This window comes from Telmatherina bonti (genome assembly GCF_933228915.1).
Source record: "Telmatherina bonti genome assembly, chromosome: 16".
Taxonomy (NCBI): Eukaryota; Metazoa; Chordata; class Actinopteri; order Atheriniformes; family Telmatherinidae; genus Telmatherina; species Telmatherina bonti.
This window is the reverse complement of record NC_136614.1, coordinates 18265812-18409990: the sequence shown is the minus strand read 5'-3', so window position 1 is coordinate 18409990 and position 144179 is coordinate 18265812. Positions and strand designations below refer to the sequence as shown.

The 144179-nt window shown below is 38.5% G+C and overlaps 9 protein-coding genes across 14 annotated transcripts; 8 read left to right on the top strand and 1 right to left on the bottom strand.

Annotated features, from left to right (window-relative positions):
- Positions 1-13719: 13719 nt before the first annotated feature.
- apobb.1 (apolipoprotein Bb, tandem duplicate 1) lies at positions 13720-29540 on the top strand (the record flags this gene model as incomplete). Its single annotated transcript, XM_079255080.1, has 29 exons — positions 13720-13774; positions 14076-14108; positions 14228-14340; positions 14453-14598; positions 14700-14847; positions 14959-15111; positions 15277-15401; positions 15524-15609; positions 16118-16559; positions 16682-16796; positions 17004-17150; positions 17236-17447; positions 17533-17728; positions 17813-17992; positions 18101-18304; positions 18401-18568; positions 18656-18861; positions 18958-19140; positions 19225-19355; positions 19455-19665; positions 19748-19920; positions 20263-20423; positions 20499-20611; positions 20698-21071; positions 21868-27849; positions 27944-28055; positions 28144-28167; positions 28271-28457; positions 28548-29540. 29 exons carry the CDS (start codon positions 13720-13722, stop codon positions 29538-29540), a joined length of 11373 nt encoding a protein of 3790 aa, XP_079111206.1.
- Positions 29541-46880: 17340 nt separating this feature from the next.
- LOC306767657 (apolipoprotein B-100-like) lies at positions 46881-60606 on the top strand (the record flags this gene model as incomplete). The annotated part of the gene is made up of 26 exons (XM_079255731.1): positions 46881-46985; positions 47269-47313; positions 48039-48151; positions 48246-48391; positions 48508-48655; positions 49055-49207; positions 49329-49453; positions 49545-49630; positions 49721-50165; positions 50272-50386; positions 50477-50623; positions 50743-50954; positions 51036-51255; positions 51360-51533; positions 51622-51825; positions 51939-52106; positions 52209-52414; positions 52584-52754; positions 52859-52989; positions 53106-53307; positions 53420-53592; positions 53687-53862; positions 53981-54096; positions 54219-54592; positions 54693-59389; positions 59488-60606. The coding sequence occupies exons 1-26, from the start codon at positions 46931-46933 to the stop codon at positions 60604-60606; spliced, it is 9921 nt and encodes a 3306-aa protein (XP_079111857.1). The 5' UTR covers positions 46881-46930.
- A 1582-nt stretch (positions 60607-62188) lies between these two features.
- Positions 62189-64898, bottom strand: LOC306767420 (rho-related GTP-binding protein RhoB). The gene has a single exon (XM_079255411.1). It carries the CDS (start codon positions 64759-64761, stop codon positions 64171-64173), a length of 591 nt encoding a protein of 196 aa, XP_079111537.1. The 5' UTR covers positions 64762-64898; the 3' UTR covers positions 62189-64170.
- Positions 64899-66019: 1121 nt separating this feature from the next.
- pum2 (pumilio RNA-binding family member 2) lies at positions 66020-85245 on the top strand. 6 transcript variants are annotated; one of them, XM_079256027.1, is made up of 23 exons: positions 66020-66130; positions 67733-68096; positions 69313-69381; positions 71051-71156; positions 71922-72109; positions 72227-72399; positions 73494-73788; positions 73868-73961; positions 74092-74199; positions 74386-74531; positions 74889-75009; positions 75140-75280; positions 75388-75690; positions 75861-76088; positions 76849-77116; positions 77222-77351; positions 77481-77609; positions 77710-77847; positions 78183-78308; positions 78600-78671; positions 79560-79681; positions 81661-81853; positions 83767-85245. In XM_079256027.1, exons 2-23 carry the CDS (start codon positions 67746-67748, stop codon positions 83896-83898), a joined length of 3633 nt encoding a protein of 1210 aa, XP_079112153.1. In that variant the 5' UTR covers positions 66020-66130; positions 67733-67745; the 3' UTR covers positions 83899-85245. The 6 variants fall into 6 exon arrangements, with proteins under 6 accessions (XP_079112153.1, XP_079112152.1, XP_079112150.1 ...); XM_079256026.1 differs by having other exon boundaries at positions 77481-77615; XM_079256024.1 differs by having other exon boundaries at positions 75385-75690; positions 77481-77615.
- A 6446-nt stretch (positions 85246-91691) lies between these two features.
- Positions 91692-100202, top strand: laptm4a (lysosomal protein transmembrane 4 alpha). Its single transcript, XM_079255799.1, has 7 exons — positions 91692-91910; positions 94921-95041; positions 96823-96899; positions 97920-98042; positions 98690-98785; positions 98887-98985; positions 99304-100202. Exons 1-7 carry the CDS (start codon positions 91782-91784, stop codon positions 99376-99378), a joined length of 720 nt encoding a protein of 239 aa, XP_079111925.1. The 5' UTR covers positions 91692-91781; the 3' UTR covers positions 99379-100202.
- Positions 100203-101460: 1258 nt separating this feature from the next.
- matn3a (matrilin 3a) lies at positions 101461-106475 on the top strand (the record flags this gene model as incomplete). The annotated part of the gene is made up of 6 exons (XM_079255079.1): positions 101461-101641; positions 102824-103306; positions 103952-104527; positions 105572-105697; positions 106106-106204; positions 106420-106475. The coding sequence occupies 6 exons, from the start codon at positions 101461-101463 to the stop codon at positions 106473-106475; spliced, it is 1521 nt and encodes a 506-aa protein (XP_079111205.1).
- A 5258-nt stretch (positions 106476-111733) lies between these two features.
- ttc32 (tetratricopeptide repeat domain 32) lies at positions 111734-113173 on the top strand. The gene is made up of 3 exons (XM_079255815.1): positions 111734-111862; positions 112106-112272; positions 112647-113173. The coding sequence occupies exons 1-3, from the start codon at positions 111750-111752 to the stop codon at positions 112772-112774; spliced, it is 408 nt and encodes a 135-aa protein (XP_079111941.1). The 5' UTR covers positions 111734-111749; the 3' UTR covers positions 112775-113173.
- Positions 113174-114658: 1485 nt separating this feature from the next.
- LOC306767156 (zona pellucida sperm-binding protein 2-like) lies at positions 114659-118957 on the top strand (the record flags this gene model as incomplete). Its single annotated transcript, XM_079255078.1, has 21 exons — positions 114659-114678; positions 114761-114837; positions 114903-114998; positions 115074-115198; positions 115315-115458; positions 115572-115628; positions 115698-115862; positions 115926-116022; positions 116091-116308; positions 116388-116544; positions 116611-116819; positions 116890-117007; positions 117078-117277; positions 117355-117469; positions 117648-117817; positions 117883-117974; positions 118037-118167; positions 118246-118432; positions 118500-118641; positions 118708-118822; positions 118884-118957. The coding sequence occupies 21 exons, from the start codon at positions 114659-114661 to the stop codon at positions 118955-118957; spliced, it is 2709 nt and encodes a 902-aa protein (XP_079111204.1).
- A 15686-nt stretch (positions 118958-134643) lies between these two features.
- Positions 134644-136651, top strand: LOC306767322 (delayed-rectifier potassium channel regulatory subunit KCNS3-like; the record flags this gene model as incomplete). The annotated part of the gene is made up of 2 exons (XM_079255253.1): positions 134644-134687; positions 135151-136651. The coding sequence occupies exon 2, from the start codon at positions 135155-135157 to the stop codon at positions 136649-136651; it is 1497 nt and encodes a 498-aa protein (XP_079111379.1). The 5' UTR covers positions 134644-134687; positions 135151-135154.
- Between the last annotated feature and the right edge of the window lie 7528 nt (positions 136652-144179).

The window sequence follows — 144179 nt, the reverse complement described above, 5'->3', positions numbered from 1 at the left end:
AAAATAAATAAATAAATAAATATATATATATATATATATATATATATATATATATATATATATATATATATATATATATATATATATATATATATATATAAACAGGGGGAGGAATAATCTAATTCTACAATATTTTCTAAGAAGTTATTTAAGAAAAAGAAATGTCCCTAAAGGATTTCAGTGTATTTTTTTTCTTGTTATTTAGGTTTCAGTATCACATAAATACAGTTTTTGTTGTTGTTTTTTTGTTGTCATTGTTAATGTTTTAGGTAGTGGGGTATGTTGTTGATTTTTTTTTTTTTTTTAATCAGGTGTTCAAATATAAAAAGAAAACAAAAGATTGTGTCCTACAATCCAGTACAAGTCCCTCTGAAATTGTGAGGCAAGTTGTACAACATTGTCAAAATTGATTTTTTTTGTATCTATAAAAATATATTTTTTTAAATATATTCCAGTACAACCATTAGGCGTTTCTATTGATGCATTCTTATCCATCAGCCATGATAGCTGCATTTTCTAAAAGAGACACTGCAGGCAGGGTAGTGTGCATGTCAGTATTTCAGAGAGTGGATAAATAATTAACTCTGTCTGTGTGCATGTGTGTGTGTGTGTGTGTGTGTGTGTGTGTGTTTCCTCCTGAAGCCTGACACCTGTTTCTGTAAGCACATGGAGTGTTTATCTAGACCTCAGAGTGAGTACAATACATATGGGGTTGGAGGTGGTGGTGTGGTGTTCAAGGCAGTGATAAAGTAGTCTGAGGTTGCTTTTGTTCTTATTGGCAGTTTGAAACTTAATACTGACACAAGCCTATTATTGCAGATGATAGAAAGAGGCACTCTTAGAAATGGACCACATGTTCCCATTCTTGCCTACATTAGGAGCTGTACTTTAGATGGTAAAACAAAACAATGGTTATGGTTATATGGCAAAAACAAACAAACAAACAAAAACATTGCTTTTTGAGAGGCAGCTGCAGGTCCAGTCATTTCTAATAAACTTAACTTTGAAAGGTTTGAGGAAATATTACACTCAGGTTTTAAGAGGTAAAAAAAAAATCTGTTTTTTTTTCTTCATTTTTTCAAACGAACACAATTTAGAATATCAGAAAAAGGTTTAGAAGTGACAGATGTATTGAATACATTGTTTTCACATTCAGTAAGATAAAAATGTTTTACCTAAATAGATAAAATTCAAATTCTGACTGATTGATTCATAATATGATGTCAATTAGATGAATTAATATATTTTAAAAAATTAACTCATGTACATTTTTTAATCTGAGTTTACAACAGTACAACAGTACTGAATTGAAAAGAATCTCTTTACAAATACGTAATAATCCACTAGAGGCCACTAATAGCTCTCATGTCAAACTGTGGTCGTAGGTGGATCTCTCTTGAAGTTTTAGCTCAGCTGATAGGTGGGTTTCAAGGTGAGGTTGCTCATGGGCACAGTTCCTTTCTAGCCAATTATCAGGGCACTCTGTGTCAGGATGCAGTGGTGCCATGCAGAGTCATTCCTGTATTGATTTTTTTGGAACCTCCTTAAATCCGATTTCTGCCAAAACAAGCAAAAAATAACTAAAATAAAACAAAATTGAATAAAACACATTTCAGTCTGCCGCGCAAGTAGATAAACAGTCCAGAATCTGCATGCACAGAAATGTGCATTATACTGTTTATAATGATTTTTTAATTTTGTTTATTGTTATTTTGTTTTTCTTTCAAGTTAAAAATAAAGGGGTGTGTTATTGCCGTCAGTGTGTTGTTTGATTTAAATGCTAATAAATATGAATTGAATGTTCTTTTAAAAAAAAAAAAAAAAAACAGTTCCAAAGAGTGAATTGAAAAGTTCACTTTTTTCCTAACTTTACTTTTCATTATCACAGAATATAATGTAAACACTAAATAGATGTGTTCAAAAACCTTCCATAAAAAAATCAGTCGAATCATTGCTGGACACCGCAGTACTATGCAGTAAAGTCATCTTTTGCTTTAGCTTTCATTTAAATGGATCATACAGAGAAAAGGAGAATTTTAGAGATGTACTATTTCCTACTTTTCTTACTTTATAGCTCCTGCCATGTAACGTTGGCCATATTGTTCTCATGACAAAGGATTACATCAGCTAAAATTGCACTTCATATTGTGTATTGATGTCATCACATTTCTTTATATGACTTTTTGGTCTCCACTGACCTTCCTCTGTGACAAATATGCACATTTAACCTTACATAATTTGCAATAAGCAATCCTGGGATATTGATTTAATGGGCCTAGATTAAACAGTGAGGGGCATTGCTCCCTTCTATAGGTTTCTGTAAATGTTTAGAGCACACATGCGGCTGAATTCAAGGTTTAGCATGATTGCACTACAGTTAAAAGCCTGAACTGTGTCCTGTGACATCAGGTAGGAGATCCATTAAATTCTGCTAGATAGAAAGTGCAAACTTCTTGGATCTGGGTAACTTGGAGACCGAATTTGCTGTACTTTTCATGTGTCAAAGTAACATCATGCTCACCAGACCATTTGTATCCCTGCCAAATATAGACCACAGTATCTCAGGGTGTCTGGTGACTTATATTCTTCTCACATTGCATCATGCTGATATATTTCCTCATGTAAACAACACTTGTGAACCTGCATGATTATACTTATGTTCTGCTTTTCTAAAAATAATAATAACAATAATAAATACTGAATAATTCCTGTGGTGCCCAGTTTTTTCGACTGATCAGTACTTCAACTTAAACGCCGCTGGTTAAACTTCTTGAGGGTGAAGAAATACTTCATATCCACCACATGCAAAACAGTAAGAGCTTGGCCAAAGAACACACCAATCAAATTTAGGTGCAAATCAAGGCAGACTTTTCTTTTTCTTCTTCTTCTTTTTGTTTTAAAAGTTAGGGCAGTGGCCTCGGCAGAGTGCTCTTCTACTATTTAGCGATCTGCTTCATATCTCAAAAAGTAATTAACAGAGAAGTGAAATTCTGATTTTATAAGTGAATTTTTTGGGGTAATGTTCTGTGTCTCTGTCAGCTTCTTTTTCAAGCAGCAGCAGGGAGTTCAGATATCTGGACACATGCTGAACACAAAATGACTGAGCAATAAAGTCTGAATACAGGTAGCCTGTGTGGAGTAGAATTCAGCTGCTGAAGCAAAAGCTGTTTTTAAAGCACCAAAAGAGAGCAAAGGACAGTTTTCCAGGTTGCCACAAGAATGAAAATGCTGTGGTTGCACTATGTTTGTCGGTTGTGTAAATAGGCAAAGGTTTCACAATAAATTTATCAAAGCAGTTTTTTAAAAGTGGGAATAAAGGCAAGTTTTCTTTGTTTTTCTCTCTTCTTTCCTTTTTTTTCTTTTCAAGTGTAAAATTAAATAAACAGAAACCAAGAAACACGAGGAAACAGTAGATTCCCCTTTGTGTCTCATGAAGACAAAGATGAATTTCAAAGATGTCACAATGAGCTAAAGTGTGTGGAGCAACAAAGTCAAAGCACCATCTTACAATAAAAGGAACCAGTTTACCCTAAAAATCATTTAATTGATTTTTTATGCCTTCATTTTATTGCAGCAGTAGAAAGATCTTGATGATATTGATCTGAAACTTGTTTAAACATGTTAGGGTTTATCAAAAAGGTTACAAGTGAAAGGACATGATTAGGCAGCAAACAGTAAAATCATGTTCAACACTGATAAGTTACATGTGTTGTAAAACTTGCAGTTTTCTTATCATATTTGCTCTACTGCATTTTTTATTGTGCTGTGTCAAGAGTGTCATTGCTAAGCAGACTTTGCAAGAAATTTTAGGTCAAGTCACAGGAGGTTGACTGGTGAAATTGGCTTTTTATTGTGTTTTCACTTATTTTGTCAGCTATGCTGTGTATCTCAGTCTCAAGCTGTCAGTTCATCAGAATGTGAAGCTGACTCTTGTTGTTGGACTTTTGATGATAATACTACAAAGTAAAATTACATTTTAAAGATCTTTTTCTAATGTAGATGGACCTTAAACAATTCAAGTTGATGTCACTGAATGTTTTCATGGCCACTAAGACTTGTTTAGAGACACTGGACTTTATGAGCTCTTCTGGTGTCAAAATGTAAAAAGTCTGATAAGAAATGCAAATGATGGCAAAGTTCTATGCTTCATATTTGCACAAAAGCCACATGTTGTGCATGTTCTGATCACCCCAGTGTTGCTTAAGTTTCAGACTTATCATTAAACTCAGTCACCTCGTCCCGTTATGAAAGTCTGAACTCACTGGAAAAGACACATAGCCAGAATCTTTTCTGATTCTGATAGCCAGAGTCATTTCAAACATATAATTGTGTTGTTTGTTTTGGGTTTTTTTTTTTTTGTTTGTTTGTTTTTTTTTACCATATTTTGCTTTTTCTATAATAATACAAACTGTAATGAAGCATGAATTATTATGAAGCACATTTGTAAAGTTGGAGTTTTGATATAACACATTAATTACTATTAGTTTAGTTTTCTGATTAAGCAGATAATATTTAAAAATAGAGCTATTTAAATGTGTGCCCTCATTTTCTCATTGCTCTGTTACTGCTGCAGCCTTTTAACTTGTCTCAATAATAAATCCATAAATCAACTTCATAAACCATCCATAATCCAGGAGGAAACTTCTATGCACCAACATCCAGCATGTTGTATAACTGAATTTCAGATTTTGCTTCTGACTTTTTAAGCTCATAACAGCCTCTCTCAAAACCGGATCTTCTTCTTTTGTTTATTTCTTTCAACACTAATTCTTTTCAGCGAGCTTTTTTCTTTGGAAGTGGAAGTAAAAACTGCATTCACTCTGAGATTGTCCAGAGGAGGACGCTTATCTGTGTCTCAAACACAACTAAAAGTTGGAGCTGATAGAAATTTGATTGTGGCTGCCTCTCTAGAAGATGTCTAGATTTGCTTTTACAGTACCTTATTAAGTGCTTATATATATATATATATATATATATATATATATATATATACATACATATATATATATATATATATATATATATATATATATATATATACATATATATATATATGTCTAATCTATATTTTAAGGCAATTCTAGTTTCTTATTCTAAGTGTCTTTGTTCCATGTTTGTACTGTTTTATTCATTGTTTCCCTTGATTTTGTTGTTTTTTGTTGCACTTTATATGTTTAATGTAAGTAGATGTGTGAAATGTGAATGATTGCAGTATTATGATCACACTAAACATTATTGTTCATGTTGATCATGCTCACTGCTACATTGATGCTTCTGTGATCAATTTTAAAAGTCATGAGGACATTTTGGCCATGTTACCTCAAATGTAACCTCTAAAGTAAAGACACTGCACCAGTTTTGGTCCACATCTGTACTGGAAGAGCAGTTTATTCATGCACATTCCCACACAATCATGCATCATATTTAATACTTAACAAGGAATTCTCTCTCTAGCTTTCCTATGAGTGTCTTGCCAGTTGAAATGCACGAATTCCTGCACATTTACATCTTTTTATCTATCATGTATAAACTTTGACCAGTCTTCATGGAACGGCTCAGTCAGTGCAGTTAGGTTTGGTCTGGAGCGCTATCTGTCCATCACTGATAAAGCTGGGGAACAATATGGCTTCAAGCGAACATGTTTATGACACAGTGATACCCTGTGCATGACTTCATTGTGTCTGGACTTTCAGCTAGTTTGCTCAACCAGATTAACTAATAGGTCAGTAAACTGTGGAAGCATGTGAGATGCAGTTAGCAGTGATACAAATTAGTCTTTTTATTTCAGATTCCATTTATTTTGATTTTTCTTTTTGCTTTTTTAGTGGCCCAAACCAGTCTATATTTCAGACTGTCAAATCTGGGATGGCATGTTTTCACTCAATATGCATTTGAAACAAACTACTCCAGAAGAATAGCATGGTTCATAGCAGGGGTCTCCAACTCAGGTCCTCGTGAACTACCACCCCGCAGATTTTAGTGTTTGCCTGGTACAACACACTCAATTCAAATGAAAAGGTGTCATATAACTTGTTGGCATTATCTGCACCTGCCTGTTAATGGGCCATTTATTTGGGTCAGGTGTATCACAGTGTGGAAACTCAAAAACCTGCAGGATGGTAGTTCACAAGGGCCAAATTTGGAGACCCCTGGTTTATAGTATACATTTGCACAATACTGAAAGAGATAAAACAAAAAATACACAATACTGACTTTTTATCATTTCATTCATTATATTAGAAAGTGCAGTGTGACGTTGTAAGATGACAGATTTGCATGGATCTTCTCCGAATCGGTGCAACTGCAGAATCATCAAGACATATTTCATTTGTGCAGACACATTAACTTTAGCACCTGCAGCTTTAACCTCTGCCAAGGAGGGTTTTTTTTTTTGCTCGCCTTTATCTGTCTGTTTGTTAACAGGGACTGGGGGAATTTTTTTTATTTTTTTCTGAGAATGGGTCTTGATCAAACGTAGATTCCATTAAATTTTGGAAGCGATCTTGATGGAATTGTGGACATGGAAACGTTTAAAAGGATTCTCCAGAATATGGGTGGAGGTCTGCTCTCTCCTTGTGCTTTTCTAATTGCTTCTTTGTTATCATTTGTTTTCTATAACAAATATATTAAAAAAATAAACAACTGAACAAAAAACTAATCAACTAAACAAAAGTAACGCACATAGTAAAACTGCAGGAATTTGAAACTGACAAAATGCTTTAAATTTGTATAATTTTATGCACACACAAACACGCACACAAATAAATATTTTGACAAGACACTCTGGGATGTCAGCACTTTGCATGTCTTCTCCTAAGGGTTGCTTCTATTCTTTCCCAGCCAATTTAATCTCCTTCAGTCATTTTTGAAAACAGTTATGTCTGTTTTACAGCTCAGCTAAAATCAGGTCGCAGTGTTACACTTACCACCAGGTTTCACCCTAAAGGTTTACTCTCCAAAGATTTTGCATGAAACAGACTAAATTGGCCAGATTTTACCTTAGTTTAAAACAGAATGGAAAAAAAAATATTGTGTTCTGCAAGTTGTTGTGTAAATGAGGTCGGGTCCTGAATTTTTTTAAAATAACTTTGTTGGATTGTGTGAAAGAATATACAAGTAATAGTTTAGCAAAGTAAAAATTTGATGACAACAAACTGTAAAACTGTTCAGGTTAGTATATTACCATATTGTCATCCTGGTAAAAAAAAAATGGCCCACGCCATTTTTTCCCAAGTTTTTCTAAAAACGCAAGATTGATTTCTTCCTGGTTGAAAGTTTTTCTTTTTATAAAAATGTTTATAGAATTGTGTACGTCATTATTATCTATATTTATGAAACACACAATGTAGAGTAAATTTTTATGCTCCTGAAAATTTTGTTTACATGGATTATTTTACAATGCTTTTTTTGTAAAGTGAGAGGAGAGAGCTGTTTCAGAGCATGTTAACAAATCTAAATGGTGTCATATGGATATGAGTTGGGTTTTTCATGACTACAGATGTAATGTTGTCATTTTTGCTGCCTGGAGGCACATTAATGGAAATTGGCACATTCTTTTTTTTTTTTTCCATTTCAACAAATTTGCTATAAAAAATAAAATTAAAAAAAAAAAAAACACCAAATTTTTTTTAAAATCAAACCCTTTTCTAATAGTATATGAGGTAAACAAATTACTCTTTATAGTATATTCTAGTATATCTATTCAGTTCCTTTCTGAAGCATAAAAGCACAAAGTGCAAACTATTGTCACTGCGTGCCAGGGCCACATGTGGCTGGATAAACATGGCAAACCTGGAAAGAGGGAAGGACTACGGGGAATCCATGGCATATCAGATACGTGTAGATAACAGCTTAAAGGCTTTACATAGCGAATCCCTTATCGCCACAACATGAAGACAATTTAGCTTTGGAAATGCAATTTACAGAGATTCACACCTGAAAGACAAAAAGAAAAACAAAATGTTAAAATTGAATTGAATCTTTATTTTATAATATTTCAATCTATTCTAATTAAAACATGAAGACACTGAAGACCGTTTTCTTGGCAGTCTTATTAAAGTAGCATTCAAAGCTTTTTGGAAAACTGCTCAGAACAACAAGCTTTGCTGAAGCATTGTGAAATGTGATTAAGAAGCCTGTTGATAAGTACTGATTGCGCAGCAAACCACACAGTTGATATAGTTGAACATATAAACTATTGTATCACTCTCAAATTGTCATGATGTGCAGTCAGATTGTTACCTGGAACCTGTTTATAATTCCAGACTTTTCACAACATATAAGAAATGAACAGCTACAACACTAAAAGTTAAAAAAAAAAACAAAAAAAAAAACACAGACACACACATCAGTGTGTCAGCGGATTAAACCACTGACCTTTAAACGAAATTATTGATTGGGCAAGAGTCCTACAGCTGCTTTTCTAGATTTCAGCACGTCCGTCTCAGTGTGTCAAAGAGTTAGAACTTATGTTCATGGCTTTTTTAATTATTAAAGATTATTACGACTCTATGTAATAATGTAAAATAACACCACTTTTTTCAACTCCTCCATCTAAATGTCCTCATCCTGACTATATTTTCATCTGCAACCATTGCCAGAATTCAGCAGCTGATTGCAACAGAGGCAAACAAATGGTGTGGTTGTTTACAAAATTCCTGAGGAAACATCAGAAACCTGCTCAGCTGCAGGCTGCAAACTCATAATGACAAGGAAACATAGAGGACAAGGAGCAAAGCGAAAAGAGTTTTTGCAAGCAGAGAAGTGGTTACAAAAGAAAGAGAATGTTCTGCACATGCAACACAACACCATTAAACAGACTATCACATTTCTTTCCTTAAGCTGCTAGAACATCAGGAAATAAGGTCTAAAGTGTTAAAATAAAAAAATGTCAATCAGTTTTGAAGGAAGTGTTAGTCTCCCACAGAAAACATGGCTCCTGAACTGCCTCAAAAACCTTGTTGCAAATCCAGACTTTTCTTCTGTGACTTGACAACATCTCCATGTGACACATTGATCCAGTGTTCGCATTTTCTGTGGAGATTTAACAGCTGGAAATAATTTTTCATGACATTTGCACTAATGACATGCTGCAAGGATGCATAAAGTAGATTGTAAACAGTTAAAGAAATATTAATGTATAACAAGTAAAAACTCAATAAAAAGCATACTTGTACATTTGTTATGATTCTTGAAGTTAGATCTGTTTTCATGATATTACATAACAACATAAGAACACAACATAAATATAAATATATATATATATATAGATCAATTATTTACCTGACATTATCATTATAATTAGCCTAGAAGCAACGTTTTTATACATAAATACAAATTAATCTTTTTAATTCATTCAATCATTTTATTTTATTTTATATATATATATATATATATATATATATATATATATATATATATATATATATATATATATATATATATATATATATATACATATATATATTTGTCTATATGAAAGGATTTTCTAATAAATTTGGGCAATTACTTTGATGGCAAAAAAGTTTAGATCTCTCAAAAACTCCTTTTAAATCTGATTGCCGTCTCCAATTGTGGACAAAAACATTGAACTATGTTCTTTCTTTTGGGTTTCTTCCTGTGATCTAGTTTGCATTTCAGAGATCCAATGTGGGCTTTGTCAAAACGTTCATTATCTGGTGACATTGCTGCTTCCAGGAGATTTTCTTTCGTTTTAAATGTTTTATAAACCTGTTTCACCACAACCTTGGTAAAATCTTGATGGTTTTATTTGTGTATAATGATTATATTAAGTAATTACTGAGCATGAAAGTCTTTCCTGTCAAATTATGCTAACCTGTTTACACACATGCTGATAATCCATTTACATACAGTTGCACATGTAACTGCTAGAATGTTTTCCCTTCATGTTTGCACACCGTACCAATCATTTTGCACAACAAAGATTGCACATTTCTGTGAACATGTACATAAAATATAGACTATGTTTTTTATAGTGTGTATTCTTCAAAGATTGTTTATTTCTATTGTATTTTGGTTGCTTCTCTTTATCTTATTGTTATTTATCAGCTGCTTCTGCTAAATTAAAATGCACTTCAGGTGAAACTACAGAATGCAGGAGGGTCTGCAGGCTCAGAGCTTTTGATGTTTTCTTACATGATGTTGACTATTTCAGCAGCTGCACTGTGCTGAAACAGGAGGCCGGATGGGTGAGAAAGTCTGCACATTTTCCTGGGTTTTCTATGCTCGAGGATGTTCTGTTGCTGACCTAACAGAGATAAATTATTTTCTGCTGTCAGAACACCATGTGTCAGAACAACTTGACTCTATACCCAGCTGTGAGGAATCAGTCTGACATTTTCCAAGCCATTTTAGTAGACATCCGCCTGCACAGCAAATTATGCAGCAAGATGTCTGATACAATCCATAAAGCCACAAACATGAAGAGCAGGTGAACATCCATTGACACTGATGCATCTGACATATCTGATACTAAGTCTTTATAATGGACATTCATTCTTTATTGTGATTATATATTACAATATAATGATAGATAGATAGATAGATAGATAGATAGATAGATAGATAGATAGATAGATAGATAGATAGATAGATAGATAGATAGATAGATAGATAGATAGATAGATAGATAGATATGTACCCCCACCCTCTCGAACCTGCCATTGCACCCACCCACAGGTCAGACCTCAAGTGAAACACAACACTCTGTTTACATTTTTCATCCTTTAAACATCACAGTCATGTGCTTACACAGTGAAAAACAAATCAAGCAGACATTATTTGTATAGCACTTTACATGCAAAAGGTTAGGATACAGTTATGATTTTCAAACAACAAATACCTTTCATCTTCTGACAAAAAAAAAAGAAAACTATGTGAATGAAGAACAGTTTTTTGGTGGGGGATTGAGCTGCATTATTTACAATTTATGTACTCACACATAGCAGAGAAGTAAACAGATGCCAGAGAATGAATGATGAACAATTGATCTTTTACCTTGTTTTTGAGCAGCCAGCTAACCAGTCAGAGATGGAGGTGGCTTTGTGGAGGGACATTAAAGAAACAGGAGGTGAAACAGACAGAGGAAAAGGAAAAAGTAACATGCTGTGTGTCCACAGACTCTGAATCTTAAATTACAAACTCTAAAATGGGCTGAATTTAGGACTCCTTAAGTTAATATCTTATTTGTTGAAAGCTTTAGATATTGTTTTTTTAAATATGAGTAATTCAGTAACTTGTGATTAGATTTCATTGTTTCTTATGTGGTGTATCCCTGTCTCCTTTTCCTTTCTGTTCTCTATCTATTCTTTTTTTATCCCCTTGGGTCAGGTCCAGCAGTACTATGTAAATTCCGTAAAATGAACATTTATTCAAAACAATCAAACAAATAAAAGAAGAATTCAGATTATCAAGGGGATCATATGTTTAAAGCTATTCTTGGCAAAGTATATTTGCTCAGCACAGCAGCCAGACCTTCATTCTGAATGCCTTAATGCTGGACAGGACAAGTAAAATAAAAACATGTGTTATTGGATTAATAAAAAATTTACTCCTTATTCTCATTGGTCAATAACCTATTAAATTAATATTTGAATGAAAGTATGTCAGATAAATGAGTGTCTTGCTTGAATGCTTCTCAGTGGCATTGAGGCTTTGAGAATAGCCCACATGTCAAATCATCAGCAAAGAAAAGTGAACAGTTCCCTGTGTTACCACCAGGAGAATAATGAGTATCATTCTTTAAATCAAATCCCTTTCATGTATTTAGCTGTACAAACATTTTCCTGCATCAACTTAAAGTCTGAAACACTGTGCTCACAGGCTGTGTACATGTCTGCACAGAATTTTACTAAACAAGCATAGCAGATATATTGGCACAAACCATTATACAACATTCAAATGTAGAAATCTAAAGAACTGCTGGTTTTATTAAACTCTGCTAAAATATTTTTCATAAAATCTAATAGAAAAAGAAGTCCTTGTGAAGTTCATTCATTCATTCATTTTCCGAACCGCTTATTCCAATTCAGGGTCGCGGGGAAGCTGGAGCCTATCCCAGCCGGCTTTGGGCAACAGGCAGGGTACACCCTGGACAGCTCGCCAGTCCATCGCAGGGCCACACAGAGAGACGAACAACCACACTCAGGCTCACACTCACACCTAGGGGCAATTTAGAGTGACCAATTAACCTATCATGCATGTGTTTGGATGGTGGGAGGAAGCCGGAGTACCCGGAGAGAACCCACACATACATGGGGAGAACATGCAAACTCCACACAGAAAGGCCACTGACCAAACCAGCCAAGGATCGAACCAGCGACCTTCTTGCTGTGAGGCCACAGTGCCACCGTGCAGCCCTTGTGAAGTTATCTCTGTTTAATCAGTGTGCTGTGCCTGCCATGAAACAAACCGAGGTCCCAATTCAAACAGCAAATCAAACTCTGCATGGACTTTTGAATCTTTGTTGACCAAAGTTCATCTCCTAACCCAAAAAAGTTTGGTAAATGTGTTGTCTGCCTTCACTTTGGGTGGTGGAAGCAGAACAACAAGCACCTAAAGCAAAAACCACGTACAATCTTGTAAGTACTCTATCATTACTTTCATTTGACAGATCAGGAGCAGGCACATTTTAAAAAGAAAACGAAGCATGATCTGACTGTGTTTGGTGTAATGTAATTTCTGAATTTTATTTTAAAAAATGTTAAACTGATTGCAAAAAAAATTTGAAAGTGACTTTCTGGTAGATGTTGGTTCAATGTTCATGAATTTGCACTGTCCCTGTTAAACCGCCAGCAAAGGACCTTTTTAACATTATATAATAGAGGAAATGTTGCTGTGAGGTACAGGTTTGTCTTTGAGTCAATATTATCAAAGGATAAAGCAGCTGATAAGTTAATCTTCTTCCCATCTACTGTGGAGGAACTTTGAGTTGGGATCATGCTTTGATCACTCACTGTTCCCTAATGATGCCTATCTGTGACCCAGTTAACGCTGTTTTATGAAGGAATGAATATTTTGTGCAGCATAAAAGGAGAAGTGTTTTCTACTGTCCTGTGACTTCGATAAAAAATCTTTGTAATATCCCATTTGTTTAGTTTCTGAAATATTTTATCCCTGTTTTAAAGTTAGAACAAGTTATTTTAGTCTAATCCTTTTACATGATACTGACAAGAGATACATGTATGTAATGTACGCATATGTCAGAGTGAATCTAAGAGGCTTATTAACCAGTCAGAACTAGCAAAGGCCTAATTGTAAATGGTAAAATCAATGCGTGCAGTATTGCTGGCCACTGTGTTTGTAGGATATCTACGAGGTAATAAAGTATTATGAAACAGCCCATTCTAATGATGAGTCATCATTTATGTTAATAAATGAAAGCAAGCCTATTCTCCAAATTCCTGTGCAAATTTGAGCAAGCTAAATATCTCATATCAAGTTGAAAGAAGGAATCCTCTCAGCACAATTTATCAGTTTTGTACGTAAGCTTGGATCTATAAGAATCTTGTCAAACCTTTTGCCTTTGTCCCTCCACACAGGACGGTGCAGTGGACTTTGAGCGTTCAAAGCTCTGCATGTGCCTCCCAGTCCTCTGACAAGAGTCCAACTGAGGGTATAAAACACTCAAACTCAGGCTGAGACATCAGTCTCATCTGAGTACTCGCCAACCTCGAGGGAGAGAGCGTCAAGGATCCCATCATGGGGGACTCAAAGCTCTGCCTTTTGCTGCTCCTCGGCACATCTGCCTTGGCTTGTAAGTAGCTGCTAATCTTCTTTGGTGTTCATTTTTCATGCAGCATGATGCTTTTTAAAGTTTTTTTTTTTTTTTAATAAAGTCACCCCAGTTGTAGTTAATTTTCAAAACAAATCTAAAGTTTTAGAAATTTTACTGAATGTTTTGAATGCATTTAAATGATAAAATAAACATTTATGGTTTTGTATAACTGAAACCGGTTGTGTTTGAGTGTTTACTGCATTTTTATTGTGTTTAACAGACATTTAGTTGCATTTCAGCTTAAACAAACACTAAAAAAAAATCTGATTCTTCTTAACAGTTGCCCAACATGAAGAACATCCAACCTGTTTGCGTAAGTTCCTTCTTGCCGTGAGCATGTTAATAAGGTTAATTTTACAATATCCATCCTGCAGTAATTCTATAGGACTGATTGCACTTAAAACATGTATATTTTCCTGTAATCTCATGTAGTGGCCCAACGGTACAAGACCCTGCACAAGTATGAATACCAGTATGAAGCTGAATCTCTGAATGCCATCAATGGAGCTTCAAACCTCAAGAATGGACCGAAGGCCTCCTGCAAGGTATCTCAAACATATTTCCCAACTATGCTTAGTCATTGCTTTTTCCTTTTCCGGCTTGTGTGTTTGTGCTGACAGCAGAAAAAAAAAAAACAACTTTTATTTTCTCACACAGGTTGAAATCGAAGTGCCACAGACTTGTAGTTTCATCGTCCGCACCACCGGCTGCATGCTGAGTGAGGTGGTGGACATGGACGCAGAGGGCAACCCTGTGTTCCGTCCCGCTTCCACCTCTGATGCCTTTGCTGCTGAAATGGAGAAGTACGGTTCACCATGAAAAAAAAATCGCTGGATTTAAAGGAATAAAAACTGCTTTTGAGGCTGTGTTTGCTGAAATCTCATGTTAATGTATTGTCTTTAAGATATCCTCTGAAGGTTGTGGTTGAGGGTGAGTACGATGTCAAACTGTACCCTGAGGATGGTGAGACAACAACTATCCTGAACTTCAAGAGGGGTATCATCTCTGCCTTGGCTGTGCCTCTGCTGGAGGAAGAGAAGAACAAGCATATGGTAATTTATAAAGAAATATGCTCTAAATTGGAGAACACGATCAATTCCTGCTTTACATTTCCATTACAAAATAATCATTTAATCTAAATTTCATTCAAATTTTCATTCTAGCCCACCATCCATGGCAAGTGCAAGACCCAATACAGCATCAATGCCAGAGAGGACATTGCAACTGACATCACCCTGAACAGAGATCTGTCCAGATGTGATCATTTCATGCCAATGAGAGATCACAGCAGCCCCCTGGCAATTATCAGTGGCATGGTAAGACTCACAAGTCACAGATCTCTAACTGCTTTTTCTATGCTATAAGGCTAGTTTGTCCTTCTGTAATAGGTGTTTACGTCTGACTTTTAACAATTAGTAGAACAAAGTTTAATTTGGGGCTAAATGCATTTTAAATAAACATCCATATCTGTCTGGTTTTAGCACTACCCCCTTGCTCAGCTGGTACGAAGCTCCCAAACCTGCAATTACAAATTTGACAATGACAAAAAGCACATGACCTCTGGATCCTGCTCTGAGAACCACATCCTCATCCCCTTCTCACACAAGTAAGATAAACCTTGTTCTCCATAGAATTGCCCGTTATATAATAGTTCTGCAAATATTGACATTGCATAATCCATTTCAGAAATAAATAAGTAAAATTAAGATGAACTGTGTTTTTCTACAGAGGAAAATATGGAGTTACCAATGTTGGAAAACAGGGGATGTCTCTGATTGAGGTTTCTGCCTACAATGACAGAGTCTTTGACCACAGTAAGACTTTTGTGAAATTTCAAGTTGTTTTGACATGATGCGGGAAACCAGGTTTCCAAAGACAATAAGGATGTTGTGCAATATACTATTAAAACTGTGCAACATGCTAGTGAAACGCTATCTAAAGATTTAAGATTAATATTCAGTCAGAAATAATATAAACACAAAATCTCAAATGCTGTTATTAGGTTTTTGGGTTTTTGTCATTATGTCCAACTAGAGGTTAGGACATTGTTGTGTTGCAGTGTTAACACATATTTTCATAAAAGAAAAACTAGTTTGCCTTTCCAAACAAATGAGTCATCTGAAAGAAAATTTGTTCAGTAAATTCAGCATTTTGTCTTCATGCAGCTTTAAAATAAAAATGGGTTTGAATGCTTTTCAAAGGTTTCTGATCACATTCATTCACAGTATTTGAATATTTTTCGCAACTGAGTTTTAGTTAATGGTTTAGAATTATGAACTACCACGGCACTGTCTCATCACAACCTGGATGTTGTGTTTCTAGGTAATATCATTAAGGAGCTTCACATGGAAACAGTTGAGGACAAGAGTGCCGTCCAGGATAAAGAAGCAGCTCTGAATCTCATGAGAGAACTGGCTAGGCCCGAGGTTGAGGGTGAGAAGAGGGCCCACCTCTTTCAATCAATTGTCTCCATGGTTCGTGGAATGAAGACTGAGACCCTCCGAGATGCCCTCCCTGAGGCCATTGGAGTCTCCCGCTTCCTGACCTACCAGATTCTGGCCCAGTGCGGAACCCCAGAGTGCAGCAGTGCTATCATGCAGATCCTCAGGAGCTTCGACACCACCTCCCTGGAGGTTGACGCGACTGTTTTTGCTCTGGGACTCATCTCCAACCCTTCAGGCCTCCTGATCCATGACATGCTCGAGATGGCCAAGTACAAACACAGCAAGCCCATCATGTATGCTCTGAGCAATGTTGTCAAGAGGTGAGTCATTTAAATCAGAGTTCAAATTCTCAATAACACTACAACTGAGACGGTTTCTACTTTATGGAAAAACAATTTAATCAGGGCTTAATTTGAGTTGTTTGCTTTTCTTAATTCAACAGGTTTTACAAAGCTGAGGGAAAACTGATTCCTGAGATCCACTCTGTTGCTGAGTTTATGGCTGCTGAGTTGGGCGACTGCACTGGAGAGGAAGACCAGACCTTCATGACACTAAGAGTGGGTATCTCATCGGTTGGCTAAAACTGGAATGAAAGCACTTAATTTGATAAAGTTTGCTCCACAAAGTAGATTCTGTTAATGTGTATGACATGTGACAGAACAAAGACATGGATGAGATGAAGTATAGACTAAACTTGAATTTTATCTCATCCAAAGCCTGTCTGAACATGGAAAAACAATGGTCTCGCTCTCTTCTCATTATAGGTGATTGGAAACATGGCTCCAGCGGTGATTCCAGCTAGTCCTGCACTCAAACAGGCGGTGATCCAGTGTGTGAAACAAACTGCAGCCACCCACAGTGTACAGCAAGCTGCTATCCAAGTTTTCAGGCAGATTCCAGTTCCTCATGAGGTACGTCAAGCAACTATAACACTGCTGTTGTCAGTATTTCTGCTGGGTTATTTGTTTTATCATGTTTTCTTCTTTTCGATCATAGGACAGAGAGGTGTTCATGCAGGTGATTTTGGACAAGGGTCACCCTGTGCAAGAGCGTATTGCTGCATATCTGGTTCTCATGAAGGACCCTCAACCAAGTGAGCTCAACCAGCTGGTTAGCACTTTGCCCAGTGATGAGGACAAACAAGTCAAGAGCTTTTTCATCTCCCACATCACCAACATTTTGTCCTCAACTGACCCCGAAACCGAAGGGTAAGGGAAAAAAATAAATGATTTGAGGTTGCCATATATTTATCATCACATGTGGTCTAAATACATTTGTATTTTTTTCCCAAAGACTGAGACAGAAGATCCACGAGGCACTGCAGGGTAATGAGATTGGCACCACTATGGACCCCATCAAGTATTCTCGCAACTACAAGATCGGCTCGCTGGAGGGCAACATGATCTTTGAGGATGCCAGCAACCTGCCCAAGGAAGTTATGCTTGACATGACTCTGAAGGCTTTTGGCTTTGAGATAGACATGATGGAGGTAAACATTTTAATATACCTAACTCAAACTGCAATACATCAACAAGTGATGATTTAATTCAGTAAAATCTTGTCACCTTTGCAGTTTGGTATGGAAGGGAAAGGATTTGAGCCAACTGTTGAAGCCCTGTTTGGAGAGAACGGATTCTTTCCTGATACTGCTTTGAAGACAATGTACTTTGTCTCTGACAACATGCCAAACTCAGTCAGTGAGATCATGGACAACATCATGCCTCTTCTGAAAAGGAACAGAATGAAGAGAGAGGTACTCAAGGCAACCAGATATTCAGATATTAATCATACTAAAATAATACGTGAGGTAAATTTTTCCATACTGCAGGATTCATAAGAGATTGTGTTAATTTGTATTCAGACCTCCCAGAACCTGATGAAGGAGATTGGACATAACCTCAACAAACTGGTGACAGACCTGAAAGCTGCAGAGTCTCCAGAAGCAATGGTTTATCTGAGACTTCTAGGAAATGAGCTGGGATATCTGAGGACCAATGACATTGAGGAGATGACCTACTCTGCCGGCATGATGATTGACAGCATGTTGAAGATGTTTCCACAGGATGTTAGTTCATGTCATCAGATACTATCAATAACACAGATTCAGTGTATTCATTAATAAATTCCCTATATATGGATTTAATTATTTTATTTACCACAGGTAATGAAGGCATTGATGACCAGGCACGACAGCTCAATCTTTGCCCACTACATCTTCATGGATAATGAATTCTTCCTGCCCACTGTCACTGGTGTGCCTCTGAAGATTGCACTGTCTGGTACTTTTGCTCCTGGTTTCAACGGTGGACTTCAAGTTTCCCGTGACATGGTACTTATTTGCAAAAGCTTTTAAATATTGCCCTTTTTTTTAGTGCACCAACACTGTTGTTAACCACTATCCCGTGTCTCCACATAGACCACAGTGGCCTTCATGCCATCTGCTGGCATTGAGTTTGTCACCCACATTGGCTCCCACATCCCTGAATATGTCAACTCCGGTTTGGAGATGCACACAAACATTTTCCATGAGAGTGGAATCACTGCCAAGATCTCCATGGCACGTGACCATGTGAAGCTGACCATTCCTGCTCCAACAAAACCTACACAGCTTATCAAAATGACGTAAGCCACAATAACTCTCCCTCTAATAAGTACAACTTTAAGACATCCCCTAAGAAAACAAAATTGTATTTTATTTTTGTCTCACTTGCAACATAGAAACAAGCTGGTGGCAGTGACTGGATCAGAAATGAAGACTATCCCTCCTCTGGTGATGGACAAGGTTGATGTTGATAAGTGCACCTCAGTCTTTGCTGGAATGAAATACTGCACTGCTCTGCAGTACATCGACGCTTTCTCTCATGAAACAGCCCCTTACTTCCCCTTCACTGGAGACAGCAAGTGGGTGCAGATTTCTACACCACCAGGAAAGAATTAGAAATTTAATTATTTTCACTAATAAATACTGTCATTTTCACTTTATAGATTTGCTGTGGAGCTCCACCCTACTGGTGAGGTCACTGAGTACACAGCCACTCTTGCCTATGAGCTCCTAAAGGAAGGAGAAGAGGGCCGGCAGAAGGTTGACACTCTGAAATTTATTCTAAGAGCTGAAGGTAATGTGTGGTTTTGTTTGTTTACATTTTTTTTCTCTTGTTGCATATCTCAATCTAAAGAAGCACTGAGGTTTAAACATATTAAAATTTCAACAACAGGTGCTGAGCCCACTGAAGCCAGAGCAGTCATGAAGTACAACAGAAAGAAGCATGTGATCTCAGCAGATATCTACATCCCTGACTACGATGTGGAGGCTGGGCTCAGGCTGGGCGTTGTTGATGGAAACACCAAAGGCAAAGGAACCCACTCCATCTCTCTTGACTTCATAAACAAGAACATCCCACAGCTCTACCTGGTTGGCCGTGCCAAGTAAGAAATCAGTCATAAATGTTCACAAAACAGCATTACCCTTATGGACTATAGTGTGCTGACGAAGTGATTTTTCTTTCAGTCTGAAGGCCATGAAGGAAGGTATGCTGGAAGTCCAGCTTCTGGTCCCCTCAATCAGTGCTGATGCCACCATCACGGCGAAAATGAAACATGATAAAGAACTGGAGCTGGAACTTGAGAGTGAAATCAAGTTCATGGATGCCATCTCTGAGCAGAAAATGGAAATTAAATACGGTAATTTCTTTTTCTAATTAGCTTTTTTTTTTTTAAAAAACAACTCATTGAGTGTTGAATTTTATCAGCTTGCTGTTTTATCAGCTTTAAAGGATAATCCATAATTTTGACAACTGGGTTTGTTGTTATAATATTTTTTTGATGAAAATATGCTTTTGCTCTTATTCAATCTGGCTCTGGCAACAGTTTAGATTCTGCCCTTTTCCAGTTTCTTATGTAAATTATATATAACAAGCACAACACAACAGGACAATGAAAGATAGACTTATCAATACTGCCATTTGGCCTTGGAGGAATTGCCTAATTTCTTTTTACTAATAATAATTTTATTTAATGTTTCAGATGGCAGCAAAATTGAGGTTGAGGTCAAGACTGATATGAACACAAAGACCACCTCCCTGCCCAATGGCGAATTTGTTAAGAACTATGGCAATGAGATTCTTGACATGCAGGTGGGGCAAACCGACATGAAAGTCCGTCACATCTTCAGGAAGTTTGTGGAGGTATACATCTCTCCTCATTCAATGCCTATGATGAGATTTGAACCAAATGTAAATATTTTCCCTTAAACGTTTTAGGCTGCAAACAACTACATGCACAAGTATGGTGCTGAAATGCTCCCTTACATGCAGAACTTCAGACTGCCTGAAATCCCTGACATGTCCATGCCGGAAAAACTGTTCCTGAACACGTAAGCGTGAAGACCTCCACAGCGAATTCTAATATTAGCAGATTTTCTTTTAAAACATTTACCCATTTATATTTGTGTTTAAACAGCGATTCAAAGGCTGTCTACCACTTTAACAACGAGCGCTTCACAATTACCATCCCCCTTCCACTTGGAGGAAAGTCAACAGATGAGCTCAACTTCCCACCTGCTCTGACCACTCCTAGTGTGTCTCTCCCCAAGTTTGGGCTGGAAATCGTCTCCATGGAGATCCCCATCCCAGAATTGGTCGTTCCTGACAGCTTCACTTTGTCAATTCCTTTCTTTGGCAAAGTTGAGTTTTCAACAATGATGACAAGCAACCTCTATGATGTGGAGGCCTCACTGGCTGCCGGCAAAGATGTTGTGGAGCCACCAAGCTACTCAGCTAAATTTGATGTGAAAGGAACTTCCCCAATTGAAATCCTCTCAGTTGCAGTTGAAGGTATTTTATTAAAATTGTTTTTTATTGTGATTATGGTGTTGTTTAAGGATTTAAAAATGTGCACAGCATTTGTTATTTTCTAAGTTAGAGGTTTGTGTTTTCCAATGTCAAATCATTTTTTTCAGTTAGTTTTTCAGTTAAGATAAACTTGACTCCCCATAGAGTCAATTTTTTAAAAATGCTTTCAGATTATCATTCTGCTTGCTTAAATGCTGGACAAGACAAAAGAAAAACAAGAAAAAAATCCTTTCATATAATCTGTTGTGTATTATAGTGTATTTTACTCATTCATCAGCATCTGGCCCTACAATGACACAAAGAAATGTTATTTTTGATATTTTCAAATGCATTATGTTATTTATAAATTGTCCTGTCCTCAGAAGTGTATACTTATTATGTTTTAGGCAACAAAATGCTGTTGTTAAATTTTAAATTTCACAGTTTATATATATATATATATATATATATATATATATATATATATATATATATATATATATATATATATATGAACAGAGCATATATATATATATATATATATATATATATATATATATATATATATATATATATATATATATATATGCTCTGTTTTAGAAATAATTATATGAGATATTTTTGAATAAGTTGATATGAAAAGTATTGATAAGTTTCATGGGGTTTTTAAAGTCTGCCACAAAAGTGAACATAAATTTTCAAGGGCATTTTTTGATGTATATCACTTTCAAAGTTTTTTAAGATATTTATGCTAATAAGTACCCTAAGTGATGTCTTCCATTTTATGTTTTACTTTTAGGCTCTGGAATGGTTGCCACCACTGATTCCATCAAAGCCCACCTGAAAGGTTCTTTGAGCCATAAATTCATTGAGGCCAGTGTTAGTATTGAAGAAGATGCAGCCATCACTGATAAGGTCAATATGAAATCTATCAGCAAGATAGAGGCCAGCAGTCCATTTGGAATTGACTTTAAAGTAGAGCACACTGGTATGGCTGGAGTCAGCACTGACGAAATGATGGCTGACAACAAGTTCGAAGGAATGTTTAAGGCTGGACCCATCTATGGCAAGACCATTTCAACCCAGTCATTTATCATCTTCCCCCTCAGGCCTGAAGCAAAGATTGATTCCACTATTCAGTTTGACTCTACATTTGTAAAAGCCCAGAACACAATTACAGCCTCTCTTGCCAATGGTGAAATCCTATTTGAGTCTAACACCAATGCCTTTGAAGATGTTTTCACCCATGTTGCTGAGCTTTCCTTCAAAGACAACAAGCTGTCAATGAAATGTGATGCAAGCGCCCTCGCTCTTGGTATGAAGATCCGCAACCAGGCAGAAGCAGCTGTTGGAGCTGGTGAAATTGTCATCAGGATGGAAACAAATGGAGACCACTCTGAAAACCGTGTTTACTCTCTCATGATTGCCTCTCTGGATGTCCATGGTCTGACTGTTAACTGTGATGCCAATGTGAAGCTTCTTGAGAATGAGGCGATGCACAAGTCCACCCTGAAAATGAACAAGGATGGTCTGACCACAAGTGGAACAACTACCCTCCAAAGCCCCTTGTCCTTTGAAAACACCTTTAATGCTGCTCTTGATGCCACAAAGGGCACTCTTTCCATCATCAACAAGGCTGCAATGCATGACATGAAGTTTGATAATACCAACATTATGACCATAACTCTCTCTAGCTTTGACTTCAACTCAAAGGCTGAAGTCAGTGCAAGTGAATATGCCTCTTACACTCATGACATCACCTTTGACTTAAAACCCTACACTGCTTCTGCAAAGATGAACAACCACCTCAAATTTTTGGCTGCCAACTTCATTAATGAGGCACAGCTACAGGCAGAGCTCTACAAGATGGCCATAACTGGAACCATGAAGACCACGTATGGTGAGGAAGAGATCAAGCACACCTACGAGATCACTTATGCTGATTTGACTGGTAATGCAAAGTGCAGCACCACCGGAAAAATCTTTGGCACTCACATGACCCACAACACTGAACTTGAAATTATCGGCCTCGCTGCCAGGTTCAGCAGTGATGCCCGCTTCAACTCCCAGCCAGTGCGCTTTGACCACAACATTCGTTGCAGCGTTGTTCCTTTTGATTTCAACCTCGATACCATCTTCAATGCTGATGGAGACATGACCATGTATGGAAAGCATAGTGGCCAGCTCTATGGCAAGTTCCTCCTCAGAGCACAACCCCTGGCATTTGCTAGCTCTCATGAATGCAGGGCTTCCGTGACCCAACAGCTAGATAACGGCTTTTCTCTTGAGACCATTTATGACAATAAGATGGATACCCTTATGTCACTGCATGAGCAGAAGACCAGTTTCAGAATGAAGTCTAAAATGAATGAGCAGGCCTTTAGTCAGGATATTGAAGTTTACAACACTCCTGAGAGAATTGGTGTTGAGCTCTCTAGCACCATCCTCACAAACATCATCAACACTGCTTCTGAAGATAACCAGGAGTTCAGCATTTCTGGATTTCTTAAGTATGACAAGAGCACAGAAAGTCATACAATTCACTTTCCTTTGATCGAAAGTCTCCCGGTCTTTTTGGAAGGCATTAAGGGATTTTTTGTGCATGTGGCAGAGGCTTTGCAGAACTTCATCGACCATGAGGGTGTAAGGGCTGCAATTGAGGCTTTCCCCCAGCATGTCAGTGACTTTTTAGCTCACATAAATATAGAAGAAAAAGTGCTTAGACTAAAGCAATATTTCAGTGACTTCACCCAAACCATTGTCATCTCCATGGAAGATGTGGAGGCTTCTTTGGGAAATCTGAAGATTGTTATTGAGAAACTGCTGAGTGACTTTACTGTTTTAATTGAACACTATTCTAGTTTGATCAGGGACTTTATTGATAACAGCAACTTCCCTGAAAACATCATCCATAGTATCAAAGAAGGACTAAAGGATATTAATAAGAATTATGACATCAAAGCTGTGATTGTGTATGTAATTGATACCATCAGAGAGATGATCAATAACATTGACTTGGAAAAACTGAGGGGCAGCAGCATCGCATTCCTGCAAGACATTGAAGACAAGTATGAGATCAAGGCAAAGCTAGAGGATATGATTATTTTTGTTAAAGATTCAGTTGAGAACTTTGATTTGGCTGAATTTATTTCTGACCTGAAAAGTTTAGTTTCATCCATTAACAAATTTTTCATCAAGGAAATTGTGGCCAAGATTCCCAAAGAGATTCTCCAGGACATCATTGATTCCATCAGGGAATTTATTCAGGACTTTGACGTTGTTGGGAAGATCAACACATTCTATGCAAAGATGAGAGAATTGTTTCTGCAGCTTGAGGTTGACCAAAAGATACAGGCTATTTTGGAAAAAGCTGTGGGCCTCATTAAAGAATTCAAGATAGAGGATATCATCAAAACTGTTGTCCAAATGGTGAAGAATTTAGAAATCCCCACCAAATTCCAGGATGCCATCACCTACTTGAAAACAACGGAAGTTAAAGATATCCTTGACCAACTCAGCATGTATATTGAAACTATTGCACAAAAGCTGAAGTCTCTGGATTACAATGACTTTGTGGACCATGCCAATCAGATCATTGCTGCATTTACAACTCAAGTGAATGAGATGATAAGGACTCTTGAAATTCCCCATAAGCTTGAGGCTACACGAGAATTTATCAACACAGTCCTAACCTCTATTCATGGCATTGTAGAAGGCCTGAGAGAATTGAAAGTTGCAGAAATTATGAAAAAAGCACAGGATTTCTTTGAACAGTTTGTGTGTGATCCCCTTAAGAGGTCTGCAGAATACATCAAGGAAGAAATCGAAGATCTTGATGTCACAACTAAGATCTCCTATTTTATGCGCTTTGTGGGCGACTGCTACAGAGATGCCGTGACCATTATCAATCAAATGTTCAACTTTATAGTTGAGAACGTCAAGGATGTTTTTCCTGACCAGAAAATCATCGGTGAGATCCAGCAGATCATCGATGGATTCCTTGCTGAACTGAAGCAAGCTGAGATCCACACACCCTCCTTCACTGTTCCTCTTACAGATCTTGTTGTGTCTTCCAAGAAATTCAGCACGGATTCGCTACGCCACTTTGTAATGCCAACACAACTGGACATTCCCGAGTTCACCATCATGGGTCTCTACACTGTAAAAGCAACCACAATTTCCTATGACTGCATCAAGCAGAAAATCATTGAGCTCATTGATTTTATTGTTAACTTCAGCAAGCTTGATGTAGATGCTTTCTTTGGAGACCTGACTTTGAACTATTTCCCTGCCCTGCCTGAGATCACCTTGCCAGAGATCACTCTTTCTGAGCTTACATTCCCTACCATCCCTAAAGTTCCTGTAGAAAAGCTTGTTAAGTCTCTTCAGGTTCCTGAGATCAAGCTGCCCACCATTCCAACTGAGATCATGGTCCCATGCTTTGGTAAACTCTATGCCGAGATCAAATTCCACACTCCCATTTACATGGTCAAGACAACTGCTGAACTCAAGAACTCCACTGAGACTGAAAATACACCTCTGTTCACTGCATTCTTCACTTCCCAAGGCACATCTCCAAGCTTAGAAATCCTTAATTACAACCTTGACACTTCTGCACGTATTGCAATGCCTAAAATGAAGCGCGTTGTCCTTGCAGAGAATGTCAAGTTTGCCCATGATGTTCTTGGAGTTGATCATCAGGGATCTGTTACTATCTACGGCAAATCCGGCCAAGCCCAAGCAAAGACCACAATTAAGGTTTCTACCACACCTTACACTGCTGACTTTATGAACACAGCATTTATTGGTGTGGAAGGAGGAATGACTGGCACTATTGATACGTCTTACACTCATGTAATGGATATTCCACTTGTTGATGTCAGAAGTGAGGTCACCATTACCCAGAAATCAGTTGTTCGCAATGAAGGCTTAACTCTCATTCTGACAGCTGAAAATACAGGCAAAGGGAAGTATAACGCTCACGATGGAAACCACAACAGCAAGTTCCATATGTCTTGCAGTCCCAGCATTATCAGCCTTACTTTCTCTGGTGACACGGACTCTAGTATCTTTAAGTTGAAACAGCATGCTACAGCTGAAATTGGCACCTTTAGCTACCTTAAATTCAGTCTCCGCAATGAAGCAGAGGCCCCATTCATCAAGAACAGTCTGATTGTGGCAACTGGACATGGCAGCCTTTATGATATGAAAATTGAAATGAAAGCAAACCATGACACAGAACTGCATGGCATAGACAGTGGCACTTTCTCCAATGCAATCAACTTCATTATCCGCCCTGTTGAGTTCAACTTTGAGTTCCAAAACAAAGGAAATGCCAAGGTCAACATTTTCAGATCCCTGACTGCCAAGATAGACCTGCAGAATGATTACTTGCTCAGCTTCAACCGTGACAGCCAAAAGATGAACACAGTCTTCCTGGCTCGGCTAAATCAGTACAAGATGTTTACCAACTTCACTTTTGATAACAACAATAATGAAGCTGGAGTCTTTGTTGCCATGGATGGTGAAGCCAATCTGGACTTTCTGAAATATCCCATCAATATTCCAGAGATTCGCCTACCTATTGTTAACTTCCATACTCCAGCTATCAATAATCTGAACCTTTATGAGCAAACTGGATTGCAGAACATTTTAACAACAACTGAACAGAACGTTGATGTGAATGCCAGGATTGTTTACCAGAAAAGCAAGGCTGCCCCAGTTGTGATGGGTCTGATTCCTTCCATTGGTAACCTTATCACAGAGCTGTCTTTCAAGTCTGCCATTATTAATCTAAATGCCAATGCTGGACTGTTTCCTGAAGATGATCTTGTATTCCGTCTGGGTGCCACCACTGCCTCTGTGTGTGAGGGTCTGAAAGCCAAGCTTGATGGTACCACCAGTCTGAGCACCAAGAGGGGAATCAAGCTTGCCAACTCTCTGTCCCTTGTCAATGACCACATTGGAGGCAATCACGACAGCTCCTTCACAATGAGTGCTGAGACTTTTGAAATTGCTGTCTCTGTTGCAACAGTTGGAAAGATTGTTTTCCCTATGTTCAGTCTGGAAGCAAGTCATGATCTGACTGCAGACACCAAGACCAAAGTAAATGCTGTCTCCACCTTTAAAATCAAAGGTGATATTAAAACTATTGGCAAGGCTGAGGCAGACCACAGTCTGAAGCTGGAAGGAACTTTTGAATATATTTCCATGGAGTCAACCACTAAAACAAACATGGATGGCAAAGTATTTGAAAACTTTCTTGTTTTAGGAGTCATGGATAATGAGGCTAACTTGTACTTGAATAAAGATGGCCTCCGCTCTACTTCCAAGATTATGGCTGAGGGCAAGCTTAACAACGGAGAGATCAAAATCCTTAGCATGGATGTAAACAACAATCTGGCCATAGAGGCCTCCGTGGACCGTGTCTATGTAGCCCTGAAGCATGCTTGCAACAATGAGGCAAACCTCTTCGACTTTACCACCAATGGAAAGCATCTTGCCCAGGCTACAATCGACTTTGCACCTATCTCCTCATTTAAAGCTGAATTCGAGATTGATATGGCCCAGCCATGCAACTTGGGTGAATTTAAATTCTTTGAGAAGGCTGTTGCTGAAATCACCCCATCCAACCAGAAGATTTCAAATAAAGTCAAGTTTATTAGCCCAGTGTACACCACAGACATGGACACTGAAGTGGAAGGCAATGCACCAGTTTTCAAGATTGTGTTTAAATCCTCTGCCACCTCTGCTATTGTGGTCTTGGAATACAACTTGGATGGTGAGTTGGAAGAAATTCATTAATCATATTCATTATCTTACATCGCATGTTTGGATAGCCTTCAAAATCCAAATATATGCTTTTATTCCAATAGCTTCTAGCACTCTCAACTTTGGGAATGACCTTGTGAACATGGCTAACAAGCTTGTCCTGACTCATGCTGATCTGACCATGGATGTCAACCATGCCATTGCTCAAGCCTTGAGGTAATATTCACTCATTTAGCCCCACTTTAATAGCTGTTTGTAATTTTCAAAGTTAAAAGTAGTTAACTCATTTTGCCTCTCATTCTAGGAGAAAACGTCAAGCTGATGAAAGGTAAATATTTACTATTTTTGTGCATGTTATCTTTTCATGTGGAATAAGTAATAAACAGAGAAGCAATACTTGTTTTTCACTGGAAATGCTCTCTTTTTTGCAGTGTCTCTCGCCACACAATGAATGTAGACATCACCAGTCCTACTTTCACTGATGTGAACCTTCGTTATGCTGCACACAGAGATGCTATTAGTGCCTCAGTTTCTAGTCCTTCTGCTGGATTCCTTGGCTTTCATTTTAATGGCAAAGTCTTGTCCCATATGAATGCCAGATTCTATGGTCGTTACCCTGTGAGTATCATTAACCTTTTTATTATAATTGAAAACTAAATCTTAGAATAAAAAAAATAGTTGAACTTGTACTTTCTCTATTTCATATAGTCTGCCCCAGAAGCTGATGTTGACATCCTGGTCATCAGAACTTTGAAGGATGCTGATAAGACCAACCTGCACATTGTCTACACCATGGAGGCACCTGAGGTGATGCTCAGTGAACTTAAGGCAAAACTTCCTTCCATCATGTCTTCAGCGAAAGCATTTGCTGACAAGTACCACATCGCAGGGAGCATGGAGGTGCTGAAGGACTCTGTCATTAACTACATCAATGAAGCCTATAACATTGCAATCCACTATGATGCTCAAATGAGTCAGCTGTCAGTTTTATTCAGGAACACCATTGCTCGGTACCAGAAAACTGTCCAGACCTTCCTTGATGCTGTCATTAAGGTATTGAGGGAGACCCACTTCAAACTCCCAGGGTCTGATGAGATGACCACTCTCCCTCAGCTCTTAAAGAAGATGACCAGCAGCATTGCTCAGTTCCTAGATGTAACCATCAAAATTATCCATGAACACACAGAAGAGTATTACAACTACTTTGTTGAGAAGATAAGCAATGTCAAAGTACAGATGCCAGTTGGTGATGTAATTACTGGAGGCCAGATTATTGATCAGGTCAAAACAGCTATTAGAAAGATCTCTAAAGAAGTGATGGAAATTGTGAAAAACATGGAGAGTCTTGACACTATGCTAGCAAAGATAAGCGAGACCCTGAAGGCTGTTGTTGAAAAAACTCAGGAATTTGTTGACTCAGTCAAGTCTGACTATCTAGATGCAGTGTTGGTGAACATCAATGGAGTCTATCGTGAGTTTGTGACAGCCATTAAGAACATAGCTGACATGATCCCTGCTTTCAGCATGGAGAAGTTCAACAGAGTCTGTGAATCCATTATGGACATGATCATTCATGTGATAGACCAGGTCAACAATGCTGTAAATGGTTTTCTGCAGCAGACTTCAGAGGAAGCAAAAGCCTACATGAAAGTTACAGATGGAAAGCTTGAACTTAACTTTCCATTTCACTTCCAGCATTAAGTAACATCAGCGAGCTGGAGGCAAAGTCTGCATGAGATATTGCCACCTTTTTCAGCACAAAAGTATGGACAGTTTAACAGTATTTATAGCAATATGTGTCATAGAGACACCTGTTCTGCACACAGTTTGTTCTGTAAAAACACTAAAAATGTAATATAAAATTATACTCATCTTTCACAGTAGAGTGTGAGTAAAAATAAATGATGTTAAATACAACCTTTAAGACTTTGATTTATTGCTTCATTGTTGTTTGGTCTACATTTGGATTCAAACTGGAATAAAGTTTCTTTTTAATACCACATTAAAGTTGATTAGTGTTACACCACATTCTGCACCAAATACATTTAAATCATTAAAAAAATGTCCATCCATCCATCTTCTACCACTTATCCGCTCGCGGGTGCAGCAGCCTAAGCAGGGAAGCCCAGACTTCCCTCTCCCCAGGCACATTTGTCAACTCTGTGGGGGGGATCCCAAGGCGTTCCCAGCCCAGTCAAGAGATATAATCCCTCCAGTGTATCCTGGATCTCCCCCAGGGTCTCCTGCCCGAGGGACATGCCTTGAAAACCTCACCAGGGAGGCGTCCAGGAAGCATCTTGACCAGATGCCCGAGCCACCTCAACTGGATCCTCTCGATGTGGAGGAGCAGCAGCTCTACTCTGAGCCCCTTCCAGACGACCGAGCTCCTTGTCCTGTCTCTAAGGGAGAGCCCGGCCACCCTGCAGAGGAAACTCATTTCAGCTGCCTGTATCTGAGATCTCGTTCTTTCAGTTACGACCCAAAGCTCATAACCATAGGTGAGGGTAGGAACAGAGATTGACTGGTAAATCGAGAGCTTTGCTTTCTGGCTCAGCTCCTTCTTCACCACGACAGATTAGAATATTACTGCAGATGCCGCACCAATCCGCCAGTCGATCTCACGCTCCAATCCTGAGGCCACCAAGCCGGATCCCCTCAACACCTCGGCAGTGCCAAGAAATTCTGTCCATATAAGTTATAAACAGAATTGGTGATAAAGGGCAGCCTTGGCGGAGTCCAATACTCCTTGAGTACCCCCCACAGGAGTCTCCAGGGTACACGGTCAAATGCCTTCTCCAGGTCCAAAAAGCAAATGTAGTCAGAACCACAAAGTAAACCACAAGTTCTAACCAGACTGGATTGACAGATAAAAATTTACTTTCTGCACTGCAAAGTCAGCACTTTGTGATCATGTTAGTTGACACAAATCTTATTAATCTATAAGTATCTTAAGATTAAAGCAGTTTCATTGTAAAAAAAAAAAAAAAAACTCTTGAGACAAGGGTAATGTTTCTTCAGGTTTCAAAAGACAATTTTTGAAAGAATTTTTAATAAAATGGGCACTTTAAACACCAGTATTTTCTTTAACTGTTTGTATTCAGCCTTCCTTCAGCCTTGTGCGTCAACATTTATCAAAATAACTGCGGAATTTATTTGCAGCGCCCATCACATTTAACCAAAAATTCTAACTGTAAAACTGACCTTGAAGAAAAATAAATTAACACCACACAAACAAATAGCAAAAGTATGCATTCTTTTGTCTTTTTTGGTGTTCTTGTGATGCACTGCAGTGGATAAATGGAGAATAAGAAATAAAGTTCTTATATTTAAACTTCCTCAAATACAACTAACATTTAACAAAGATACATTAATTGCAGCTTTATATTTAACCCTGATATGAGGTAGTGTGGCCCTGAGATAGACTGGCAACCTGGCCAGGATGTACCCTGCCTCTTGTTTGCTGGGAATAGCTCAAGTTTCTCTGTAATACTGACAGAAGCATAGAAAAAAGTAGATGAGTTAGCATTTTCTGAGGCACAGATGTCACGTTACCTTTTTCATTTATGTATATTACAGATACAAATAAGTACTAAAACTAATCATTTCTGACAAAAATGTCTTAGATATCTGTATTGTGGGCTGTTAAAAGTCCATTTGAGGTGTAGTTTTGTGTAAATGTCAGTAGATGTCATCATACATTTGTCAAGCCTACCAGTTGTTAGAAAATTTTTAGAAATATCTTCGTGTGAGAAGATACTGCTGTACGTATCCAGTTTTTTTTTTTTTTTTTAAACTCAGCATATTTATAGATACCTCTGACTGCAAAATGATACATTACAATTATATTGTGATTAGACATCCTTCATTTGTAAAAAATCACCAAATTTACATTTGTTCAGTTTGCTGAGAGCTGCCTGGATTGTTTTATTTTTGTATTACCAGGATTATCCAAACGTCAACTAGTTCATTACAATTCATGCAAAATGCAGCAGCAAGACTGACTAGGACACTAAATATGAACATATAACCCCCCTGTACTGTAATCCATTCTCTGGCTGCCTGTCCAACATTAAAAACTTCTTACTGGTTCGTGAAGCACTAAATGGCTCAGTCGCTCTGTACGTCTCTGACTTGTTCTCTGTGTGTAAACCCATCAGGCCCCTCAAGTCAGTAGATGCATGTCTTCTAGATCTTCCTAAATTGATATTCAAGTCTGAAGGTGCCTCTGTGATCCTGTTCTGTGAAACAAGCTGTCCACTGACCAGAGGTCAGCTACTGCTGTCTACATTTACAACCAAACCTAAAAATTTACTGTTCTCACAGGCTTTTTCTCAACCCTGCTGTGTCTATGTTTGTTGCTATGAACCAACTATTATGGATTTTTTAAAAATGTATTAATATGTGTGAATGTGCTTGTGTGTGTGTGTGTGTGTGCGTGTGTATAAATACACATCAGTGAATGTCTACTTGTGTATTTACATTTCTTGTTGTTTACGTGTGCAGCTCATTGTGTTTACATGTAATGAAATGTGCTATAAAAATAAACTAGCATTATTATCAAAAATAACATTTTTCATATGAATACATGACATATCAATTTCAGCTGAATTGTGAATTTAATTTTGTTTGTGGCATCAGTTTTAGACCCAAGAAAATTTCTTCAAGTAGCTCGTCTTCCATCAAATTGTTTACAGTCTGACATCCTGACAAGAATGAATGAATGATCTTTTACATAGCTTTTTCTCTGTTTAGAAGTGTTTTAGCTACTTAGGAACTATGATATCTTTCTTCTGTGTGAAAAACAATCATCATTATAATTTTCATAAATTTCTTTAATAATTATGTTCAGGCCCAGGTATTTGACACAGGTCACCAACTCCAGCATCTCCTCTAATGAAGAGGTAATGAGATGTCTGATCTCTCCTCCTGAAATCCACCACCTTCTCTGTCTTGTTGATATTAATTACCTTAACACAAGCTGTTTCTCTCACATTCTGCACATCACTTGAAGGCAGTAAACATGAAAGCACTGATGTTCATTTGAGTCAAATTAGATTTTAGTTTTTCTTTCTGGCTTACAGCAGCTCTAAAGCCCAAATGAGCCAACAATACACTAATGCTGCTTAAAATGATGTGTATTTCCTAGTGCTCATGATAGTATTACATCCATTCAAAGTCGGGCACTTGTGCAGTTGTATAAAACAGACCTGCATTGCTAATTGCATTCATTGCATTGCTATGTTGAGATAGCTGGTGGATGTTCAAGGAGTAAAGTGGCTTGAATGATTGAATTGAATTTGTTATAATTCATTCACTATTTGGTTGTCATATTAAAAACTACAGCATGAAGATCAAGTAAACAACACAGCTTGCACTAGAAGTAATAATGTGCCACATCACCTAAACCCCCAGTAGATGACTCCCTTTCCCTTCACTAACAGCACACATTAAGCGTTGCAGAGTGAATCTAAATGAACACATATGTAGACATGATGCTGCCAGATCAAAAGATAGAAGGGTTGTTTGGACAGAAAACATGTAGTACATATTGATTTAGTCTTTTATGTACACTTTGTTATGTATATGTATTTTCAAAGCACATACCTTCTTTGGCAGAAAACATTAAAGTTTAACGCTGTATGATTATAGGTTTGGCTCAAGGAAACCATATCATTGGTGCTGTAAGAGGTGTTAAATTCTCATTAACCCCAATTAAGTTTTCCTCACTGATCATAAGAGCTTTAAAACAGGACATATCTAAAGATCAATCCTCCACAAATACACTCAGCTGCTCCCTTACAACTAGAGTCTTAAATGTATGTTCTTCATCTTGCATTTCATACTGATATGTTTGAATCTGGACTCTGATTAGAGTTGCATTCACATTGTTGGAACACTACCACATACACAAACTCCGTTATTTCTATTTACTTCAACGTGCTTGTCCGTGCGCTACTTTTTTCATTCTTACTTTTTTTTGTGAATGCTTTTTGTTTATATATAACACCTCTATGTACCTTTTTCTGAACCCTGAAGAGCTTTGGGGACAAAAGATGAAGCCAAAGTTATTACTAGGGATGAGAATATCCACTGTCGCTTATTTATGTCTGCCAAATGTAAATTTCCCCTATGGAGAGTAACAAATGCCTTCTGAGACAGCTGCAGTTTCTCCACTGAGCCATCATGCGGCGACTAAGCCCTGCCTCCACATCGCCTACTGGCCAGTTTGTAATGTGGAACCACTTTCCTCTTTGTTCATCCACCACTTATATCCCTCCACACCCTATTTTGGAACTGTTCCTGGAGGCTTAGTCATCTTGGAGTCCTACTCTGTCAGGCAGCCAGAGGCCAGCCCAGCCACTTTGGAACCTTTCTCCAACACATGACACTGACTGACTGATTGAAAAATTTATTTCAACATGATGATAAAATATAAAACCAAAAGTAGAAATAAAAATTATTAAAACAAGCACAAGAGTTCAAAAGGAATGGGTGGAAGCGTAAGATTGTCTAATCTCACTCCAGTAACATACAACAATCTTTTGCCATTACACCATAATCATCATCATCATTAACTCCAAGGCATTATGTATTCCTTTAATCAAATAGTAATAATAACCATATTCAGTATAGATAATATCTCCTTAACGGATACATTTTTTGTCATGGAGCATTCATTTAAAATCAATGGACTAGAGTCATGAAGATTGCACTTAGAGATTTAAAGACCTTAAAGATTTACTTATTTATTGAACACGACAAACCAACAAAATAGTCTTCTTTTTAAAAAGGTCAAACATATGAACATTATTGCATTAATATTAGGATCTGTGTGCAAGCTAAGTCGGACTGTTTTCTGTTCCTATGGGCGTTCAGAAAACACATTCTCATTGCTTCCATGTGTGAACAATTGTATAAAAGCATTGCAGATGAACTGTCAGAATCCACTGCATGTGTGTCTAATGTGGATATTGTGATAGTAATTGTGATCATTTGGATTACACTTACAATGTGCCTTATTGACACAGCCATTGACATGACTGCTGATGTTACTTTACAGAGCTTACCTGCTTCAAGCTGTTATTCACAATGCTCCTTGTTGGCCGATTTCTGGCAGCATTCAAGGAGACAGAACATCTACACGCTGTTCACCTCTGCATCAAGTCTATTGGGTCACTCTACTTCTCATAAAAGAGGTTTTGTACAAAAATTCTAATTTGACAATAATCTATTTTTCCTGAAATTAATAAAAATGTTTCACTTAAACCCTTTGTAATAATAGCTATATAATAATACAATAAATGACTAACAACAATAATAGTAATAGCCTTATAATAAGCAATGATATTGGACACCACAAAAATTGGCTAAACCAACATTTTTTGGTAGCTGGTGAGGATTTGAGTGAACGACTCTGCAGCTGCCTCTAGAGGCCTCTGCTCTGCAAGCACTTTCTTGGTGAATCTGGACCAATAGTATATTTACCTTTTACTATACAATACAAACCTAACAGACAGATAAACACTCTGTTAAACAACATAAGTCATCATAGAAGTGAGATTCTGAATAACAATAATTTGAGGCTGATGTACAGTTCCAAGGTCCCACACAACTACAGCATCCATCATGGCATTTTAAAGAAACTGATTTATTTCAGCTTAACAAGTCTTTAGCTTGTACAGATGAAAAGTGAAACAGCATTTTTTTTAATGTAAAAAATACACAGGTTAAAATGCTGCTGACCCTTCCCTACCCCTTGCTGAACCCATGCCTGGTTTTATGCTTGTATTATTGAGATTCTCACCATAAATATTGTGTTCAGTTCCCAACCTTTGATTAAGGCAAAGTTAAATTAACAATATAAAGTCCTACCTTTTGTTTTTATGGGGACAAATCATCTGCTCTGTGGTCTTTCTTTCTAAATGACAGTTCAGTGTAAAATCCTGTCCAAAAGATTAAATAATATGTGACTGAATACATTTCAGCTCATCTCTAGACATTAGCTGCAAAAGCTCTGAATTTAAAAAACCTGAGTGGCTGCATTTGGTCTGAAATGTCACCTAAGGCTGCTCCATTTCCCACTTGTCTTCAGTATGAAAGGGTGCCAAGACAACTGAAGGGTTTAATGTCAAGTATGGACATCACGCTGTCTTCCTGAGCACAGTGCATGCAAAGGCTGTTAGAGTAGAAAACCAAATGAGTCAGAGTGCTGACATGAGTCAAGGTCTCACGAGAGAGGCTTGGACAGAATTCTTGTAGTTCCATCAAATTTGTGTTTGCTTGTCTCTGTTCAGTTTTCAGAGGGTCTTTATCTTCTAGAAACCTCCCCAGGCCTGCCTCACTCCACACAAAGACTTTGTTGCATTGTTTTTGACAGTGCTGGGAATTGGCCTGTAGTGCTGCACACTGGTTACTTTGCAGCAAAAGCTTTTTTTGAAATCCGAAGATAATCGTTGTTCTTTCTGTTGTAAACCGACAATCTTTGACAGTAGATTCTATTATACAAACATCTTTGGCACCATACTTTAAATTTTGAACTGACGGCACAGAAAGGGAAGTAGAAAAAAGTACTATTCACAGTCCTCTATCCTTGCTCCTGCTCTCCTGTCTGAGGTTTCTGACAGAATCCTTGACAGCAGAAAAAACCTTCAAATGCAATCACTGCTTGAAACTCTTCTAGCTGGAAGAATATCACTATATTTAGAAGCAACTTTTAATAGTTTTAACACCTCCCTCACCTGAAGTGTTGAGGACAGGGTTATAAAAACATCAACAACTCCAGTCTTCTTTAGGATGGCATTTAAACTCATACAAGTAGCATTAATGAACAAACTTTCGTCCCTCAACTGAACATTACAAGTCTTGACTGATCCAAGGTGCTTGCTGTACTCTTATGTTGGTAACATATCATGTGAGTGTGTTTGTGCTTTAAATATTCAACTGATAGATGGCAGCAAAATCTGGGTTTTCAATAATCTTAAGTAAAATGATAAACAGAATTGAGTTGCTGTATAGCTAAGAAAGGAAGTGAGGCAAATTGCTGTTACTTGCAGATACAGTTTCTACTCATGCTTAAACTTTTATAAAAACACCTGTTTGATCCAATCACAAATTATTAAATTTTATTTGAATCTAGTTCAGTTTCTGCCCTGCGATGGACTGGAGAGCTGTCCAGGGTGTGCCCTGCCTGTCGCCCAAAGCCAGCTGGGATAGGCTCCAGCTTCCCCGCGACCCTGAATTGGATTAAGGAGTTCAAAAAATGAATGAATGAATGAATGAATAGTTCAGTTTCTGTCATTACATCAGGACAGCTGCGACACCATGACAGATCATGATTGCGTGGTTGATCGATGATGAATCCATGTTGCATTAACATCAGTTAATTGCACATAATAACTAATGCAGCCTTTTTTTTTTTCACATAATCAGGGCCATTAAAACTATCATCCACTGCAGTTCAATAAATCTGTTATGTAGCATTTCTCATTCATTCATTTTTTAAAATTAGTGCATGTTTTTGTGGAAGAACAATTTCTGACAGGAGCTCTAACAATGGTCAAGGCCAAATTTTCAACTGACACATTGAAAAATTTAGATCTATTTGGTTTGTATTACAGCAAGTTTGCTGTTTTTTTTGTGTGTGTGTTTTTTGTTTGTTTTTTTTTGTTTTTTTTTTTTTGCTTTTTTACTGTATCTGCTAACTACAAAAGCTTAAATGTCCTAAAATTTTACAGGTATTCTTTTTAAATTGTGGGCTTGTGTTGAGGTGCACTTGACCAGTTTTCCATATCAAAGTTGCTTCGGAAAACTCCACTTTTAAAAAAAGCTGAGCTGCTGTGAAAAAGATAAACAAAACAGAACACCATGATTTGCAAATCTCACTAAACTTAACAAACAAGTATGCTCAAAAAAAACATCAAATATTGAAAATGAGAGGTGCAGAGCTAGAGACTGGAAATCCTAGGTGTCACCGGGATTGACAGGTCACTGGGGAAGGCGGTGGGGATTTTTTTTTTCAGACACATGGATCAACAGGATCACTATATCAGTCTGAAGTCCATTTTTTCCCTTTGCAAGTGCAACTACTCATGTTATAAAATGCTGTTGACCTGATGTTAGCATAAACTATGCATCAGTATTAATCTAGTTATAATACTGTTATAAAACATTAGTTTTCAGATATTGTGGGGAAACTATGTCATATTTAGTTTTCAGTAAGTACATTGGGAGATTACTCATCCATTCAGTATCAACACAGAGCTGCATAGTCCAGTTTAAACAGAAGGCTACCAAGACTGCTAGTTGATTAAAGCCATGGCATATATCTATAAATATATACACTATTCACAAAAAGTTAGGGATATTCAGCTTTTGGGTGAAATTTCACAACAAGCCTAAAATGCATTCAAACCTGTACAGGTGAACTTAATGTGATCTTCTCTAAGCTTTTAAATGCACATGTCCAACTGTTAAATATGTCAATAAATTTTGCACAAGTTGCTGTTCTCTAACAAGGAGCTTAACGGCAAAAATCACGGCAGGTGTGTGATCCTTGAATTGACCAATAAATGTCCTGGTTCAATTAGAGCTGGTGTTTAAACAGTTGTCCTCATCATGCTGTTCACATTTTGACATCATGAGACCAAGACGACACCTAACAATGGAACAACAGTCCCTTGCCATTGCGATGCTTCAAACAGGACGTTCTCAGACAGAAGTGGCCACTGAGCTTGGAGTGTCACAGAGTGTCATCAGCAGGTTGCAACAGAGATATGGAGAGACTGGAAGAGTCACAGAAAGGCCTAGAAGTGGACGTCCTTTGGCCACATCCCGTGCTGATGACCGCTACATTGTGAACACTGCCCTGAGAAACCGGATGATGAATGCCACTCAACTCCAGGCACGTTTAAGAGAGGTGAGAGGCACCCAAGTGTCACGTCAGACCATTCGAAACCGTTTCCATCAGCGTGGTCTGCGTGCTAGACGACCTGCACGGGTACCTGACCACACCACCAGGCACAGGCATCATCGTCTTGCATGGGCCAGGGAGCATTTACGCTGGACGAGGAACCAGTGGGCCTCAGTGCTGTTCTCTGATGAAAGTCGATTCACACGGAGCAGAAATGATGGCCGGCAACGATGTTGGAGACGTCAGGGAGAGCGCTATGCATCAGCCACTGTTGTCACCAGGCGAGCTTTTGGTGGTGGCGGTGTTACAGTGTGGGCAGGGGTGTCCACCTGGTACAGAACTGCCCTACACTTTGTGAATGGTACAGTGACAAGCCCATACTACCTGAATAACATCATTAATCCAGTGATTGTGCCCCTACATGAACAGCACAGGCCTAATTTCATCTTCATGGACGACAATGCTCCTGCTCATCGAGGCCGCATCATCAGGGAACGGCTGTTGGAGACTGGTGTACCTCAAATGGAATGGCCTGCACTCTCTCCAGACCTGAATCCCATTGAAAACCTGTGGGATCAGCTGAGCCGTCGTGTAGAGGCTCGAAACCCTGCACCCCAGAACCTCAATGACCTGAGGGCTGCCCTTCAAGAAGAGTGGGATGCCATGCCTCAGCAGGCAATAAGTTGCCTTGTGAACAGCATGAGACATCGTTGTCAAGCTGTAATTGATGCTCAAGGGCACATGACGAGATATGGAGACGTTCAAATTTTTTGTTGTGCTGTAACTACCATTGTTGTTACCTTTTGTGTTGAATGAATTTTTTGAGATGAGGAAATCAGTAGTGCATCCTTCTACTTAAATGTCTTACTTTTATGATATTATATCACTGTAGCATGAACATATTGCACTTTCCATAAATTTCACCTGAAAGCCAAATATCCCTAACTTTTTGTGAGTAGTGTATATATATATATATGTGTATAAAAATCCCCACCGCCTTCCCCAGTGACCAGTGAAATCCCGGTGACACCTGGGATTTCCAGTCTCTAGCTCTGCACCTCTCATTTTCAATATTTGATGTTTTTTTTAGCATACTTGTTTGTTAAGTTTAGTGAGATTTGCAAATCATGGTGTTCTGTTTTGTTGATCTTTTCCGGGTTCCTCCCACCATCCGAAGACATGCATGTTAGGTTAATTGGTTATTCTAAATTGCCCATAGGAATGAGTGTGAGCGTGAGTGGTTGTTCGTGATGGACTGGCGAGCTGTCCAGGGTGTACCCTGCCTGTCGCCCAAAGCCAGCTGGGATAGGCTTCAGCTTCCCTGCGACCCTGAATTGGATTAAGCGGTTTAGAAAATGAATGAATGAATGAATGAATGAATATATAAATAGGCCAGCATATGATTGAAATCAAAGGTAAATATTTCCAATTTTGTAAAGTAAGGACATAGATCAGGCCGAGATGCACCTCGGCCCCAATGGCATCAGCCCCTGCAGCTCTCAAATTAGAGCTGGCTACACAAGTCATTGTGGTCAGACACAGGGATCCAGTATGCCACTGCCACCAGACAGTAAACCAGAACTGCTAGAAGGAGAAACCATAATCCCCCACTATCACATCAAGGGTCATATAGTGTACCTGGAGCTTTTTGAATTTGTTGCAAATATTTCCACTTGATGATCATTAAGATAAAGATGTCTGATTTCTCATGTCTCTGTAATGCGACCACAGTCATCCCAACAGTGTATATATGTGTGCGGTAGAAAGAGGAACACACTCATTTACCTATTAAGTTCATGATCTCCATGTGCTACTGCTGCTCGCTGAACAGTCTGCTGCTTCCTCACTGTGTTATGGTGTGACTCATGATCCATTACGTTCAGCAACTTGTGTAGCATTCTTCTCTGGACAATCAGCTCCAAGGGATCCTGAGCTATTGTCTCCCCAGCACAGAACCAGAATTTCTGGATTTTCTTTAGCTTCTGGCTCTGATGCTGCTGCCCCAACAGACTACAAAGCAGGTTGTACTTTGCACAACGGACATGCTGTGAAGGAAATGTGACATCTTGATGTAGATAAGATTCAGTTCAATTCAACTTTATTTATATTGCGTCAAATCACAGCCAAGCCATCTCAAGACGCTTTACAGACAGAAAAAAAAACATCATGAAAGACAATTCAAAATAACCTATATAAGGAAACCAACAGATCTCCCATCCATCCATCCTGAAGATGTAGCATCTTATCGGTCCCTTCTCATTAGTGGCTTCTACAATGCAGGCATTACTAGGAAGTTGGGATTTAGCAACCTAATCAGGGCCAATACAGGGCCTTGGAGAAGCAGCTTGTAAAAATATCTAAAAATAGCTAAAAAAAACCTAAAATCTATAAATCAATGAAGAACATTCATTCATGTATTCATTTTCTGAAACCACTTAGTCCAATGAAGGGTCACGGGGAAGCTAGAGCCTATCCCAGCCGTCCTTGGGCAAAAGGCAGGGTACACCCAGGATTGGTTGCCAGTCCATCGCAGGGCCAATGTGAACTTCAGTCAGCACTTCCAGAGGCAATCATCATGGGAAACACACAGAAGAGGCAAACAGCTGGACATATAGTTGTCAACTTTTATTTTCCATTATCAAAGAACCAACCTGAATGGTTAAAACTGCCTGCTTATATAACCAAGCTTACCTGGACCATACCATTCCTCCAGGTTCCCAAATATGTATACACAGAAATCACAAAGATTTTTACATTAACCGTTTAACAGAAACTATACATATATTTACATAGCCCTAACTACCCCAATAACCATACTGAAATGATCCAACAACTGGTTAACTCCACATTAAGAATCCATTCTCCATAAAATCCCCCTTCATTTAATCCACTGCTTCATTTCTCTCCTCCCAGAACCATTAAAAGGCGCCTGAACACCTGTGATGTCTTTTCTCCATTACTCACTCCTGGAAAGCAGAGACAATCAGAGGAAAGTAAAACATCAATTTCTTTCAACATCCTTCAGCAGCCTTAAACCTAGTTAATCCATTACTCCTACTTTATCTTTACAGGTAAGCCTAATATGGATGACTAAAGGTTTCTCCACACACACATCATGAACCAATAAAACAATACAATAAACTCTGTGTACTCATTTTACCGCTCGTTTTACCAGATTAAAACCTATTAAACCAATTTAACCAATTACCCAAATGTTCGCTGTCATTAATCCATAACCCACAGTACAGTCACAACATCTCATTGTGACAGCCAACAAAAAAAAAAAAGAACATATCATCAATAATTGAGAATTTGAATGGAAAGGAGTAGAGAGACAAGACTAGATGCCCATGAACTCTGGGCCCTTCAAATGTGGGCTAAAGGTCTGGCATGCAAAGAGGAGAGCATCCATCAGCAATCATTTTTAAACCAGAGCAAATTAAAAAGCAACTGAAGCAAAGTTGGCGATCATTGATGTGCCTTACATGGCTAAAGCAGAAATTGACCATTCAACATGTTATCAGTTCAAAAACTTGTATTGGTATTTATATGAAAGCTGCATTGCTGCCTTTACCCATGAATATTGGAACCTATATCCAAATTTCTAGAAACATATGTTCTGTTCTAGATGAAGTCATTTTCAGAGTATTGCTAAACCTTTAACTACACCGACACAGATTTGTAGTAGAAGGATCTGGGTGCTGGACTCTGCCTTCAGTCCAGACCTTTGACCAACTGAAAATATCTGCTGCATCATAAAATGCAGAGTATTGATAAAGTATTGGAGCAGCCAGAATCCCAAATCTAGCAAGAACTGGACGAGCTTGCTCTCACAAAGTACAGCAACTGGTCTCCCCAGTTTCCACATTTAGGCCATTGTTTGAAGAGGATACTGCTTTGTTGGCAATTTTTGATGAAATAGTCAAAAAGTCTACACATATTATATGTTTTTTTTTGTTTCTTTGCTTTTTTTGTACATAAATTATGTGCAAACCATTCATTTTATTTACATTTTACTCAACATCCCAACATTTTGAAACTGGGTTTGTAAAATCTGAATTATTGCTCATGTTAATGATCCTATTTTTCTACTGAACTCCTCACACTTGTTTTGAGAAGCAACACAATACTTCATGTAACTAGCTGAACCTTATTGATTTGATGACTTCTCACTCACTTTTAACAACACAACTGAGTGACCCCACTATCAAAAATCAGCAGCTTCAAGGAATGAACTTTGTCTTGAGTTAAAATGACGATGAGGCAGCAAAACATGAAATGTTGATTAACCTGTCTGTCTTTCACCTTTAACGCATTATTTTAAAACTGTGTTGGACTCATTGTTATATTTTTCCAATACTTTCATCAGAACTGATGAACTGGTATTGAGTTGAGCCACAAAGTGTTGGAGCTCATGTCTGTAACATATTTGGGACAAGGAAAACAAAAATCTGCATAATTTATAGTAGCTACTCGATGAGTTACCTTTCAGTTTTTACTAAAATAATGAGTATTTGCAGGCGCTTTACTGTTTAGCAATTTTACCAAAGCAATCAGCCACTGTATGTTGTGGAGTCTCCTAAGCCCCACCTATTACAGTTTTGCTCAAATAAATCATATTAATTGAATAATCTTGTTGATAAACAGATCACTCTGTATTAGTGAAAGGAAATTTGCTAATTTTTTAATATTTGTGACATATACACACTGTATTCACTGTTGCTTAACATCTCTGTCTTTTTGTGTCTGGTTATCCAGTCAAACTTTGTTCATAAGACACAGTAAAACAACCACAGCAGGCCAAAGTGCTGTTAGAAGATTAAGTGTGAATAAAATAAAGCTTTGAGAAACAATAAAATCAAATAAATCCTAGATAAAATACAAAACAAAATTTCATGATCTAAAGAGTGTCAAAAAGTCAAAGAGAACACATTAGATTTAAGAAGATATTTAAACACAGACGAGGAGGAGGCCTGTCTGATATGCAGAGGCAGGTAATTAACTTATCTTATGTTCACTTTTCTTGTAATCTTGATCAGTGTTCCCAGACTTCTCATGAGCTGAAAGGTTAGCCAAGAACATTAAGGCATAAATACTGAGATGACTTGTTTTCTTTCTTCTTTTTTTTTTTTTTTTGTTGTTGTTGTTGTTATTATTTAGAAAGAACATTTATAAAGTGACCTAAACATGACAAAAATTATTGCAGTAGGCACTTCTCTCATATACTAAATCCTAAAATAAAAATATGGGCCAAAATAATTGTTTGATGAACTGGTCTTTATTAATGCATGCTATTATGGTGACATGTTTACATGAGAATTTATGTCACAGATTTTGTCCAAAACTGCGTGACGCTAATGGCAAGATTCTACACTCATATGGGCCATGATAACAGGACTGGCTGTTAAATCATGTTATGTGTGTGTGTGTGTGTGTGTGTGGGGGGGGGATTGGGGTTGGACGACTTTCCATGTTGAGTATAGACATCATTTTCAATTAAAAAAAAACAAAAAAACAGTACAAATCCAATTGGAACACAATTTCACCCATTTTAGTGCGATTTTATTCACAGAATTTATAGAAAGTAGTGCAGTGAAGAAGAACAAAAGTTTGTATGAAACCATCAGTTTGACCCACAGCTACTTTGTCCTGTGCATTCATAGGTTGGCAGTGGAGAGGAAAAATGACCATTTAACTTAAAGAGACCACCAGCAGAACCAGGCTGAAGAAACAATGTGACTTAACTGGTTTGAGGGTGAGAAGGCAGAACCGGCTCAAACACATACAAAACACAAGAAAATTAAGTCTGTATTATTTGCTTTTTTCTGAGTATAATGTCAGCTCATTACCATGAAAAAAAGAAGACATATGGACTATTGTCAAAGGCAGTATTTGATCCTGTTTAACTTGTGGGTACAGCGGTGTTTCCTGTGGCAGTCCAGCACTGCAGTTCTTGAAGGATGGAGAATGTGAGACTGAGCAAATAGTCTGTATGCAAACTGGTTGGACTTTTGAGTTTATTTTTCATAAATAACCATTCTTGTGATTAATTACATTAACAGGAGACATTGAAAGATAAAGATTATGAATCTCCTCATCTGACTCTCTGACAGATAAAAGCAGCGGTTTGACTAGAAGTTCTCCTCAGATGTGTAAGCTGTTTGTTTAATATCTGGGACTAAGTCTAGCCGTACTCAGAGGGAAACTCATTTAAGCCACTTGTATCTGCAACCCTTTTTTAACCTCTTTCTGGATTTTTTAATTAGACGTAAAGTTAGGAACACAGATGTTTCTGTAAATGATAACCTTTTTTTGCACAGCTCCTGCTCATTCTTGTTGACATAGCCCCAGTCCAGCTTTCGTTCCATCCAGGAATCCGAACATCACAAGAAAGTCCTGAAATCCTTAAACTCATCAGCTTGAGGAAAAAAGCCCAACCCTGACCTGGATGAAGCGCTCTATCTTTTCTCAGTTTCGACAAAGGACCTCAGCGTCACAGCCAACAAGAACACAAAGAACAGAGATGCAACGTGGAGTTTTCAAAGCAGACACTCAGACACAAACATTCCCTGACTGTGCATTGAGATGCTATTCATGAAAATCCACAAACAGCATCAGTAACAAGGGGCAGCCATAAAGAAGTTCAGCGCATAATATGGAAATAATTTTGACTGTGGAACCCTTCTTTAGCTGTCTCTGAGTCCACAAAACACATATCGTTTAGGGGGGTGGTAGCCTAGTGGTTAGCGAGGTGGGCTTAAATGAAGAGAAGGAATGTCCCAGCAAGTATTCATATAATATAATAAAATTAAAATAAAAATAGACTGATGATCATTCAATTTACATTGTTTACACCTGTTTTGTGCAGGGTTGGGAGTACTGGAGCTTTTATCTGCGATACCCAGGGTACACCAGGTCATTGGATTTCCCTCGTCTCCAAGAGAGACTTAGTTTTATATCTCTCTTATTAATAGATATTACCACGTTTGTGAGAAGGAATTTTCCCTTTCAAGCTTGTTTGTATAGTTAAACCGATTACAGCTCATCTTAGATGTTCTTTGGCCAACTGTATGTCTGTGTGTTATTTTCAAATTAGTATTAACTTAAACTTTATTTAACTAAGAAAAGACTTAGGATTTAAACTCTCTTTTGCAAGAGTGCCCTTGTCTGTTTTGCTCAGTTAATCTTTAAAACAATCATATTTTATGCAGCCATTCTTATTATTGTTGATCTTAACCTCACATTAGTTTCACTTAAAATTGTTTATGCACATTATGACTATTTTTTTATACCTGAAAAGCTTCAAAAACACACTGTCAGAGTGTGTGTCATAAAACAAGACTCAGACATGCGCGACATACGTGCTGATAACACTGTCCAGGCGGCAGCAGGTGACTCAGGTTTCGATTTTTTGCGTCAGTGTTCTTCAGACGGTTTGGCGGTCGTGGAGCAAAGGTTAACTCTTCAGTTGCTTTACTGTAGTATTTGTGAGTGCCAATACAGCCCACATAGCATAACCTTTGTCCTAGAAACTCCCAGGAAAGACTTGCTTTTTTTAAGTTAAAAAAATATTGCTTTTAAAGTAAAAACACACCTCTGAACCAGTTTGAATTATATACATATTAGCCTGAAAGACCTTTTTTTCTCACATTTAGAATGAAAAACACAACTCCCATAGTAGTGATTTCACAGAGAAATTATTCTAATAAATGGGTTCATTTGTATCTGTTCTTTGAGTACAAGAAACAAGCAATAAAAGTTAGTGATTGAGGAGAATATATTAGCTTTATATGGCCTTATCTGATTAAAATAATGTCAAGATGTCTTCTTTAAGATAAAATGGATATGATTATTTTGTTTTTAGTTATAATAATGTATGGAATTCTGTTAAGTGTTATGTATTATTTACTTTAAATCAATCATAATTCCAAATAGTAGAACAAGGAATCATTTAACATAATCATGCTTACTTCCCCCACCCAGTGCTGACAGACAAGTCTTTTTACCTTTGTCCTGCCACAAGGACTGCTCAGACTTTGGAACCAGGGCGACATATCTTCAAGTCCCAGGTAATCACCTACAGTAAGACTGGAGGTCTATAAAAGCATCAAGACACAAGCACAAGAATTAGTCTTCAGAGAAAGAGGGAGACTCTCCTTAACTGCCCAGAGCTAAGCCCATCATGTGGGGTGCCAAGCTCTGCCTTTTGCTGCTTCTGGGCACATACACACTAGCCCGTAAGTACCGTGTTTTTTGGGAAGCTAAAAGACTATTTAAGTTATTTGAGGAACAAAAGTAAAATGTATTTCAGCCTGTAAAATGTAGACAAATTTTCGTATAAGTATTTCACAACTGCAGAATTTGGTGTTTGGTTGTTAGAAGACAAAGTAAACATGAATAAAACTTTAATTATCTTTAAAAACACTGATTTATCACTTATATGGATTGATTGTTATCGTTAAGTTTAAATGGTAGGTGGGGTTTTGTGGGGTTTTTTTCCTAATTTTTCATCCATTGCAGAGCAAGATGTGGGAAGTGCTGAAGAAGAATCCCCGGTTTGCTTTTGTAAGTTTTTCACTCTTGTTATTATTTAATAAGAGGTCACTCAAATGGTTTAAGAAAGCAAAACCATTTTTCCCATATGGAAAAATAAATATTGCAGTAAAGCTTCTGTCAATAATTATTAAAATGAAGATTTACGATTATCTTGCAAGTTTTCCAAAATGTTTTTTCAAGTCGTACATTTCTATCACTGATCTGAAATGGGCAAATTTTATTTATTTATTTATTTATTTATTTATTTATTTATTATATTTATTTATTCAATTTGGCACTGTTCTCCTCCATAAACTCAAAACAAAAACAAAAAAAAAAATTACAGTATTTTAGAGGGAAAGTGTCAGCGAATCTGCTCATTTCATCTATCTGAGATTTTAGTGTCAACATAGGAGATACATTACTTGGTAATTTTAGCCTGAAAATGATGATAAAATTCTTTCTTTAAACACGTGCATTTTAAAAATCTATCAACTTTTTTACTCAGAACATATGAAGTCACTGATAAAAAAGTTTAACTAATAGTTTTTTTTCTCTATAGCGTGCTTGCTAACAAAAGCACATTCTCTTTTTTTTTTTTATCAGTCTTCTCTAAAATATTCATATGTAAATGTGCAAATAAAGTATTGTGTAATTAAACATCTAATGAGTCCTATATATTTTTAAAAGACAAAATGTCTGAAAGTATTCACTAACACTGGATTCACAAAACTGATGCTTTAAATGGGTTGCAGTGGCCAAAAGATACAAGAACTTCAAACGGTTTGTCTACAACTATGAAACTGAGACCTTTAACAGTGTAAATGGAGCGACGGACAAGAAAAGCGGCAGCAAAGTCTCTTGCATAGTAAGTATCTCAACCATCCGCATGACTGAAAAAATAAAAAAAATGTTGCTGAATGTAAAACTGAAGTGACAAATATATTTAATGCTCTGCACAGGTTGAGGTGGACGTGCCCCAGATGTGTAGTTTCATCCTTCGCACAACTGACTGTTCTCTGACTGAGATCTTTGAAGTGAATGATGAGAGGAAGCCAGTGTACCGCCCTGCTGCTGAAGCTAAAGCTTTCAAAACTGAAATGGCCAAGTAAGTCCAGGAAAGACTTCCAAATGTCTCTGTGTTTTTGTGTAACATCTGGGAACAGTAGAGCGACACAAAAGAAAAAATTAAATGTCATGATCTTGATCTGTACATCTTAAAAGGAACCCTTTGAAGATTGTGGTGGAAGGACAGACTGACGTCAAACTCTACCCTGAGGATGATGAGCCCATCAACATCCTGAACATCAAGAGGGGAATCGTCTCTGCTCTCATGGTGCCTGACATGGACGAGGAGGAGAACAAAGAAATGGTAGCTCTTCTTCTTTTTTTGTCATTTATTATTTATAGATTCCAGCTTATTCAGGCCAAGCAGAGCTTGAATATGTGGTGCTGTTGTGAACAGTCAAATGAGTTGCACAATGAGCTGATAAGCTGCCCCAAACACTGGTGATAAATTCACTCATGTAACATCATGTTCTCACTGTGAAAATGTTCAGCTGCAGGTCAAAGTCCTAGATAACTTTATCTTGTTGTTGGCATCACCTGCTCCCACAATGGGGGTTAATCTTTCAGATTCATTGATTATCTGATTTAGGAAGATAGCAAAGGACAGAAGGCACATTTTACACCCCTTTAACTCTTGCTTCTTGGTTCCTGAGTCATTTAAAAAAAAATCTCAAATATTGACAAGGTATCTTATCCTTGCTAGCCCACAGTTCATGGAGTGTGCTCCACTGATTTCACCGTCAACTCCAGAGTGGACATTGCTACTGACGTGACCATCAGCAGGGACCTGTTTGCATGTGACTGGTTCACTGCCCGGAGACAAGACACCAGTCCTCTGGCCATCATCTCTGGCATGGTGAGAGTTCAGACAACTTTGCTCATTTATTTTTAAACAGAAAGCTGAAATTAAAAGTAAATGGTCTTGTGTGTCACCTCATCATCTCACTAAGTAAGATATGCTGCTGTCTTTCTATTAGAACTACCCTCTGTCCAAGATGATCAGCAGCAGTCAGACCTGTAACTACAAGTTCGACAACCAAATGAAGCACATGACCAGTGGAGCCTGCACAGAGAAACACATCTTCCTGCCATTCTCCCACAAGTAGGTTTTAAGAGAATGAAAAAAATTTTAAGGCTCATTTCCCATCTTTGTCCTCTATTTTAAACTTTGCAACTCTTCTCCCCATAAACAGGAATGAATATGGAATTTCTGTGATGGTAAGACAGACTGTGACTCTGAAGGAGATGACTAAGATCAATGACAGAATCTTTGACCACAGTGAGTGCTTCATTGTTAAAAAATAATATGTAAAAACATTTTTCGTGTAATGAAAATGTCCCTTACCATGACGGCAATATTTGTGAACAGATGAGGCCAACCTCAAGCACCTGCCCATGGATGTAACTGATGACAAACCCTTGACCAAGGATGCAGCCATCTCCACAATGCAGAAGCTAAATGATCTCTCTAAGACCACCGAGGGCGAGAAGCGTGCTGGACTCTTCCACGAGCTTGTGTCTCAGCTCCGTGGCCTGAAAGCTGACATCTTGGTCTCCACTGCTGATGAGATGATGGACATCTCAAGTGCTCTAACATGGCAAGCTCTTGCTCAGTGTGGTACCCCAGAATGCACCAGTGCCATGATATCAGTTCTGAGGACCTTTGATACCGCTGCTCTTGAGGTTGATGCCATTGTCTACGCCCTGGGACTCATGTCTAACCCCTCTCGCACAATGGTGAAAGACTTGCTGGCAATGGCTCGGTACAAACAGAGCAGACCTATCATGTATGCCTTGAGCAATGCAGCCAGGAGGTAAGTGAATAAGATCTGAAAAGTTATTCTCACTACTGGTGCAAAAAGATGTATTTATTTTGCTGTAAATCTGTAGCTTATCACTAGAGTCTGGGTTTGTTTCTAGACTGTACAAGGCTGAAGGAATCACCCCAGAGATCACAGCTGTCGCCGAGTTTATGGGCTCCCTTCTGGGTGAAGACTGTGCAGGAGAAAAAGAGCTGACCTTCCTGGCCCTACGGGTAAGTTATCAACAGCAAAATGCACGTGTTTTTGTGCAAACGTCCATTCTTATCATTTTAATGACTTTCTTTGCTAATTTTTTTTACCAGGTTATTGGTAACATGGGAGATGCAATGGAGGCTGCTGACCCCACTATTAAGACCACTATGCTGAAGTGCATGAGACAACCTGCAACCACTTTGTCTGTGCAGCTGGCTGCCATCCAGGCTTTCAGGCGCATGTCTGTGACAGATGAGGTATCTAACTTCCTGGTTCACATGAATGTTTCCTTTTTTTTCTATTTTCCAATGGATGTCTCCAAAATATGGTGAGAAATTGTGACAATGGAAATAATAACTGTTGCTGTTCTGTCCAGATTCGTTCCAACCTCCAGAGAGTCAGCCAGTACCCCAAGGGTGCTGTGCAGAAACGCCTGGCAGCTTATCTGATTCTGATGAGGAACCCCCAGGACAGTGACATTGAGACGGTGAAGAAGCTTCTCACACAGGAGCAAAACATGCAGATCAAGGCATTTGTGTCCTCTCACATCTACAACATCATTTCCTCAACTGAGTCTGAGATGAAAACGTGAGAATAAGCTGCCTTTACTATCTCAAACTAAATGATTAAAGTGCTGTGCTGACTTCATGACCTTTACCTGTACCTCAGGCTTGGGAAGAAAATCCTGGAAGCGTTGCAGAGCACTGATGTTGCCACACACAATGACTACACCACCAAATCTCGCAACTACAAGCTGGGCGTAGCACATGAAAGCATGCTGGCCAGCATTGAGGGAAATGTCATTTTTGACCCTAGCAACCAGTTGCCAAGGGAGGTCTTGTTGGAAACTACACTGAAAGCTTTTGGCTACAGCATGGACATTTGGGAGGTTTGTGGAGTGTGACACATTTAGATATTTTATTGTGTAGTTCTCAGAAAATTTTGACCAGTCTTTAAAAAAATGTTCAATGAAGACAATTTTTTTTTTTGTAGTTTGGCATGGATGGAAAGAACTTTGAGCCAAGCATTGAGGCTCTGTTTGGACAGAATGGCTTCTTCCCTGACACTGTGTCCAAGGCTCTGTACTGGGCTGAGGATAAAATGCCACCAAAGGTCAGAGAAGTTCTGGAGAAATGGGTTGCTCCCCTGAAATCAGAAGGACAAAAGGTACATTATTATTTATATTCAGCTCGGATTAATTTTATCATTTTAAAAAATTTCCACCGCAGCTGACATAATGACTCTTTCCAATAAGGTTCCGGATAATCTTGTGAGAGAAATTGTCCGCAACTTCAACAAGCTGGTAAAAGATCTGCAGAGTCAAGATACCCCAGAGGCCATGGCCTATCTGAGGATCATGGGAGCTGAACTCGGCTACATCAAGGGCAGCGACATGAAGTACATTGCCCAAAATGCACTGATGTATGCAGATATTTTCATGAGAACGATTCCCACTCAGGTATTGTTCTGTACTTTTTATATATACAGTATACATATACATACTATGGTTGTCTAACTTTCTTATTACCACAGGGAGATTAAAATTGTTGGGGTTTTTTTTTTTTCTCCCAGGCCATGGCTAAGCTGATATCAAGCACTGACAATGAGATGTTTGCTCACTACATCTTCATGGACAACAAATTCATCATACCAACAGCTTCTGGCATGCCTCTGAAGTTTGGTCTGTCTGGCACCTTCGCACCTGGTGCTAAAGGAGGCCTTCAGTTTGCTCCAAGAATGGTACAACTAAGTTTATTTCTAAATGGTAGTTTGTAACAGTGGTTGCCTTGTCATATTTTAACAACTTATCCAATTTCAAATGCAATCTGTTTATATTCACAGAAAGAGCTTGTGTTCAGTCCTTCAATTGGAGTTGAGTTTGTGACCCAGATGGGTGTCTACGTGCCTGAATTTGTTGACTCATCTGTTGAGATGCATACAAGCATGTACCATGAGAGCACCCTCAACGCTAAGATCACCATGGAGGAAAACCAGGTCAAACTTTCCATCCCTGCTCCACAGGGCACCACCAAGTTCTTCAGAATCCGGTAACAAAACTCATAAAAAAAGTCATATTCATGCATAACAGAGTATATACTTCAAGCCTTGGCCAAAGATGGCAAACACTGCGATTCGGTTTTGATTGTGTAACTTAAGGGCTCAGGTTCTAAAATTTTTTTAAAAAGTTAAAACTGATTTTGCTTCTCGTGTTAATAGTAACAACGTGATGATTGTGGGTGGTGGACATGCACCAGTCATCCCACACAGACTGGGTGAGGCAAGCTGCCACCCTCTCTTCTCTGGAGTCCAATACTGCACAAAAAGACTTCATGTTGGTGATGTTGACAAGTCCACTGCTCCTTACTTCCCCCTGAATGGAGAGACACTGTAAGTTAGTTTGATTAATTCATGTTTAGTATTTACAGTTATATAGTAGACACACAGCTGAAGGTGTATGTGAAAAACTCAGCAGAGACTTTATTTTATTGTAGGTTTGCTGTTGACATCAAGCCAACTAAAGCAGTCTCTGAGTACACAGCCACCATTGCCTACGAGCTCCTCAGTGAAGGAAAAGATGGTCACCAGAAAGTTGATTCTTTGAAAATGACACTGCGAGCTGAGGGTAAAATATTTCAAAAAGTTGAATCAAACTTTGGAAACCATAGTGTTCCTTCTCATTTTGTGGATTTACAACATTCGGATGCAGATCAAAAGTTGTATTAAATTCTGTTCTTTCAGGTTCTCAGCCAACAGAGGCAACAGCTACCATGAAATACAACAGGAACAGAAACGTCTTCACCACCAAAGTCCAGATCCCTGATTTTGATGTTGAGGCTGGTGTTAGGCTCGGCATGACAGACAACAGTGTGAAGGGTAAATCCCTCACGCTTGAGATCTCCAACAAGAATGTCCCCCAGCTGACTCTGATTGGCCAAGCCAAGTGAGTAACTTATTTGATCACCCTTAGAAATCTACCTCTTGTTGCTGTGATTTCCGTAATGTCAAGACTTATTTCATATGCAGGCACTGACTGTTTTTTCTCTGTCTTCCAGGCTTCAGGCCATGACTGATGGCCTGCTGCAGGTCCAGCTGCTGGTCCCCTCTCTCAGGACTGATGCCACCTTCAGTGCTACTATGACCAAGGCTCAGGGACTCACAATGCAGATCAAGAGTGACGTGAAGCTCCCAGAAGTCAACTCCATTCAGGCAGTCACCTTCAAATATGGTACATTTTTTATAGATCAGTATTAAACATCTTCAAACACGGACAATCTCCGAATTAAACGTTGAATTAACCAGCTAAATCTTTTGTGTTTAAGGCGAAGAACAGGCTGAAATTCAGCTTATGTCCAACATGAATGCGGATACAAGGATCCCAGTGCATTACACTGAAGCCCTCCAGATCTGGCTCAGGCAGTTTGCAGAGGATGTCATGGATCACCAGGTTATTAACACCGACATGAAACTGCGTCACATCTTCGGCAAGGGAATTGAGGTAAAAAGAAGACTTTCATAGGAAATGTTGCAAAACTGTTATAATAACTTCATTTCTTATTTCTGCTTTTCACCTTGTGAAGTCATTTTAATATTTTTTCTTTCTATTTCTAAATTAGGCCAGCAGTATGTGGATGGACAAGATCTCAGCTGATGTTCCTTATCTTGTGAATCTGAAGGAACAAATTGCTATGGTGGAAATCCCAGCAGTGCCTGAAAACCTGTTCATGAATTTGTAAGTATATTCAGATCAGCAGGTGTTTAAATTGATCAGCTTTATCCTGATTAAACATTTTGAACTTTTTCTTCCTCCTTTTTTATTTAAATTTAACACATTTTACTTTATCTTTTCACCAGTGAAAGTACATTCCGATACCAGTTCAACAAGAACCGCTTCATGATCAGCATCCCACTGCCTTTTGGAGGAAAATCATCAGAGGAGCTGAGGATACCTCCTGTCATCACCTCCCCACAGATTTCCCTGCCTCAGCTGGACTTTGAGCTTTCCCCTCAGAAAATCCAGATTCCAACTTTTACCATCCCCACTGAATGTGATCTCACCCTGCCCCTGATGGGAATGATGGAAGTGTCTGCCAAGGTCAACAGCAACTTTTATGATTGGGAGGGAATGATTACAGCTGGTAACAGCACTTCAGACTCTCCCACCTACGTGGCAAAGATTAGCATCATGGCTGAAAGTCCAATCAAACTTCTTTCCTTCTCAGCTGAGGGTAATTTAGCTTTATTCTGTTGTATTGATATTTTTATAACTTAAATATCACTGAAGCAGTTGAAACTAATTATTATTGTACTGATCTTTCTGTTTTTTAGGAACCACCAAAATCACGGACACAGCAGAGAAAACTATTGAACTCACACTTGACGGACTGCTGAAACACATGCTCATCACCACAGGTTTCAGTGTGCTGGAAAGCATTGCTGTCACAGACAATGTGCTGACAACCGGTCGCTACAATGTGCATGCTAAAGCACCTTCAGGTCTGGACACCTCAATGACCATTACCACCCAGCTGACCCTAGACTCCACCATGCTCTTTGGAGATATCAACACAGATGGAAGTGTGACTATTGGACCCATGACAGCGTCCACTACCTATCTTCACACTTTCACGGTTGAGCCAGCCAAGAAAGAAGCAAAGATGGAAAGCACACTGAGGTTGACTTCTGAAATCCTAAAGCTTGTACATAAGATTAAGGCATCATATGAAAATGATGAATATCTTTTTGAGTCCAACACCAATGTGAACTGTGAGCCCATCAAGCACACTACTAAAATTACCTTCAACCTGAAGGATGCCAAGCTCTCGATTCAATCTGATTCTGTGACCAAAGCTGATGAGAAGATGCATCGCAGCCAGCTGGAGATCTCCGTCTCTGAAGGTCAGGCAATCCTAAGAATAGAGAACCAAGCTGATGATACACAGAACCGTGCCTACTCCTTGCTTACTGGAGCCTTGAATCCCTCTGGCTTGGAGATAAATGCTGATGCCTCCATGAACATCTTCTCAAGCCTTGCTTCCCACAAAGCAACTTTGACCCTGAACACAAATGGTCTGACCACCAGCTGCACCACAACTGCCCAGCACAGCCCTGTGACGTTTGAGAACATTTTCCATGGTGGAGTGGACACCTCTGGCGCCACTCTGTCTCTCAAAACAAAAGGAGCCGTTTGTGAAAACAAAGCAGAGCTCACTGTTGAGGGAAAGCTTGCAAGCACAGAAGTCTATCTCAACAGCATGTTCAAGGGTAACCTCTTTGACATCAACAGCAGGAGCAGAGTGAATCTCAGACTGAATGAAAATGGCTTGGTCCTCTCTAACAACATGGTTGGATCTTTCAGGGACATGAGAACAGATAATACCAATTCACTTTCTCTGACACTGAGATCTTTCACCCTCCAATCCAAGACTGACAACTTCTTTGACAATAGCAACTCCTACATGCATGACATCACAGTCAGCATGGAGCGTTTCACTGCCTCAGCTATTGTGAAAAATGACCTGAAGGTGATGGCGGTTAACTTTGTGAATGATGTCCTATTCAAGGCAGAGCCCTACAACATCGAAATGGCTGGAATGCTGATGGGAGCCTTCTCCAAAGAAGAGCTCAAGCACACTTATGAAATCAAGTTTGTTGACATGGTCCTGTCTGCAAAGTGCAACACCAACGGAAAGCTCCTGGGGTCCCACATGACACATACCACTGACGTAGAGGTTGCTGGTCTTACTGTCAAGTTCAACAATGTGGCTAACTTTAACTCACCATCTCTTCGTCTAGACAGCACTGTCAAAACTGTTGCTGCACCCTTCACTCTCAACATTGATGCCATTTTCAACTCAAATGGTGCAGTGTATCTGTATGGGGAACACAGTGGTGAACTTTACAGCAAATTTCTCCTGAAAGCAGAACCCACACTGTTTACGCAGTCATTTGAGTACAGAGCCTCAACCAGCCATGAAATGGAGGGCAGGCCCGCAATCAAGACCAATATGGACAACAAGTTCAACAGCATGCTGAGCCTCCAAGAGCAAAGCGTCATACTGCAGATGACATCAGCAGTAAATGAGCACACTTTTGACCAAGAAATGAGTGCCTATAACAACGTAGAGAGAATGGGCATTGAAATGAAAGGAGCTGTCTCAACTCCCTTTTTCAGTGAGAACAAGCAGGATTATGCCATCTCTGGATTTGTGAAGTATGACAAGAACAGCGACAGCCACTTCATCCAGATCCCATTCATCGAGCACCTGCCGGTTGTAATTGAACACATGAAGACCACTGTGATGAAAGTGATGGATCACGGCATTGAGATGCTCAGAGACATCGACACCAGATACAAGATCAGTGCCAAGTTTCAGGGCAAAGTGGCAGAACTGAAGGAGGTCATTGACAATTTTGATTTCAACCTCTTTGTTCAAGATCTCAGAAAGTTTATCAGCTCTGTGGAAGATTTCATCACCAAGCTGGCACCCAAATTCCCAACAGACAAAGCCATGGATCTGCTGAGACATATCAAGGATGAAGTGAGAGATATGATCAAGAAATATAATGTTCCTAGCAGGCTCAATGAGATATATGCCAAAATAGAAGAGTTTCTCTCCAGCAATGAGGTGGAAAAAATTATTGCCAGCTTCATGGATGAGGTTGTCAAAATTATGAAGCAGTTTCAGGTCAGAGAAAAGATTCAGCATGCATTCGATGTCTTCAGGTCAATTGACATCCAGCCCTTGCTGAAAAAGGTTATGGTTCCTGTTAAAGAGCTTGCAAATGAGCTATATTCCTTTGACTTCAAACAACTGATTGATGACATGAGTGACTATTTCATCAGAATGATCCAGAAATTCAGATCCTTTGATTATGAAACATTTTCCATTGAGCTGAGGGAAAAAATGGCAGAGATGAGCAAGGTTCCCTGTTTTGGGAAGTTGTACTCTGAGTTCAGAATTGTTTCACCTCACTACAATTTCAGGACCACCGCTGAGCTGGAGAACACCACAGTCACATCAGAAACACCAGAGTTCAAAATGAACCTCAACTCACAGGCCGATTCCACTCTAAGAGTCCTTGACTTTACTGTGGATGCCAGCGCACATTTTGCTGCCCCCAAAATGAGCCATTTGTCCATCACTGAGAACATCAAGGTTGACCAGTCCTCCTTTACACTTGACCACAAGGCAACAATGACTCTCTATGGCCTATCAGCGCAAGCTTCTGCTGAAACCACAGCAAAAGCAACAACTGAGCTCTACGTTGCAGAACTTGTCAATAAATTACTATTTGCCACGGAGGATGGTGTTTCTGCCACCATGGAGACAAGCTACAACCATGACCTCAACATGCCACCCTTCAACATCTTTTCCAAAACAGTCGTTAATCAAAAGACTGTCTTTGGGCTTCAAGCTGGTACCATCCGCCTGACCTTTAACAACATGGCAAGTGAACGATATGATATTCAGGACTTCTCTGATGAGGCAAACCACAAGAGTGACATGGAGGTTACCTTTGATCTCCACACAGCCAAAGTTACCTTCACTGGAGAGACAAGCAGCAAGCTCTTCAAGATTAATCAAAATGTTGTTGCCGATATTTGCATTTATCGCCATGCCATCATTGAGGCCAAGTTTGAGACTGAAACACCTTTCATGAAAAGCAGCATTGCAGAGGTCAAGCTGCAGGCTAAAGTTGAAGACATGAAAATTGATTTCACTGCCACTCACAAGGCAGAACTGGATGGTCAGATTGAAGGCACACTCTCAAACTCTGCCCTTGCTTTGATTACACCTACAGAACTTATGTTTGACACTAAGAACAAGGGAAACGCCAAAGTTTTTCTTCCTTTCAAGCTGACTGGAAAAGTGGATCTCCAGAATGACATCACATTTACCCTGAACTCTGAAGTGCACCAAGCAAGCTGGACAGGCCTGGCTCAATTCAACCAGTACAAATACTCCCATCTCTTCTCCATGGAAAATGGTGAGAAGGAAATTAACATAGCTTCCCAAATCGATGGGGAAGGAGATCTTGATATGCTGACAAAGCCTATCACCATTCCTGAAATAACTGTGCCATTTGTTGACATGACCACCCCAAAAGTAGAAAAATTTTCACTTTGGGAAGATACTGGTCTGTTCTTCGTTTTCACCACAACTCAGCAAACATTTCACATGAAGTCCAAGTTTAAGTATGTTAAGAACCCTGAGATGATCACCATTGACATTAATATGGATCCAGTCATAAATGCAATTAATGCCAACTTCAAGGCACTTCACAAGAAAGCTTTGATCAGCAAAGATAATGTTGCTACCATCCTGGCTTCATCTTATGATAAAGCAAAGGAAGAGTATCAAAAATACAGCATTGAGCTTCCTAAAACCATTACAATTCCAGCCTATAAAGTTCCAATGATGAATATTGAGATGTCCTCATTCACAATTCCTGTGCCTGATGTCACCATGATCACAATGCCCACCCTGCATGTTCCCTCTGCCCTCAGCAAGATCACCATCCCCAAAATCACCCTGCCCAAGGTTCAGAGCATCAGAATCCCCGGAATGGGCGATCTGATCTATGAGTTCAACATGAAAACAGCTATTGCCACCCTCCAAACTGATGCCAGCATCCTCAACCAGGACGGCCTCAAGATCAAACTGGATGCCTCTTCAACCTCTGATTTTGAGATATTGACTGGAAAAATTGAGGGAACCACCAATGTGAACACAGTGGGTGAATTTAAAATGGCCTCTGCTGTGTCTGTAAGACACGTCCTATTTGAGGGAAACCATGAAAGCGATTTCATCTTAAGTTTTGAAAATGCAGAGACATCCATCACCAACTCAGCCAAGGTCCATCTACCTCATTCGACCAAGGAAATCTACCAGGTGGTAACTGGAAATCCAGTGGAAGGTCTTGTTGTCTCAATGTCATCTCCATCTGCGGGACACATTGCTGTTCAGATGCAGACCAAACGGCCAGCACAAGTGAAAGCAAGAGTCTATGGTCGCTACCCGGTAAGAAATTTTTTATTATTTTTCCTTCTTTTAATTTAAAAACCACTGACTGTCTTCTTAAAGATGTCTCACAATATTTCATATTTATTTTTCAACAGACTGAGCCAACAAAAGATGTCGACATTTTTGGTGTGAAGATGTCTGTGATGGACTCTGAAAAGCTGAACCTTCAGACAACATGGAACACAGAGATGCCTTATGAGATGATGCTGGAGCTGAAGAAACATGTGCCCATGACCACGGATATGCTGTCTGATGTTGCTGCCATGACAAACAGAAAGATCAGCAGGCTTATTAGATCCCTTAAGGGTTCATTTGAAAAAGCTAGAAAGCAGGGTAAAGCAATGTTCAGCAGGGTTACTGACTACCTAGCCACAGTAAATCCCTCTGATCTTATGGCAACTGCCTCAGATAATACCATTCTGATTCTCAATGAGTACCAAAGAAAAATTGAACAAGTTCTTGATGCTATTGTTAAGTTCCTAAGTGAGACCAAGTTCCAAATCCCTGGCTATGAAAAGAGACTCTCTGGACTTGAGGTCTACCAGAAATTTAGTGCTTTTGCTGCTGATGTAACAGAGGAAGCTCTTGAAAAGATTCCAGAATATTTTGCCTCCATGTTTGCGGCAGTCATTGATGCATTCAAAGCCATCGAATTTACCCTTCCAGGCTCTGATCACATTGTCCGAGGGAAAGAAATTCTTGATGACTTGTTGGTAGCTTTGAGGAAAGTCCAGGATCAGGTGATTGTGATGGTGAGAAAACTTGGTGAAATCCAGTTGGAGGAAATCTTTAAGAAAATTGCAGCATTCCAGAGGTTTGCTATTCAACAAAGTGAGAGGGTTCTCCAAACTCTTAAATCTCAGAATGTAGAGAGCCTGTCCACCTTTGTGACCGATGTGTACAACGATGCTGTTAACTCCCGCATTCTGACTGATGTTGTCGAGCAGGTTGAAGAAATCCACAGAATCATAGTGGAATATCTAAAATCTGTGGCAGATAAGATACAACACATTTTGGCTGACATGTCCAGTGAACAGTTTAGAGCCGACATCCAGTCTTGGATTGATTCTTCAGTAAAACGCATTAACACTTTCCATAACAATGTCATCAGGAGCCTCCAAGAAGCAAGCAAGAACATTAAATCATATGTGAGAGTAGATGACCGAAAGATAGATATTGACATTCCCTTACCATTTGTTGCCAGATTCAACTAAGTGACCATGAGCTAAAAAAAAAAACTTAAAATAGTGTTTCTAATAACTACTTTTCATTTGTAGCCACCAACATAATAGTCAATGTATTCTCATGACAAAAACTAAGCTATGTGTTCACAATGATATCCTGTTATGCTTGCCTCTTTGCTGTTTTCCAGTCAAAAATTGTTCTGTTCCCTCTGTTTCCTTTGTGTCATGTACTATTTAAAAACCCAAGTGGATATCAATAAATGCAATTTGTACTGCATACATCTCTGAGTATTTCTTACATAGAATAGAAAAGCCTGTTTTCTGATAGCAAATGTTCTCTGATATGAGTTGTGCACCCTTGTAAAATCGTAACTTGCTCCCTTACCGAGATTGAAAAAAAAAGTACATAAAATGTCTTTAAAACTAAAAATAATCCACAATACACCTCTTCCACATGCCAAGCCATTAGTATCATCTTGTCTAAATTTAGATGAGGCAAAAAATAGCATGAGTATCTGTGGCATCCTTTCTTATCATAAAAAAAAAGAGGATGAGGCAGCTTACAGGCACGAGGTAGAACATCTCACAAAGTGGTGTGTGAGCAATGGCATTGTGCTAAATCTTCAAAACAAAGGAGTCAACCTTTGACATTAGAAATGAGAAGAAGACATGAGAAGTTCCTGCGGAGGTTGAATTTATATGTCATTGAGAGTTCCATGACTGTGCAGTATGCTAACTGCAGAGCTGCAGAGCACAAAGGAGGCCCGCCTATAGCACATTATTAATATGGAACTTCCACAAATTTATTTAATAGACAACAGCAGACTGCGGAAGAAGGCCTAAAGTATAAATAGGAACACACCCCACCCAGGACATGCAACATTTGAACTGCCACCTTTTGGGAAGAGGTTCAAGACATTATGATCCAGCAGAAGGAGCAACTTTCATTCAAAAGCTGTGACCTCCATGCACCCCCCCCCTCATAATCTCTGCAACTGCCTCTGGCATGCACACACACTCCCCTTTTTCACACATCATGCCTCCATGCTTAACCCCATCAGCTTTAGAAAATGAACTGTAAGCATCAAATTTCATTGTAGTCTTTAAGGCAATAAAGCCAATTCTGATAGGTGCATGAATAGCACAAATTTGGGGCTTTTAGCACAAAAAGAGCCTTAAAATGAAATAAATGAGTCATGCATATTTTCTTAACCATAGGCAGCCATTATCAAAACTTACTACCTTGCATTTGCAACAAAGTAAATAAATATAAGTGCACTATTCTGTCAAGAGTGCATCAGTGCTCATTTTAAGGTTTACCAGTTAAGATGTTATCACTGAAAAGGTTGACACTGCTCTTAATTTTACAGCATGAAATGGACATAATTAAAATCTTTACACTATCATAAGGTTTAAATAAAATTTCTCAGGAAAAATATCCTGATGAAAGCAGAGATAACAATGCAGCAAATTCAGACCAACTATAAAAAAAATCCCTCCGTCACATACTTGTAAATGAAACCGTTTGTTGAAAGAACCATTTATATGTGGAAAACGAGGAAAAAAGACTGGAAAAGTAGACAAGCATTGATTTCTTTTTTATTGGCGTTTCCAGAACAGCACCACATGTTCCTTTACACTCTGTATTGTTTTTTTTTCCCCTCACAAAATTTCCATTGTTCAAATGTACCAGTCTACCATAGAAAGTCTCGACAAACACAACGGTTTGAGTCCATTTAGTGTCTTCCTTCACCAGGATTTAACCAAATAAAGAAGAGGAAAACTGCAATGTCTAGTCTGTGTAGCAACACTGCAAATCAGAGGCACACAAGGGGGCCAGTGTGGGAAAATTAACCAGTCCAGCACAATGCATTCCTGTCCTGTAAGTCAGCAAAAAAAAAAAAAAGGCAGAGGGGAATGTGACTTTTACAGCATTGTAACTCTGGCTGGTTAAAGGATCCAAACTTTAAATTGAAAACTATCATCGCTGTGGTTTGTTGCTTAACAAAAAAACACATCTATGTTTAAAATTATTATTTTTTTGTCTTAGGGAAACCATTGAAAGAACTATAACAGTTAATCCAACAGGGTTTTACCCTGGATCACCAGTGTAGCAACAGTGTATTTAATTGATGTTCATAGCTGTCACTTGAACCAGCACTCCCAGCACCATGCAAGAGAGGAGTTACACAATACTTAAAGCCACGGATGAGCTGAAGTTATTCCACAACTATGAAAGGTTAACTCAAATACATCAATCTAAATCCCCATAAAGTTTTTATTTAAAAGAAATCTGAGGTACATTCTCTGTCATAATGGAAGACATTAAAATTCATATTAAGTGGCGTTTTCTGCCAATCGCAATTCAAGTTTAAAGTGTCAAAAACTTCTAGATCACATTTAGTTTTAAAACCTCTTATTTAGGTTTGTGTAACTGTTCCAGGACAATGTTATCAATAACCTACCATAAGATACTAAAAGTGATTTGTTAAAATTGCCATGAAATGGCTTAATCCCTAATAAACATGTGCTGTTGCCTCAAAAGCAGTTTCTTGACAGGAGCGAGTGAATCACTCATAGCAATGGCTGTAGAGCTGCAAAACAACATGTAGTGAAATATAAATGGTTGAACACGTCTCCCAAGTCACAGTTGAGATGCTTAAGTCTCAGAAACAATGGTGCTCACTGACTGCATGTGCTTCAAATAATTTGATTGAAGTGAATTGTAAGGTCCAGCTTTCAATTTGACCACAGTTAGGCATGAAAAAAAAAAAAACCATTCTTAGAAAAAAAAGAAAAAGTAATTTTAATTAATTGACAATGCATTTAGCCCTTTTTGTGACTCTGAGATTTCTCTGCAATTAAATCTGGACCATTTTTCATGACAACTATAAATAAAACATTTATTACTGTGCAAATGAAAACAAACTTAGGATGTGGTTCCCAACACAGATTCCAAATAGCTGTAAACTTAAGCTGTGCATTGTATAACGTAAAAGTGGGATAAAATTACACCTGGAACAATACAAAAGCATTGATTTATGCTTAATATTGTTGTGACCAAAATACTATAGAATTTCACAAACACAGTCATGTTATAACACGAAATGGACAGAGATTACAGTGCAATATTTCTGCTTTGCTTGTTTTTACAAAGTGTGGCATATAATTAAGGCTGTGACAAACCCAAACACTTTGAAATACAAAAGAGATCAGCTGACGTCTTGGCTGGCAACTGGGCCTTGGATAAGGCCATGTCCATAGCAGAGGGGATAAACAGTCTCCCAGTGGAAAAAAAAAAAAAACATTTGTGATTTGTTCTTTTTACCCCTCCTCTAGTCAGACTGGGATCAGGCGATCCACAAAGAACATGTTGTAACCACTGCATTTCACACACATACACACCCCAATATCAGATGATATTCGAGTCAGCTCAACACAACTTGTTGGTAGTCATTGGTTTAGGTTCAGTCAAGGTCGTCTGATTTCAAGGGAGTGTCCAAACCACGGTCACAGGCCGCACATGTCCAGACACAGACCCCAGCGGAAGGAAACGTTTTGTCTGCACGTCTAAGCCCTCCAGACTGGGCTGAGTCACATCAAAACGCAGCAATTCAGACATCCAGCTGGTGGTGTTCTTCGTTTTTGTAAGGCTGCACGTGTTGCAGTTTCGAACACTTCCCATATCCCCTCCTTGGTTTTGGCAGAGCACTCCAAATAGTCATATGCGCCAATGCGCATGGCCATGGCGCGGCCGTCCTCCGTTTTCACGGGCTCCAGCTTCAACCGAGACAGCTCGTTCTTGATATTTTCGTCGTTGCGTAGATCCTTCTTGTTGGCCACTAAAATGATTGGCACATTTGGGCAAAAGTGTTTGACTTCAGGCACCCACTTTTCGGGGATGTTTTCCAACGAGTCCGGGCTGTCCACGGAGAAACACATGAGAATGACATCTGTGTCCGGATAGGAGAGAGGGCGAAGTCGGTCGTAGTCCTCTTGTCCAGCTGTGTCCCACAAAGCCAGCTGGACTTGCTTGTTGTCTACTTCTATGTCCGCCACATATGTCTCAAACACAGTCGGCACATAAACCTCGGGGAATTCATCTTTGCTGAATACAATCAGGAGACACGTTTTCCCACATGCGCCGTCCCCTACCACCACAAGTTTCTTTCGTATGTCTGCCATGGGTGCAGTCTCCTAGCTCCTCTTCAAATGCCGCATCCAAACGCAGTGGTGCTGTTGTTGTCGTCCTCCTACCGCCTTCTGGCTTTTAAACTCGTTTCTGACACGGATCAGCCCTGTCCAGCAGGAACTTTCCCAGAATGACTCCACAACCTTTACCAGTCCCCACTGCGACCTCTTTATAAAGCGTAGGGTGGTTTCCTAAATATAGCAATCCAATCGGAAATGGGGAGGTGAGATCACAGTTTGTAAAGGAAGTCGTGATTGGGTCTCGTGGCTTTTCCACATGAAGAGGAGGGTCATAAACCACGAGGAACCACCCGATTCTGGATCAGCCAAAATGAACCATGATGAATGATGATGTATCACACCAAGTTTTGTTTTTATATATATATATATATATATATATATATATATATATATATATATATATATATATATATATATATATATATATATACATATACATATATATGTATGTATGCTCATATTTATTTATACCCTTTCATTAAAGAAGGGGAAAAAAACAGCTGCCTGTAAAATAAGGTGAAATAGACTAAAGTAATGGTAAATAAAATAAAATGTGAAAATCATTACATTTTTTTTTCTAATTCTGGTTCAATAGAAATTATTTTTTAAAAAGCAAACAAATAAGATAATTTATTACATATTACATCACTCATAAACTAATATTTTGTTGAACAATCCTTTGAGGTTTCCGCTACAGTCAGGTGTTTTCTATTTCTGTTTGTTTGCTTTTTTTATTTTATTTCTTCAGCTCAATTAAATAAATAAAAAAAACAGTGTCTTATATTACTAAATTATATTTTTGCAAATTTTTATGTTGTTGTTCGTTTTTTAAGTCTCCGGCTATTTGAGTGACTTGTAAATTCAGCCTTTTCTTTGATGAAATGGTATGAATACACATGAGCACAACTGTGTATATATATATATATATATATATATATATATATATATATATATATATATATATATATATATATATATATATATATATATATATATATATATATATATATATACCTTTCGGTTAATATACAACATATGTGAGTTTTGGGAGGAAATAAAATAAATATATTGCTGAATTATGATATGCTGGATAGTTAGTTACAAAACATCTGTGTGACTTGTATCAAGTGTATAAAAAAATATGTTAGGACAGAAATTTACAGTGTTACCCGCATGTTACGTAGTTCTCGCTATTTACAGGGAGGGGGCACTAGCGTAGGCAAACTCTTAGCTCTGACCATCAAGCCTTGCTAAATCTCCGCTCTCGCCAAGGAAACAAAACAATATAGAATAGGGTTGACGGCGTGCAACAAGCACAGACCCTCTCTTAACACGACAAGGCGTGAGTATTTCCTCTTATTTGTTTATAATAAAAACACAAGCTTTTCAAAGAAGTGTCTTTGGAGGCGGTTGCCGTGGTGTAAGCATTTCCCCTTTTGTTTAGCGGTTAAGGCCCCTCTGTTTGGAACTTGAGGGGGGCCATGTTGTTTAGCCGCTGAGTGTTTGGCTGATGTTTTAGCAAGTTGCCAAGAAGCTTTTACTCTAGCTGTCATGGTTTCTTTGGCTTGTCCCACAGGGCGAATGTGATATATCGATTGGAAAAATAACCTAATTTTTGTGTTTCACGTAAGTCAGTTTGCTTACTGTTAAAAAAAAAAGACATAATTTATTAAAATCACTTTGATGTCTAGCTTAACAAACCAATAATAAACACAACAGGCCCGCTGTCGTTAGCATTAGCTGGTTAGCCATGGAGATTGCTAATGCTCACTCACGTAAGCAGCGTTAACCACACTGAATACACTTGCGCTCCTACTAATACTCGTAATTGTGGGAAATTAAATCAATTTCAGACAACAAAATCGCCAACTATCAGTAACCACTGTAAACAAATATTTGTATAAATATCTAAAACCAGAGCCTGTTAGCTTCAGTATTAGCAGTGGACTTGCTAACCAGCTTGCTAAAGGCTTGCACTTTGCTATGGCACTGCAAATAGTAGTTAATATTAAATTAAATGTTGTAATTTGGTATATCTATGTAACACTTAATCGAGTTGGTTATTTAGATTAAAGTTAGCAGTGCTCGACTATTGTGATCGATTGTTGTTTTGGCCATTATTAACGCCTTAAATTGTGGTATAACGTTAGCTTAGGTGACCAACTAGCCTTTTAGCTAACGTTAAATATCAATCATGGTGATGTATGCCATCACCATCCTTTAGAGTGGCTTGTTTTGATAATTGTTAAGTCCGCAGTTTGTTATATTTGATTATACTTGTGGAAATGTGTTGTAAGAAACGCCATATAAATAAACTAGATTTGCGTAGCCATGACTTTGAGCTAGCTGGTCGGGAATTAGTCCTGACCTAGCGCAGAGCCAGATAATTAAATTGCACTTTATATATAATGTTCTTACGGACGGATCTTTTGATGAGGCCTACTATAGTCGGTGGGATTTTTGTTGGGCCCCAGAACAGTTTCTTTCTTCTTCCTCTTATTTAGCTTTATTTCATTTGGTTAAAGCAAAGACGGTCACATGTTGTAAATTACAGCTTCTATTAACGGAAAGGCCACAACACAGCCAGGGTTTTGTCTCAACACTGGTTTTGGATGTTAATGAAATGTCCTAAATCATATCAGATAGATAAACATAACGTATTTAATAATAGTTTTTTCTCTTGTAATTAGTTTTGCTTTTTTAAATTTTATTTATTCTTTGATGACTTTTTTTTTTTTTTTTTTTTTTTTTGCATTACCTTCAATAGATGAGTAACATTGTTATATTTAAGTGTTTTGCCTTTAAAAATTCTGTCATCTTAATCAAAGTTAAACAACCCTTGATTTAGAAAATAAAAGGTTTATGCTGTTTACCCTGGAGTAAGGAGGTGCAAACAATGGAAATATAAATATCCTAATTATATTTTATGTCATGTTTTGTTTAGGTTTTCCCGTGGAATGAGCGTTCCATGCAGCATCCTAGGTATGAATGACGTGGCCTGGCAGGAGACAAGAGGTGGGATGCTGCATGCAAATGGTGCTCCTGAGTCTGGAGGTGTGCGAGTTCATGCTGGAGGGCCCCTAGCCGCAGTTAGGGGAGCTGGGCAGGCTCCAGGAGCACCACATTTACAGGGCATCGATAGAAGTTCTAACCCTACCCCAGGTACGCCGCAGCCTCCACTGAGTGGAAGATCTCAGGATGACGCCACAGTTGGATACTTCTTTCAGAGACAACCTGGAGAACAACTTGTAGGTTGCACACCCAGCAAACATCGCTGGCCTACTGGTGATTCTAATCATGTTGATCAGGTAAAGAGCCTGTATTAAGAGGCCAGTGTTTTTGCGATGCCGTACAGCCAAAATTATTCAGACTACACATAGTCAGTGGATTTTAATTTTTTTTTGGCATATTGCTGTGTAAAAAGTTTTTGTTTTACCATGTTACGTGACTAGAAGCTAAAGAGTTACTCACTGACGCTGCCTGTGTTGTACATACTTGGTGCATGAGTGCACACATTAGGTGTCTAGGAACTTCACAATGATAGGAGTTCATGTGTTGATCTATCCGTATTAAGTCATTCTGCTCTATGATTGCCTTAAGTTAAGGGAGACACATGCTCACAGTGTGTACAATAATAAAAGTAGCTTTGGTCACTCAGTGGCAACTGAAGTAGTACGTTAATATCCTGTTTGAGATTAGTTTCATCAGCCACAGTGCAGTTTTTTTGGCATTAATATCCACTCAAACCTACAGGCTACTTTCTCTTCCTTGATGAGGTTAAGTCTTCTTGTTAATACCTGGGGCAGATAACACTCTTCACTTAGGCCATAAAGCCTGTAAATTCATCAAATATAGATCTCAATATGATAATTAACTCTAAGCATTGGACCCTGCAGCCATAAGACAACAGTGCTGAAGGAACTTTTTAAATACTCTTGTTTTAACTTGTTTATTTTATTGAGCTTCTCTGAGTCAGTTTAACTGATTTCTGACCATCACGTAAAATTCTTCTTTTAAAAATATTTTAAGTTTGTCCACATCACCTGATTTTTTTTTTTTTGTTTTGTTTTGTTTTTTAAGTTAAATAAGCCTTATACACGTGTTGTCGGTGATGGCAAACACACAGTGATAATTTAACAATGTCTCATGAAACAAATCCAGACTCTGTTGTGTGTGACATACATAGTAAATCAAGACTTGATATTTGGAAATTCTCTACAAAATATTTATGTGGTACTGTTATTATCTAAACTATATGGTTATTTGAAATATGGGTCTTTTGACTTATGTTTTATAAATGTTTTGATTTATTCTGTTATAATATATGTTATAATATCTAAATATATATAAAGACAAAGTGTTGCTATAACCATTTACAAAAAAAATATTAAACTCTATTGAAGCTTTGCATCCAGTGGATACTTTAAGATAACATTTTTATTTGTGTTTCAATAATATTGATTTTATTTACACTCAAGAGTTTTTTGTTGTTTTTTTGCCACCCCTATTTTCTGTTTTGCTTAGGTTCGAGCTGTGGATGAAATGAATTATGATTTTCAAGCTCTTGCTTTGGAGTCACGGGGGATGGGAGAGGTAAGGCGTCAAGATATCTGTACTCAGACAGGAACAGATGATACATAAGATGGGAACACTGCAAGCCTTTATCTTTTTAAACGAGCAGTTGTATAAGTATGCAAAATGAACAAGAACTATTTTCTGGATTTTACAGTTTAGAAATTTATTGGTCTTTAACTATAAAAGGGCTTGAAGAGCCTTGTGACATCATTTATAATCTTCCCTGATAGATGCTTCAGTATTCTCAAAATTCCCTTCACATAGGCTAAGCTCAAGATAAAGTCTTTATGATATATAGATATAGATAGATAGATGGATGGATAGATAGATAAAAGTACTTTATTAAGTTGCTATAAACATAAATATATAGATCTTGAATAACATTACCAAGTTTTTTTTTTTTAAACAATCTGTTTAATTTAATGAACACATTCAGAGCAGTTTACTGAAAGATAATGTACATGTACAGAAACAGCCTCGTGGTTTTATAATAAATAAAATCAAACATCTTTCTTAGTTTTGTTGATGGTAAGTTTCCTGTGTTTTCCCATAAACTTATATACTTTCAATTATCGGCTTTGTGGTGTGGTATGTTTATAATTATCCTAACACTATTAGTGTGTATACAGTTGAGACCTTGAAATGAATTTGAAAACATGTAGAGAAATTGTTTGTGAATGGGAGTTTGGAGTCTTATTTAAGTTTTGAATCAGCTCATTCAAGTCTAATCTTACTAATATTGTATAAATGAAAAATTTCTTAAAGACTCGTTTTGAACAGACCCTTATTTAAAAAAACAAAACGGGTTATTTTTCATTTTTTAAGGACCATTTACCAGAGAGCATTGGCTTGACCATCAGAGAATGATCTATTGAACTTGAACTCTGTTTCCTGTTAGAAAAATTATTACTCATGTGGCACTTATTAACCTGTTTTAATTATTGTCATGTTTTGTGAAAGAGGAAGCTATAATTTTTTTTTCAATTTAATTCTATGTAAAACATTACTGTAATACTAATGCAGCCTGATGGTGTTGGTAAGATGCTTTGATTTTTTTAGTATAGGCGTTCCACTGAAAGGAGAAAAACCCTCTAGCCAGTGATGTTATTTGGAAGCTCATAGTTAAAAGCAGCCGTGGGGAAATTCCCCATTTCCACCAAATAAATCTGGTAGTTCCATTTCCGCTTCAGTGCTTATTTTTCATATTTTCACTTAGCCAACATTCATTCTATTAAAATGAATTGTATTGGTAGTCACTGAGTGGAATGAACAGCATGTTTCCTTAAATCTGTTTGCCCAGAGAAGGTCTCACCAAGCAGAAAGGCAGATTGAGCTGTTGACATGTTAAAAACACTGCAGCTGACAACACGTTGTGTTGCTGCATAAATGTTATCAGGAGAACCTGTTTAAAAAAAATTAATGCATCTTCTTGTACGCTTAGTTTTTATTTTAAAGAAAACGGAACATGTGTGGGGATGAGTAGAGATGTGTTGGAGGCTGCCCAGAGAGTAATTGATGAGATTATGTGTCCTAATTGAGGAAGCTGCATATCCAACAGTTTGTGATGAATATGGGCGAAAATGGAGCTTTTGTTGTGTTTCATGGTTTATTTTAGTTCTAATGATTCTAATGTTGGAATAGCAAAGATGATATATGCAAATGTGTGTTTGTGTTTTTTCTGTCTTAGCTTTTGCCAGCAAAAAAGCTCTGGGATTCTGATGAGTTGGCCAAGGATGGAAGGAAAGGAATGCTGCTTGGAGAGGAGTGGAGGGACAATGCCTGGGGATCATCTCGTGTGTATCTCTTTGGTTTTTTTTTTTATTCTTTTAATCTATTAAGTCATTTGAAATCTTTGTTTAAGGCCTTCAATTTTTACTCTTTCATCTTATTTATCTATGGATTGTTTTGTTGCTTTTTAGTTTTTTTATTATTTGTACATGTTCAAAATAAAAGCATAAAATCAAATCAGATCACATCTAACCTGCATTGTCACACTTTTATAGCCTTTAATGATTTTTTATTAATCTATACCCTCAGTGGGGAAATAACCTTCTAAAAGTATCCCACTAATTTAGCTTATTTGTAGATTGGCAGGTTGGCTGTTCTCCAGCTTTCTCAGTTAAAGCTCAGCAGTGCTGCAAGATGGAATTAAATGGATCACAGACTTGCTTGAAACAACGATGAACCACAGCTTTTAGTAGCCTGACCAAAGCCCAACCTTTAAACTAATATAAATGCTGTATCATAACTCAAAGCCAATAACTGCACATGCACCAACAACATATCTGAGCCAAAGCAGCTATCTATCTGCGTGTAACATCAGATTTTAAAACGATTAGTGGCACAGACAATCAAGCTATATATTAAATCAAGGCGCTCACTTACTTTGTGCACAATGTTGAATAGATTTATTCCATAAATGAACAGGAGCTGTGAGTTTTGTTTAGTCCTTTTTTACTTTTGACCTTTTAAAAACAAAGTTTTTGACACTGCAAAAATCTTGAATTTTTTTGTAGGGTTCACTTCCTTTAACTCTCTGATTGTTAACTTTCGTCCAGATCATTCAGTGTCGCAGCCAATCATGGTGCAGCGGCGGCCAGGCCAGGGTTTCCACGGGAATGGCGATGCCAACTCGGTGCTTTCACCTCGCTCAGAAGGTGGTGGCTTGGGGGTGAGCATGGTTGAATATGTCCTGAGCTCCTCACCTGGTGACAAGATGGACGGTCGCTACAGGAATGGCGGCTATGTAAGTCAACACTCCTTCACCTCTGGTCACTCTTAACTACGAAAGTGGATTTATCTTTCTTATTTAGACTTTGTTCTAAAGTGTAATGAAATTGACGAGTTTTTCTGATGATTACAGGGTGGAGGAGATCCTGACCAAGATGGCAGGGAGAAAAGTGATGCCCAAGAGAAAGTGTCCCCTTTTGAAGAGGATAAAAGCCCAGAGATTAAAGTGGGAGAGGAAAATGATCCTTCTAAAGCCAATGGAAGAGGTCTGCTGAATGGCATGGATCGAGACTGCAAGGACTTCAAGTAGGTTTTTCTTTTTACAGAAGTTTAAATGAAAATATTTGTTTTTCTTTTTATTTTACAGCTGTGAATTAAACGTATAGGTGGATGGTGGAAATGCACCATTGAATCTTTTTGTTTTTCAAATAACAGAAGAAATCAATGATTTTAGTTATTACCAGGTAGCAGCTAGCCCCCAGCAGACTACAGTGGACTTTGCATGTTGAAGCACCCATTAACTACTACTGGATTGTGAAATGAAATTAGTTATTACATTATTACAACACCTAACCATTATTTTGTGAAATAATATTTCCTTAAACTGCATAGTACGCAACATCTAGTTAGGTTGTTTTGCAACTTTAGCCAGTGTAGGCATTTCAAGGCTTATTGTAAGTGATGTAATTGCCTTTATCGACATGCATTTGCTGTGACTTTCTACTGATTACATTTCTTGTTATCAGTCTAGGAGATCCCACAAGGCTACTTCGTATAAGGGGTGGACAAGGCCACTAATTGAGCATTTATATAAACACAACTAAATATTAAAATTGTCTAATCTTGATGCATTAAAAAAAAAAAACCACAAATTTTCTGATAAACCAGAGTGATGCAAATAAAATTGATAGTACTGCTTTATATGGTGGTTTTCACATGAGCAACTGAGTGTTGTTACTCATTTTACTTCTGCTTGGTTTAGTTCCATTCCCTCTGATGTTTTGGCAAATTTCAGTAATGATTAAACATTGTGAAAATATCTAAATGTGAAGGCTGAGATTCCTTGATTATCTGACTCTAAGGTTTGCTGTATAGTGACATAATGGTTAGAACTGGGGCTCCACAGCAAGAAGGTCACTGGTTTGAGCCTTGGCTGGGGGGAGGTTTGAACAGTGGCCTTTCTGTGTGGAGTTTGCACTTCTCCTTATGTATGTGTGGGTTCTCTCTGGATACTCCGGCTTTCTCCCACCCACAAGACGTGTGTTAGGTTATTTGCTGTAGTTAATTGATCACTTTTTACATGTAAGTCACTTTGACTAAAAGCATCAGTCAAATCACTACAGTATAGTAGAGCAAAAATGCAACAATCATACTAATGCAAAACCATTTCACTTCTACAGTCCAACCCCTGGAAGCCGTCAAGCTTCTCCCACCGAGGCTGTAGAAAGGATGGGCCCCAGTCAGACAGGTTTGGAGATGATGGGACAGCATCACCCCCACGTCCTCCAGCAGCAGAACCCTGGCCAAAACAAGATCCCAACTGAGGACTTCCACAACCAGGAAGCACAGACGCTGGGTGGTATGGAGCAGCCAACTGGTGTTGAGTCGTTACAGTTCGACTATGCTGGGAACCAAATTCAGGTGGACTCCTCAGGAACTCCAGTAGGATTGTTTGACTACACCTCTCAGCAGCAGGTCTGTTGCAGCACAAAGTATGTTCATGATATGATCTAAATTTGAGTGTGCTCAACAGATTACAATCTTGTGTTTTCAGCTGTTCCAGAGATCTAATCCTCTGACTGTTCAACAGCTCACTGCAGCTCAGCAACAACAATATGCCCTGGCTGCAGCTCAGCAGCAGCATCTCGGTAAGACGGGCGACTTGCTCCTGTCACTCTGAAAAATATTGTCATGAAATATAATTGAACTACCAGTTTTATACATATAAAAAATAAATAAATGAAAATATGATTTGCATTACTGTTCCTTATTGCCCAGCTGGCCTTGCTCCTGCATTTGTGCCAAACCCTTACATCATTAATGCTGCCCCCCCTGGAGCTGATCCCTACACTGCTGCTGGGTTGGCAGCAGCAGCCACGCTTGCAGGTGAAAATAAAGCCCATATTCATCTGCCCTTTTTTTCTTTTCTATTTTATTCTTTCATTGGAATCCAGCAGAATTTACATGCATGATGCACACAATGCCAGCATCTAAATATTTAAAAAGTTTTGTTTTAATCGTTATATTTTTCTTTCTTTATTTATTTAATTTCATGATTTTCTTTGCTTTTAGGCCCCACAGTTGTTCCACCACAGTACTACGGTGTTCCTTGGGGTGTATACCCAGCCAATCTTTTCCAGCAACAGGCTGCATCAACTGCCAATCATTCAGCTAATCAGCAAGCATCCAATCAGGGACCAGGGCCAGGACAACCACAGGTAACGGTTGTTTATACAGGCAATCTTCTTCTCAGTTAGCCGTCTAAGAGTGGTTTGAGTTTATAAAAAATATAACAGTTCTTTGTACAAAACATTCAGCTTGTCAAAAAGTACCTGATAAGGCTTAATCTTTGAAAACAGGAACTTTTTTTTTTTTTAAATCGACAGTTGCACAGTTTTGTTTCCTACTTTGGGCTAAAACAGTAATTAGTCAAAACTTTAAACGATTTTTCATTCGTTCTCATGTACCTAGTAAACTTTGAGCAGCTTTAAGAGAGTAATTAATTTCAGATGTCACTGTAGTTGTAGTTGTTTAAGTGCAACATCATCCTTAACCTTTTCTTTTTATTCCTCCAGGTGATGCGCACAGGAACCAGCCAGCGGCCTCTCACACCTGGGCAGGGCCAACAGAGTCAGCAGGAATCTTTAGCAGCTGCAGCTGCTGCAAACCCTGCACTAGCTTACACAGGAATGCCTGGTGGGTAGAGGGCTTTATTATAATCACTATGTCGCACTTTAGCCCAAGACATTAAAAAACATTAGTCCAACACATAAAAATATCACCAGAAAGCTGGTTAAGCAGCACACTCCTTTTATGTTCCGTTTAGGTTATCAAGTGTTGGCTCCTGCTGCATATTATGACCAGACTGGAGCCCTGGTGATGGGTCCAGGTGCTCGAACTGGACTGGGTGGTCCTGTTCGTCTTGTCCAGACCCCTCTCCTCATCAACCCTGCAGCAGCGCAGGCTGGTAAGAACTAATCCAGATTTATTACAGAAGCTGGAACTGGATACCAGTATTAAGGAGTGATTGTTATTTTCATATTGAATTCTACACACTAATCTCTCCACCAGCAGCTGCGGTGTCTGCATCTGGTTCTGGTAACAACATGTCAGGCCCCCCAGCCAATGGGCTATACCGCTCCATGCCTCAACCTCAGCCACAGCCTCAGCCACAGCAGCAGGCTCCTCCACCCAGCAGCGGCCTGCCATCAAGCTCCTTCTATGGCTCTGGATCAGTCCCGAACACCTCTCAGAGCAGTTCTCTTTTCTCACACAACTCTGCTGCGCCACCACCAAGTTCCTCCTTGGGCTTTAGCAGTACAGGCGGCTCTCTCGGTGTGGGTCTTGGCTCAGCTCTTGGAGGTTTTGGCTCTTCAGGTCAGTGGCTGAACTACAAACTGGAACACTTGCATTTTGCCCCTGACTATGATTTTTTTTCTTTTATTTTGTGGAATTTCTTAGATTTACTGAACAATTTGACATTTTTATTTCAGGCTGGAAAAAAAGCCCATCCTCTTAAACCTACTTTCCCATAATTCTTGTTGCAGTATCCAGTTCTACTAGTAGCAGTGTATCTCGCAGGGACTCGCTGTTGGCAAGTTCTGACCTATACAAAAGAGGTGGAAGCAGTTTAACACCCATTGGGCAGCCGTTTTACAACAGCCTGGGTTACTCCTCTTCACCCAGCCCGATTGGCCTGACGCCAGGTCACTCCCCACTCACTCCTCCACCATCTTTACCTTCATCTCATGGATCATCCTCCAGCCTTCACCTTGGTAAGCATAAAGATCCCAAAAAAAAATCCTTATTTATTTATTTGTTTATATAGCTTATTGTGTGTTAATCCCCTTTAATGTTAAATAGAATACATCAGATTTTTACCTTTTGTTTGTTTTTTTTCTTTTTTTCAAGATGCACATTTACAACTTAACCCACCTCTTGGCTGACTTATATTTTGTTTTATATGCATAAGAATCAAATTATTGTCATTGGCTTTACGTACATCAGATACATTACTTTACTTTTAAATAGATGTTTTTTGTAAATAAACTTTGTTTCCCACATGACCAATTTCATCATGAAAATGAATGGTATCCAAGTCACAAAGAAAATTAAAAAATGTGAGTCTTGTATCTGTTGAAAGTTTGTAGAAGAAGCAGAGAAATGTTGATCTGTAGATCAGCCTGGAGATGATTTGTTTTTCCACTAATTGATTACAAAGCACCAACATTTCTGGTTTGAATTAAAAGTGATTTTTAGTGAAAAAAAGATGTTTTTCTGTGTTAACATGCTGGGTTTTCCAGTTTTAAAAGTTAGAAATTAGGGAGAATTTTTCCTATGTTTAGCCAGCTAACAAAATGAGGAATTAATTTCAAAATGTATGTAAATTTGATGGCTGGTCAGGCTCATTGTCCACCTCCATTTACAAAAGCAAAAGTTTCGTGACTATGGCAGAATGTTTCAGTTTTCGACTTCAAATACAGTCCAATATTCGACAGTGGCCTGCGAGACTGATTGTCTTTGTGCGATCTTTAGGTGGCCTGACAAACGGCAGCGGGCGTTACATTTCTGCTGCTCCTGGAGCTGAGGCCAAATACCGCAGCACTGGTGGAACGTCCAGTTTATTCAATTCCAGCAGCCAGCTGTTTCCACCATCTCGACCCCGCTACAGTCGCTCTGATGTCATGCCTTCTGGACGCAGCCGTCTGCTTGAAGATTTTAGGAACAACCGTTTCCCCAACCTCCAGCTCCGTGACCTTCCGGGACACATGGTGGAGTTCTCCCAAGACCAGCATGGATCCAGGTAACAGATCTTTTGTTCTGGCTGAAAATGCTCATTTTAATTGAGTTTCTGTGATTTTAATGTTTTTTAAAGATGGTGAAAAATGTTCCTCTTATCTTCTTGTAGATTTATCCAGCAGAAGCTAGAGAGAGCCACTCCTGCTGAGAGGCAGATGGTGTTTGGAGAGATCCTGCAAGCAGCATATCAACTGATGACTGATGTATTTGGGAATTATGTCATCCAAAAGTTCTTTGAGGTTTGGCCCATTGATCTTTTTATGTTGCTTCTGTCACTTTACATTATTAATTTCAGTAGAAGCCTTTGTTTTGTGGCTTTCCTTTTCTTTTACTGATACATATATACATTTTTCTTTCATACTCTGCAGTTTGGAAGTGCAGACCAGAAGCTGGCTTTGGCAACCCGCATTCGCGGGCATGTCCTTCCCCTGGCTTTACAGATGTACGGTTGCAGGGTCATTCAAAAAGCTTTGGAGTCGATTTCCTCAGACCAGCAGGTAATTGTAAGTGATATTTCACTTCTTTTTAACACTTTTGCCCTTTTTCTTTAAGTCATTTTCAAAACCTCACTGTAAATACTTTGTGTTTTCTTTGTAGGGTGACATCGTACGAGAATTGGACGGCCATGTGTTGAAGTGTGTGAAGGACCAGAATGGGAACCACGTGGTACAGAAATGCATTGAATGTGTCCAGCCTCAGGCCCTGCAGTTTATTATTGATGCTTTCCAAGGACAGGTAACAAGATGAGTTATTACTGTTGTTGATAGACATTGTCATCCAATACTCTTATATGAATTGGTCAGTGCATTTTTTTTAATATAAATAAAACTGAACTCTTTATGGAACATAAGTTTCATTGTTTGCTGCAATCAAATTTTTAATTCTGATTGATTAATCGTCTTAAATATACTTTATATTTGCTAGCTCATGTTCTTCTATATCATGTTACGGACTAAAACGTTCTTAGAGATTTGGATTCATTTTAATGCAGCATTATCGTAGTTGTCGTGCGATATTTATAAAACTGTCTCATTGTTTCAATGTGTTCCTCTTTTTGTTTTGTTTTCTAGGTGTTTGTGCTTTCCACACACCCCTACGGATGCAGAGTTATTCAAAGGATTTTAGAGCACTGCACTCAGGAGCAAACTCTGCCTATCCTGGAGGAACTGCATCAGCACTCCGAACAGCTGGGCCAGGTGAGCACATCTGTCACCAGTCTGTCCCAGTTCAAACCCCAACCTGAGCTGAAGTTGTAACTTCTCTGTTTGCTAGATGCAACTGATAACTGTTCAGATGAGTCTTGTGTATCTGCATGTGCCCTTCGTGTTTGAGCATTTCATATAATTTAGCTTCTCATTGGTCCTGTGTATTTGTGGTCTGCTAAGTGTAAAGTGAAAGGATGAATGTAATTGTGCTGTTAGCTGTCATTACATCTGACATGTGATTATTTAAACATCCACCCTGCCCCCCTCACTTATTTCATCTAGAAATATCAAGGCGTATCATTGGAGATGACACCCAAAACATATTATACAGTGTCCCGTGATGCACTGTTCAAGGTCAGAGCAATTTGCCTCTCTCTCGCGGATGTCCCCCGTCTTCCCCTACTGTCTTCCCCTTTCATCTCTTCCTTGTAAAGAGTTTAACTTTAACATTTAGTTGTCCAATTCCCAACTTTTATAGACTTCTAACCCACCGAGCCGCTTTTCTCCTTGCCTTTCTCATTTCTCTTGCTTTATGCCACACGGGTTTCATTAGTTTTTTGTTTGTTCCTTTTTTTGCCTATAGTATTTTCTGATCAATCTGTTTCTCTCGTTCTATCTTGATTCCATTTAAATATTAATTCAGTTTCCTGAGAAACTGACTCCCTCAATTTCCATATGTGTTTTTACATAATTTAACTTAAAAAAGCAGTATAATGCAGGTATTGTAAAACAGATTGACAGGAAAGTCATTTTAAAGGCAAATACTTGGAATCTAAAGGTGGAGATCACATTACCTACCCAACAAATTACTGCTTAAAACAAGACTTACAATTGATTTGTGTCATTTGTTGTTTGGTCAGGTGAGTTTTTGTCTCCATCTTTCCACACTAAAATCATGCCCATAACTGTCTATCACCCATTTCTGAAGGGGCAAAGATGCTATTGGTTGTATTGTCTGGTCAACCCCATTTCAAACCAGCAGCATCTGTTTTGTCTGACCTTCCGCAGTGATGACGTGAGGGTATTTGCAATACTATAAACAGGGGTGTCACTCATTCATCAGCCTGCCATTGTAGAAATGCATGATTATCTCACACCACTTGAGAACAATGGTGAAAATTACTGCATGAACAGCAATCAGTTTGAAGAGTATCACACAAAATCTTTGTAATTTTTTTTTTTTTTTTTTTTTTTTTTTAAACGACATTGCTTTGCCTTCACACATTTTGCTGCCTCCTGCAGGATCAGTATGGTAACTACGTCATTCAGCATGTGTTGGAGCATGGCAGACCAGAGGATAAGAGCAAAATCGTGGCAGAGGTTCGCGGAAAGGTGCTTGTTCTGAGCCAACATAAATTTGCGAGGTAGGTAGTGTTTATGTGCTGAGAAAGAAGGCAGATTTTTATGATACCCAGCTGGGCAATTCTTTTAAAATCATTATATGAACTGTGGATCTTAACAAGTCAAAGTCTGCTACTAGTAGACCTGGACACTGCTACGATCTTTGTCATCATGCCAGGCACAACAAAATTTTGCTCAGCGGCTTTTGGCTTGAGGAACACAGTAAGACACATGAAAAGGGTACACTTAAGATAAGTCTATAAATATGCAAGTATAAAATAGAATAAACCGAATAAAAGACAGCAGGGAATCTGTAAAGTGACTGGATGAAGACGGGATATCTGCTGTTTCAGTCTGTAGTCTCCTTTTATACTGGATCTGTTTACATGGATAACTATATTCAAATTCTGCTGTTATTATCCCATTAATATTCCTGTTTAAATGTTACAGGGCACATTCTTATTATTTATTTCAACCTATAAGATATGATGACCCACATTCAGATACTTTTATATATCTTCGCCTGTCCAAACGTGGAGCATTACTAAGGTTTTTCCATATCCCCAGAAGTGTTTTGTTTTTTCATGCAGCCAATCCATTTGCAGTGGCTGGTGGGGTCTGTCATGGCACCTGGAAGCAGCTTTATGTGTTACTTCAAAATCTCAAGCAGGATGCAAATTTATGCTTATGTTGAACATGTCTAAATTATCTATGTTTAATGTGATTATTCTTTACTGATTATAGCTCTGATGATCATAAAAAGAAAATGCTCTTCACGTGGTCTTCTATATTCAGAGTTGGGTCTTCATCCAGTCAGTATCAGAATGTTGGTGTCCATGTGAGCATACCTCTTTTCTTTGCTGATGAATCTTTGGGTTAGAAAAGACAATGAAATATTGAGTGAATTTGATTATAAAGTGACCTCTAACAATTCACTCCTTTTTATAAAGGAGTTTGTTTCATGATGAAAGACAATCTAATAAAATGTGGGGACAACTGAGACTTTATAGGAGACGCTAAGGAGAAAAATGGACTAAAATGAGATATTTATTGTTTCTTCTTTTTATATGTACTGTAAACGTGTCACACCTGTTGTGACATGTACTTGGGCATTTGTATTATAGCAGGAGGTGTCCAACTCCAGTCCTCAACCCCTGCAGTTCTGCAGGTTTTAGACGTTCCCCTTTTCAGCCAGAGTTCCCACAGAATCTAAAAAAAAGTCTTAAAGGTTTTTAGTTTATTAATGTGCTTTTAATACCTTTTTAAAAGTCTTTAAATTTGACAGGTTTTTTTTGTCTTAAATTTTATATGTATATGTACTGTATTGCCTTAAAACGTATCGGGGAAATGTCCAACCTGCAGGGTGACGGTCATGAATTAATTTCTTCCTGTTTCAACCTGACCATTATATTGAAATTAGGAATCAGACTTTGTAGGGAGAGATGACTGGGGAACATTTAGCCTAACACACACATGAAACCTTTATTTACACACAAACAAAGGCTACTTGTCAGTGAGTTGAGAACTGGGTTTGGTTAGTAAAATGGGGAAAATGCTAACTTAATATTACATAACTGGACAAGTGCTCATTCTCTGCCTGGAGGATCCATTCGAAGCTCAGTGCACCTTGTGCAAAGAAGAACCCCAAACTGGGAATGATGGGGATCAGGGATTTGGAATTTTATGAGCAGTCAGCAAAGCACATAGCTGCCTTAAAAGCCAAATGGCAAACTCCATCTGTGTTTATGTCTTGGATGTCAGGTGTAGGTACCAAGCACACAGCATTGGGCAGTGTGACAAGTTCTTTTTGAGTCATTTTAACTATTTTCAAAAACAACATCTGCAGTCATTGACAAATAAATTCCAATGTCTTGTTGGAGGCATGTATGTTGTCACATGGATGCTATATTGGAGGTGCTATGCATAAAAATGCATCATAGAAACAAGCAAGTAGGATGAAAATCTGAGCTTCCCTGACTAACGTCAAGTTATTTTTCCTCAGTAATGTTGTGGAGAAGTGTGTGATCCACTCCTCACGCGCAGAGAGAGCTTTGCTGATTGACGAAGTATGCTGCCAGAAAGATGGACCCCATAGCGCCTTGTACACCATGATGAAGGACCAGTATGCCAACTATGTTGTCCAAAGAATGATTGACATGGCAGAACCTGCTCAGCGTAAAATCATCATGCACAAGGTAAGCAGAGAAATAACAGAGAGATGTGGGAAGCCTGTTTTCGTTGTTACACTCGATGTACATGTCCAACAAAACTGCTTCAGGAGCAGCTAAATGTGCTCCTGTTTATATGTTCAGGAATGTTTGCTTAAAAATCTTGCAGGTTTCTTTTGTTTTTCCCTTCCTAAACCATCCGTTTTAATAGCACCCCTTCCCGGCTCTTTTTTTTTTTTTTTTTTAAACCCATCTATGGCAACATGGCTCGTCACTGTTTTTGTATTTTTTGTCATGGTAGTGTGGCTGGGGAAGGTAAACACTGTAGCAAGAGCATGTGCAGCTGCGTCACAGACTTTGACAGACACCCCAGCTGTGCTCCACGTTTTAATTCATGAAGACCAAAAGCTGTGCAAGGAAAAGAACAAGATCATTGAGTAGCATTTTTTTACAGAAATTCCATTTTGTTTGTAGTGTTTATGCATTTTAGGGATCTACCAAATAGATGGTGTACGGTACAAAAGCACAAAACTAAAAACAATCAAAGCAAAACTACTTGCATTAAATTCTCCAATAAAAGATTCTTAAATGAAAAAAAATAAAGCATTTTAGTGGACAGTATCCGCACAAACATAAGGGGGAGGGTGTTTCAAGAGAAAAACACTACAGATACATTTTCAAGCTGGCTTCTCCAACATCAACCGTGTATATTTTTGCACATTTTGAGAACACCCGCATCATGATTGCTTTCTGTGTTAAAATCTATAAATGTGTGTCCTAGAGAAAGTAAAATTGGATAATGGTGTTGAAACACCACATTACAGCTTTTAACACACTTGATAAGATGAGAGTGGGACAACCCTGACACATCAGCCACAGTTGTGATTGTCTGTGTCTAGTGTGCCAACAGTATAACGTGCAATTTAAAAAAAAAAAAAACCCATACGGAGTAAATTCACATTGCCTTTTTTATTTCAGTCTTGTCATCAGATCATTGCAGACTAATTGATTGGGGGGTTTGTTAAGTAAGAAATAAAAGTTTCATTATTTTATAGCTACTAGGTCATTTGAATTTTAGTGTGTACATTTTTTTATTAAATTATTTTTAATATTAATTATTTTCATGAAACGCCTTGTCATTTGTGTGACTTAAACAATGACATTTACCTCAGGGATCAAATATTCTTGAGTAGCTTTGTACATTAAAACTTCTACATTCACCTCTTATTGGAAAAGAAAAATGTTTCACAATAATTTATTTGAAAGACAAGTAAATCTGGGGGAAAGTGCAGAATTTTTCAATTTAACTGATTATAATTGATAAATGTGCAAATGCAAGCATTCTTATTTTGCTGCATCTTACTTGAACAAATGTCTTAGGTGCTACAATGATTAGCCAAATCTATTGATTTATTTCTAAGTTATTTAATCATTAAGCATTCGCTTAGACAGGTTTCTTCAAGTACACATAAGTGCACATAAGGTAAACAAATGAGCATGTAATGATTTACAGTTTTTTTTTTTTTTCCCATAAAGGGTCAGTTGAGTGAAAAGACGTATTATATCAAGCCTGCTGTAAAACTAATAGTTAACTTTGTGGTCGGTCACAAGATTTTGTGTCTGCAGTTTTGTTCCCTGAAGCCTCGACTTGCATCAGTTCACTGTGGATCACAATATCTCATCACATCATCTGCTTTCAGTTGCTTGTCAGATATTTTTATCTTTTGTTTTGGTTTAAATAATCATCTATACAGTCAACTAGGCGAGAAAAAAATTGAACAATAGTTTAGCGTTTTTCTGGGTGATAAATTTGTCAGTATGAAAGTCATAAATCACCTCTCTGTGGAAATTGTTATTAATATCATTTAAATGTATTTTTTCGGGTCGCGTGTCCTTTTTCGTGTTTAAATTAATTCATTCAGTTTGTTGTTCTTCCTCAGATCCGGCCTCATATTGCCACTTTGCGCAAGTACACATATGGGAAGCACATCCTGGCCAAGCTTGAGAAGTACTACATGAAGAGCGGCTCTGAACTGGGTCCCATCGGTGGTCCCACAAACGGTCTCATGTAGTCACACTCACATCTTTGTCCCCTGAGTAAGCGGAGGCGTAAGAACCCCAAACTCCCTGTTCTGTGAGAGATGCTCCTTTAGCCATAGGGGTTAGCCTTTGACACACTGTCATCCCTTTTTAATTTTTTCAAAGCAGGGGGGGATTACCAAAAAAGAAATGGAAAAAAAAAAAGACAAGTCAACTTTACCTAAGAACGCTGTGACAACTTGCCCCTGCCACTCTGCCACCCCTGGTGCTGGTCCCCAGTGTGGCCCCCAAGGGATGCACAGTCAGCAGGCAGTTATGGGTTGATTTTTTTTGGGAGGGCGGGGTCTTTATTGTTGTTTTTTTCTTTGTTTTATTTTCCCCTGGGTAAAGCACAAGCCCATTGTTAATTATGTAATTGATGTATTTGACTGGTTTTCATATTGTACATTTAGTTTTTTACCTTGTAAATTCTCTGTAGAAAAAAAAATCTTCTAACACATTTGCTGAAATTTACAATTCTTACAATTAACACCAGCAAGTGACTTTATAAAGCTAAACTGAGTGATCGTTGAAATCACAATTCCATTTGCTTTTCTAACCAGACTTACTATGTCAGCCGTTCTAATGACGTTTAGGCAATTGAATATTTGTATATCCCATGCACAGTAGACGTTTCCTCATGCCAAAGCAGCTGATGGATTAGTTTTCAAATGACACTGTATAGTATGGATAGGTGTATAAACCCCTTTTGTTGTCCACAGGCGAGCACTGTGCCACAGTCATCCAGAGATCTTCAAGACCATTTTTCTAGCTTGGTGTAGGGGATTGGTGCTTTCGTCTAGGGTAGTGTTCCAGTGGCGTTTCTTTCTTTTTTCTTCTTCTTGCCCTCTTTTTCCAGGGTTGATTGGGGTGTGCGTTTACTTCAGCAGCTCACAGTCTGCGTTATGTTTCGGTACTATCAGACAGGCAAACTTGAGCTGTTGCATTCATTAAACCCCATTTTGAGCCATTCTGCTTTATGTCATCCAAGTGATCGCGAGGAGGGGGGGTTTAAGAAGAAAAGTTTCCGTTAAAGCATGAGATTTGGCTGTACAGTGGGCGTGTAACCTTAACCAGGATCAATCTTAACATGAAATGACCATGACCATGGGGGGTTGCTTTTTTGTGGGGCTAGTGAAGTAAGAGGGAGGTATGCGTTAGCATGCTGTGACAGGTTTTAATACTTGGAATGATTTTTTTTTTTTCTTTATCATGTTTTGTGTAACATCTTATCTGTATTGTAGTTTGAAATGAACACTGCCCTAGAAAATGGTATCTTTATGTACTAAATAATCTTAATCTTGCGTAGAAGTAGTTTAGCAATGTATAGCATCTTTATGTACGAGTAAAATTGTTGCTTTTGGGTGGGTGGGTGGGGGGGCTTGCAGCGATGATGGAACCTCCACCGCCTGAATGTTGGATAAAATGTAAAAGATAAAATATGGTGAAGTGGTGTTTTGTACATCTGAGGTGAGATGAACTAGAAGTAGAGGGGTGAATTGAGAAAAGCGATGTTGAAAACCTTTTTTTTTTTTTTTTTTAATAGTTTTTTTTTTTTTTTTTTTTAACCTTTTGGTCAGGTATGCAAGTGCAGCGGTGGAGGTTGTGGGGGGCCATCAAGCTATACAATTCACCTGTAATGCTCGTAGTGATGGCTTCTTTGCTTCATATGAATTGTAGATTTCATGTAGTATATGTGCAGTTAATAAGTGTAAGATTATTAGTTGAAAAATATGTCTAGTCGTGGTGTTTGACAGGCCTGGCTATAAATTTGTAGTGACGCTTTTATTTCGTCTGTACAGTTGTACATTTGTAAACGTTGATGCTGTAAATGGGATGTCTTTTACACTTTTTTGGGGGAGAAAAAGGCAAAACTGTGCATTTAGATGTGTGTATATTCATCACTCCTTTCCCCTTGAATATAATGTATACAGTTTTATTTGATCAAGTGTTATTTTAAAGAAAAAAAATCTTTATGGCTTCACAATCTGGCATGGTTTTTGTTTTTAATCTGTTAAGGAAAGGCCAGCCTCTATTTGTACCGAAGCTCTAACATCCACTGTTCATAGTCTCTCCTGATGTGTGACAGTTTAAAAAAAAAAGAAAAAAGAAAGAAAGATAAAGAGGAAAAAAAAAAGTCTACTAAAACCGAGGCTGCATTTAGTCCTCTGCTACCATGGAAGCTTCACAGCATACGACAAGGATTATTTTTGTACAGAAGAGTGCTGTATTTTGGAACAGCTACTACCTTGTAAGCAAAACAATGTAAAATATTGTCAATTATATAAATATGAACATATGAGTTTTGTCACACTGTCAAAGTCATGTACATTTTCAGGTGGCCTTATGTACATTTCCAGATGTTAGATGAAGAAAACAAACTCATTTTTGGAAGCAGAATTGTGACTATGTATGATTAAACTGTTCTTCTAACATTTCAATTGCATGTTGTAGTTTTTCTCACGTGTTTTTCTATTCCAGTCACATTTCAAACCGAGTTGGAGACCACACTAGCTTCCAGTCACATGATAGATTTTTAAAACCCTATTGTTTGTAAATCCCGGAACAGACTCGGTCCAGTGTTCAGAGAATATAAACATAGCAGAGCTCTCAGATCCAAAGCCTCAGGTCCGCTAGTTCAGACCAGAGTCCATACTAAACATAGAGAAGCAGCATTTAGCTCAGGGGTGTCCAAAGTAGGTCCTTGAGGCCACTGTCCTGCATGTTTTCCATGCATTCCTGTTCCAACACACCTGGATCCAGCACCCAATTAAGTTTTGCACAATGACTGATTCATTTGCATTGGGTGTGTTGGAGCAGGGAAACATGGAACACATGCAGGATTGAAGCCCTCTAGGACTGGAGCTAGAGCTGAAATTGTAACATTTTTTCTATCCTAAAACAAATGACTCACTTAAGTTGGCCTTCAGTTTCTGTTGTCGAAGGTGATGACTGTCTGGAGGAGTGGCTTGCTGTATCCAGCTGTCTTGCGGCTACATGAAGAATCCTCTGAACGTAGCATTGTTTTTGCAGTGAGTTATATAGACAGTGAAGATCTCATCCATGATTTTCAGTAACTTGGGCAACATTCCTCTCTGTTCAGTCAATACTGGAAAAATAAAGAAACAAGACCATATATCTGAAATTAAATATAGTTTCCTCAACAGGTAATTGCACAGTGATGATTCCTTTTTTTTTTTTTTTTAAAGTGATTGCAAGTCACTGCCGTCAGTGATGATCCTATATTGCCAGGATCTGGAAACTAAGTCCAGCCTCCAGGAAAACAACACTGTCTCCAAAGCCAGGATCATCACAGTACTTGTAGAATTTGGTAGTGGTGAGAATGAATGGTTTGCTGGACGTCCAGATCTTAATCCCACTGAGAACTTGTAGGATCTGTTTGCCAAAACTATCAACACAGCCACAGTAGCTTGCCCTTAACAACTTAGTTCAAGTTCAGGACAGTGATGCTGCCCCACAGCAAAAGGTGAGCAGGGTGAGTAAAGTGCCAAACTGTTGCGGCTGTGGATGGATCTTCCACACCTATTGAGGTCCAGGGCAGTGTGAAATGAATAAAGTCTTAAAACATCCAGTACGTGTTGCTTTTCCTCCTCACTGTGGGAAAGTGAAAAAAAAAACTGGACAACATTACAGGGCACATTTTCTGTGGAACTACCCACTCACATTAAGCTGTGTTTGTCATTCCACAGCAGCATGATCGTGTTGTAAAGGTGGTCAATAAGGCTTTCCAACAATGTGTAATAATTACCATAACACCAGCGGGTGTTTTTAAAAATGGAGGGAAAAGTTTACATATTTCTTTTCAGGCATGTTTGTCTAGTCACTCAAAATTCAAGATATATTTAAGATCTCAGAGGCAGGAAAATTAAAAAAAAAAAAAAAACTTTTTAAGAATTAAATGCCATGTTTATCATACTGTTTCTATTCATTATAACGCTGTATTAGAATGATTTGTGTAAGTGTTTGCCTGTGTTTCTCTCAAATGGAACAACTACAATAATTCACTTTAACATTAACGATAGTGACACACCGAAACCTGTCGTCAGGTGGAGTGAATACACACTCCGGTTTTAATGACGGGCGGGGTGTGTGAAAGCTGAATACCAGCAGGAGACTCGACGTTCAGCAGCGACACACTTCCGTGGAGATTGAGAAGAGGACGAAGGCAAAACACAGCTCGCATTCTTTTAAAACTATGCGTTTACCTGCGAAAGTCTCTCTATTTTTCATTTTGGGATTGATCAATCCTCTGAGTGTGTCGGTAAGTCTTTTCATTGTCTTTAAAGGGTTTTTGAAAACGAAAGATGTGATCTCGAGCTCTCTTATCTCACCCTAATGTTAAGCAACAGGTTGGACTCAAAAATGTCAAGAAGAACTTGAACTTGTGTGTATGGCTGTAATAGTTCAAACAAAAAGTCAGTGACTGAATTAGATTTATTTGTGGCTACTTCTCCTTTTTGTTGTGGCTTTTAAACAAAGCAACGTGTGTCATGTCATGTTACTGTTTGTTTTCAATCTCAGTTCAAGAAAAACACCATACATATATATACATACATACATACATACATACATATATATATATATATATATATATATATATATATATATATATATATATATATATATACAAAGTGTCACAGTCAGATCATATTACAAAGGAAGAATAAAATCCATGATCTGCCAAATACATGCATGGCATTAAAATCTAATATTTGCAAAACACTGTGTGTGTATGTGAATGCGTAGACTGTGTTCATGCAGTTCATCTCCATACTTCACAAGTAAGACAGGATTTTTTTTTAATTTCATCTTTATTGTCTTTATTCATTCTTTATTTCTTCTTTTTTTTTTTTTATTCAGGTCAAACATAAAGTTCCGACTTGTCCCATGAGTCACTTGGTATCTACCTGCAAAATTTAGATTTATTTGCTGTCTTGAGAAATATTTGAAATTTGCAGTAAAATCAATTACCAAGTTTTTAATGTTTTATAGCTCCGATAGAATTTGCAATGACTGACATCCTGACAGATTATCAGTAACAACCAGGAAGATTATTATGAACAACTAGGATTTTTTTCCTTCCTTCTTTATTTATTTATTTATTTATTTGTTTTGTAATGTTTCTCTGATAAGGTTTTGTCTGTAAATAAAACATTTTTTCCAATATTAATGGTTGTATTGGTTCCTTTTTGGTTTAATGTACAGTATAAACAAATGCTGACTGGACTAGATACTCTCATCTTGCAATGTTTGCTAATGGCTGTTCAACAAAAATGAGAAATTGGATGTCAGTTTATCAGATCTGGGGAGTGAATCTTCCTCCTAATGTTTTTTTTATTGGTGGTCATTACTTGCATCTTTATGGGTTCGTCATTGATGGCTTGTGTGACTGCCCTGGGACTTTGTATCTTTGGCCTGATTTATGTCTTTACTGCCATCATCAGAACAGCAGCTTCATTATGTACTTTCACCTGTTGTGTTTTTCTTTTTGCAACTGATATGACGCAGCTCTGTCCTCCATATCTTAAAATATCCTTGTTTATTTTCCTCTATGAAATTAGCTTTCTGCCCTTCTACAAGAGTTGGAAGGATCTGAATACAACCTGGATGGTTCTGGTTCAGGAGATGGGTCAGAACTAGGTAATCCTGAACACTGTATAAATTATGTTGATCCGATTAGATATGTAGTTTAACATGATTAAAACATCATAACGCATGTTGCATGTATTTTTTAAGCTGTACAAATCCGAGTTGACTTTTTTTTTTAAAAATATTCTCACATCATACCTTATCCCATCTCTTCTGATTGCAGTCCCATCTGATGAACTTGAAAACATCAAGTTTGAGTCCAACAACAAGGAAGTAAGCACATGAGAGGGAAACAACTATTTTCTCCATTCATGACTTATTATAACAAGTGTTTTACTATCTAAAATGTGGAACAGAAAACCATGTGACCACGCGTTTTTTGTTTGTTTTCCTCCTGCTTAAGGATTCTTCAGCCCTGTCTTTTGACTACACATACTGGCCTACAGGAGTTGATGCACCAGTTTTGTCAAACAGCCAGAGTCTCCTGAACAACCCAGAAATCCTTGCAGGTACTTTGCAAAAAAGCGTATACATTCTTTGAAAAAGCTGTGAATTGAGTTTGTATTGTCACTCATTCATTTTTTTATGTATCCAGGCTTCATTGTGGGAGGAGTGGCTGGATCTATAATTGGAGCCATGCTGTCAGCGATCCTGATCTACAGACAGATAAAGAAAGATGGGGAAAGAAGCCAGAAGAAAGCTGCAGATGAAGATTATCACAAACCCATCAGGGACAAAGCTTTTGTTTAATTGCCACATGAAGGTTTAAAGCTCCACACCACTGAGTCACTTTCTTATCCTGAAGAGATCGTGTAAATTATTCTGTCATTATTTTTTTTATGGAAGTGGAAGGAGGGGTGTTTGTTTTTTGTGCACTTAATCCTATTGTTGTTGGTTGTTAAATAATATATTTATACTTGTGATAAAACTTGAAGAATTAGTTTTAATGACTTATTTAATGTGTCTTTAACAAATGTCTGAGATTGCTTCGTTGTGCACATGGTTGATGTGGCAGACAGGGAATATTTCTTTTAAGAAATCGTCCAAGCAAATAATGATCAGTGATTAAACTGATTCAGCATTACTTTACTGCGTGGCTAAAAGAAGAAACCGAAATGTACAGTGCAATAGTTGATTATCTATTAAAATACGGCCATTTTTCTTTCTTTCATGCAGACATTTTTGTAGCAAAACCTACTCATCCACTGAACTCAACAACTTTTGTCAGTTATTTTTGGCTGATTTGACCTCCCATCAGGAACTTATGAGTCTTTACTGAAAGCTTAAAATGCTTTTTTACCCACACTATATTGAGATCTGTCATTTAAAATAAGCATACTGATGCAATACAGCGGGGAAGCCTCATGATTCCTTATTTGTTTGCAGATGGGTAAAGATGTGTCAATAAATACTAAAAACTGGATAACTAACAACAGAAAGCTATAATTTAATTGATATCGGCATGTATTCTTGTATAATGTAGTTGTTAATAAAAACAACTTTGTAATTATTTATTACTTATTTGTCATTTATGTCCAGGCATTGACGTTACTATGTACAGTGTAAAGTTTACACACACATCAAACACCCACCCACATACACAAATATGTGTGTATCAAATCTCGAGGAGCTGGGTTCAAGTACCCAGGCTGGCAACAAAGGTGAACCTCTTGTTCACATATTTAAGAATTTTCTAGTGAAATAAGACTGATGATTTAATTACAGTCGTGTGTGGACTTACTGTAAAAGAAACGTTGCTGTTGCTTGTTATAACAACTCAAAGCTAATTTATATGATAAAACAACAGTTAATTAAAAACAAGACAAAATGCGAAAAATAAGTAAAAACAACGCAAAAAAGTTCAAACACAACATTAAAAAGTTTCTGATTTGGCATCAGCATGCCTCTTTCAATTGAATAAAGGGATTTATCATTTAAATATCTTTAAAAACAATTGAAGCCCTGGGATTAATTTAAATCTCACTTATCCCAGTCTCAGGCCATGGTTATAAAAGAGTTGTTATTTTATTTATTTATTTATTTAGTTAGTTAGTTAGTTAGTAAGAATGGGTTTAGTCTCTTCTTCACCATTGGATTAAACTCCTGTCAATCATTTTTATTGTCCCCGCCTTTTCTTGTCCGTCAGGGCGTTTGTTTTCATTCACGGTGTGCGCAGGTCGTCAGGAAAGTGGTGGGCGTTCCTTCGTGTTCGTTCGCTGACTATTGATGCTAAGAAGCTTTTTCTGCTCCCATACCAGCTCTCCAAATGTTTCTCCCTACGCTTGTAGAGGACATGCATCATTTTAAACCAAGTCGAGATCGACTGTACACCACTCGGTGTTGCGGCTGTTGCCACGTACGGACGGGGACCATCATCCTGGGAACATGGTACATGGTGCGTAAGATGGTTCTCGAAAGCGGCCAACACGCTAATGTTAGCTAGCATTGTTGTTAAGTCTGCACAACTAAAACCCTTGAAAATATTTACCTCTCACACATGGTCACTCAGCTTTGATAATTTGTTTGGATTATTTTCCTGTACTGAAATATGATCTGTCTTCCTGGTTTGACTCCTGAAATGGCATTTACTAAGCTAAGTAATGCTAACAGGATGCAGTGGTTAGCAGTAGCGTATCGTTTAGATCTGGTGTGCATCATGTGTGGGTATAACTTGAACAACTTTTATGTTGCTACCACAAAACTGATAAACCGACTAAATATAAATGGTATCTGTTAGTTGTCCGTACCTTATGAAATGCCATGCTTTGGGTTTGTTTTGTTTTTTTGTGTTTGTTTTACATTGGTTTTGTGTAGCTGAATTTCCGCTGTCTATAACATTTCAGCCTCTTCCCATCGTCTGAGGTGAAAGAATGCATATTTATGAAGTGTGTGTAAACACACTGCTGCTACTAAAGAAAATGGAAAAGAAATTAATTATAACATTATTAATAAATTATAAAGGAACCAGATAGCTGTTCGCTTGTTATCGTCCTCTCGAGCTTTTTTTTTTTTTTTAAACCCTGTTTCAAATCACTGAATTAATCCCTTTTTGTTTCCCAATAACAGAAAGGTTTTGTTTAGGTTTTGGTTGCGTTTGTAAATCCTCCCATCCCACCTTCTTAATGATTCCAGCTGGTGGGCAATATTTGAGTCATTATATCATTGAAACCATGTTGCTCAGTTTAATCCAAATCATGATTATATGGCACTAAAACCTGTTCTTAATAATGACTTTGCAGTGTTGTCTGAATGTAACACCAGATTAAAGCTTCGTTTAATGATTAGTTAAACAACAGGTTTAACACAGGTTAACAGATGATTAATCAAATTGTTTCTGAGGTCTAAACTCTTAAAACAATTCTGTTTCTACAGGTTTTAAGTTTCCTAAATGTTCATTCGAGTAGCTTTGAAGCCCCATGATGATCCTGTTCTTGTGTTTCTGTTGAGTGGGTTATCATTTTATCATGGTTGTATGCCTTTCACATTTAATTTAGCTTGTTCTCAGCCAGGCTAGTCACTTTATACATCTTTGTGTTAATTTTTGTGTGTGTCAGGTTAATTGTTTTTCTTTAACTCTACTCCTCTTGAAATTTTTGGATGACATTCAGTTTTTTATGATGATTCTTGTCTCATTCTCAGTGCTTTGTTGCCTTTATCTTGTTCAGTTTGGTTGTTTTGTGCCTTTTATCACTATCTTCGTATCCCATGTGTTTTTTGTTACTTCATGTACTTGGATGTTTGAGGACATTCTGAGTCTTGGTATCCTTTTGTGTTTCTGTGTTGCTCATATGTGTCTTTGAGAACATTTAATCCCAATCTAAGTGTAATTTTGTTCCTGGGATTATGACATATCTCTTGCTCGAGAACTATGATGCTTAAGTTAGGAAGTAACAGGTGTCATCCCAGCTTCCCTAGTCTACATGACAAAGTATGACTTGGCAAGATGTTGACCTTGTGTTGCTTTGTCAGTGTGTTCCTCACATATAAATGGCTTTTAATGAAAGTCAAGTCAAAGTAATGTAATAGTTTTGGGACTCCAACAGGAACCAGGAATCCACAGCCCTGTGCTCAGTAGGCATGTCCCCATTCTATCATCTGACCGTGGCTGCAGAGGGGCCAGGCTGGGACATGCATACTGACCGTCAAATTTCAGGGACACAGACTCTTGACATGCACATTGTCATCCACCACAATGGCTATTATTCAGTGATTAGGTTGTTGTGTTAAAGACGCTCAGTGAATTAACAGGATAAGCAAGGTGTCAGAGTTTAAACATATAAGTATCTACCAGTCAAAGACAGACAAACGTATAAAATCACCAGCTAATCAATAGGATATTATTTTTATTATTATTTTATTTATTTTTTTTTTTTTTAATCTATCATTACCTCCACCAAGAAGGTGACAGTGGTAATGTTTCTGCCCGCATTTATCTGTTTCTTTTGGACAGATTTTCATTTTGGGAGTAATCCTGATTATCATCTGGATCCAGGATTTTTTTTTAAAGGATTCTTTATTATTGCAAAATCTTTTTCAGTCTTTATGCATGTGGCTATAATAAATAGTTGGGCTGTCTCCTATGAGACATTCCAAGCAAGTATTACAATGTTTCATTGGGTGGAAATCACAACATGGGCGGAAATGAGCAGCTCGGCAGAGGTTGTTCTCTCAGGGTGCTTATATTTTTATATATATCAATATATATATATATAAATTTATTTATTTATTTTTTTTACATTTCATGTTTAACGCTATAAATATCCCAGTACTTTGAAGACCATTTAGAGTTTAAAGGTTGGATTGCTAAAAGATTATGCTGATCACAAGCTGTGAACAGATTCTTTACTTGAATTTAAGATGCCTCAGAAGCCACCTCGATTAATAAAAATGACAGCGGAAGTACCTGTGTGTGAAATGTTTATACTAAGTAAAAGCAGTGATGCTGGTGTTTTTGGATCCTAAAGATGCAAAGGGTACCTATGAGTTGCAATGGTTAGGATTTTAAAACACTAGGTTTGACACAGACCTTGTTATAACTTGGCCTGCAGCGATTGTTGTTTCAATTCAGTTTGGATACATGATGTTAATAATCAGGACTGAAACACAGTAGAACATTTTACCTTTAAATGTTTTTATATTCTTTACTTCTTCATGTTTAAAATTCTCAAATCCAGGTCACATCAGCAGTACCACTGTTGATGCACTGCACCATTTCCTAGATACACAGAGCCCTTCTCTCAGATGTTGGGGTGTTCTTGAATAGTTTAATTCCCACAGTCTGATAAAGAAACCTTGTCAGACAGAAGCATAATAAATTGCTCCCACTAATCTTTGTTTTCAAGGTGAACTTCATTCAGTGTAGAGAAGAAGTTAGAATTTACTGTTTTGTTTTTCCCTGAACTCAGGTGGTCAACCTGTTGATGGGCATCCTGCTGACTGTGGCTGTGACCCACCCAGAGAACGTGCCCACCATTGACTTGCAGTATGAAGTCATCGACCATTACTTTGCCTCTGACAGGATGTCTGGTAAGATGAAAAACCTGCATACAAATGATTTCACTGTAAACATTTAAATATACTGATCTCTGTTTAGTTTATGATGTGTTTTTAGTAACTTTTATGTAATTCTGACTTTTAATTCTTTGATATTCTAAGATGATTGCGCTCCAACCACTAAAACATCAGTGAGTAAATATTCACTCCATTGGATCAGACAAAGCGGTTGTCTTTTAAGGGCTTTTCACTTCAGTAAGCTGCAGCAGTGCAGATGATAATTTGGCTGGGTATTTCTCCACAGGGCGATCAGCTACCCGTTATCTTTGGAAACAGAGATGAAGCTGTAATAAAATATAGTTGCCTGTTTGTTACCACAATATGTTTACTGAACAGAAATCCTCGTCCTTTAAGAATTTCAGTCAGGCCTGGGTAGGTGTTTGTATTTGTGTGTGCTGGGGTACAGCTGGAAGAAGTCCCTGCTCTGTCTGGATGAGAGTTGTTTGGTTGGCTGGTTTGGTAAAAACCTCTGTTTTTTTTTCTTTTTAAGGCAGTGACTCAGAAGTAAATGAGGGGAAATTACTGCTGTGATTATGACAAACTGGATTGCAGAGGTTGTCCACTGTCAGCAGAAATATGTTATAATTCAGACTGCTTCCTATGTCATTACCCCTCGTATTGCAACCTTATTACAAAGCATTCATTTTATTCTCCTACACAGTCTGAGTTTATAAGTTATGTAACATGTAGAAGGAACATTTGAAAATGGCTTATGGTATTACGTTTGGATAAAACTGAGGGGTTGCCTGTCAGAGCCATCCTGCTGACTGTCTGGTTGGTGGAGATCTACAGGATACTCTGCTTTAAGTATTTCTATCTGACGTGCTCTTTCTGGATATCAATATTAAAATGATCAATGGCTTTTCTCTTAAATAGAAATGTAGAATCAATGAATTCTTTTTTTTTTTTTTTTAAATCAAACATTTCTGTGAAATACATGCCATCTAATGAAAAATCTTAATTTTTCTACTGCCTCAGTGTTGCTTTCCAACCTAGTTGAGATGTTAAAAGATCATATTTTGTGTGAAGAATCAAAAATCTAGAAAAAAAAAACTCTTACTGGGATAATTTAAAGTATTCGAATTATTTCAGTATTTCATAAACAATTAACCAAGAGAAAAATAGATGGATAAACTGATGAAAAGATGTTATTTTACAGACCTGCTCACAAATAATCTGTCACATCATTTAATAGAAAATGTAAGTTTTTGTCAATCTATGAGAAAAACTTAATATGCAAATATTAATTTCTGGTTTATTTACAGCATGTGGTTTTGTTCTTAAATCTAATATAGAAGTTTTTTTCTGAAGCTGCGGTTTCCAGACAGGTTAATAATGATGCACACATTGTTCTGCGCTTGAGCTGCTGAATAACAAAGGCGTTTGTCTGCTGCAGTAGCTCTCACACAAGCCTCTCCAATGCAACAGGCAAAACGGTTGTGAAAGCCAGAGGGTGAGTGATGTGGAGAGATGAGGATATGAAAGACTGACCATTTAATTATCCTAGACTGAGTCTCATTGTTATCTTTATTGACATGGCACTGCTGAAATAGAGCAGCTTAATGCTCCCCAGAGCTAAACAGACTGAGCTGGAAAGATATGAACCCTAGAGACTGTCCACTTAACTAGTGTGCAAATCACAGCTGCTTCCAAGAAAGCAGGACAATATCCATTCATCCACAGTCATTATAAACGTGCAGAATTACATTGTTACTTGCATTTAACCTGTTTATATCTTTTTATTTCTTTTGTAGAAAATGCCTGTGTTGGATTTGCCATTTCTCTGCTGATGCTCACCATCAGTGCCATGATGGTGTATGGAGCCATTACTGTAAGTATGCACACCAGATATGATGCTCCTTTTCTTTCTTTCTTTCTCTTTCTTTCTTTCTTACTTCCATTGACATCATATGCTATATTAAAGGCAATGCCATGGGTTCTTATGCAAATTTGTAATCCCAAAATACACACGCACAAAAGAAAGGCAGCTTTAAAGTTGTGTAATAATAGCAGCAGAGTTGATGGGTAAGTAAGAAAACAAGAAATACCAAAGCAACCGTCCCTGTGTTTTTTAGCTGGATAATGGAAAAGTATCCTGAAGTTGTAGGACTGTAGCACACAATGCTGTTTTTTCACTGCATGTCATCTTCACCTCACAGGCCTGCCTGATGGCATCAAGACTGACAGGTTTGATAGCCTTTTGACGATGACTTGTATATAGCTGCTAGTTGGGATGATTGTACAGTGAGAGTGTGACACATCTGCAGAAGGGATTGGGCATGCAGATGGTTTGTGCAAGAGTCGTACTTGAGCTGTGCACATAAATCCTTCCAGATAGTGGTAGCATTTACCCTTTTTTTAAACGGAAGTGGCGAGTGTCTGTAAAGGTTTGATTCTTGATCGTAAGTTACCAAAAAAAATTTGCCACATAGATTTTTTTTTTGTCAAAGTTAGTGTCCAGTGCTTTTGGTAGATTGAACATCCAGGCAGCCTGTAGTTACCAATAGAAAGGACCACTTTGCTGATTTTTCAACCTTTTCTCTGCTTGTGGTTTTCATGCATGGTAGTAAGTATATTTTTAGTGTCAGCAGAACCCAAGAAACTGAACATCTGTGGGAAAATATGCAAAAAAAGTATGCAGTTCCAGTTCTAAATTTAGAAGAATGAAAACAAGTTTTTCTTCATACTTAAATGAGATGTGAGGTTTTTTTTTTTTTTAACATTGGTTCATTAATCTATATAAGACAATCTACCAATAAGGTTGAAATACATACATTGTGGTCCCTCTGGAGTCGAGAAGTATATTTGCACTTTGATCATTTTTGTCTTCATCTGTTTCCACTTTCCTCAGCACCGTGATGGCTGGCTCATCCCGTTTTTCTGCTATCAGCTGTTTGACTTTGCTCTGAGCTGCCTGGTGGCCATCAGTTCCCTCACTTACTTGCCCAGGATCAGGGACTACCTGGACCAGCTGGTCAGTCCCAGTGCTCCCCACATCTGATTCCACAACTAACATAGTCACACTGCAACCATGTTGTGTTAATATTGCTGTAGAGTTGACTCATTTACAGCTTTGTGCGGTGCTGACATTGATTAGTTCAGTTATTAATAGGTATTAAACTCATTATTTTGCTACAGCACTAAGAGCAGTTCCACTCTATTCTCACTTCTTCCATTTGCATTGTGGGATAATTGTCCAGAAGTAGTACAGATGCCATATACACAAGTTTCAACCAGTTTTGCAGAATTTTCGATAATATATTTTTTTAAAAAAATCAATTAATAATCTTTTAATTGATCCCTTTTAAACTTGAAAGACAACGTAGAATTTGTGCATCATGTGGTAATCTGGGAGTGCACAGCTTATATAAAAGGCTGTGTGTTGTTCTAATGAGATATATCTGCATTCCAGCTCATAAATTCTTTCCTTTTTACAAAAGAAGAATCAGTTCTAAAAATCAGGAAGTGTTTGTTGCTATATCACTTTCCAGCCCTCCTGGAGTCTATTAAAGTTCATGGTTTTCTCTTATTGACTGGCTTGGTGTGTTTAAGGTGAACTTAATTAGCTTTAAAAGGCTTTACTGAATATTTACTATCCCTCATTGTTCTTTTCATCCATAGCCAGATTTCCCATACAAGGATAATCTCCTCTCTCTGAACTCCAGCTGCCTGCTACTCTTTGTGCTGGTCTTCTTTGCCTTCCTCATCATCCTCAAGGTAAAACACTCACTTATTGATAGTTAGGCATGGTTTTTGTGAAGTGTTGTGTATTTAAAACCAAACCAGTGTCATGAAACTGTGGTGGTTTTTCTTTCCAGGCTTATTTGATCAACTGTGTGTGGAACTGCTACAAGTACATCAACAACAGGAACATGCCAGAGATTGCTGTGTACCCTGCCTTTGAAACTCCTCCCCAGGTATGTAAACCACCTCTGTAATTTATGCAAAAAAAGTGCTAATAAAAACAGGACAACACAAGAAGCTGAGTGTGTAATGCTCAAGTCGAGCCAGCAGAGGGCGCAGTGATTGCATAATGTGACATGGTGAAAGCCAATCTGTGTCTTTGTCAGTAATACTTAATTATGTCAGCAGAGAAGCATTAAAGACAGAAATATATCTATACTGTGCATCATATAGCAAACTAATCAATGTGAAATATTATTTCTATCACTGGAACCAACTGAATCTGCATTTATACTGACAGCTTTGCTCAATGGTGTCCTTTTTTGTTATAGTACATCCTGCCAACTTATGAGATGGCGATGAAGATGCCAGAGAAGGACCCACCTCCCCCTTACATGCCAGCTTAAACACCAACCCTGTTGCCAAAACAACACACAGCCATCATATGCATTCCTACATTCCCTCACTAACCATTTCTGAACACCATTATGCCCTTATTCCCCCTCTCTGACTCGCCGTGTCTGTTAGGCCTCTGAAGGTGTTTTCTGTTCAACCTCTCCAATATATTACTTTAGAGTATCTATAAAGCATCCCAGACATGTGAGAAGAAAAAGGTGGGAAAACTTAAATTTATATGAAAATGACTGAATGAATGTGGTTTGAGAATGATAGAAGGATCACTTCCACCCTTTCCTACACCCCTAAGCCTTTTTCATGTCTTAGTAAAAGGGATATGTGAAAAAGAAATAGCTTGAAATGCTTTCATCAATCCAGCATCAACCTATCAATAAATAAATATATTGTATGAAGTGTTTAAAATGAAGAAGAAAAAATATGACAATCCACTTATTAGTGCTATTGTTGTTGAATTATGATTTTCCCTTATTAGTAAGACCTAGACTATTCCAGCTTAGTCTTAAATAGAGTCTGTAGCACTTTTTTGTCTTTTATTTATTTAGCTTTGCTGTGGTTCAGTTCATCACCACCCCAGACGTCATCATCGCCCTGCTGCCCTGATGTTTGAGCAAAGCTAGTAAGTTGTTTTCCAGTTGGAACTGAAAAGAGCAGAGGGCCCCGATGATGGATCAGTTTCTCAGCTTATTTCTCGTCAGACATCTGGAACCAACAGCTAGTCTTGTGAGCATTAGTTGTTGCATGCTTGTCAATACACACTTATTTTATTGATATGATTTTATCCCAGTGGAATTACTAATTTGACTTCAATAAACGTGCCAGAAAAAAAAAAAGTTTTGTTTTGTCTTTTTATTCATGTTTCTCAAACTGAAGGTAAGATGTTCTCAAATGGAGTTTTGTTGTTTAATTTTTTAGTTTTGCATCTATAAATGTTCCCTAACAGTAACATAACATGGTGTTGGCGAGAATAAGTCTGTTATTATAGAGACAGGCTGTATGTTGTTCCATCACAACTTGTTCCCTCTCCTGGGTTCTTATGCATGTTCTCCAGCTGCATATGAAGGTTATCTGGGTAAGCCAGTTTCCTCTTGGTATTTGGTTCATTTCCATATTCTTTCCTGGTACAAGTTCAGATGGACTCCTACCCATTGCTATGGACAACTTTAAGTTGAATTGAGGGAAACAAAATAAAATGTGCTGGAGAACTGAGTGTTTTCTCCCTGAAAGAGACATTTACTGCTACATGTGTGCCTGAACGAAACCAGTCTATTTCATGAAGAAGATCAGATGTATATGCTTTTATCAGGAATCTGAACGCAGTAAAGCCAAGTGGAAAGAAGTCCATCTGCAGAATAATTTTTGTTTTTTCAAAAGATTTTACTTGGTTTTGGTCAATCAATGTCCTTGTTATAATTTAAATTATTGCTATATGATATAATCTGCCTCCCTTTATAAATAGTTATTCAATGTGTAATATAATTTAACTACAATCTATTGCAGGCCAATATGTCACAAATTTCCAAAAGACCATTTTTAAAAAAAACTTGATTTAACATATCCTATTGATTTCATCACAGGGCATTTCATTTTAATGTCCTCATCATATTTACTTTACTTTTTTTTTTTTAATCACCCTTTTAAATGATAAAAGCCTTATCCCTTTTTTTTTCAAATAAATTTTAAATATTAAAACTATCTTTTAATTATTTGTCATATAGAAAGAAATTATTTATATCTGCAATATTGTTTTATTTTGTTCCCCAGAAAAATAACTTTCACTTGAAGGCAAACAACTAATAGTGAAGGCAGTGGTAATTAAAAGAAATTACCAAGTTGAAACACTAATCCAAGCCCACATATGATCCTAACAGGAGAAAGTTTTTTATCTTCTTCCCTCCACATCCAGCAGATCACCGTGTCCCTCAGGTCATGTCCCACCTTTGGATTGGACGGACAGTCTGACGTGTCTCTGAGTTCTCCTCATATTTGGAGGAGGTCAGACCCCCGCTGAGCTGTGCTGGTTCCTCCTGGTTCTCAGACGGGGCTCGGACCGCAGGGAGACTCTGTAAGCCGGCATGAGGATGAGAATGAAGCCTTTTCTGTGGAGCTGCGTGTACTGCGCCGCGCTGCTGCTGTCTCACGTCGCACAGGCCACGTACCACCTGAGCGTGGCGGATCCTCAGGTGGTAGCCGCGCAAAGTTATGCTCAGAGCAGACACAACGCTCGGCCGCCATTTAGGACCCTCAATCCAACAAGTAAGTGTCATTTAAAAAAAAAAGTTTTTTTTAATCCATGAATATTAGTTCCAACTGGTAGCAGTCCTGTCGTCGGGGAGAAAGCAAGAAAAAGAAGCATATTTTGTTTGTTTCTTTATTCTCTTACAGAGAGAGGAAAAAAAATGCTTTTTATCTTTCATTCTTTGCATTTTTTTTCATCATGTCCTATTTACATACCTGTAACTAGGAGGTAAATTGGTCAAAACTGAACAAATATGTCAGTTTTGACCAATGTCAAAGAAAAAAAAAAATCCATAAAGTCTTCTTACCTTTCATATTTATTTTAAGCCCAAGAGCATGGATGTCAAACTCTGGTTAGTTTTAAATGTTTCCTGCTTTAACACACATATTCAAATGAAAAGGACATTAACAGGCTGGTTCAGAACAATATACTTACTCTTGTCTGTATATGGAACATTTGGAAGAGATACATTTTTTATGAATGAGGTTTTGTAGAAATAAGGAAACATCTTAAAAAAAAAACCCGCAGGACAGGCCCCTACAGACCTACAAATCCACAGCTGAACAAAATGCCACCATGAAAAATTTATTTGAACAAAATAACTAATGTTGGAAAGTACATGAAAAGATTCCTGAAAATAGCCCCTTTTAGTTACATTGATGAACCTTTTAAAGCTTTTGAAGAAAACGTTTTTCCTCCTAGTTAAACACAGAATAATGCATAATCTTTAAATAGTATTCTGTAAAAGTGACTCAATAATTTCATGAACTAATTTCTTTATTAGCAACTTTCAGGGAAGTTAATGCAGTGAAAGAGCGAATTTGAATTGTTTGCGGATATTATGTGTAATGTCTGTCATGTAAGTCGTGAAATTTTAAATACAGCCAGAAAAGACCATTTACATGAAAATTATTCATTCTAACAAGATTTTCTGCTTTTGTCAAACACAACACGCATGACATATCTTAACTGTGGGGATTTCACAAGCATTTTGTAACATAAACCTAGCTTGTCAGAAACAACCCACTTTGTGCCTGAAGACACTCATATTTCTACTAATCATAATTTATTTATGCTCCTAAAATATAAATAAATATAACCATATTTTGTATTTTTTACTCATGCTTACTACACAACTCCTGTTTGTCTGTCAACCTACTAATTTTCTCTGTCACTTCTTCTTTCTGGTGGGCCTGTAGATCACAGAAGTGATTACACGTATAGAGGAAGGTATCACTACCACTACCAGCCACCACGGATCTCTCCACCGGTAGTGTATCGACCCATTCCTCTATCTCCACCAGTGACTCACCACAGACCCATGGTCCCTATGCCGCACTATCAGCACAGGTTCAATGGACCAGTGGCACCACATCCACATATGCATCACAAATTCAAAGGTCTTTCTCCACCAGTTTCTCAGCCTCATCTGCATCATAGGGTCAAAGGTCCTCTGCATTACAAACCCAAAGGCCCATGTCTGACTAAATCAGCCCCAACTGTAGCCCTGACACCCGTGGTACTCCTCCCCCCAACTGTCCTTCCAACACTACGAGAGTCATCAATGCTGCCAACTCTGCCATCAACTACGGTGACCACCACTGTGGAGACCCCCCCTCCTTGGACGCTACCGGTCAGTACCCAAAGCGGCTTCATCACCACCATCAATCCTTTGGAGACAGGTAGAACATTACCAGTCAGGTTTGCTTTCCAACCCAAGCAATGCTCCTTATTGCTTTCCAGGTCAGATCGTTTTGTTGTGCTTTGTCATTTACCAAGAAATACAGTAGAAATACAGTTTTCTTCCCTCTTGTATGCCCGCTGGCTTAATGAGGCTGCAGCTGGTTAGAAGAGGAGAGCTTTTTATTAAGCATGCGGTAATAAATTACACAGAAAATCGCAAATTTTATTAAAACAATAAAATAAACAGAGAAGACCTGATGCTAAATTCCAGAAATGAAGTCTGACATATATGTGTGTATGTGATTGGACTGGCAGGGATCCTAACGTCGTCTCTATGTTCAGGTGTGATGTCACTTTTCACACGTTGAACATCACGCATCCTTTCCATGAAGGGAACTGAGATGGGATGTTAAAACTCTAAAATGATGCGTGGCGTGCCCTTACGCATAAAGCATCATTTTAGTTCAACCCCAACTTGCAGAGATGCACGCCGCTTTCATTTTGTTCCTATGCATCTCAAAGTTTTTCTATTTGGAAATGATTAACTGTTTCTCTCTGATTGTTAAAGTACAAACAAGCTGTGATTTTTCTTTCTGTTGAACATTAAATGGACTCATTCCTGCCATGGTTTGGTTAATCACCAGAGACAGACTCTGAATGCAGGAGCCGTCCCCTGGACCTGGTCTTCATCATTGACAGCTCTCGCAGCGTCCGTCCTGCTGAGTTTGAGAAGGTCAGAATATTCCTGGCCAACATGGTCGACACGCTCGACGTGGGCTCGGACGCCACCAGGGTGGCTGTGGTTAACTATGCCAGCACGGTCAAGATCGAGTTCCTGCTCAAAGACCATTTCAACAAACCAGACCTGAAGAAAGCCATCTCCCGCATCGAGCCCTTGGCAGCCGGCACCATGACTGGCCTCGCCATCAAGACAGCAGTGAATGATGCTTTCACCGAACAGTCTGGAGCTCGGCCTCGCTCCAAGAACATCTCCAAGGTGGCCATCATTGTTACTGATGGAAGGCCTCAAGACCAAGTTGAAGAAGTGTCTGCTGCAGCCCGGGCGTCAGGCATAGAGATCTACGCAGTGGGAGTGGACCGTGCAGACATGCGTTCTTTGCAGCTGATGGCCAGCATCCCTCTGGAGGATCACGTCTTCTACGTTGAGACCTACGGCGTTATTGAGAAGCTCACCTCCAAGTTCAGGGAGACGCTGTGTGGTAGGACAAAGAAAGGGCTGCGAGACCTTTTCCCACCATTAACCCAGGTTCTAGTTCCTCGGTAAAGGCACCTGCAGTCTGCAGGAGGGGGTTGCAGGAGGATGTGGATCATTTGTAATGTTAAAGGTAAACTATAACCTCTGAAATAATGAGGAAAAATACGTTAGCAATGCTCCCAGCCCCCACATGGACTGCAGATGTAAGTCCTAGAACCTGTTAGTTCTCGTCAACTTAAAGCCAGGTAAAGTTTGGGGCGACACAGTCCCAAACTTTCAGTGTGTCTTTTGTTAAAGCAAAAAAAAAAAAAAAAAAAATTTTTAAAGAGGATTTGTTTTGTGATCAAAGCATCGTTTTGCTTTGAATTGATGTCTTTGTGTTCTTAAAAAGGTTCAAATGAACAGTCAAACCTCACTTTTTTTTTTAAAACAACAAATCAATAATTCAGATTTAAATGAAGACAGTGACACAAACCAATCCAAATATGAACATGTGACTTGACTGCATGTCCCCAACCCAGCTCTTAATCATCTTCAACAATTTTCATTTAAGAAGTTTTGGGGGGAAAAAAAACAAAAAAACTGAGGTTCAGCTGTAAAGTTAATCCTTTTATTTTGTTTTTATTTGATTTGTTTTGTCAGTGTTAATATGTTTTTCTTTTCTTTTTTTTTTTTTTTTTTTTTGTCTTGTCTCTTTTATTTATGAAGTCACATGTCTATGTGCTGTTAATGTTGTGCTTCAGGGTTCTGTGATTTTACCTGTGTTGTCCAACGCACAGCAATTGGCCTTGGCTGAGATGTGGTGAAGCTGTTTTAATGGACAGTTTCCCACCGCAGGTGTGGTCAAGTACAAACAGGAAAGCTTGCAAATGTAAATAGATGACAACTATCTAAAAAAAAATAAAAGCAACTCCTAGCGATAAAACTCTATTTTGAAAATTGTTCAGTAAATATTAGTAGACTTTTTGCAGCTACAGAGCACAACCATTATAAGCCAGCACATGAAAATGTACCCATGGTGCCATCCCTTAATCCCGGCTTATTCTAGGTGTGGACCCCTGTGCCATGGGACATGACTGCGAACACATTTGCGTCAACAGCAACGCCTCCTATTACTGCAAGTGCCGGAATGGTTATATCTTGAATGCGGACAAGAAAACATGTTCCCTGAAACGTAAGAACATACTGTGTGGATTCCTGCAGCTTTTTTGCTGTGATACTAATGCTGCTCAAAAAGTAGAGAAGCAGAGAGGAAACAATGTAAAGGAGATTGTTGGCTTCTAAGCATGGCTTCACAACATCACAACCAACTGATGCATAACTCCTGACTCTAATTCGCAGTAGTATTTGTTGGACAATAATCGGGTAATATTATAGAATAAATATTTTGGCAAAATGTTAACTTACTATTTGATTTGCACAGTTTTCATGTTTTAATCGGCTGTGAAAATCTGCTTTCGTTTGAGCTTTTGGCTTTTTCGTGCCCAGTAGGAAAAAGTAGCCTGGGTGGTATTCTGTGTGCTTTTTTCACTCTCGACATGAGCTGTTACGCTGATGTGAAATTTGCTTTCTCTTGGTGAAGAGGTAAAGGTGGAGGTGGTGGAGGACCCTTGTAAATGCGAGGCCAGACTGGCTTTCCAGAAGCAGACACAGGCGGCCATCCAGCAGCTCACAACCAAGCATATCCTTCCTGTTATTTCAGATGGAAGCCAGTTTATTATAAACAGTCTCTGGAGCACATGTGACTGAGCCAACAGGTGGTTTGATATTTGATATTTCTACTAGTACAGACATGTAATTCAACAGTGTACGATCACATTATTACTTTATCTTTTCACTGTCACTGTTTTTTCTCTTTTTTTTTATTGTTAAATGAGTTTCTTTAACTGATCAAACTCGCCAACATCGCGGGGAGAATAGAACATCTGGAGAACATGCTGGGCCGTGCTTAAAGCTTTGCACAGCAGTGAGTGTTAACAGCTTTTTTTTTCAGTGATTGGTTGTAAAAAGATTCCCACCTACTGCAGACTATTTCACCTCCTATTTATTTGCTTTCTGCAGAAGCCGCAGACATCTACAGACTCTTCTGTCGTGGACGTGCTTCGTGGCATCCCTTTCAGCAGCAGAGAGACACGGATTCATAGCTCAACTGTTAAGCCACAAAACCTGCAATTAGACATTTATAAAATATTATCAACTATTACGATTAATACAGCTTTACAAACACTAAATGGAATTTTGTGATTTTATGTAACTCTTGTAAATGCTACTAACATTTAAGAAATGGTGCATGACTATAGTTTCATATATAATAACCAAATATTTGGTTGTTTTTGTATCCCTTTTTGTACAAAGATGATTATGTATATAGTAAACTTTATGTTATAGAGCATTTATCCAGTAAATGTTTTTACATTATTTTCTATATAACAACTGTTAAATAATAGTATTAGATAATAATAGCTTGTTTAATGTGCTAAGGATGATGAACGGTCACCTTTTTGTATTTTTAAAATTTTATAAGATGGCATGCTAAGATTTATAAATGTTATAAAAGTAAAACTATATATAGAGAGATATAATCACATGACAGAACTTTGTTGTCTTTTTAATCTTATGATATATATATATATATATATATATATATATATATATATATATATATATATATATATATATATATATATATATATATATGAATTGTAATGAATAATGCTGCTTTTGATGATGCAGCGCATGCAGTATGTGACAAAAAGAGAGCAAATAAATGTTTAATTAAAATAAAACTGAGTAAAGCTGAGTTCATTGTGAAGGATAAGATCATTAGACTGGGCACTGATGAATCGCTGCTGTTGAAGCAGCCTCCGACTGAAGAGCTGTTACATCCATAAGACTGGGCACACTGAATTAGCCCACCTTGTCTTGTCCAATATGTTTAAATAACATCTCTATCACTAAGCTAGCCCATATTTTAATCTGCTACACATTTTTTTTTATAAGGTGGTCTTCTTGGGAAGCAACACAACCCACAACTACCATAAATAAAAGTAATATATCAATAAGTCTTTTATGGAGATGTACTTGGTCCTATCCTTCATCCAGGAGACAAAAGGATGATATTCATATCTCATTTTTCTTAATGTCTTGTATCCAACACCATGACAAGCTAATTACTACCTATAAAATTTTAAACACCAAATATACCAATTTTTTATGATGCTGTCAAAACCCCTGTTGCTATTTTTACAGCAACAGGGGTTTAATTGGTGTTATAAATAAACAATAGAGGAAATATCATGAAACTCAGTACTGCTGATGGCTGCAAAACATCTCTGGCTCTAACAGGCTGTGTCTTGAGAAATGCAAACTATTTCCAAGAAATTAAATTTGAGCAAAACTGAAGATGAGGTTTTTAGTTAGATTCACTTTCTGAGGTCAATGAGATGCCTCCAAAAAGCTTTTCATAATTACATAGACTTCAGGTCTTAAAGATGCTGAATTTAAGCAAAACGCTTATGAAAGAAAACAGATATTGTAAACAAGATTTTGGAACAAACAATAAAAAATACCTCATCACTTGACTTTTTACACTTTTAAAATGGTTTGTTTCGATTAAACATGAACAACTGTGTCAACGTAACAATTTAGTGTTTATAATTTCATTTTAGAGGCTCCATTGATAATATTGTGTGGAAATAAATAAATAAATTAGATCTTCTTTAAAGGGATCATGATTTTTATGCCATGTGAGAAAGTTTAGTACACTTTAAAGGGGAAACATGCTCATTAAAGTTTTGATATATTTTGTTTCTTATGTTAAATTCACTTTTAAAAATTCTTTACAATAATATTTAGTATCATGGCCTTGTGCGCTGTTTGTTTTGGAAAACTTTGAGATACTTTTAAGTGCTACAATTTCTCAATAAAACTTTCAAGGAACCTAAAGGTACTTATGGAAAAAGTTGCATCTGCAGGTACAAAAGCAGCGTTATGTCGATCTCTCTTATATAACTTTGTGCATCTACGTCAATATAGAAGCATAAATGCAATCGTAATGGTCTGACATTTTTAATAACAATGTGCTATAGTTCAAACTGCTCCATTATTTAAGGTCAGTCGGACATAACTTCTTAACACCTCATCAGCATCACACTCATCAACAACACAACATACTGTAAAGCTTAACTAAAGTCAACAGTTGACTCGTGACTGAGCTGTTAATTTGACTGCTCTGAGTTAAAGGTTTGATCGGTATATTCCTAAACCACCATCTGTTTTTACACCCTGTTACCACCCTCATCTTTCAACCACCACAAAACAACAGAGAGAGGTCATCGGGTAGCCCCTGGAATGTGTTGGCTTACAGTGCTCACAACAGAGCATCTCTGTCCGCGGCGTCTGTGCAGGGCAGAGAGTCAACAGCCCAACGTTTACCTCTGGTCTGGCTCAGATCCTCTTTTCCTTCCTTTAACCAGACAGCTGTTTTATGTTTGTTTGCTGTTTCAGCTCATGGTTACCACACACACAGCCGGTCATAAAGGTGGCCCCAGCAGTGTTTCAGAGGGAAAAGATGAATGGGACTCACATGCCTCTGAGAAGTGGAAAAGATACATCTAGTGTGATACAATGCTTCCCTGTTCAGGACGTTTGACAGAAAGATGAGGATGAACTTGAATCTTTAACAGGTGTAGCTGCTTGGTTTTTATTGACGTGTGTGCAGCCATACAGGAACAATTTATCGTGGTTACCTTTAATAAACAGTTTACCTTCCTTAGGAAACAGAATGCTAAGCTGAGATGTGGCCTGCAGCAGGATTAAAGTAGTAACATGTTACCTTAAAGGAATTAAATGTACACTAAATCTACCTAATTAATATCTTTAAATGTATTTTTTTTAAGGAGCAAATACTGAAGCTGACATGTGTTTTGTTTTCTGAATGATGTCAATTTGACAAGAAGAGTTGAGGAAATTACTGAGAAAATAGTGCACATTAAAAATACAACAGACAAAATTTCTTTATTTCTTTTACTTTTTTTTTTAACCCAGGGTTTACATGTAAATCCTCATCCTTTTTACATGATTATTGAGAGGTTCTCAGAAATTCTGGACATTATGAGTTCAGTGTCAGTGTAATTAGTCTTTGCTCTTTACAGAGACAAACACATGTTCTGGGGGTAAGTGGGAAAATTATCAGTGTAACTATACATAGGTCTTTGCTTCGTGTAAAGTCATATGTATTGCATGAAGTTTGCTTTTGTGTCTTCATGATCTAATTTAAAATGAGTTTTCAACAAAAGACTGTAATGTAAAAACATTACGCTCTAAATTTGTTCAGTTCCATTGTCAATGAACAAATTTAGCAGGCAAAGCATAAAGTTTTATATGTTGGCTCGCTAAATTCCATAAGTGGATCTGATGAAAAGAGATTTGAGGTGATGAGGTGTGAGTTTCAGTTATGCACATGTCTTCAAGAATAACAGTGATACAGCTCCTGCCCATAACATTTTTACACATTCAGGTCCATCTCTTTGTTGTCAGGAACTGTACCATATACCAGTCTTTGTCCTTGTTTATTTAAACTTTTCTTTTGAGTGAGTTACTGGCACCAAATTTCTAAATTTTCTAAATACAATTAATTAAAATATTCACAATTGTGCTTTGTTTCAGGATTTTTTTTGGAAAAAATGATTAATGTTTTTTCAAACACTACTGTTAAGAAAAATGGCACAAAGCATTATAAGATGTGCGCTGGAAACTGTTTTGAACACTGTCTCTGTATAATGCCGTATTATTCTTTTAGCATGATAGTTTGTCTGGAATTAATTTTTTTTCATCACAAAAACAAAGCACACAAATGTTTAGCAAATAACAACGAAGACAATTAGCAGATAAACATTTGCAAGCCACATAAAAAGGCTGTAAGTGGACATTGAGTTGAGCTTTTGATGAGTGCTTATGTGTTCCTGAAATATTTTGGATCATATGCTCAAATCTTACCATGCCAACCACAAATGTGGCTCAAAATACCATATCAAAGTGCAAAAATGTACACTTATACACCAATGCAGATCTCACCTGACAGTCTCTTGACAAGCTGAAAAATTATTTGATGCACTGAGACATTTGACTGTAGTGAAAGGTGAACTGTAGTATAACTATAGTATAAGTACAGTTCAGGGCTCTGCCATTGAGAAAGACACCCCCTTTGTTTGGATGAAAGTGCATGATGGATGGATATCTGTCCTGCCTCTGCCAGGCCAACATGTTCTTGGATACTTTGTGTTAATTCTCTCAGCAAACAGCAACATTTAGGCTCTGAGGCTCCTGAATGTCAAAATCTTTACTTCAGCTTGCAAAATAAGCCTTTTAAGTCTTCCCTGAAAGTTTAAACAGTTTGAAATCATCTCCAATATTAAACAAATTTAACATAATATATACATGACACAAGGGTGTTGTAAGACCCCCCCCCCCCCCCCCCCCCCCCCCCCCAAAAAAAGGGAAAAAAATGAAAAACATTCAGAGGTTTGTGGATGTTTCATGATATAGAAATAAATTAAACTTGTGACAGTATGTTACTGCCATTATTTATTCCAAAATAGTGTGGTATTTCCTTTTTCTCAACAGATGCCAGTGGTTTGCAGCCTTTTCCTCTCAGTCACACTGGTCTGTTTGATCTGTGTCAATTCATCCACACAGTCTGGAGATAAATGAGCTGCAAAAGGGAAGTGTACGGCTGCTGAGCTCCTGTTCCATAAGGTGTCATTTTTCACCACAACGCTTGACATCTTCACCTGGGAGATTGCCTGAGAATTTCTCTCAAGTTTGTTTATGGGTTACCTCCTTGTTGTGCCATTACAGCAGTAAGCTTCCACTTTCTACTTTGGTGTTAAAAAAATATCCAAGGTTTTGTAATAACAGTGTTTATTTCAAATTTAAAAAAAAAAAAAAAACAAAAAAAACACATTTAACTGTTCTTTATCATAAAAGTATTATATAGGATATTACGCTCCTTGATCAATGTTTTTGTCCTAACTTTACTCTTAAGTTGGACTGAATTTAATTTTATTTTACTATCATGATTATTACTTTTTTATGGCTACAGTGGAATGTCGAAAGGTCTGATAAGCCCCACCTACATACAAGAACTAAAATATGATTGGACTACCTCTGCTGAGACGTCACTTCCGTATTTATTGACTAACTTCACAAATCTTCACATAGCCCCTATGGAGGACAGTTCCCAAATGCTTGAAGAAGCCCACTATGAGTTTAACAAGCGTAACTTTAAACAGGCAGAAGAGCTCTATACCAGATTTATCTCTTCCTGTTTCCAGTCCAGGTACAATTTGTATATCTTTGGAGGTTAAATTGGCTAAAGGTTGAATCTCGTAAGCTAGTATAGTGTCACGTCGAATTTTGTTTCCTGTCAAATTTGGTAGCCCGTCTTTTTGTTTGTTTCTGTCTGTTTGTTTTGTGTGTGGGTATGTGTCTGTTTGTATCGTAAATAACATTTCTATCTGTCTTTCTGTATAATTTAAGTGATCACTTGTTATTAAAACATATAACTAACGTATTCATACAGGAAATGTGAAGCTGGCAAGTTGGCCGCAGCTTATAATAACCGCGGTCAGATAAAGTACCTCCGGGTGGATTTTAATGAAGCAGTAGAAGACTATACCGCGGCAATAGAGGCTGACAGCCAGTTTGAAATCCCTTTCTACAACAGAGGACTTATCCACTATAGATTAGGTAAGAATGTGCCCCTACTAGCAAAAAATAAGTGAGTTAAACTTTGGCAAGCCAGACATAACAAAATAACCTACTTCCGCCCTGGGCCTTCAAAATACATTACGGATGTTCTGCAGTGCTTATTGAGCTCCCCCTGCTCATCACTCATTTCATAAATGTGGTCATTTTACACGAGTAGAGGCATATTTTGCTTAATTTCCCCATTTATTTCAGGGTTTGCATTTTTTTTAATTGAGTGACTTTGGTGTGTGCTTCCAGAAGACACTAGGTGGAGCTGTGTCTTTGCAAAACTGTTTTAAAGGTCTTTCTGCAGAGGAAAAAGAACAAAAAGCAATTAACTTATTTTGTATTTATGCTTTTATACTTTCTTACAGGCTTTTTTGATGATGCCAAAAGTGACTTCCAGCGAGCACTCACACTCAATCCAGAGTTTGTAGATGCTAAAGTGAGCCTTCAACAGACACTTCTGGACCAGCACCAGAAGAAAATCCGGGGATACTAACAATCTTTAAACATATTTATGTACTATGCATTGTCAAGCTCCTCAGATGCTCAATGACAGTGGAGTTTTTTTTTTTTGTTTTTTTTTATTTTTTTTTTTTTATGGTTTCTGACTCAGTAGCACATGGAAGTTTTTGGACAAATCACTTTTCCTGTTTATGGATAAATATGAGGAGTTCATTACCTGATGACCTCAAAACAGACCTGACACGGAGCATTTTTAAATGAAAAGATTCTACAGCATAATAAGAATGTCTTGATTTTCTGGCTTATTCTTTTTTTAAATTTGTTTTTTAAACATAAGTGAGTTCGCGCTTTGCTCTTTCCTATATGCATTTTCTCTTTGTGTTGCAAAGTCTGAGATAGCATCCCTCTTACACAAATCTTTAATAAAGATGTCCTCTCCCACCTTTTTGTTTTACTTGCTTTTTTATTTATTTATTTATTTTCTGGATGCCTCTATTGGAAACAATCTTATATATTCCATTAACTACTCAAGGAAATGAGAAATTTGTCCAAATGTTTTTGTCTAACACAAATCCACAGTCCAGTAAATAAAGATATTTGTGCTTCTGACATCAGGAAATTGGAATTACCAAAATGCATCTTTCATATTAAAATGATTTCAAAATTTTCTCTTTAACCAAATCATACATATTTATCCTCAATATAATGGATATATTTGTCCTAGGTAGGCCTGGCTCACTCTGAAAATGCCTGAATTGGCACATTGGTATGTAGCACATGTCAATGCAATGTTCATTTTGCTGCAGTACAACCAAATAAGCATTAAATAAGTGAATATGTACCCTGCAATCAGGCTCTGACATTAACACTTGTAATAGGTCAGATACAGTTCAATTTTATGTCTCAGTCAAATAAACTGGATCACAGGTTGTGTGACGTTTAGATCATTTCTTGAGTGAATGTACTGTGTTTCATATGAATGCAGGGTGATATTAATATGACTCTTTGTCCATCATAGTAGTCTTTACAGTGAATTCAATTAGAGCAACTTGCAACAATTAAGTATTTTCAATTCAACACTGTGGAGAAACACTTGGTTATTAAGAAAATTTAATACTTATGGAATTGCTTAAAATATTTTCTTTTCCTTCATGGTGATATAAAATCCAGTTTTGCTTACCAACTTCTGGTGACACTTGAATGTTATCAGAGAAGAATTACATAAAACCTGCTGTTGGATCTATCTTCATTAAAGACATCACTAATGTTCTTTTGCCACACTGATTGAATATCCTCTAAGTTTGGGGTGGGGAGTAATAACCTCACAAATGAAAAGGAATAATTTTCTCAGAGTGGACAGGGCACCCTGATCGATTCAGGCTCAGAAGGAGAAACGAGGAGCCTGATGAATGCCAGTGCACCTTTCTGACAACTTAGTGGAAAGTTTGTGACTATAACCAAACTGTAATCAGGAGCTGACAAACAATAATAATGAGAAATTTCAGCTGCAGAAGAGAAACACTCAGTGGCCCAAATTGTTCCCATTCTCAAGTTGATCACATGTACACACTGGTATATAGACTTAAGAAAACACTTCAGTCACTATGGAACCCAGAAATACTAATAATAACAGATTGTATCATACACCGGTGACCATGTGTCTTGATTTAAGCACAAACAATTTCCAGCTTTACATGAAGCTTAATTAGCAGAAGGTAAGTCAGCTTTAATTTCGGACTGACTTCACCTGTGCTGCAGTGATTAGCAGGCGTATAAAACAGGTGGTTAGATTAAACTCAAACCATCAGCTCCTTCCCTTTTGAGCTGCTTTCTCTTTGAGGGCTTGCAGGGCACTCAAAACCAAGTGCTGGTTGTGTACTTGTCACTTCTGTTTGTTTGGCTGATTTCACCTTGTGACATGCGGAAGCCTGGGAAAATGTAAGTATAGCTGTTGTCTTTTTATTCATATTTTTACCTTCTCTGTGCTGTAACTTTTTTTTTTCTTTCCCCTCAATTCCAGTTTATTTTGGACCATGATGGCTACAGTTTTTGCCTTGGGTCAAGCATGGACAAATGTGAAGCTTGGTTCGCAGTCAAGTAAGTTGCATGCAAACTGGCCTTTTATTTTTAACACACTGTTTAACCTGAACTGTGTCCAACAGGTAGTGGGTTAAAGTCAGATTGTGCTGGTAATCTGATGAGGCTGTCACTGGATAAGGTTCTTGCTGTGGGGAACCAACTTGAAGTGGATGCAGTCAGTGAGTAAACTGCCCTTGAAGGCAAACTTATCTAGTAGTGGAGCCTGATCCCTGTCATGTCTGGCCACCCTGCAGATGGCACCCAGCTTATTGAATTGACACCCAGTCTGGCTGCTCAGTGTGGATACAGCATGGAGTCTGACCCATGGGGCAACACACGGATCTACTCCTCTCTCTTGGGTTGCTATGTGGACAACAAAGTATGTTTGCTCAAATTGCGTGCTTGTTAGTAAGCAAGTTTGCTCTTCTGAGCCTGCTTGGGATTCCATGGTAACTTGGTGCCACGGTAGACTCATAAGCTGTCTTTGTGCCACAGGATGACACAACATTCACTGTTGGCTTGAAACTCCAAATGTACAGACACTCTTCATCTGATGTGGTTAGTCATGACGTGGTGCAGACATGTAGCTATACTCGTTGGGCGTCCAAAGAGATTTTCTGTGACAGAAACTACATGGAAGTGAGTTGCATGATAATGGCTCTTCTAAATTCTTTTGGGTGGGCAGGATTCCCAAAAACTAACCCTTGTCTTTTTAGGCATCAACTCACATGGCTGTTCATGCTTCCCAAAAGGAAGCTAAGGGGAAGGTTCAGAACAAGGATGATTCCCAAATGAACACTATTCCTGAAGTATGTTGTCCTAAACCTATTTATCAGCTGGGAGGAAACTCCAAATTGCAATAATGTTGTCTTCAACAGGGCTCAAGTGATGCACCTGGAATCTGGAAGATTACTTTCTTTACTCCTGAACCTGTGGCAATGGTGCTGAAGGAAGCTGAGCAAGCTGGTTATAGTGCCATGATGACTTCAACCCGTGTGGTTATGCGAAGCCCATATAACACTGCAGAGACTTATTTTGAGGATGTAAGTAGTAGTAACTCTGTCTAATGAATTTTTCCAACAGTGGTAAAATTGTGTGCTCCTCAGGTGGCAGGAGTCCCCATGGAAGTCTTCAGGGTCAGTGTTTACCAGAAATCTCACCAAGGTCTGAATGTTGTGGACTTGGTAGCTGCTTGTCCAAGAGGTGGGTCCAGAAAATTTAAAGCCTTTTCAGTGAAATTGATCACTCTACTAATCATAATATATTACCAGGAGGTGTCCTGTTCACTGAAGAGCTCATTTCTTGGCATGTACCTCGCCGTGTTAGTCCTCTAATTGAAGGCAAGGTCAAAATGGTTGAAATGCACATGGGCATCAATGGTCAAAGGCTAGATAAGGCCCAGATGGCGGCAAGAGGATACACACTTTCTACCACAGACTTCCACATTGTGCAGGAGATCCCAGTTGGCTCACCTGATGGCTATTACAAGGTCTGGGAGAACTCTTAATGGAGGAAAAAAGCCAAATTCAAGGTCTCATTGCACATGTTTAAAAGGCCATTATTTGCAGAGCCATGCCCCAGATTACCAGTACCACATCACCTACAATATTGAGCCCATGCTTGAAGTGCTGTGGAGGGCTGACAACACCCAAGATGACACCCGATACAAGGTTTTGTTCCCAATTACCACACCACCAATGGCTCGCCCTCCACATACTGAAGACCGTGAGTTTCATTTGCAGTTAAATGGCAGAGCTCCACTGTCTGGTGTGTGAAACTCCTGTTTTCTAGGTACTGTCCCAGAGGACAGGATGTTCACCTTTCATATTGGGCCCTTCCTTCATGATGTGGAGCTGAGAAACCTTACATTTTCTACTGGTGTCCTGACTGTTGAGGAGAGCAATGCCAAGGGCTTCATTGTTGAGGAGCATGTTCTTCAAAATGGCAGTATTGCCTTTACTTTAACTGTAGCTTTTGATTCTGATGTGGTCTTGAAGCATGTAAGTATTATGCAAAATGGCTGCACAATATATGCATGCTTCTCTCTCCTAACTTCTGTTTTCTCTAAAGAATCCAGAGCCACTGGTTACAACCTACAGCCTCCCTGTAGTGTTTGGCTTTGTCATCCATCCTGAGGCTACTCCCTTTGCCCACTTGGTACAGTTGGAGGCATCTCTACAGGATGTTGGTAAGGCTACTAGTGGAAAGACTATTCAGTTATAAGTGCATGGAAAGACTAAACTTGCCATCTGTCCTAGTGCTGCCAACACTCACTGGCACCTGTGATGAAGAGCAGTTTTATGTCAGTGTTAAATATGGAAATCAAGGCCACAACTTCCAAACCATGGTTGGTGCCAAAGACTTGACACCTGAGCTGGAAAAAGAGTTCAAGTTCCATGACAATGGCACACACTTCAGTATCCAAGTCCCATATGATGCTGCAGTTGCAGCATTTGAGGTAACAGTTGCCTTGTCAAGGGTTTTGAGTTCTGAAAACAAGCTTTACATGTTTCTCTTGTGCGTGCCCACCCCCAGGTGATTACCACCAGCTCAATCAGAGCTAGACTTGACATTCTGCTGTGGGATCCCAATAACCAGTGGGTGCTTGGTGACCTCTACTTGGCCTGCAGCTTCCCCTTGATGATGACCAGTAAGGAATCTTTGGGGAGTGGGAACTTGATGAAACTAAACTGGGCATTTAACTGAGTCCTGCAGGACTGAGAATCCCTAATCCACAACTTGAAGCATTCCTGCAAGATATCATGGCCTGGCCAGCTCATCCAACTGAGTTACACAGCCCTGCTCAAACATGCCTTCTTGTCTCATAGGCTGCTACCCCAATGGAACCCTCACTGCCCTGGCCGTGAAAGTGGAATCTGTACCTAATCTCATCCCAAGCTGGCTCACTCTGAGGGACCAGTCCTGCAGCCCAGTTTTCAGTGATGATCGCTTTGCTCGCTTTACTTTTAGTGCTGACTCCTGTGGAACAATTGTAACAGTAAGTTTGGACTCTCATTACACCCCTCCCAAAAAGTACACCTAATAAAACTTATTCCTTTCTAGTTCTTCGACAACTACATGCTGTACGAAAATGAGATTTCCCTGTACTACAATGCCAAAGTACCCCGCACATCACCAATTGATCCTGACTACAGGTATGACAAGCACTTTAAAATTGACCTTAAATGCCAAATTTGAGTTGTTACTTTCCCTGTAGGCAAACTGTCTCTTGCTACTACATCGTCAACAACACTCAGACCATCGCCTTTAGTTCTAAACCAAGACGCTATGATCCCAAAGCTGAGATTGGATCTGGGCATCTGACAGTCCGCATGAGGTTGGCTGAGGGTAAGAATTCATCTAATGTAGGTCCTGCAGATCTAATGTCACGTGCAATGCACTAAACCTAAAGTCAATTTCTTCCAGATCACTCATATGAGTACTTCTATGAAGCTGAGGACTATCCAGTGCAGAAGTATCTTAGGCAGTCCTTGTATTTTGAGGTGGAATTGCAGTCAAGTGATGTCCACTTGGAGCTGTTCTTGGAGAACTGCTGGGCTACTCATCAGGCAGACAGGACCTCTGTCCCCAGTTGGGATATCATTGTGGATGGGTAATGCAGCAGCAACTTCTCGTAACTTCACAGGTTTATGAATGACAACTACTACTTTAATTTCCAGCTGTGAGAACCCTGATGACAGCTATGCAACCATCTTCCACCCTGTTGTCATGGATGACAGAGTAGCAGTTCCACCCCATATTAAGCGATTCTCAATGAAGATGTTTACTTTCATTCATGAAGACAAGGTTCTGCAAGATGAGGTAAATGTATAACCAGCATAACTGCTAATGCTTGTACTCTCTTACTGAAGCGTGTCCTGTCCCCAGATCTATGTCCACTGTGATGTTGTGATCTGTGACCAAACCAGCCCTGCTAAAGGCATCTGCCAAGGCCAGTGTGCTTACTCCAAGCGTACAAAGCCTTCTCACAAAGGGACTAGAAGTAAGTGTTAAATTTGCACAAGTTGAAGCCATACCCTACCAACATTTCTCTTTTCTTTCAGGACAAAGAAGTGCAGGTTCAATGCACCAAAAGATCTCCTCCGGGCCCATTGTACTCAACAGCCAAATGTCCTAATAAAATGTTCTTACACTAATTTTGTCTACTTGCCCTTAAGTGCCTTTTGAGCAAGACTCAAAATCCTGAAAACTAAGCTTCAAATGCTAGCTATTGATGCTTCCATTCCTCTATAGACAGTGCATACTGTAAGGACCTGTCAAAAGCCACTTGAAATGCATGCAGGCTAATGAAAGCTTTCCCCTAAAGTTTGCCATGACTTACTACCCAAAAGTTGAGTAGCTTTCACATAGCAGTGAAATTAAATGCTAATACCTGGGTTCTCCAGGTGAGGCTGTCAAAACTCAGTCATGAAGACAACTCTGGTTAAGGCTCTTGTAAACCCCATCAATGAGGTCCATACAGTCAAGTCTTTGTTCCCAGTAAACTATGAGCAGGCAGTCTTCAGCTTTTGGAAATGTACTATACATGCAAACTTGGCTTACCTCTTAGGTGTTTACACAATTTTAAACAAACCCTAGAGCGCAAAGGCTATGGTATCAAACCCAAAACTAGAAAGTGGAGTGGCTTTTGATACAAAGGGCATGGGTAAGTCTAACTCTGGTAGAATTAAAAGATGGTCTGCGCATATCTAAGCACCTTTCAGACACCCTGTCTGGGCTGACTTTCCTGAAGGTCACTAAACTTTTTAAAATGAGTTTAAGCATGCTGAGGTCACTCTGAAAGAGGCAGTTTTAACTACCTGCCAGGTGAAACTGGATGGCAAATTATGAGACCATGGCCACTTTTTACTGAGGTTTTTTTTTTACATGAGGTCAACATGTAACACTATTTGGAATCAGCAGGCTTGATGCAGATGAAATGGGGTCTCAGGCAACCTAACCAATTTTCATGTCATGATGCAACTAATTTGAAATTGACAACTCAGGGTTGGGACCAGGAGGTGGAATTGTAGTCCTACGCACTTTTCTGCAGCTTCTCACCTGCCGCCGCCCACCCAAAACCCCATTCTGACCTTATACAACTCCCCAGCAGTAAGAATTAAACACACACTTCTGGGGTTAATCGTGAGAACCTCATAAAAACAGATCTAATAAAATCTGAAAATAAGACCATAAAGTGTGGCCTACTGAATATCAGATCCCTCCCAAATAAGTCTTAGTCAATGACTTGATAGGTGATCACCACATTGATTTATTCTGTCTTACGGAAACCTGGTTACAGCAAGAGGATTATGTTAGTATTAATGAAGCTACGCCAACTAACTATTTAAACTTTCACATTCCTAGAACTACAGGCAGAGGAGGAGGTGTTGCAGCTATTTTTCAGCCAGAATTATTAATTAATCCTAAGCAAAAAACTAACTATAAATCCTTTGAATTCCTGACATTAAATTTATCTCATCCAAAATGGAATTCAGAGAAACCGCTCCTTTTAGCATTAGTGTATCGCCCACCTGGACCTTACTCCGAGTTTCTGACCGAATTCTCTGATCTCTTGTCTGAGTTAGTGCTGACTACTGATAAAGTCATTGTATTAGAGGATTTTAATATTCATGTTGATGATGAAAATGATAGTTTAAACATTTCCTTTAGCTCTATTCTAAACTCAATTGGGTTTTCACAAAATGTCAATGGTGCCACTCACTCTCATGGCCATACTCTTGATCTTGTTCTAACATATGGTATTGAGACTGATAAGCTCAAAGTATTTCCTCAAAACCCGGTATTGTCTGATCACTTCTTATTAACCTTTGAATTCACTTTGATTACTCACTGACCAAAAATAAATTCTACTATAGTAGATGTTTATCAGACAATATTATTACAAAATTTAAACAATCAATTGAATCAAATTTTTCACATCTACCATGTGTTAGCATGACTGAGAGTCCCCCTTTAAGCTTTACTCCTGCTCAGATTGATCAACATGCTGATACTATAACAGCTTCAATGCGTACAACCTTGGACAATGTTGCTCCCCTAAAGAAGAAGAAATTAGGTAAAATTATGAAGGCTCCCTGGTTTAATTCCCAGCTTCAAGCTCTAAAACAGGCGTCAAGGCGTTTGGAAAACAGATGGCGCTCATCAGGATTAGAGGAGTCTCGCTTAACCTGGAAAGAAAGTTTAATTGTATACAAAAAAGCCTTACGTACGGCAAGAACAGCTTATTATTCATCATTGATAGAGGAAAACAAAAGCAACCCTCGGTTTCTTTTCAGCACTGTAGCTAGGCTTACAAGGAGTCAGAGCACTGTTGAGCCATGTATTCCTTTCTCACTTAGCTGTGATGATTTCATGTATTTTTTCAGGAATAAAATTGATACTATTAGAGATCAAATTCACAATACTCTTCCTTCTACCTATAATGTTGAGCCTGTTATGGTCTCTGAAGCATCCTTAGAACCAGGATCTGACTTGTGTCTAAATAGTTTCTGTCCTGTCCAACCCTCTGAATTAACTAAAATAATAGCTTCATCTAAACCATCCACCTGTATCTTAGACCCTCTCCCAACGAGCCTCTTTAAGGACATTTTCCCTTTAATTGATACATCTCTATTAAATCTTATCAATATGTCTTTAGTGGCAAGATATGTACCACAATCATTTAAAACTCCTGTAATCAAGCCTTTACTTAAAAAGCAATCTCTGGATCCAGAGGTGATAGCAAATTATAGACCTATATCTAATCTCCCGTTTATGTCCAAAATTCTGGAGAAAATAGTTTCAGCTCAGCTACATGCCCACCTAAGCAGAAATAATTTATGTGAAGAGTTTCAATCAGGATTTAGAGCTCATCATAGCACTGAGACGGCATTGGTGAAAGTTACTAATGACCTTCTTATGACCTCAGACAAAGGACTTCTGTCCGTACTTATCTTGCTTGATCTTAGTGCTGCATTTGATACAGTCGATCATAACATTCTGTTACAAAGACTAGAACAGGTGGTCGGAATTACAGGTACAGCGTTAAGCTGGTTTAAATCATATTTATCTGATAGACTTCAGTTCGTTCATGTAAATGACAAGTCCTCCTCACAAACTACAATAAGTCATGGAGTTCCTCAAGGTTCTGTACTTGGACCAGTACTCTTCACGCTACATATGCTCCCTTTAGGCAAAATTATTAGACAGCATGGAATAAACTTTCATTGTTATGCAGATGATACTCAGATATACTTATCCTTTAAACCAGATGAAACAAATCAGCCCAATAGGCTACAAAATTGTCTCATAGACATAAAGACTTGGATGTCTAGAAATTTTCTCCTCTTAAACTCAGATAAGACTGAAATAATTCTCGTTGGATCTGAAAAACTCAGCTAAATTTTCCAGTTTTGTAATGAACCTGGATGGCATTACTTTAGCTTCCAGTGCTACAGTGAGAAACCTTGGAGTAATATTTGACTCGGACCTGTCCTTTGGCCCACATATTAAGCAGGTTACTAAAACAGCCTTCTTTCATTTACGTAATATAGCCAAAATTAAGGACATTCTGTCTCGGAGTGATGCAGAAAAACTGGTTCACACTTTTGTTACTTCGAGACTAGATTACTGTAACTCCCTATTACTGGGCTGTCCTAAATATGCCCTGAAAACCCTTCAGCTGATCCAGAATTATGCAGCCAGAGTCCTGACCAGAACCAGCAGGAGAGATCATATTTCTCCAGTTTTAGCCTCTCTTCATTGGCTGCCTGTTGAATCTAGAATAGAATTTAAAATCCTTCTCCTTACATATAAAGCCCTCCACAGCCAGGCACCACTATATATCAAAGACTTCGTTCGCAGACTGCAGGCTTACTTGTGGTTCCTAGAGTCTCAAAGAGCCGAGCAGGAGGCAGAGCCTTTGGTTATCAGGCCCCTCTCTTATGGAATAAGCTCCCAGTTAGTGTTAGGGAAGCAGACACCCTCCCCACCTTTAAGACTAGGCTGAAGACTTATCTTTTTGATAAGTCCTACAGCTAGGGATGGTTAGCATCCCTTAGTTATGCCTTAGTTATGCCCCCCCCCCCATAACAGTGTTGCATCATTAACATGTATGTCTCCTGTCTCAGCAGGTCTCCCTGGCCGGGAGTAGCAGTTCCTGTTGTCTGTTGTCTTTCTGTCCTCTTCCCCCCATACAGCAGAGGCAGATGGCTGCCTGTCCTTGAGCCGGGTTTTGCCGGAGGTTTCCTTCCTGTTAAAAGGGAGTTTTTTCCTTCCCACTGTCGCCAGTGTGCTTGCTCAGGTCAGATTGAGTTGGACTCAACTCAATCTGTTGGTTTCCTTACATAGGCTATTATGAATTGGCTTTCATTATGTTTTCCCCTCTGTCTGTAAAGCGTCTTGAGATGGCATTGCCGTGATTTGACGCTATATAAATAAAGTTGAATTGAATTGAATTGGATTGAAATGTGTCATGGGCTGAAAACTATCAGTTTGTCTTCTACACACACCAAGTAAAACAGATAAATCATCAAAAGGACAGCTGTAAACTGTTCACATATGCTACAATATTTAAAACCTTTAGAATATTTAACCACTTCCCAGTTTTGTCATCCCAACTTACTCAGTTTAAAAAGTGTTTTTTAGAGGATTCATGTGCATGGAAAAGAACAGAAAGTTTGGATATCTCACCTTAGTCATTTTGTTAACTTCTTTAGGATCAATTTATGGCAAATTTTGTAATCTAAGAATCCAGTTATTTTAAATATAACAGTTGTCTCAAATTGCTTGGTAATAAGATCCCTATTTCTCATTTTCCCCCAATTTGGATAAATCCAAGTATTAAATGTTGTAAAGATGACACTTTTAAGCTTTGGCATAATAAAGGCATTCAGGAAATTGGTAATCTTTTTGAAAATGGGACATTTCTTTCATTTGATCAGCTACAGCAGAAATATGGATTGCCCTCTTCTCATTTATATAGATATTTTACAAATAAGGCATGTATTTACTACCAGTAACGGTTCTCTTCAAGAACCTATGGTATCAAAAATTGATGTAATATAAAAAGATAAGGAACAGATTCAAGAAAATGTTATATCTAACATTTACAACATTTTTGTTGACTGTTCTGGTATAAATACTGATAATTTAAGATGAAAATGGGAACAAGATCTTCATGTGGACATAAAGAGGATTGGTCTAATATTTGTTGCCAAGTTCATAAATGTTCTTAGGCATAAACTAGCTTTATTTAAGATGATGCGTAGGATTTATTACACATCAGAGAAATTGCATAAAATGAACAGTGAGATGTCATTTCTTTGTTGGCATTGTAAGAAACAAAAAGGGACATTTTTCCATATGGTTTGGTCATGTGATGCACTACATAAATTTTGATGTCTCGTTGTTTAGGTATACCTGTCTCATTGTCCCCACGTTTATGTCTTTTGGGAACTAGTGTGTCTGACAAGTGGAATAAATATCCTAGCCTTGTTGTATAAGGTTGTTGTGGAAAGAACCTAAACCCCCAGTATTGGCTCATTGGTGGAATGAGCTCTCAAGCTATTTTACACCTGACATGATTTATTATAAGAATAAAGGCAGATCCTAAGAACTTTTTAAAATTTGTTAATCTCAAATACAATTTGATTTTAAGAATTTTCTAAAGCCAATCTAAGGCATGGTGTTAATACTAAGACTTGTGTGTAATGTGATGTTTTTGTTTCTTTTATTTTATGTCATTTGTTTGACTGGAGGAGTGAATATGTATGACATTTTGTGTATCGTTTATTTATAATCCTCTGGTGTCTCAAAATAAAATAAAAAAATAGATTTAATCACTTGAAAAATTCTGAAGCAGGATTGTTGGGTTCTGTAGTAGGACTCTGAGTACTTATTATAGAGGTATTAGTAAAATATATGTGCCATATTTCCCCAAGAATACCTCACAGTAGTTATACAATCAATCAGGTATCATGCTCCTTTTTTACAGATTAAAGTTAATCTACATACAGTTGCAGGTAAAAGGAAAATGCTTTGTACATGAAGATGTAACATCATCAGATATCTAACTTGCACAGTGCTGGACATGGTCCCTCTTCATGTTTACTTGTATCTTCATGGAGCTAAAATATTGTTATATCATAAGGTCTTCCTCTATGAGGTAGCTTCATTGCCAAAACAACTAGTTTTGGCTGATGGACCAACTCACCTTCATCTAAACCCCTGACTGCCCTAATTCCTGAGCTTTTCCCTATGATTGATCTTTTCTGCTTTATTCAGCTCTAATTAAGACAATCTACAAATCCTTCTTGGCATCTTCTGTCAACCCCAAAGGATATTTATGAGTAAAAATAACTTAGTTTCTGAAATGTTAGATGGAAAGAATCAGTGAATGTCTTTGATTTAGAAAAGAGTGCAAGTTTCTTCCACACCTCATCTAATATGATGCATAATGTAGTGATTCAATAATTTCTCTTTGTGGGTAAGTGTAATTCACGTTTGTGTGGGATCCAACAACCAAAAGTACATAAAGTAAATTTCTGGTACAGTTTTCTGTTAGAGTTTTAGAGGCAAAGTAATTCCCTTGAAACATAGCAGTGGTATTCAAGCCAAGCAAAATGGGTTTGGTTCCCCCCCTCCCTCTTCTTAGCACACAGTGACTGTTTGGGGGTAGGGGAGGAGGGAGGAGTTACTCCCAGAAAAAAAGGAATGCCACATAATAGAAATTGTACGTTAGAATATTTTCTCAGTAATCAGTTAAAGAGGAAAACACATTTATAAAAAAAGTTTGTAAAATTTGTTTTGTTCAGTGTTTATAGGTTCTGAATACATATACATATACAGATGTTGCTGGTAAAGTTAGATGTAAAGGTCTATTTTCATTTCTGCTTTTTATACTATGGGATTTTCATGTCTAATCTGCCCAAAGTTTTCAGTGTTGAACAGGAAAGAGTAGAATTTAAATCAGCCTAAAGTTCAGCTTTCAGTGTGGTTGAGCATCATCTTTGTACAAAGCCGTTTCACCCACAATGTCTGCTAAAATTCCCTTCCCATAAAGTACAGGGTTGTCAGTGCAGCCTCCCATGTATACAGTACCCTTGACAGGCTTCCAGAAGATGGTCATACAGAAAAAAGCAGGCAGTTTTGAGATAGTTTAAACTGCTAAGCCTCAGTTTAGCCGTTTTCTGACATTACCCTGCTGGAATACAATATTCAGGTTTGCTATTCTGTTTGAGTTGCTCATATTTGCAAAGTCCAGATCACTTTCATGCCCAAAACATGGCCATATGCAAGTGTACATCCAAAGTCTTTACAATTTGGAGAACAAAAAAAAAAAAAAAAAAAAAACTCCTGCACAAAAAGTACATTTTTCACCACTCTTTACTGGCCCTCAATTTTGCTGGTATTCTCATTCCCACAAGTTCCTTGTGCTCAAGTCACATGGGCCAACATGAGCCTTACACAGTTTGACAGGAATTGGCACTAGCCTGTGCATAGGGAAGAAAACTATCCTTGTGAACTGGAAAAGCAAACTGAATCAGTGTATCCAGCAGTTTAGAAATATCTTATTAGATTAAATTAGCATAGAGACAATGTCTGCCTCCTCAAAGGATCAATCAGCTGAATTTCTTTCCCTCTGGTCCTCTGTGATCAGCTCCATCACTTAGTGTGTGTGTGGGGGGGGGGGGGGGGGGGGTGTGACCTCATTGCACTGGGGTTTGAGGAGGGGTTAGAGGTCTTTGGTGTCTGCAGGTCTGTGGTGGGCCCCTGAGTGGGGATCTTGGCTGCCTCACTACTGGGGTCACTGGGTTTCAGCCCTGGGGGCGGGCCTTGGGTAGGTCAGTGGTTGGGTTTGCCTTGCAGCGGAGGGGCGAGACCAATGGTGAAGGCTGGGTCGGCGGGTTCTGGCTCTGTGGTGGGCGGCCGCGTCGATGCGGTGTGGTCTTGGTGGGGAATTGGCACTAGCCTGGTGCACGGGGCTGTTCCCTGTCTCTTGGGGGTGGGGGGTGTTGGCCTCTGCCGTGGGGGCTGGGCTGACCTGGATCTGCTGCTGCGGTGAGGAGCATGTCCGTGCCCTGTTGCCTGGTTGTGGCCCCGGGACCAAGATGGTTGGGGATTGTTATGCATGCATGCGCGTGTGTGTGGTATGGATGAAGGAGAGTTGTGGTGCGTGAGAGTAGGGGAGTGTGGTGGTGCAAATGGATGGGGGGGGGGGGGGGGGGGGTGCTGATGCGGCTCACTTTCTGGAGGGAGGCTCGCTTCCCTCTGGTCCTGAATCCCCTTCCCCACCACACACAGGCAGGGTCTTCGGAGGTGTGCATGTTCTGGTGGAGAGAGGCCATCAAGGTGGTTTTGATCATTGCACCCAGTACTGGCCCACCTCCCAGTTTTAATTACACTTAAAAAAAAAAAAAAAAAAAAAAAAAAAGGTGACAACTCATGGACATGTTTTGGGGACAGGCCATGCTGTGTATATGGTGGGCGGGTCACTTAGGCAGTCCCTCTCCCAGCACAGTTGAGTTACTACCCCTCAATTTTAATTGCAACCACCCCCCCTAATCTCCATGTGCATGGCAGGGTCTAGGGAGAATGTAACTATTCAAATGCTTAAACTAGCGTTAAAACTACATTAAACTCAGACCATAACACCTAAGCCATAAAAGACCACACATGCAATTTTCTAGACCTGCTGTCGTCACAGCAGCAGGTCATTGGATCCAATTGAGGATCACATGTGGAGGCATTTCAGCTGCAGCCCATTCAACTTTGCTTGGGTGTGAGAATTTTTAATGCCCATCTTTAAACACCAGATATCAGTTCTTCCACTGCCTTTAAATACAGTATTAGAATCCCAGCATCAATGTTAGTATGGCCAGTAACAGCCCATTTTCTGCAGAAGTACCTTTTCCTCCACCCTCTGAAGTCAGAACCTCTTTACAATCAACTCACTGATGGAAAGAGTTTAAAAGTCTTTTTCTTAAAAGTTTATTGGCTTATGCTAATAGGTCCAAAAGACACCTGTTGGAAACCATAAACATTTGAAACAGCACGTCTTTGACCTGTTGAAGAAAAAAAAAAAAAAATTAAATGTGCACCCACCACAAAACAGGTGGCAACATGCCACGTTACATTCATTTTCACAGTGAAGTGTTTAACATGCATCCTTGTACCTTTCGTCACATTTTCTGGGTTTGTACACTGCCCACTACACACTCCACCAAGGGGATTTTTGGCATCACAGATCACAGCATCACAATGAACGAAGACCTGCAAGAGGAACATTTGTTAATGTGACCTTGACGACAGACCAATGCAGTTCTGCAAGTCAGCGTTACCTGGCTACTCAAGTCATCCTGGCCTTCAGCAAATGCAAACATCTGGACCTCAAACCGCTTAAAATGAGATGGATACTTAACTCTGGCATCAACCCACACAGGATGGAAGACCACCTGGTATGGGTCCACTTTGTTTGGGCACCTGGAGGAAGATTAATTGAGCAGTTTTCCCAAAAAAAAAAAAAAAAAAAAAAAAGTCCAGTTCAGACAAACTCATTGCCTTGTTTACTGAATAGCACATTGTTCAGAAGTTACCCATTGATTATCAGATTCCATCTTGGTTGGGAATTCCTGTCCTCATCCTGTGTTGCCCAGCAGTTCTCCAGCTGGAGTGATAATCGAGGGTTTGTAGACTTCATCAGCTGCACCTCAAAGAACAGTGGCTGTTGCAGATATTTAGCAATGGGGTAATCCTCCAGCCACTGGAACTTACTGTAGGAGTTGTCTAGAGAGATTGAAGCATTTACCACCCAGTTATCACTCATTGACTTTCCCCTCAGGTTAAACCAAGGTTTGCCATCTTACCCAAAGCAAGCCTCATTTCAAGTTGCAGCTGGCCTTTTGAGTTTTCAGCATATGGCTCACTCCTGCGGAGTCTGGTGTTGAAGACTACAGCACGACTTGTGTTTATGTCATAGGAACATGAAATCCTTAACCTGGGGGGAGAAGTCATGAATTTGTATTTAAAGCTGCAATTAAAATTCTTAATCTACAAGTCTGATATTTAGAAAACCCACTTACTCATATTCTGGTTCCTCTGAGCCAGATTCAGCTTTTGCCTTTTCCAGCTCATCTGGCAGTGAGATCTTGTTTTCATACAACATGGCATGGGGCAAAAACTAACAGAAAGATTAGGCATGTAAAAAAGTCTGCTAAATGCCTAGAATAGAATATAGCCACATGATGTGATTCAGCAGCACAGTACCTTCCTTGTAGTGCCACAGGAATTCACAGTGAAGACAAAATAAGCATAGCGATCATCACTGAAGGTGGGGCCACAGGAGGGGTCATTCAGGGTGAGCTGATGGGGGTTCAGACCAGGAACCAATTCCAGTTTCAGAGCCAGCGCAGTCATCGTTCCATTTGGATAACACTCTGCAAGATTGACCAAGTTCTCAATTTGGCTTTGTCAATAACCCGGGGGGGTGCAGGACCCACACAGACACCCCAACTTACCAGTCAGTGTTGTGGGAAAACTGCAGACCACAGAGAAGTCTTTAATGTTACCATTGTTTTCTGGATTACTTAAAACCACATCAAGTCGGCCTGTAATGGATGATGATGCAATAGCCTGAAAGATAAAGTTGTAGTTTCAATAGCTTTAAAAATATACATTGTATAATGATAATCTGCATTACCTCAATGGCAACGTCACGTGATGAAAATGGCACAACAAAGCTAAAATGTGTCCCGTTCTCCATGTAATTGTAATCCTGAGCCACACTTGGGGTCATTAGCTGCTTTCCTATTCTGGTCTGAAAGTTGAAGCCTGGGGTTCCATATTTCACAAGGATATAAAAGTTTTGACGATCACACCCTCCAGTAATAGAAGGTGCAACTGCAAATTGAACAAAGAGGCTTAGGGTCAGTGTTTAGATCCCTTTTGATTGTCTAAAAGTCAGCAAGACTGGATGCATCCTGAGTAATATATTTAAGTACTGACCCATGTCTTTTAAAACCGCTTCCACGTAAGCGGTGTGAGAAAAGGGGACAAACTTATCCAGAATCAGCAAGCCGAAGGTTAGGTGAAGAGCGTAGACAGAGATGCCGTCACCTTGCTGTAGGAAAGAAAAGCCAAATTTGCATTTGAGGGGAGAAGACATGCCCAACAACCTGTCTGAAGTGAGACAGGTGAAAAAGCCTACCGTTTTTGAGACAACAGGATCCACAAAGGGCACTCTTAGAGAAAAGACTTTTGTGCTGCTGTTGGGGGACATTTGCTCAAGAATGTTGAAGCCTCTGGCATTGCAGTCAGCCACCGACAAAACCCCCGAGGGGAAGGTGATGTTTACTAGAACCACGTCGGGTGCAAAATGCCCAAGCACGATTTTAAACATGTGCTCTGCTGGAACTGTATCTGTGGGATAAAGAGAAAATTACTCATTTGCAGTTCATCTAAAGCAGACCGATTTAAACTTACTGTCAAGAAGCTGGGGAGGTCTAGGCACTAAGGGTGTTGCAATGTGAAAGAGCACTTTGTATCTTGTGTGCTCATGAGCAGAGTCTTCAGTCCAGAGCAACTCAACCATGGGCTCAATCACATAGGAGATGTAATACTGATTATGTTGAGCATGACTCTGCAAGACAAAAAGCTCATTAGGCCTTAAAAGCCAATAATTGAGCAAATAAAATTAGTCCTGAATGTTTATTCCACAGCATTAATGGCCAGTAGCATTGTGAACTAGAAGTCTCTGCCCAATATGTTTTAAGTGCAGAGCTGAAAATGTTTAAAAATGCAACTACCATGCAATATTTAAGCCCCTACAGGCCATCTAATGTATTTGACAGTCACCTTAAAATGGCCACCGACAGCACCAACAGGTATTTGAGCAATAATGTAGAGGTCATTGAGCGATAAGGAGTAGTGTCTGGACTGCATCTCAGCCGCACTGAGCCTCTGACCATCAATTCCAAAGTGCACCTCTAACAGATTGAAATGACTGGAGGAAATCATTGGGAGAATTTGCCGGGGAAGGTACCAGGTGATCAGAGTTGAGGTGAAGACGACACTACCTGCACATAAAGACAGTTACATGTAAGGTTCAGTTAGGAAAAGAGGAATCATTTTACACAAGGGGGAGTCCTGAGTGTTAATTCTTACATCAAAGATAAGAAACTTTGCTGTAATATAAAGCTAAAAGTTCAGCCCTTTTCACAGGCTAGTTTGACACATTTGAGTAATTTTGAGATTGAGAGTCTGACCAGGTATTTGGTACAGAATAAGGTTCGATCAGGCTGTCAGAACCACCACATCAAGTCTTTACCATTGGAATAAAAACTCTGTTCTGGAATTATTGTTTAATGCTGTGCACATAAGCCACAAAGTTAAACCCCAACTACACTGGAGATCTGGATGCCATTACCTTCCAGCAGTGGACAAGCAGCCGTTGCATCAATTTGAGTTGCCAACCACTTCTTTTCAAAGATTGTTGAAGTCTTAAAAACCCTCATGGGAACCCTTGCAACCTGTAGGAGGAAGTTAATTTAAACACTCAAGGACGACATCCCAAAAAGTAATGACTGCAACTGTATGAATAAGAGACAGGGGTGTTAATCTGGCACCCTGCATTTGATACTGAATGGAAGTCATTTATCTGCAGCCCAGCTGGATGGCAGAAGGGCTAATGTGTCTTGAAATGTAGAGGAATGCACTCACTTGCTGGATGTATGTTTCCGGCGCCATTATTGGGGATCGTAGAACTAGCCTTGTTGGTGTGTTACTGATCCCATACCCACTTCTCTGAAAGTCAGCTACACTCATTTGCTTTTCTCCAGCTGGCGTATGCAGCACAACAGTTGTAATTATGAATCCTGCATCTATAGGGAGCTTCTGCAAAGTAAAAAAGTGTGACCCATTGAAGGAAATTTTTAAAAAATTGCTGTAGATTACAAAGACCAAAACCTCTGCAGCACGTCGAGAGGTAGGAGGCTTTGAACCAGTCTGTTGGATAGGATGCTCAGGCAGAGTGTAGTCATGGGGAGCAGCCCTTTTCACAGAAACCTAGAGGAGATCAAGTCATGTTTAGTTTTAAGCAGACGCTTCTTCCAATGAAATCAAACGTACCAAACTTGATGGTGACACATGCTGCTCAGGTAGGTAGATAGGAACATTACTGCATTCACTTACCTCCATGTAGTTATGAGTACAGATAACCTCCCTTGAGGCCCAAGCAGCATAGTGGCAGGTTTCAGCTACTTGGTACAACTCATCAGCAGAGTGGCTCCCATGCAGCCGAAAATGCAGTGGAGTTGTGAACGTTTTATCTTCCTACAAAGAAAGAAAAAAATATTGAGGCACTTTAATAAAATTTCCCATCACTTTACCAAATTCTGTTTTTGTTACCAGATTGTGGGCAAAACAATTTTGGAGGGAGACATAAGTCATGATTGTGCCCAGCTTTGTCTTCATGCTGAAGCCACACTGTGATGCCAGCTGCGGTGTAACAGCAACAGCAGTGTTATCTGGAGACAGGAGAAAAGAAGTTTAACACATTTGGAGGAGTGAAGACACAATATATTTAAAGGCAGAAATGTCAACTTACTTATGACAGCAGCGACTTCCAAAACCTTTCCACCAACAGGACCGACATCCACACGCATGACATTCCCCAGACATTTTGTGTCAATACCTAGGATTAAGCAGCGAAGAATGACAAGAGGAATAAAGGAACCATGTTGAGAAATTACATCCAATTAACTAGAGAAAATTAAAACACATACTTAATGCTTTCTTTTGAGCCTCTATATTAGCAACCACCATCAAGAGCAAGAACCACCTGGAAAAGAGAGAAACAATGAATTCTGAAACTGAAAATAAGAAATTACTTTTAAAAAGTTACTTAAAAACTACACACCCCAAGCCAACTAAATGACCCATGGCACAGTAGGTGGCAACCGGTAACCTCAAGAGTTCCTTTTCTTTTATTTTTTTTATTTATTTATTTTTTTTTTTTAATTTTTTTTTTTTTTTTTCACAGCTTCTGATGAAGTCAGTAGTGGAACTGAACTCTGCAGGACTACCCTTTGGCTCCAGTGAAGCAGGTCCAGCCCATGAAGTACTGCCACAAACAGGTGAATCCAATCACAACCTGATGCCAATAATTGAGTGTATTAACTTAGCTGATGCTTCATTTGATGCTAAATCTAAATCTTTAACTGGTGACACTGAATTTCATTCATCATTTCTTATTTTGGTTTCTCTTGTCAACAATGAGTGGCAGAGGTGTGGAAACAACATGAAGACAGAGAAGTTGAAGGAAAGGTTTTTAACTAAATGTGAACTGTGAACCTACAGGCACATATTCAATGCAACATGGGTACAGATATGACCCACAAACCAAGGATAAGAGGATGAAAAACTATTTTTAAAAGTTTTACATGTTTGTCCATATAACCCTCTTTTCCACAAAACCTGGTGTAGAGAAATACTAATATCAGAATAAAAAAAACTGTGCAAAACAATTGAGTCCATCTGACAATCACATATAGTGAAACCAAGACACATCATTTATTTAGTAGTTTACTTTTTAATATATAGCTCCTTTTTTTTTTTTTTTTTTTTTTGCTTTTTTGCCCAGTGAAGCTGTTGTACAAGCAGGTTTGCCTCTGAGCTGCATCAGCTTTTCTTTAAGCAAATCTCTCTACACGATTGGGAACAAAGAAGATGGGTGAATAAATTCACCTTGCAGTTCAATGTGGTGTAAGGAGGCCTGAAAATAATATTCATTTTCACCATACATGGCCACATGAAGGCATTGGTGATTACAAGTTTTTTTTAAAAAAAAGCACAATCTATTTTCTTTTTTTTTTTTTTAATGACTCAAAATAAAGACAATACACAAATGCCTCAAAACGTTTTGTGCATCCAGGACATGATGTTAAGTACTAAACTGAAAAAAAAAAAAAAAAAAAAGAAACAGATGTTTGCCATTTTTTCTTGACAAATGATTTGCAGAATGGGATTTCATTAGATTATTCCTAGTAAAACTTTAAACACAACTTTGAGGTGGAAAAGAAATCACTGCAACAATCTTAGTCTCCATTTTCTTCAAGTCACTTTAATTTATGAAGTAGAAAAATGGCATAAAAGTATACAGTTTTGTCCATGATTGTAAACTTAAACTTAAAATCCCTAGTATATCAATCCCTTTTTGTTGTTTTTGTTTGTTCAAATGTCTTTTTACTCTGTAACTTTATTTTCAATACATGCAAGTCTTTATGATCATTATTATTATGTCATTATTTGTATCCTGCTGCACTATTTCAAATTGCATTAAATAGAAAACTTTTAAAAAAAAAAAAAAAATCTTCCTCCCAGCAGTGCTTCCTCAGAGAGGATTAAAATATCGCACTACTTTTTCCACTGTGCTGACAGATCAGCTGTCTTACCTGCAAATACAAAACAAGATACATGTCTTTAAAACGAGCAACACTTCCACGAAGCTGCAGCCTTGCGGGGACTCAGATTAATGAAAGACGTGGATAAATAGAGACAGCCTATGGGCTGTTTGGGGACATAAAAAGCGCAATACAAATAAAACGACCACAGGAACTGTGGTTCTTTCTCGCGGGGTCTCCGCATCAGCCTCCCCGCCCCTCCTCTCTCCTCCCCTCCCGCCCCTCCGTGTTGCCTGTAAAAGGGAACGAGCTGCCCCCGCGCCGCTGTCCCGCCTTCAGCTCCTCTTGTCCCGTCCGCGGAGCTGCTGCGGCACCGCCGACCTGCCGCCCGCTGCGTTTCAGAAGACTGAGAAAACAAGCCCTCTCGGATAAAAGTTATTTTCATGGAAAGAACGGCTCCAGGAACAGGTGCGTTTGAACTTTATATTTTATTCTCAGTGTACAAACATCTTGGTTTCATCTTCAAGTCAGCAAGTCAGCACGAGGTGGATGTTTAGAAGAGACACTTCAGTCTCTCACAGGATGAACATAAGCAATCTGCAAATGCCTGAAATCAGTCCTTGCATGGTTTGGAGACATGTATGAAATGATATTTAGGTTCAGTTCCGACTTGTTGCCTCCCATTCCCTCTGAGTTTGCCAGTTCACTGTGTAATTTGATTCCTGTGGCAACAGCCTGGGACTTGAGCCCTTCAATAAGTGGCTGCATTTCACGCCTTAGCTTTATCAGCCATCTCCTAAGTGACGTCTATTGATCTTTTAATGTGTTCGATACCAACACTGACATCAAAAATGTATGTCCTGACATCTGTCCATCAAAAATGAACTGGCTTCATTCTAGTTATTATGTCTTTGCATGTATATATCACCAGGATCATGGGGTATGGGCATTTCCTCCACCAGAGTGTGGATGAGGAGGTTCAGGTCCACCTCAATGTGGGAGGGGTACGGCACAAAGTGGATCCGGACATGCTGCTCCGCTTCCCCCACACTCGTCTGGCCCGTCTGCTGCACTGTCAGAGTGAGGCGGCTATCTTGGAGCTGTGCGATGACTACAGCCCAACTGAAAAGGAGTACTACTTTGACAGGAATCCCCGGGTTTTCCTCTGCGTGCTCAACTTCTACCACACGGGACGTATCCACATGATGGAGGAGTTCTGCGTCTTTTCCTTCAGCCAAGAAATTGAGTACTGGGGTATACAGGAGCTGCACCTCAGCTCCTGCTGCAACAACTGGTACCACGAGAGGAAGGAATACATCGAGGACAGAGACTGGGATATCAGGAGCGACGACCAACAGCCCAGCTTGGACTCCTCCTTTGAGGAGCTTTCTGCACTTGATAAAGACCTTGAAAAATTCAAAGGTGCCTGGTGCGCAGAAGTCAGGAGCTACATTTGGCTAAGACTTGAGGATCCGGGTCACTCCACATCCTCAAAGATCATCGCTGTAGCTTCCCTGAGTGTGGTTTTGACCTCTATTGTCGCCATGTGTGTCCATAGCATGCCCCAGTTTCACCACGAGGATAGCAACGAGAGGCCCTTCGACGAGCGTGTCTTCACGATCCTAGAGGAAATATGCATCGCTTGCTTCTCTGCAGAGTTCATCATCAGGCTGATTGTTGCTCCCTCCAGGAGGAAGTTCCTTGGAAACCCCTTGAACATCATCGACGTCGCTTCGATTTTGCCGTTTTACGCCACTTTAGCTCTGGAAACTGCTGACGAGGAGACAGCAGAGGAGAGCGAGGACATAGAAAATGTAGGGAGGGTGGTGCAAGTTCTGCGCCTCATGAGGGTTCTCAGAATCCTCAAACTGGCTCGCCACTCCATCGGACTACGAGCTCTGGGTGCCACCGTGCGCCACAGCTACCACGAGGTGGGTCTTATCATTCTCTTCCTCTCCGTAGGAATCTCCATCTTTTCTGCCCTTATCTACTTTGCAGAGAAGGAAGAGAGACACACAGATTTGGGGACTATCCCTTCGGGTTGGTGGTGGGCCATGATCACTATGACCACAGTGGGTTATGGCGACACATGCCCAGTGACACCGGCAGGGAAGATAGTGGCCACCTTATGCATCATTTGTGGCCTGTTATTGGTGGCTCTGCCCATTACTATCATATTTAATAAGTTTTCAAAGTATTATCAAAGAAACAAGGCGATGGAGGGACAGGGTATCACCAAGCCCGAAAGGAAAGACCCAGAACTCCCTTATTATAACATCAGAGACTTGTTCGCAGGAAGCGTTTATCCCTTCATTGGAAGCATCGCCTTCAGGAATAGTGAGAGCAGCGGCGAGGATGATACAGATGCCTCTAGTCTCCAGGACATCGAGGTGTACCATAATGACACTTGTGAAAATGGGCCGACAAAATGAGATCCCTGCCAAGTACTGTATCGCTCCCTTTCTGACAGGAAGTCTCTCCGTGCCTCAGAGGGCAGAGCGCTTCCTCGCTGGCCTTGCCTTCCCGCGTCGTCTTCCTTCTGCCGTCTGACAGAGAAATATGTTGGCCAAGACTTTTTATTTATTTATTTATTTGTGAAATATACAGTGTCGCTAAAACCAGAAAATCTAAAGGGAATTATCTGAACCTTGCTTGGAGGTTTGAAAGCCCATTTTCTGCTTGAGAAAACTGCAGTGATGCATGTAGGAGGCCATAATGTTAATGTTTTTGAAAGTAATGTCCTTTATCGATTTGTCTGCTTGCTGAAAGTTCAAATTGAGAGTTTGCCAGATGCAAGAGGCTCGACTGACAACACTGTTTGATGTCGTAAAATCCTTCTGCAAACCTCCGAGCGGATTGATGTTACACAGCCTGCATGACCCAATATAAATGCATTTTGAAAGCCAGTAATAAAAGCGGATGCTAATGACCATGAAATATTGTTTATGCTGATGAAGAGAGGTTGTAAACCTCTTTCTGTGAAAAGCACAGGTTGTTATTAACACTGTTTCAAAGCTATTTTGGCATGTTGAAGGATGAATTGTGGAGTTGAAATAAAAGTCAGAAAAATATGGTTTTGTGGCAATATGTTTTAAAGAAAATTTTGATCATATATAATGAAAAAAATGTGACTTTTGCACTATTTGTAGCAACTAAGCCAAAAATGACTCAAGAGCCTGAGTCAACATGCTTCACTTCTCAGGTAAAAAACATAAAATGCATATACATTTTTCAACTAGTCACCCTTTTCTCTTCCTCATTGTATTGATTTTCTGTCCCCTGCTATCATTTCCACTTGCATGAGCCGCTGCACTACAAAAACAAGTGCAGATATAATAATTTCTCTGCAGGTGTCCTCAGTGTCCTCGTGTAGTTGATGTTACCTGGACCATTTATTTTCTGACTGAATCTGAAGCTCAGTTGTTTTTTTGTTTTTTTTACTTCAGGCTGAATGTGAAGGCAGTTCAGTGGATACAGCTTGCTGAAATAACCAGAAATGATCATCAGTGCAGAGGTTGTTTTCAGACACGCAGTACGTCCTTCGTGGTGGATGAGTTAAGAGATAAACACAGTTACTCAGGCTGTTCATTAGCTTTTGTAAATGAGTTTCGATCCTTGGCCTTCCTGTGTCAGGTGTGCATCGCTTTGCAGATTAGCATACTGCTTCATCCACATTTTCTGCTCGTTGGTTTTACCAGTTGCTTTTCATTTTAATGACGGACAAATAACCGGTACTGACACCCACTGATCATGTGTAAACAACATGCGTTTTTACGCAGATGATAATGATCAATAATCACGTGAAGATAAGGTGGGTAAATGGTGCAGCTTTTCACTTGGTTCATAGCCTCAGTTAGCATTTTCATTACAGATATATTTATTGATCAGTTTTACAACTGAAGCACCCACCATGTGGCTTTTGAGACTTTTAGCCCTTGTCAGTGTGTGTTTTGTTGGAAGTCCATTTTGATAGACAAACTGCTGCCAAACCAAGACCATAGTTTCTAAAGTTTCCAGATCCATCACTGGTTTATGATTGCCATTTTCAAAGACAACAGCCAAAACACTAAACCCAAGGTTTTAAAACATCAATCAAATCAGTTGACCAATGGCTGATTTTATAGAGGCAACATGGTCTATAGTTGCTAAGTAAATATATGCACCCTCAAGTCATTCACTGCAGAATATTGTTTAGGAGTTATTACAATTTGGGGTCTATAAAACATGGTGTTACTGTCTAGATTTACTCATTTAAAAAAAAAAAAGAAGAAGAAACGGTGTTTGTTGTAGGTAAATAAGACACTTTACTAATTTTCAAATGTTTTTTGCAACAAACTGAAAAGGAGAAAACATTTGTTAAAAAGCAATATTTACTTGAATACAAGGTTTGATTAATTGTTTTAGTTTCTAAATATTCTAAATTGCATCAATATTTGGTGACAGGATTATTTGCTACAGTGACATCATTGTAGATGCATATCATGATTTATTACTACTGCAACACTGCCTCAGTGACTAATCCTGTTAGAATTAATAGGCCTTATCAAACTTACTTGGATAAAAAATACAAATTTGACATTGTGAATAAAAGACTGAACGCTGATATAAGTCAGGAACTTACTGCAGGAGTTGCATATGAGAATGCACCTGCAGATAAAAGTGCTTTCCTTGCCGTGAGTCTGTTTAGCGGCTTCGGGTTATGGATGAACAAAGTGGATTTCAGCATTGTGTCATGTTGATACCAGCATAAAGCATGTACTTATTGTGGTTATTCCATGAGATACACCTTTACCTACATTATTTTCCACAGCAGTCAATGTCTCTAATCTTCCTTCCAAAAGATTTGGTTTTTGGTTATACAGCTGAGCTGGTATGTTGTTTCCCTTTTAGGTTGTCCTCTAAAGGGGGTCGCCACAGCGAATCATCGCACAGTTGAACTTTTGGCACGCGTTTTACACCGGATGCCCTTCATGAAACAACCCTCTGCATTTATCTGGGCCTTAGAGAACAATTATGTCCCCCTTGGGATTGGAGCTGTGTAAGGGAACAGGACTCAAACCGCAGCCTGTCAGGTCACCCCATACATCTGGGCTTGCATGAGCATAACACAAAATAACTGAAATTATTACAAACATTTATTTTGTTAATTTTGCATTTACATCTTGCAACTTATTCCTACACATATTTGGCTTTACAGTACTTAAACTGACCCACGTGTCAACCATTACGTTAGTCTACATGAAAATTATGTACAGAAAAAATAAAACTCATATTACGTCTGGACTCATTTATTCATTCATTCATTATCAGAACCACTTAGTCCGATTAAGGGTCGCGGGGAAGCTGGAGCCTATCCCAGCAGTCTTTGGGCAAAAGGCAGGCACCTTGGACAGCTCGCCGGTCCATCGCAGGGCCACTTCTGGACTCATTAAAGCTAAATGTTTCTCCCTTATTGAGAAAAATAAATTGGATGGCAGTAAAAGGGATGACATAGCTAATAATGATGCTAGTTACTGCTCAAAGGGGAAAATTCCTTACAAGAAGCACTTGAAAACGTGCTTCATCCAGATGACCTCTGCAGTCGAGTGTGAACTGTGGAGTGTCTCAGCCACACCGGCAGGTATATTTAACCTTTTATTTAACCTTCCACACAAAAAAAAGCCTTTTTCTCCATCTTAGTTGTGTTTGGAAATTATACTTCATTGATCAGGGTGTTGTGAAAATAAATTTGTAAAGTGCAATTACCTGTAAAGGTCACGCTGAGTGTGTTCAGCAGAAATGCCACAGCTGCAAAAATGAACACACGTGTTTCAAACGTCCCCTTTAGGCTTTATTTATGTTATTTTTCGCTTGTTTAAATTGAGTCGCCTTCTTTAACGCCATCGCTGGAGTGAAGCTGCTTAGGACAATTCTTCTACTGGGCAAAATGAAATCTTAACAGAAGCTGATTGGATGTGGTGGAGCATTAAACCACCAGTATAAAAGGTGTCACTGAACGATCGGATTCCTGTCAGAAACTCTGGGATCACTCTCATGAGAGGGAAGTAAAAACGAATCAATACGCTTTATTTAAGCTGCCTTTTTCTCTCCCATTTAGATTTATATTTGTAATCACTAAAAAGCATTTTCATGGTAATTTGATGTGAGACGTGTATGCGTGGACAAGAGACGGTGGTGTTTCCCCGCTTGCAGTGCAGTCTCGAGGGGGAAACCGTTGCTGCTGTATCAGCTGGACATTAATGTAACAAGTAACGGCAGCAAATGGTGGAAAATGCAGAAGAATAGCAGGTTTTTTATGCTTCTCCATCTGTGCCTAATCCACTTCAAATGTTTCAGGAGAAAACATAAATCTTTCCTTGAAAAGACATTTGTCTTTAGGTAAGGCACATGAACTTTTGTGTTACATAAAGCCTCAGGGCCTGTGCAGACGTTTGCCACTGAACCTCACACAAAAGGTCAATGCATGCAGTATGAATGTGAATGAGGCAGGTTTCAGGTGTGTTGGAGGATTTTAGTGAGCACACTGCCTACAGTCCAGGAAGTAGACTGCAACACAAGCACTAAATCTAAGAAATGTTGACAGCAGTGATGTAAAATGTAGAGTATATTGCAATCAGGCCGTCCTTCTGACAAGGACATTAAGTAGTTAGACCCATCTTTTGTCAACATACCTGGACTTCATTGACAAAAGCTTTTTTTTTTTTTTTTTTTTTTTTTTTTTTTACCATGCCACAACTCTGTTCTGTGAAGTGAAATTATGTCATTTCATTCTTTGTAATGTGCAAAAATTATAAATATGAACTGTGTTTTCATATTCCAAGGCTTGTTGTCAATTTAAAGTCAATTAGTGTAACTCCACAGTGAAGTTTTAGCAGAGGTAACATTGGCAAGTATTTATGCAGGTGTAAATATTATCTAATTGACAAAAACGTGAAGCATTTTGATTGTAATGGTTCATACAGTTGAATTTTTTTTTTTTTTTTTTTTTTTTTTAACTTTAGCTTAACAAAGCAGATGAAATCTAAGGTTACAGAGATTTACTTTCTGCTCAGATTCAGCAAAGTTGATCGATGTCACATAACAGTACAGATGAACAACGACCCAAAAAATACTTAAAAAGCAACCCAGGAGTCAATATAGAAATATACAATATATTATATACAATAATATATTATATAATATATTTAATATATTATATTTAATATATATATTATATATATATTAATATATATATATATATTAATATAGTATTAATATATATATAATAGGTTAAATATATTATATACAATAATATATTATATAATATATTTAACATATTATATATATGTTGCAGTTGCAGTAAACATCAAGCAGCAGATCAAAGAGAAGGAAACCTAGTGTTTGGTAATATTTATGGGCTCCAGGTTTTAGGCAGATATTGCCTGCAAAAGGATTCTCAGCAAAGAATTGTAAATTAAGACTATTTTTAAAATAATATTGTCTATTCAACAGGAAACATTTCATAAATATGCTTGCAATTTCTAAAAGCTTTAGGATAATTTTGTTCAACCTCTTGATTTAAACCTGAAAGTCTGCACTTGCAATGTATCTCACTTGTTTCCTATTAACCCTTTCATGCATGGTGGCCATATAGTGGACACCTATTTACAAGCTTTTTTCTTGCATATCCATGAATGAGGATGATATTTTGTAAATCAACCACTTCAGTGGATGTTAGTGAATCACCCAATATGTTTTTACTCACTGGAGAATAAATAAGTATGATATGATTTAACTTAATATAATTACGCAAGTTTGCCTTTGTAATAGATAGGAAAAGAAAAGGATGCAGCTATATTTTAGAGAAGAATTTCATAATATAATTATAGTTATATATTATTTCATAAATATTTTATTTAATGCATTAAAATGAACATAAATCACCATAAATTCTAAAAATCACTAATAAACAAAAAAAAAAAAGCATAATTGCATATGTCTGTAGAGTTAAAATACTGTATTTAAAAAAATGTTGCTTTTTTTTTTTATTAATTCATGCATGAAAGGGTTAATCCAAAATTAAAATGTCTACAAATAATAATCTGACAGTTTATTTTTTGCTTATCAGGAGCCTTTATCCAGAACTGGCATTCATATTAAAGTTCTGATCCATTATAGCAAATTTCTAAAGTGGAAATGGCTAGTATTTACTAACCACATGAAAGCTGACATGTATTAGCTGCAACATGATGCACTTTGTCCTAAGAATGCAGGTCCAGTTATGAAAATCTGTTTGAAGATTGAAATGTGGCGGCTAAGTATGATGTAATTGCCTGATGTAGATAACTCTTTAATAGACCTGTCGAGAGAATATAATCAGATGTTTTATGTTGTTTTGTCCTGAAATAACTCAAAGACTTCACAGACTCTGCAGACTGTAAGCAGAAGGACCAGTTTAGATATCTCTCTGAGTTCCTGCACTTAAATTGATATACAGTGTGTTTCAGCAGAGCTATTCCGTGGTGCTGTTTCTCACTGCAGAGTGCAATCAGATCACTTTCACTTAGCTTTTACCAGCAGCTTCTGTGGCTTCAGCTAAGGCCAGACAGAACAAAGAAACCACTTTGTATGTATTTGCATTCTGCTTTCTTTCCCTCATGTTGCTTTATTGTGTGCATGTTTGATGAAGCATGTTGTTACACAGAACCATAACTTTTTATTAAAATAACAAAAGTTGACTTGTTTTTTGTTTGTAGAACTTGTAAATCTGCTTTTGTCATGCATACAGTATGGTCTCTCTCTCTGTGTATTTACACCAAAGTTTCCTCTTCATTCTTTATACATAAAATAAAAATTTGGTAGTGATAATCCAGGTATTGGCAGGGTCGCCTTTAAATAATTACAAAAGTGTGTGCATATAGTTTAATTTCACATTTTCATTTATAGTTTTTAAAATAATGCCATAGTTGTTTAACATCACCATTAGACTTTATTATGTTTGACTTTTTGGCACTTTTGTTTTTAGTTTGCTCGTACTTATGAGCAAAAATAGGGAATTAGTAGGTGTATCTTCACATATCAGCAAGCATAAACATTGGGGTGGTTGTGCAGGACAAGGTGAGAGAATGGTAACTACAGTTTATGTTGCAAAACCTTACACAATATAATACATAATAAATAAAACAACATTGGATGCAGAGCTTGCATTGATTTGGTTTTTAAATGAAGGCGTCTTGGTTTGATTTTGTTGTTGCCTTGTTAGGCAGTAACATGCTTTGAGAACTGGGTGGGTCATATGTTCATGCAACCTTTAATTATCCCTGAAAGGAGTAACTGAGACATGAGAGTAACTGCATGTGAAGATTAACCAGTGTGCGTGTGGTGATGGTCATGTAGTGGAGAGTATGTTTGAGCTCTTACCACAATCATTTTCAAAACATGCTTGAACAATCTTGATTTCTAACAATAACCAAATGGCAATGGCAATAAGAAAAATGGCCGTCTTGGCATTGTGGAATTAATACATCTTTGTCACAACCAGATTTAACCAGATTAAACAACCAGATTTTCCAACTATAACTAAATAATGTTAATGGCTGAACCCAATAATAGTTTATTAGTAAACTTATTGTGGTACTGACTTATTCTAACAAGGATTTCATGGCTTTTTAAATGAACAACTTGATCCCTGAACGCTTTTATGACGCATATTTCTCTCTAACTTTTTTTTTCTTTTCTTTTTTTACAGAATTTTGTATACTACCAACAAATGCAGCATATGGCCAATCAATTTAAAACTTGAAACTGTTAGATCTTACCATCTCTTGTCAGACACACCGTGGTTTGGATCACGCAGCATCCGTTAGAGCAGACATAAAACTGACACTAATGTTTAGCTCAGGTCAAGGCACCTGCTTTAACTAGTGTGCAAGCCCAGTTTGATGTAATTTTCCTGATTTATACAAGTTTATAAAAGTCAAT

What these genes read in the sequence shown, in the direction of transcription:
- pum2 (XM_079256024.1), top strand. Translation starts at nt 67,746, where the DNA reads ATGAGCGTTCCATGCAGCATCCTAGGTATGAATGACGTGGCCTGGCAG. An exon ending in AGCAGCAGCCACGCTTGCAG is followed by an intron (nt 74,200 to 74,385) that starts GTGAAAATAAAG and finishes CTTTGCTTTTAG; the next exon opens with GCCCCACAGTTGTTCCACCA. An exon ending in CAAGACCAGCATGGATCCAG is followed by an intron (nt 77,117 to 77,221) that starts GTAACAGATCTT and finishes ATCTTCTTGTAG; the next exon opens with ATTTATCCAGCAGAAGCTAG.
- laptm4a (XM_079255799.1), top strand. Translation starts at nt 91,782, where the DNA reads ATGTTTCTCCCTACGCTTGTAGAGGACATGCATCATTTTAAACCAAGT. An exon ending in GGGACTACCTGGACCAGCTG is followed by an intron (nt 98,043 to 98,689) that starts GTCAGTCCCAGT and finishes TTTCATCCATAG; the next exon opens with CCAGATTTCCCATACAAGGA. An exon ending in CCTTCCTCATCATCCTCAAG is followed by an intron (nt 98,786 to 98,886) that starts GTAAAACACTCA and finishes TTTTCTTTCCAG; the next exon opens with GCTTATTTGATCAACTGTGT.
- ttc32 (XM_079255815.1), top strand. Translation starts at nt 111,750, where the DNA reads ATGGAGGACAGTTCCCAAATGCTTGAAGAAGCCCACTATGAGTTTAAC. An exon ending in TCTTCCTGTTTCCAGTCCAG is followed by an intron (nt 111,863 to 112,105) that starts GTACAATTTGTA and finishes GTATTCATACAG; the next exon opens with GAAATGTGAAGCTGGCAAGT. An exon ending in ACTTATCCACTATAGATTAG is followed by an intron (nt 112,273 to 112,646) that starts GTAAGAATGTGC and finishes ACTTTCTTACAG; the next exon opens with GCTTTTTTGATGATGCCAAA.
- LOC306767420 (XM_079255411.1), bottom strand. Translation starts at nt 64,761, where the DNA reads ATGGCAGACATACGAAAGAAACTTGTGGTGGTAGGGGACGGCGCATGT.